The sequence below is a fragment of the Uloborus diversus genome, chromosome 4 (genome assembly GCF_026930045.1).
Source record: "Uloborus diversus isolate 005 chromosome 4, Udiv.v.3.1, whole genome shotgun sequence".
Lineage (NCBI taxonomy): Eukaryota > Metazoa > Arthropoda > Arachnida > Araneae > Uloboridae > Uloborus > Uloborus diversus.
Window position 1 is genome coordinate 82,386,320 of NC_072734.1, and position 144,179 is coordinate 82,530,498.

General features: G+C 34.1%; 2 protein-coding genes across 3 annotated transcripts; one reads left to right on the forward strand and one right to left on the reverse strand.

Annotated features, from left to right (window-relative positions):
* Positions 1-323: 323 nt before the first annotated feature.
* LOC129220673 (caveolin-3-like) lies at positions 324-60,363 on the forward strand. Its single transcript, XM_054855103.1, has 3 exons — positions 324-387; positions 45,849-45,947; positions 60,007-60,363. The coding sequence occupies exons 1-3, from the start codon at positions 340-342 to the stop codon at positions 60,361-60,363; spliced, it is 504 nt and encodes a 167-aa protein (XP_054711078.1). The 5' UTR covers positions 324-339.
* A 47,460-nt stretch (positions 60,364-107,823) lies between these two features.
* On the reverse strand, positions 107,824-132,232 carry LOC129220544 (uncharacterized). 2 transcript variants are annotated; one of them, XM_054854974.1, is made up of 9 exons: positions 132,025-132,232; positions 124,926-124,984; positions 122,753-122,812; positions 118,694-118,723; positions 117,322-117,459; positions 114,527-114,562; positions 112,853-112,957; positions 108,920-109,209; positions 107,824-107,966 (listed from the first exon to the last, which is right to left on the reverse strand). In XM_054854974.1, the coding sequence occupies exons 1-9, from the start codon at positions 132,092-132,094 to the stop codon at positions 107,963-107,965; spliced, it is 792 nt and encodes a 263-aa protein (XP_054710949.1). In that variant the 5' UTR covers positions 132,095-132,232; the 3' UTR covers positions 107,824-107,962. The 2 variants fall into 2 exon arrangements, with proteins under 2 accessions (XP_054710949.1, XP_054710950.1); XM_054854975.1 differs by lacking the exon at positions 112,853-112,957 and having other exon boundaries at positions 132,025-132,221.
* Positions 132,233-144,179: the final 11,947 nt, after the last annotated feature.

A 144,179-nucleotide genomic window follows, 5' to 3' on the forward strand; every position in this document is an offset into this window, starting at 1 on the left:
CGCCGCCCGCTGTTCCGAGAATACTATTATATTAAGAACATAATTTGTCTTTCTAAGAGCGTTTGCAAACAAAAACAAAATTCATTCAAACGCGGGTTTGTATACCACCCTAGTATCCTAGGCAACTTCCCATCGACAAATTTTTCTCGAGTGCGAGCTTTTATTTCATTGCACGAAACTGAAGAAAAAGGTTGTCAAGAAGTGGCTTCGGAGAAATCAGCATTTCCGTGGAATTATGTGCCGTCATTATAGAATACGGGACGGAAAAGTCGGTCGTTGACGACGGCAGCTTCGACAGTATTCGGAGGCGGGGCTGCCAAAGCCTCAACCTCGCCAGTCATGGATGTTGTAAATAGAGATCCTAACAGTCTTAATGAATATCTGCAGGTAAATTGCTTGAATATTTATTTCAGTTGGATAGATGAATAAACTTTTCTTAATCGACTCCAAGCTGATATATTCATAATTGTGTTGAACTTGAATTGCTGCAAAATTAAAAAAAAAGAAAAAAAATTCGATGAAAATATAAAAGATAAATTTTGAAAGCGGTAAGAAGTTCTCTGAAAAAAGGTGCCTTCATTTAAATATTTTCCGATATTTCTATTTTAGATAGATTTTTTTCAGCGAATATGAAATACTAAAAAGATAAGTTCACAACAATATAACTGAACAGCCCCGTCATGTCACATTTTTGCAGGGAAAGGGGAGAGAGGGTCAAAGGGAATGTAATCAATGCACATTATAATGAAAAACAACAAAAACCACTCGGACTGACATGTAAATATATCAATTTCTCAAAGCCGGCCAGCAGTAACTTACCCCTATTGACCAACCAAATGACGGACCTGCATTTGCCTTGGTTACACAAAATTTATCTTGTATGCTAACTATAACATTTGAAGTGCAGGACGATCCAAAAGTCAGTAGACTTTTCATAGCAAAATAATTATTGCATTTTTTACAATAAAACGATGTAGTTAGCACAGAAATGCTCAGAAACGCAGGGGATTTTTGTTTCTAATGAAAATATATTATTACCTATATTTGTGAAGCATTGCAGTTGAATTAATGGGAAAAAAAGAAACTTTTTTTTTCATTATAAACAAAATCCACTTAGTTTCTGAGCATTTCAGTGGCAAATTGCATCGTTTTATTTAATTGTAAATAGTTCAATAAATATACATTTTCAAAAGTCCACTGACTTTTAGATCCTCCTATTTTAATTTTTTTATCTTTTTATTCTATACTACCCAAAAAGACATTTAAAAATTTTTTTTCTTCTTTTCAGGATATGTATTAAGATTTGAGCTTTAATATTCTGAACGAAATGTATAATTTCTATTTTCTATTTTTATAATTTGATGCAATAGTTTCAGTTCGAATGGATGAAAAAACATACAATTAATTTTCTTCTTTTCTTTCCTTTCAAAACCGAACTGAATGCACTTATTAAGCATTCTCTTATACTCAGAGTTGAATAATTAAATTGCTTCCTATTGTATTGTGTGGAAGGGTAATGTGGGTCAAAGTGAAATATTTTAAGAGAATTGTCATAACCTGCATTTCTCAAAAAGAACAAAGTTAAATTTGTTTTAAAAATTGCAGTAATAAAGAAAAAACAATGCATTATGTAATACAACTTGCAGTGAAACATTATCTTTTATTTTTGAAAGTAAATTTGTACCTTTAAAAGAAAAAAAAAGTTTAAAAAAATTTCTTTGCTTTTTCATGAGACAATGAAATATCAAATATTTTTTCTTACAAAATATTCTCTATTCGATTATGAAAAATGTTTTCGATTAGATGATTGAACAAAAAAATGAATGAGTAAAAGAGAAGAAAATGAAACGAGAAACGAATAAATAAACTAATTAATTAATACACGAGAAAAAAATAATTGAGTAAATAAAACAGTTAATAAATAAAAAAATAAGTGAATGGATAAAAAAAAAAGAGAATTATTAAATGACAGAATGTAAATGAATTAATGAATGAATGCGTAAGTGATTTCATAAAGGATTGAATAAGTGAACGAAGTCAACTAAGGTAGGTGTGGGTGTTAAGGCGTGTCGGCTAATAAGGCCTAAACACCAAAAATACAATGTAAAATGTTCATATCCACCCAAGAACGCACTCGTAGGTAGCTAACAATCATAGATGGCTCTTCATACTGGTCGTGACATGTTGCTCAGGAACGCTTTCCGCTAAAAGTCAGTGACCTTTCTGAAATTAACCTTGAAACGTTATAAAGACGTACGAAATCTGCCCCGTTAAAGCCAGTCATGTCTCTAGAACCTTCCAGAAAAATTATGTGTAATTGATTAGAACCTTCTTAATTTAACAAGAAGGCTCCATAAAAATCAGAGCGACTACGTTTATGCAAGAAGGAACTTAGCATATCTCCTGCCTTGCAAGGCCTGTAGCTATCCAGAGCGACTACGTCTATGCAAGAAGGAACTTAGCATATCTCCTGCCTTGCAAGGCCTGTAGCTATCCATAGACCATTTTCACTCTCATTGGGAGCTTAGTCAATCTGGACAGGCCGTAAGCAACTTTATACCGATACACTTAATAAATACGCTCATTCAATCTTTAAACTGGTTGCTAAAAATATTTTCCACAACAGTGAAAAGTCTGCACGCGTGCAACTTATAACGATTCAGGAAACTTTTTTGTGATGATACTTGTTTTTACGGGGAAATTGGTGAAAACGTGTGAAATCCTGAGACGTTCTACGGAAATAACCAGTAACGTTTCGGATTTTTTTTACAGTGCACTGCGCGCCGCTTTCGACTGCGATTGGAGGCGAGCAGTCACGTAGGTTCAGTCCGCCATTTTGTGTCGTTGCCTGTGTGATTTCACTGTGCGGAATACTAGATATTTTCTCTTTGCTATTCGTAATTTTCATCAAACGCTATCTTTAATGTGAAGATGCCTTGATGTAGTGCATTAAGATGTTCTAACAGTTCAAAATTACTATATCGAAGTACATTGAAAGATTATTTATGCATTTTAAATGTTTTCATCAATACTGCTGCGCAATTTCAGATACTTTATGAAACTCTTGTTGAAATTGTAATATTTTTTACTTTTCATGAAACTGTCTGATGGTTTGTTAATTTTCATGGGATGATAAGGACATTCACTAAAATCATCATAAATAATTCCCTTAAATATTGTAAAGCTCAACTATGTAACGGCACCTAATAAATTGTTAGCTGTAGTTAAATATTTGCCCTGTTTTCAAAACTGATTTTTCTGAGTTCAAGATAACAAAACCACCAAAATTTAAATATACTAGTTATTTTATTTATTTTTAATGTAAATTTTCTATTGTTTAGTTAGTTTCAAAATGTCTCAATAACTGTAGCAAAATTATTTTAAGAACACATCGTTTTGCTTTTAATTGTGTCATAGCCATGAGTTTCAGTGTGTTGCCAAGTTAATTATTTATCTATTTTGCGCGTAAAAATTAAGATATTAAAAGTATGAAATTATTCATTAAAAAAATTAAGCTTCTTTGAGATTACAGTAACATACAACTCAAGTCAAGTTAGATAATTACGTAAATTATTTTATTTATTTATTTATTTATTTATTTATTTTTTTTTTTTTTTTTGCCCGGAAAAAATCTGTTTTCGTTTAATTTTTATTTTGATGTGAAAACTTTTTTAATAAAATATATATATATATATATGATTTATCCCAGTATCTGTTAATTTACAAATTCATTATTACTATTTATAACAGTTCGTCACAGATGTAATCTGCACTCTTTTATTTGAATTCCTATTGGTATCAAACATTTCAATTATTATTTTTTTTTTTTTAATATTGATTTAAAACTGGTTACATTTTATTATCAGTTCGTTGAATTTTTAAGAACTAGTAGTATTCTTAAAAATCAATTTTAAATGAAAGGCATTTTTTAATGTAAAATCGTCATGAGAAACAAGAAAGTGTTGGTAAAAAAAAAAAAAGAAAACTACACACATTAGTAATATAAATGATACTGCTTTGCATGAATAAGTTCAAACTGTTTCCCACAAATAATTTATGACATAATTAATTTAGCTCACTACTGTTCTAATCAGTAGTGGATTTAAAGGGGGAGGAGGCCCGTCCCCCCCCCCCAAAGGATGAATTTATTTAAATATTTTATACACAATTTTTTAATTGACTTCTCCATAGCGTTTTTTTATATAGTTAATTAAACAGAACACAAAACACACATAGAGCATATTTTGAATAATAGCATTTTTATTTGCTAAAGAAGTCATACTGGAGTCCTAGAGAGGCAGAATACATTTATACATTAAACTCGCTGGTTTTGAATTCAAGGAAACGTAATATCGCGATTTGTCCATTAATTTTTCTTTGATGGAATCAATAACTAACATTCTTCAAAAAAAGTGCAGGCGTGCCTAAAAGAATTATTTTGATCCAGGAAGCTATTTGCGAAATAATAGCTTTTTCTTTTTCAGTTTATAAAAAATGCAAAATGAAAGAAATCATATCGTAGTTTCTTGAGAAACCATGATATTAATGGAGGCGGTATGTAATATGAATATGATATCTCAACTGTATCATGGTTTCAAGAACAATCAGCAACTGCTTCGAAATCCACACAGAAATTGTCCTGACTTTTTCAGTAAAACTTATATGTTTAATAGCTATGATTTTCTTAATTACATAATATTTTATAGTTAAAATACTATAAAATAATATTAAAACCTCAAATGAGGTATGGGTATATTTTTTTATTGAATAACCTTGCCCTCGTGTTATAATCATTACGACATTGTTCCTAAAATTAAAACCGCTAGTTGTATAGGATTTCGGTAACATTATGGTTTACTATTTAATTGGCTTGAAACGTTAAAGATGTTTTACGTCTACATTCAAAGTATATTGGTACATAATGTGTATGTTCTTAGAAGTGGATCATTAGCTTAAGGGATCCTAAAAAAATTGAAAAAAAAAGACATTTTAAAATAAAGTAATGAAAACTTTGTTATGAAACACCGTATGTGGCAGGGGGAAGGAGGAAGTGCTATTCAATATCCCGGGTCCCCTCCGAGAGATTTTTTTGTATCCGCCCCAGGTTCTACTACACCAACTTTCTAATAATAAAACGCATATTTAAAACACTTCAAGTAATTTTTAACTCAGAAAGTCTATATGGAGGAAAAAAAACTCTTAAATATAGTCGAAAATTTCTTCAAGACACCTTTTTACTAATATTCGGTTTAATAATAAAAAAAATATTTTACTAAGGTAAAATTCAACATTTTTGTATGTATATTATCAGTTACGTATGTTATGATCAAAAATCTGCAAACATTCGTTGATAAAAAGATACTTTTCAATGAGCGAAACTCTGCATTTTTCTACTGTTGAGATAGGGAGAAAGTTGCGGAACGACACAAAATGGCGGACACTGGAGCGTGTCGCCACTTAAGAGACGGATCGAGGGCTTTAGTTGCGACCAGTGCGACGAGGTTCGTTTGTGCGGAGCGGTTGTGCGGCACGAATAATAAAAAATCGTCCGACTGAATGTTAAATAATTTTTGTAATGTTTCACTTTTAGTTTTAAAGATACAGTTTTGCGCTCCAGTTTTCTGTTGTCAATGCTTCTATCGATCTTTCATGCCTGAATTGTATATATATATATATAAACCAATTATTGTACTTTTTGTGTACTTCTTTGTACACGATGTCGGCGGCTAATAAGGCCTACCAAATTTGATCGCAGGCCTTATTATACTCCTTTGTTTTTGCAAACTGTGTTTGTCAGTTTTATATCTTATTTTAAATCTTTCTATATATATTACGGATGTTTATAAGTAGTTACGACTATTTACTAATCGGTTCAGGGTTGTAGTAGTACCCCAAGCAGACCTTCTGAAAAGTTTTACCACATAGTTTACCGTTCTAGTTCGGACGATAAAAAGACAATGTACTACTCGCTCCATTAAAAAGTACAGCATTTCAAAGTTTATGCCTACACCAGAGAAAATTATGAAAGAAAAAAAACACACCAATTGTTAGAAGAAAAGCCATTAATTTTATCAGAGAACTCCAGTCATCAAAGACAGAAAAAAGAAAGAGAAGAAAATAAAAAAGACGTAAACTGTCAATGAAAGAAATGATACTATAGAAAACTATGCTATTTGGTACTGTCACACACTTGTGAGAGAATACGATGAATAAATTAGACTATATCTAAAATGCGGCAAGTGGTATCAAAAGGAATGCGTCAGTGTTACAGTCTACAACAAAAAGAATTTTAAGTGCCCTGACGGTTGTTGAACAAAGATTTTTTTTTGTCATTTTGAAGACTTGAAGCACGATTAATGCATATATATATATATATATATATATATATATATATATATATTACAATTGGTCCCAACTATCAGTATTAGAAGCTTATTTTGATTACATAAGAGTGTTAAAGTTCTTAGGCCTTATTATCCTACCATAGTATAATAAGGCCTAATGACAAGGTTTTAAAAAATGTTTTTTTTTTCATGCGTGTTTTATGCAAAACTGGGGATGTTTTGTCAGTTTCTAGTAGTAATTGATCATTATGTTAAATTAATATTCCAATTTGTTGATTCAGATGCATAGTTTTTATTTTATTTAAAATATCCCTTAGCTAGGCCTTATTACCCGCACCTACATTACTTCACTTTGCCTCGCATGCATTTGACTAATTGTAGAAAGCATTTAACATACAAATATGCTTAACATTAAATAATTAAATACTGCACCGATTATTAGTAAGTCTCAATTAATATTTAAAATCTGAACAACAAGAACTTTATCAGTTTTCTATAACAAAAAAAAAAAATTCTGCTTTACATCAAAATATCATAATATGAGTATCAAATACTGAAAATTGCTTGTATTATCATATTCTTTGATTTTCAGAGGTAACTTTTCTTGACTGGAATGGACTACATGAGTTAAACTGTTTCCAAATAAATAGCTCTAAAAGCAGAATAAATAATTCACCATTTTCACTCTACCCCGTTATTTCACTTCATATTCTTTCCACTACCACGCCTCACATTGCCCTGCGTTCTGAAGGGAATTGATTTCGTATTTTGATAACCTCCTATTTTGGTAACCCCTACTATTTTGGTAACAGACAGGGTCAAAAGTTAACTCCTGTTTTAATGCTGAGTTGAAACTCTGAGATTAAATATAATTCCTCCCTATTTGCATTTGAATATTATTTGTCCTGCTTTTTTTTTTATCACAGTCGATTTATTTTTATTGTATTTCTTTGTCGTGTATGCCGAGTTGAAACTCTGAGATTAAACGTGATTCCTCCCCATTTGCATTTGAATATTATTTGTTCTGCGTTTTTTTATCCTCATGTTCAAAACATATTTCAGACCAGGGCGGTCATTCCAAGCTCGTCAGCTTGCGAGATCGAGATATTCGCTCACGCGATCGTTTGTGACGTAGAAATGTCGCAAAGTAGTATTCTAATCAACTCGAACCTAGCCGCAAGCTAAATTCGAGTAGATTAAAACGCTACTTTGCGACATTTCTACGTCACAAACGATCACGTGAGCGAAAATCTCGATTTCGAAAGCTGACGAGCTGGGAATGACCACCCAGGGCCGGATTTGGAAGTGTAGAGGCCCCGGGGCAACGAAGGAGTGGAGGCCCCTAATCAGGGTTCGAAAAGATCATCATATTTCGAAAATATCCGATACTTTGATATATATCCGAATATTTTGATATATATGTATATATCCGATATTTTCTATCAGCACTTTAATAGTAAATACATCCTGAAGTTACTGCTATTTATTTTTTATATTGTTATTATTATAATTTATAGGGAAGAAAAAACGTAAAATTTGCTGACCCGTGAAAGTTAGGATATTTTGCGAAAATTTTACTGTGGGGCCCCTTTGTTGTGGAGGCCCCGGGGCAGTAGCCTCGCCTGCCCTCCCTTAAATCCGAGTGAGATATCTTTCTTGAATTGGGGAACGCTAAAATCATACTTAAAAAGTACCATGCATAATGAACGCTTAAATTGCCTTACACTGCTGAAATGAAGCTACGTTAAAAGGATCTCAATACCGGATTAAATATGCAATGCCGGAATCCGGTATTTTTTAAAACATGATACCGGAACACCGGTATAAAAAATTTCTCAAATTGTTACTAAGCCTGGAACTCGTTTTAGTGTACCAAATTTCCTGCAGTTGAAAATACTCTTTCGGAATTCACGCTGGCCAATAATACTAATAATGTGGGAAACATTTCCTCTAATTGCTTCGAATTCCTTCATCTTCAAATAATTCAGTCTCCTTCGTGCTGGTTTCGGATTAATTATACAGGGTGACAAGAAATAACTTGTACACTAACTTTAATGCTAATGAAAATACTGCGACCAAATTTTAAAATAAATATGAATACATTATTTCGTCCAATAAATTTATAAATTTTCGAAGTGGCTACCTTTAGGATTAGTACAGAGCTTTAAACGTGTCACAAAATTTTCGGCTCTGGGCCGCAACTCACTTACTGATATTTTATCCCATCCCTTGCATAAGGATGCCAAAGTTTTAAGAAGTTCAGCACACAACCTTGTTTCCAGGACCTTCTTGCACTGTTGAACTGCGTCAACGACCCCAATCTAATAGCTTGGGGTGGGATATGTGCTTGTGGGAAAATATTACTTGTTTTTGTTGATCAGGGGATAACATTAGTCAAGAAACATATCGCAAACGCATTTTGGAAGATGTTGTTTTACCTTGGTAGCAAAAGTTTTTCGGAAACAAAAGGTGGACCTTCCAACAGGATTCCACACCTGCACACAGAGATAAAGGCACTGGATAAAAGTGCAAGACACATTTTCCGGACTTCATTGGAGCTGAAGAATGGCCAACGTGTTCCCCAGATTTGAACCCAATGGGGTGTGTGCTAAACCTTATAAAACTTTGGCATCCCAAAAGAAATCCTTATGAGAAGAATGGGATAAAACAGCAGTAAGTGAGTTGCGGCCCAGAGCCGAAAATTTTGTAACACGTTTAAAGCTCTGTACTAATCCCAAAGGAAGCCACTTTGAAAATTTGTAAATATATTAGACGAAATAATGTATTCATATTTGTTATGAGTGTGAAAGTTATCTCTTGTCACCCTGTATTGTGTATGCGTGTGAGAGAGAAAGACAGAGAGAGAGAGAGAGAGAGATACGAAAACATTAACTCATTCGTTTTCGTTTTCTTTTCAAAATTCTTTACAATTTTGGAAATATCTGAAAATATTTTCCAGTTGGGGGGATTACGCCTTCCCTTTATGTAGAGTTTTAAGGTACTTTAAAATTGCTTAGTGTTATCTCGCCATGTATACGCAGCTAAATAGCAAGACAGATTATCACCTAAATACCGGTAACGAGAAAACTAAACTTGTTTTTTATTAGTAGGTAACTAATAAAAAAAAAGTTTTTCTCAAAATTCAGGACAGTTGAATTAAATATTTTATAAAGTATTGTTGCAGTTGATGGATGGAGTAAATTATTCATAGCACAAATACTTTCGGGACTATACTTGGAATTATCTTTTGCGAAAGGGCAAGTGTGATTCAAAATATTTAAAAAATAAAAACATGGTACCCATAGACACACGAAAATGCGCTTTATCTATAGCGATTAAAATATCATTCTTTTATCTTTGCTACCTTTATTCATTGAAATTCTAATAATTCGTGCTTTTACAGCCAATTTTTTGCGTCTGTAGAATAATTTCGGTACTGTCTCATCGAAAAAGATATGCATCTTAAAATTATTAGCAAATATATAATAAGTTAAATTAAAAACTCTCTAACTAAAAATATTTATTATTTTCAGCTAATACCGAAAATACGAGTATTTTACCTCAACAAATACCGGTATTTCGAAATTGCGAAATAGCTCGATATACCGATATTCGGTATGACGGTATAGCGGTATTGAAATTCCTAAACGTTACCACCTCCACACGATGAAGTTATAAATGAAATCTCTAAAAGAGACCAAGAGACCCCGCCCCAAGAAACTAGATTTTTTTCTGTGGCTATTTTTAAGAGATCAGAACTATGACTATTCGTCAGAATCCTTCAGCTGAGTTCTTTCCAACTGGTGAAGTATTTGTGTGAGAGATAGTTGCATATGCTCCGAACATGTCTGCCGTGTGCAGGTAAAGGGCAGTAACTGCAAATTTTTCTTTCTTTTTTTTTGAATTTTTGTTATCTATTGCACGTTATCTTTATTATACAAGCTCACTTATTTGGTTCCTGCTGAAAAATAGGCGCGAAAAAACAGTCTAATTCCAACATTTTCGTATTGTTAGCATTGAATTCACCAGTCATTTCATCAAATATCTCGAAAACTCCTTCTGCAGATTCCGCCGTTTACCTGCACACGGCAGATGTTGTTGAGAGTTTCAGACGGGAGAAAATACTGACCGTACAAATTTAGTAAGGGAAGGTGGGGCATGTTGGTCCCCTTTTTTACTTATCATTTTTTATCTCATCAAAAAATTTAATGATCAGTTCAATTTCTTACAATTAGTTTCACTAAACACTTCTCAACCCCACAGATTTTTTTTTGGAAGTATTGAATTGATAAACTTTTTTCATATTAATTTCTTAATGGAACCTCGTAAAGTGGACCAACGTGCCCCATGGGTAGGGTACGTTGGTCCGCCTGGTGGGACACGTTGGACTCAAACAACGTTTGTTACAATTTTGAGCGTAGAGTGAAAAATATTAATTTTACAGATCAATATAACATATTAAATTGATTTTTTGATAAGTAAATCATCTTTACTTAAAAACAGCAATAAGTATTCACCATTAGTACACAATTATTTTTTAAAAATCAAAAGAAAAATCATAGAATATTGTTATAATTATTGAGATTTAAGAGCAAAAAAATGTTTTTAAATTATGTGAGGTAGGTTGGTTGGGTCCAACGTGCCCCACAAAGAGTGGACCAACCTACCCCACCTTCTTGGTCTGAAAAAGTTCTTTTTGGCAAAAAATGAAAAAAAAAAAAAAAAATGCGAATTATATTGAACTAAATGAACTTTGAGAAAATAGTTCAATTTTCCCCCCGCAATCTTAATGTAAAACATTAAAAAAAATAAAGTTACAGTTTTCTGAAAATTACTCAGGACTACTGAAATAACACTTTCTGGAATAAAATTTGTTCAATATAAAGTACCATGAGATTTCATTATAGGATTTGTAGGACCATAGGTGCTATTTGTTGGTCATAAAATAGAATAAAAAATATTAATAGTATTAAAATAATTCAGACCGGTCAAACGTGCCCTGCGGTCAAACGTACCCCAACTCCCCTAATGTTAATTTACGTATTTTTAAAATATCATTTCTCTCTTAATGTTTACTTTTAGTTGTTTGTCATCTTACCCTGTAGGTTGGGTAAGATGACGAAAAAGGCTTCGAAAGGAGAGAACCAGAATTTCAAGTTTTTTTTTAAAGCATTTTTTATTTTATTAAACTTAACAGTTTAAGGAACTCGCAGTTATAAGTCTAAAAATTTTAATTTATTTCCTACTAGTGGCACCCGCACGGCTTTGCCCGTAGTGGAAAATTAAAAGGTCTTCTGGTTCGCCTGTATATTTACAAATAATGAATGATGAATTTCTCGCCAATCGGCTTGCCCATGTTACTGTTCCACGTTATGATAATTTAGCAATTTACTCGTCCATCTTATGATAATTTTGCTGGGGAAAATGTTCTTAAAATTGGAGTAGAAAAAGAACAAAATCTAATTTTCAAAAAATCGCTTCGATGTGCACACCCCCATGCCACTAACTAATTTTGTGCCAAATTGTATGAAAATCAGCCAAATGATCTAGTCGCTATGCGCGTCACAGAGATCCTGACAGGCAGAGAGATATCCAAACAGAGAGACTTTCAGTTTTATTATTAGTAAAGATAAAGAAAACGAGAAAAAAATCGTTTGAAGCTTAATATTGTCATCTTCTCCCACTTTCCTCTATCTCTGAAAGCGAAAGCAAATCTAAAACCATAAATAAAAACAATTAAATGCATCGAAAATAAAAAGTAACCGCTTTCTACTTTAAATAATTTCGCACTATTTTTTCACTTTTAACAATGTTCAAATTTTAATTTGGGCTTGATTTAAAAAAAAAAAGGAAATGTTTCTGATTGATCAACCAAAAATGAAGACATTAATTTCAGCTCACCTTGCTGAATTACGCTTTTTCTTTCTTTAGAAAAGCTATTCTTGACCGAAGCAGAATCTTCGTTAATTTTTACTAGAAAGTTCCAACTAGTTCTGTATTTTAAGAGGTTTTTCAAGTCACATAGAAGATATTAATTAGAGACAAATGGTTCAATTATAGCAGCATTGGTTGTTTATTTCTTTCCATCAACAGCTGCATTTTCAATTCGCAACTCCAGAGCTCGAATACGCTACCTTTGCGGTGATTAACAATACTAAAAAAAACAGTAAAACATTCCATTCCACGTCTTTTCTTTGGGCTTCACATAGTTTGTGATGTAATGTAATTTCAGAAGAATTGAAAAGAAAGCTTCCCACAAGTACAATGGAAAATTAGTCATTCATTAAGCGTCAAAGCAATTTATAAGTTACGGTATTTGCTTGTTTTACCTTTTCATCCACCATTAGACAGTGGCTGCAGCGCCCCCTATAGTTTATTGGAGTTGCGAATGCACTTTAGTGAAGTTAATTTTGACTGCAAACGATTTTTTAATAAAAAATAACAGGCAGTAAAAAGAAGGAAATCCAGTATTCGCAACTCCAGCGCTCGAATACGCTACCTTGCGGAGATTTATAAATTGCAGGAAAAGGTAAAACATTGTGTTCCACGCGTATCTGTTGAGGTAAACATCGGCAGTTTGTTATGTGTATTTCATTCACTCATTTCATCATTCGATGTGTCTAAATTTGCTTTCAACAATAGAAATTGTTGTGTCCCTAAGTGACATTCTCGAGCTTCTCAAAATAATAATAGTTTCCATTATTTCCCCTTAAAAAGTGAGTTGATTGTCTTAAATTCGCAACTCCAGCGCTCAAATACGCTACCTCGCGGTTATTTACAAAATTAAAGAAAAAGGTAAAGCATTGCGTTCCACGTGTGTCTGTTGACGTAAACATAGGCAGTTTGTTGTGTGCATTCCGTTCACGTAATTCATCATTTGATGTGTCTAAATTTGTTTTCAGCATCAGAAATTGTTGCGTCCCTGAATGTCATTTTCGAGCTTCTCAAAATAATGTCAGTTTCCACTATTTCCGCTAAAAAGTGAGTTGATTGTCGCAAATAGCGAAAGTGTAAACAGAAGAAAACTGTGGATTAACAAACTTCGCATCGGCATGAAATTAACAACGAATATGCTCGTCTGTTCGAAGCATTTTATTTGAAAGAGGATAAAGTGTTTTACCAGGTTTTTTTTTTAATTGTTTTGTGTGAATTTGTATAAGTTTATTTGTATAAGTTTTATTTTATCTTCAGATTGAAAGGAGTATTTGATAACATTAGCTGACGAATTCGCAACTCCAGCGCTCGAATACGCTACCTTGCGGAGATTTACAAAACTGCCGACAAAACTAAAACATTGCGTTCCATGTGTTCATTTTGGGCAAAACAAATTCGGAACTCCAGCGCTCGAATACGCTACCTTGCGGTGATATATAAAACTGCGTCTGCACCTAAAACATTGCCACGTTGCGCATCACGTGTGTCTGTTGACGTAAACACAGGCAGTTTGTTCTGAGTATTTATTAACGCAATCGATGTGTCTTAGTTTGCTTTCAGCTACAGAAATTAATTCGTCCCTTAGTAGTATTCTCGAGCTTCTCAAAATAATGTTAGTTTTTCTTATTTCTTTCAAAAAAGTATTAAATGGTGGAAGCGTAAACAAGAAAAGTCTGGATTAACAAAATTGGATAACGTAATACCAGGTAAAATTTTTTATTGTTTTGTATGAATTTGTAAGAATATGAGTTTTTTTAATCTTAAATTAATTTAACTAATCATATTTTACAGCAGCATTTAGTTGGAATGGACAGTATGCAAAATATTTTCTTGAATTTATTATCGTAGAACAAAATGAAAAATGTTTAACCGAGAAAGAATTTACTTTATTCCTTTTATTCTCAGCTGAAAGGTTTCGCCAAATTTGTTTAGGGTTATAGTAGTTTTAGTATTGTGCAAGCAAAGTAGCCTTGGCGAGTTTTCGCATTTTTAGTTAAACCATTTTTAATTTTTATCATGAGTGGAATAAAATGATAGTAAGATTACAGAATTCGATAAGCAAAAAGAAATAATGGTCAATCAACTGAAAAGAAAACTACCACCATATATAAACTGTGAGTACACATTTTATTTATTTTGTTCTGAGTGAATTTGAATCAGTTTTTCAATTCGATGGAAAAAAAAACGAACTTAACAACATTGACTGGACACTTTTCCTTAACCTAATTCCACATAAATGATTTAAATAACCTTTGTTACTACAGTATCCTACTGAAATAGACAGTATGCAAATAAATTTTCTTGAAAATATTTATCGCAGAACAGATTGAAAAATCCAGAAAGAACGTTAAGAATTTGAACAATAAAAAATAAAAGTTCGCCAAAAATCTGTTTATAGGCTTATGGTTTTAAAATTATGTGAAAGAATAATGTATCTTGACAAGATTTCGCATATCAGGTAAATCATTTCCATGACGAATGAATTAAATGCATGATTTCTTTGGATATCCAATCATATAGTCATAGAAATAAATTATCTAGTGTTAAACGTTACTCTTGACAGTCTGCCACGTATGTGCACTATGTGACAAAAATGTCAACAAATGCTGGAAATGTCACGAAACTGAACTTAATATGTACTAATGTATAGAAAAAACGGTACAAAATGAAAATGCCGTTCGAAGCGAACGGCATTTTCATTTTGAATTTTGAATTTTGCACTTTCATTTATGAATTCCGAATTCAACATCGTGAAAATGGCTGCTTCAGAACAACTTACTGTGTGTTCTGCATTAATTGTTTACTTTCGTAATACTTTTTGGTTTCTAATCTCTTTCTATATGGGTCAGAATAACCAAAAGACTTTGAAAAATCTTTTCAAATGAATAAAGCGAAAAAATCATACATACGAACAAAAATCACAACACTTTTAGCATTTTCTTCGTTACCACATGCGTTTGTTTTAGTTTTCAATTCCGCCATTAGACAGTGACTGCAGTGCCCCCTATAGTTCGTTGGAGTTGCGAATAGTTAGTTATGTGTATTTTTTTTATTTGCGTAATTCATCATTTCGAATCGTCATCCGCAACAGTGTAACATCAAAAATATCTGATATAAACTGTGAGTACACATTTTATTTATCTTGTTCTGAGTGAATTTGAATAAATATCAGTTTTTCAATTCGATGAAAAAAAAACGAACTTAACAACATTGACTGGACACTTTTCCTTAACCTAATTCCACATAAATGATTTAAATAACCTTTGTTACTACAGTATCCTACTGAAATAGACAGTATGCAATTAAATTTTCTTGAAAATATTTATCGCAGAACAGATTGAAAAATCCAGAAAGAACGTTAAGAATTTGAACAATAAAAAAAAAGTTCGCCAAAAATCTGTTTATAGGGTTATGATTTTAAAATTGTGTGAAAGAATAATGTATCTTGACAAGATTTCGCATATCAGGTAAATCATTTCCATGGCGAATGAATTAAATGCATGATTTCTTTTGATATCCAATCATATTCACAACTCCAACGAACTATAGGGGGCACTGAAGTCACAGTCTAATGGCGGACTTGAAAACTAAAACAAACGCACATGGTAACGAAGAAAATGCTAAAAGTGTTGTGATTTTTGTTCGTACGTATCATTTTTTCGCTTTATTCTTTTTAAATTAATTTTCAAAGTCTTGTGGATATTCTGGCCCACGTAGAAAGAAATGAGAATTCAAGAAGCATTACTAAACGTCAAAGATTAATGCAAACTACGTAGTTCGTAGTTCTAAGCAGCTATTTCCACGATGTTGAATTCGATATTTATCAATTCTTGATAAAACTAAATAATAATTGTGGTCTGACAAGAATAACAATTAATGCTAGAAAATTCAATATGACATTACAAATTGTTATCGAAAGAAGATAATACTTTTTTGCCTTGCTTGACTAGCGCTTATTGTTTTCCCTTTGTAGCCGAGTTATTTCTCTCGAATTCCCGAATCGGTTCATTTAAAAATTTTCTGTTTCGATTTTTCTAATTTCTGAACTACGATTTAATTGTGTCATGTTATGCAAATCATCAACAAAATTCTCACGGATATATGGTGGTAGTTTTCTTTTCAGTTGATTGACCATTATTTCCTTTCACTTATCGAATTCTGTAATCTTACTACCATTTTATTCCACTCATGATAAAAATTAAAAATGGTTTAACTAAAAACGCGAAATCTCGCCAAGGCTACTTTGCTCGCACAATACCAAAACTATAACCCTAAACAAATTTGGCGAAACCTTTCAGCTGAGAATAAAAGGAATAAAGTAAATTCTTTCTCGGTTATTCATTTTGTTCTACGATAATATATTGAAGAAAATATTTTGCATACTGTCCATTCCAACTAAATGCTGCTGTAAAATATAGTAAGTTTAATTAATTTAAGATTAAAAAAACTCCCATATTCTTACAAATTCATACAAAACAATAAAATTTTTTACCTTGTATAACGTTATCCAAGTTTGTTAATCCAGAATTTTCGCTTTCACCTATTATTAAGGAAATAATGAAAACTAACATTATTTTGAGGAGCTCGAGAATACTACTAAGGGACGAATTAATTTCTGTAGCTGAAAGCAAACTAAGACACATCGATTGCGTTAATAAATACTCAGAACAAACTGTCTGTGTTTACGTCAACAGACACACATGGAACGCAACGTGGCAAAGTTTTAGTTTCATTTGCAGTTTTGTAAATCACCGCAAGGTAGCGTATTCGAGCGCTGGAGTTCCGAATAGTCATAGAAATAAATTATCTAGTGTTAAACGTTACTCTTGACAGTCTGCCACGTATGTGCACTATGTGACAAAAATGTCAACAAATGCCGGAAATGTCACGAAACTGGACATAATATGTACTAATGTATAGAAAAAACGGTACAAAATGAAAATGCTTTCGAAGCGAACCAAAAATTTATGAATTCCGAATTCAACGTCTTGAAAATGGCTGCTTCAGAACAACTTACTGTGTGTTCTGCATTAATTGTTTACTTTCGTAATACTTTTTGATTTCTAATCTCTTTCTACATGGGTCAGAATAACCAAAAGACTTTGAAAAATCTTTTCAAATGAATAAAGAACAAAAAATCATGCATGCGAGCAAAAATTTCTCTCGTTTCCTAAGTTTAGAAGCAATTTATATGTTACAGCGTGCGTTTGTTTTAGTTTCTTCATCGCGCCCCCTATAGTTTGTTGGAGTTGCGAATTAAGACTTTCATCTCTACCTATTTTTAAAATAATTCATTTAACTGACCTCTTATGCAGCATTCATTGGAATGGATGTTATAAAAAATATATTCTTGAAAATATTGTCGCAGAACGGAACGAAAAATTTTCACCGAGAAAGAACGTTTAGAATTTGGACTGACAAAAAACAAAAGCTGAAAATTTTAATCGCTAAAATAGTGCGCCAACTACATTATCGGCAGAAGAGTTTCGCCAAACATTTGTTTAGGGTTGTAGTTTTAGTGTGTGCTAGCAAGGAACCTTGGCGAGATTTCGCTTATCAATGAAACTATTTTTGACGAGTGGAATAAAAAGGTAGAAAGGTTATAGAATTCGATAAGTTTAAAGAAATAATGGAGGATCAATCAAAAAGAAAACAACCACCATTTTTCTGTGAGAATTTTGTTGATGATTAGCATAGCATGACAGAATTAAATCATTTCACTCAGAAATTAGAAACATAGGAAACGGAAAAAAATAAAATTAGCCTATTCGGCAATACGCAACTCCAATAAACTATAGGGGGCGCTGCAGCCACAGTCTAATGGCGGATGAAAAAGGTAAAACAAACACATGCCGTAATATATAACTTGGTTTGACGCTTAGTAAATGACAGTAATTTTTCATCGTGTTTGTGGGAAGCTTTTTTTTGTATTCTTCTGAAATTACGTTACATCATTAACTGTCTGAAGCCAGTAATTTACCCCAAAGAAAAACGTGGAACGGAATGTTTTACTATTTTCTTTAGCATTGTTAATCACCGCAAGGTAGCGTATTCGAGCTCTGAAGTTGTAAATTTGAAAAATAACTCAGCTACAAATATAAAACAATTAGCGCTAGCCAAACGAATTAAAGAAATATCATCTTCCTCTTTTGATAAACAAAAGTATTGTCATATTAATAAATTATCTAGTATTAAATGTTATAAAAATGTAGTTCTATCAAGAATAGATAAATGTCGAATTCAACATCGTGGAAATGGTTGTTTTAGAACAACAAACGACACGTTTTGCATTAATTTCCAACGTTTAGTAATGCTTCTTGATTTCTCATTTCTTTCTACGTGATCCAGAATATTCACAAGACTTTTTAAAAAATCATTCCAAAAGACTAAACAAAAAAATCATACATACGGACAAACGTTACTAGGCTTATTCGTATTTTATACGCTGCGGCATGCATTTGTTTTACCTTTTTCATCTGCCATTGGACAGTGGCTGAAAAGCCCTCTATAGTTTATTGGAGCTGTGAATAGCGAAAGTGTGAACAGAAGTTTGGATTAACAAATTGTGGTTTAACAAACTTCGCATTGACATGAAAGTAAAAACGAGTATGCTCGTCTGTTCTAAGCATTGTTTTCTTTAAAAAGGATAAAGAATTACCAGGTAAATTTTTCATTCATTTTGTTCTGTATGAATTTGTGAAAAGAGATCAATTTTTTTTTAAATCTGAAGCTCGAAAGGAATATTAAATAATATTAGCTGAAGAATTAGGGCTTTCATGTCCGCTTGATTCAAAAATAATTCATTTAATTAGCCTTATATTGCTGCAGCATTTAACTGAAATGGACAGTTTGCAAAATATATTCTTGAAAATATTATCGCAGATCGGCAAGAAAAAATTTAACCGAGAGAGAACATTTAGAATTTGAACTTGCAAAATCAAAAGCTGCGAATTTTGATCATCAAATTGGTGCAGCAACTGTTCCTTATTGCTTAAATTAACGGCTGATAGTTTCGCCAAAATCGTATTTAGGGTTTTAGTTTTAGTATTGTGCTAGGAAAGAAACCTTGGCGAAATTTCTTTTATATCGGTTAAAACATCTTTATGATATGAACGGATTAAAAAGGTATGAAGATTACAGAACTCGATAAGTTTAAATAACTAATGAAAGATCAATAAAAAAGAAAATTACCACCCTATATAAGTGAGAAATTTATTGATGATTTGCATAGCATGACATAATTAAATCATTTAACTGGGAAATTAAAAACGTATGAAACATACAGTGCCTCCCAAAAGTCTTCGTACACCTTGAAATTTTGTAGTAAAACTAAAATAAAGAAAAACTGAATTCGAATATGAGGTCCAATTTTTTTTTCACATCATTCCTATTCGCAACTCCAACAAACTATAGGGGACGCTGCAGTCACTGCCTAATGGCGAATGAAAAAATTAAAACAAACGCACGCCGTAACGTATAAATTGCTTCTAAACTTAGGAAATGACAGAAATTTTTGTTCGCATGTATGATTTTTTGTTCTTCATTCATTTGAACAGATTTTTCAAAGTCTTTTGGTTATTCTGACCCATGTAGAAAGAGATTAGAAATCAAAAAGTATTACGAAAGTAAACAATTAATGCAGAACACACAGTAAGTTGTTCTGAAGCAGCCATTTTCACGATGTTGAATTCGGAATTCATAAATTTTTGGTTCGCTTCGAACAGCATTTTCATTTTGTACCTTTTTTTCTATACATTAATACATATTATGTCCAGTTTTGTGACATTTCCGGCATTTGTTGACATTTTTGTCACATAGTTCACATACGTGACAGACTGTCAAGAGTAACATTTAACGCTAGATAATTTATTTCAATGACTATATGATTGGATATCAAAAGAAATCATCATGCATTTAATTCATTCGTCATGGAAATGATTTAACTGATATGCGAAATCTTGTCAAAATACATTATTCTTTCACACAATTTTAAAACCATAACCCTGTAAACAGATTTTTGGCGAAACTCTTCCACCGATAATTCGGAACTCCAGCGCTCGAATACGCTACCTTGCGGTGATTTACAAAACTGCCGATGAAACTAAAACATTGCACGTTGCGTTCCACGTGTGTCTGTTGACGTAAACACAGGCAGTTTGTTCTGAGTATTTATTAATGCAATCAATGAGTCTTAGTTTGCTTTCAGCTACAGAAATTAATTCGTCCCTTAGTAGTATTCTCGAGCTTCTCAAAATAATGTTAGTTTTCCTTATTTCCTTCTAAAATATGAGTTGATTGAACATGGTGAAAGCGAAAACTGGATTAACAGACTTGGATAACGTTATACAAGGTAAAAAATTTTATTGTTTTGTATGAATTTGTAAGAATATGAGTTTTTTTTAATCTTAAATTTATTTAACTAACCATCTTTTACAGCAGCATTTAGCTGGAATGAACGGTATGCAAAATATTTTCTTGAATATATTATCGTAGAACAAAATGAAAAATGTTTCACCGAGAAAGAATTTACTTTATTCCTTTTATTCTCAGCTGAAAGGTTTCGCCAAATTTGTTTAGGGTTATAGTATTGTGCGAGCAAAGTAGCCTTGGCGAGATTTCGCGTTTTTAGTTAAACCATTTTTAATTTTTATCATGAGTGGAATAAAATGGTAGTAAGATTACAGAATTCGATAAGTAAAAAGAAATAATGGTCAATCAACTGAAAAGAAAACTACCACCATATGTCCGTACGAATTCTGTACATGATTTGCATAACTTGACATAATTAAACCGTAACTCAGAAATTAGAAAAATCGAAACAGAAAAATTTTAAATTAACCGATTCGGGAATTCGAGAGAAATAACTCAGCAACAAATGCAAAACAATAAGCGCTAGCCAAGCAAGGCAAAGAAGTATCATCTTCTTTCGATAATAATTTGTAATGTTATATTGAATTTTCTAGCATTAATTGTTGTTCTTGTCAGGCCGAAATTATTATTTAGTTTTATCAAGAATTGATAAATATCGAATTCAACATCGTGGAAATAGCTGCTTAGAACTACGAACTACGTAGTTTGCATTAATCTTTGACGTTTAGTAATGCTTCTTGAATTCCCATTTCTTTCTACGTGGGCCAGAATATCCACAAGACTTTGAAAATTAATTTAAAAAGAACAAAGCGAAAAATATCATACATACGAGCAAAAATCACAACACTTTTAGCATTTTCTTCGTTACCACATGCGTTTGTTTTAGTTTTTAAGTCGGCCATTAGACAGTGACTGCAGTGCCCCCTATAGTTCGTTGGAGTTGCGAATGACAGCTTTTGCAGAGCAATAAAGTTAGCGCGATATTTTAGCGGTAAAAGTTCCAAGGTTTTATTTTTTTATTGCTCAAATTCTTAAAGTTCTTTCTGGATTTTTCAATCTATTCTGCGATAAATATTTTCAAGAAAATTTATTTGCATACTGTCCATTTCAGTTGGATGCTGTAGTAAGAAAGGTTATTTAAATCATTTATGTGAAATTAGGTTATGAAAATGCAGTAATTTTTCAGCATGGCCCTAGTGCCCAGTCAATGTTGTTAAGTCCGCTTTTTTTCATTGAATTGAAAAACTGATATTTATTCAAATTCACTCAGAACAAGATAAATAAAATGTGTACTCACAGTTTATATCATATATTTTTGATGTTACGCTGTTGCGGATACAAGACGATTCCAAATAATGAATTACGCAAAAAAAAAAAAAAAAAAAAAAAAAAAAAAAACTGTTTGTTTTGCCCAGAACAAACACGTGGAACCATAGACTAATAATAAGAATAGACTGAGCTATGGCAACCCTTTTGCTACTCATAAACCAAACCATGTGACTGGTGGATATCCTATCAACAGCGGGCGCTGATCGTAGCGGACGATCAACGCCCGCGAGAAATAAAATAAATAGAATTGATGAAACACGGAAGAATGATCTTTTATGGAGTCCGATTTGTAAATTTGTTATTCTAAGTTGTAAATATTTTGTTAACGTACTGAGTTTTTCGTTTAGATAGTATTGTGCATTTTCTTTAGTCAAGTTCAATAACTCTCTAAGCAATTAAAGATGCAAGCGCCCAAAAAGAATCGGCAAACGGTAAGATTTTCCCCTACAATTTCAATTTAAGATACCGATTGGTACATTTTTGCGTTAACGCAAAACGATTACGCCATTACGTTCACGTCAAGGCTGACGTAGCAGTTCCAAATGAAATAAAAGTTACTGAAAACTGATCAAAACCTAATTCGCAACTCCAGCGCTCGAATACGCTACCTTGCGGTGATTTACAAAACTGCCGAAAAAACTAAAACATTGTCACATTGCGTTCCACGTATGTCTGGTGACTTAAACATAGGCAGTTTGTTCTGAGTATTTATTAACGCATTCGATGTGTTTTGGATTGCTTTCAGCAACAGTAAGTGTTCGAGCTCCTCAAAATAATGTTAGTTTTCATTATTTTCCTCTAAAAAGTGATTTGATTGAGAAATGGTGAAAGCGAGTTAACACCAGAAAACTCTGGATTAGCAAACTTGGATAACGTTATACCAGGTAAAATTTTTTATTGTTTTGTGTGAATTTGTAAGAATATGTTTTTTTTTTTTTAATCTTAAATTAATTTAACAAACCATATTTTACAGCAGCATTTAGTTGGAATAGACAGTATGCAAAATTTTTTCTTGAATATATTACCGTAGAACGAAATGAAAAATGTTTAACCGAAAAAGAATTTATTTTGTTGCTTTTATTCTCAGCTGAAAGGTTTCGCCAAATTTGTTTAGGGTTATAGTTTTAGTATTGTGCGAGCTAAGTATCCTTGGCGAAATTCCGCCCATGTTAGTTAAACCATTTTTATTTTTTTATCATGAGTGGAGTAAAATGGCAGAAAGATTACAGAATACGATAAGTAAAAAGAAATAATGGTAGATCAATTGAAAAGAAAACTACGCCATATATCCGTGAGAATTTTGTTGATGATTTGTATAGCATGACATAATTAAATCATAACTCAGAAATTAGAAACGTACCAAACAGAAAAATTTAAAATGAACCGATTCTGCAATTTGAGAAAAATAACTCTGCTACAAATGCAAAACAAGGCAAAGAAGTATCATGTTCTTTTGACAATAATTCGTAATGTCATATAATTAAATTTTCTAGCATTAATTGTTATTCTTGTCAGGCCACAATTATTATTTATTTTTATCAAGAATTGATAAATATCGAATTCAACATCGTAGAAATGGCTGCTTAGAACTACGAACTGCGTATTTTGCATTAATTTCTAACGTTTAGTAATGCTTCTTGAATTCTCATTCCTTTCTACGTGGGCCAGAATATCAACAAGACTTTGAAAATTAATTTAAAAAGAATAAAGCGAAAAAATCATGCATATGAACAAAATTTACTAGACTTATTAGCATTTTCTTCGTTACCACATGCGTTTGTTTTAGTTTTTTCGTCCGCCATTAGACAGTGACTGCAGTGCCCCCTATAGTTCGTTGGAGTTGCGAGTTATTAATGTCAAAATAATGCATGATTAAAAGAAAAACAGTTCAATCTCTGGACCTGGAAAAAATTATAATGAAAACACATTACGTCTTAAAATACATGTCGAGTGCCAAACTGTAGATAATGTTGCTATCTAGCAACCATGCTGCCAAAGTTTTCGCCAAGCCTTTCACTAGTCACATGGTGTATCCATGAACCAATTTTTTCATCAGCAAGTCCGGGAAAGCTCGGTCTACTCTTATTAGTCTATGCGTGGAACGCAAAGTTTTAGTTTTTTTTTGGGCAGTTTTGTAAATCACCGCAAGGTAGCTTATTCGAGGTCTGGAGTTGTGAATGCCATTCTTTTTTTTTTTTTTTAATATTTCCTGATTTTATTTTTGAAATTTGTCAAAAAACGAAGAGACAGAGAAATAACACGCCACAAAAGTCATAGTACACTGAAATTTTTCGAATGAAATTATGATTAAAATGATTGACTGGCGTTTTTTTTTCAATTATTTTTTCATTGTGGTGACACTTAAAAAGTCGTTTGGCATTAATATTTTTCCCGTTTATTCCGAAAGATTCTACGTATTATTAAAAAATGGCTCGCATTCGTAAAGAAACTACTAACTGCATCCGAAAATTGATTATTTTTCATTATTTTCGTGGTAAATTAATTCGAAAAATCTCTAAATTAGTTAATCTTCTACAGTTAAGTATGTGATAAAACGCTTTAAAGAAGAAAAACGAACTGAAAGCAAGGTACGAAGAGGTCGACCGGCGAAGCTAACTAAACGTGATCAGAGGTTTATTATTAGAAAACTTGTGAACAACCCACGTTTGAGTGCTGTAAAAGTTTCTTCAGAATTTAGTGAAAGATATTCCATTGCAATTTCACCTGAAACTGTTCGCCGAGTTCTCAGAGCAGCTGGGTTAAACGGGCGCTCTGCCCGTAAGAAATTTTGTTAGTGTGAAAAACAGAAAGCTTAGGCTTTCCTTCGCAAAATTAATGAGAAATAAACCCCAAATGTATTGGAGAAATGTATTATTTGCAGATAAAAGCAAGTTTAACATTTTTGGTTCAGATGGGCGTATATTTGTATGGGGAAGAAAAAATGAGGAACTTAATTCCAAGAACTTAGTTGGAACAGTTAAGCATGGTGGTGGAGGTGTCTTAGTGTGGGGGTGCATGTCATCATCAGGACTTAGAAATTTGGTATTTATTGATGGAATCATGAATCATCAAGGTTATTTAAATATTTTAAAAGATAATTTAAAAATTTCAGCACAAAATTTGGGTATTGGAAACAACTTTGTTTTCTACTAAGACAACGAACCTAAGCACATGGCCTACAACGTTCGCTCCTGGTGACTCTATAATTGCCCACAAGTTTTGAAGACAACTCTTCAATCACCAGATTAGAACCCTATAGAACATATTTGGAGGGAACTAGAGTTTAGAGTACGAAAACATGACATCAGAACGAAAAGTGAAGTAAAAACGGTTATGATGGATGAGTGGATAAACATTGACTCAGAAATAACAAAAAAACTAGTGAAATCTATTCCTAGAAGTTTGAAAGTTGTTGTGAATGTTAAAGGATATCCTACTAAATATTAATTTAATAAAAAATTACATTATTTATCAATTTGTAGACATTTTTTAAAAGTGTATGAAGACTTTTGTGACATAAAATTTCTTGTACTTTTTGATTATTGATTTTTTTTAAAAAATTAAGTTTTATTAAATTATTAAAAATTTTCACGTAGTTTTGTTAAAAATAGATCATAGATCTTGTAATTAAATACTCATTCTAAAATAATAATTTTTATTAATGAATACGGGTCGGTTTCTTTGAAAATGGTAGGTGTACGAAGACTTTTGGGAGTCACTGTAAATAATTAAAGTTAACCGATTCGGCAGTTGGAGAAATAACTCAGCTACCAATGTAAAACAATTAGCGTTAGCCAAGCAAAACAAAGAAACATCACCTTCTTCTTTTGAAAATCGATCGTATTGTCATACAATTAAATTATCTAGTATGAAATGTTATTCTTGTTAGTCTTATGGCCACAGTGAAAATGTAGTTCCATCAAAAATTGATAAATATCGAATTCAACATCATAGAAATGGCTGCTTAGTTAGAATAGTTAGAACTACGAACTACGTAGCTTGCATTAATTTATTGAAATGTGCTTGCAGAAATTTTTATTATTATTATTATTATTATTATTATTATTATTATTAGGGTTGCAAGTTTGTCGCGTCCGTAACTTCAGCTGTGATTTCCGCACTTTTAAAGCGTCTTCATAAAATCCGTGAATGTTTCAAAAAGGGCCCGATGAATGAAAAAATTGTTTGAAATTTGAGATTACTTTTGTCTTTTTAGCTTATTTCTTACATTTTAATAGCAGTTTATGCTCCTCGGCAGCCTCGAAATTATTCATAAGTGTCCAAAACACTCGGAAGAACAGGTCAACAAAGAAATAACGATAAAACTTATTCGAGCTAAACTCATGTATGCGAAGGAGAATTTTTTATTTTGTATAACAATCGCTACTGATTGTTGACAAAATCAACCTTTTCTTGAAATGTAACAAGACAGGACACATGTATCCCTATAAAATAAAAATGACTTAAATAAAAGCTAAATACATTTTACAATTTATAATAAGTATTGACCCTGATGCTGAGAACTCTCGTCGGTCCTGCTAATGGGGTCGTTTCCAATTTTTAAAAGTATTTTTTTCAGAAAGAACATGCCTAAAACTTAGGATCTAACTATTTTTAAATAATTTGTTTTAGTTTAATATTTTTTAAAAAATACTTAAATCGGTGATCTTTTATTGTTTACATTTCTTGCGATGACATCACAAATGATGAAATGCCATTCTGTGTTGCCATTCACAGAGCAAAATATTTAATTCGCATCTTTACTCACGTGTATTGGCAACGATATGGTTGATAGCAAGCGTAGAGCGCAACTTTAATTCGCTTCTTGATTATCAAAACGTGGAAACGCGGTACAAAGATGCGCCAAAGAGCATCATTTGTGACATCATCAAGACCGCACCTTATTTGAAAAATCGGATATTCTAAAATATTAATTAAAAAATAACTGTTGGAAAAATTAAAGAATTTTCTGGGTCCATGTTATTATTATTATTATTATTTTTTCGCTTATTCTATCAATTTCGGTGACTAAAAGTACTACTTTTGACTGAAAGAAACAACCCTATTATGAGCACCTAACCATTAATGAGCAGGTTTGTCTTGAATAGGCAATATCAACTTTGTGATCGATATTCCAACTAGACCATTAGTGAATTCTCAAAATAGCATCAGTTCAAGCTAATGTGGCCTTAACTAGTCAATTAAAAGGAGGTATTTTAGTTATGAGCGCACAGGACTGTAGTTTTTTTTTTTTTTTTTTTTTTTTGAGCAATCACGATTGCTTATTGTTCTCACTTGACAGTCCTTGATGTTCCGGTTCCTTTTTCAGCTTGGACCAGGCCTGCAGCACCACCGTCCACCGGCGGCGGCGCGGCTGGTCCTGAGCATTGTCTACCGGAATCCACTTTTGCTGGGCGCTGGCGTCCATGTCCTACACACGCATGCTCATACACAGTCGCCTGCGCGCGCACACCTTTACACACATACACACGCCTACGTGCACACACGTAAACCTACACACACACACACACAACTATATACACGTAAGCACCCAGGAGGAGGGACATGCTTGGGCGGGGGAGCCATTTCTAGAAACAATAACTCTAACCAGTAGAGTCTTGTCGCAACTCGTGATTGCGAAAAACATAATTTGAATTCAAAGTTTCGGAATTCAAATTAAAGTTAATTTTTTTTTTCACAATTCTTACTCAAAATTATTATTTAGAACTTCCAATTCCAATAAACTATAGGCAGTCACTGCAATATCTGGCTAATGGCGGATAAAAAAATCAAATGTGACTTATAACATGCTTTTAAGTTAGTGAATGTCAGAAAGTTTTCATCGTGCTTATGGGGTTTTTATTTCTAGTCTTTTAAAATTACATTGCACCATTGTCTGAAGTCCCTATTTTACCACAACGCAAAAACGTGCAACGAAATGTTTTACCTCTTTCGCAACTCCAATAAACTATAGGGGGCGCTGCAGCCACTGTCTAATGGCGGATGAAAAAGGTAAAACAAACTCATGCTATAACTCATAACTTGCTTTGACGCTTAGTGAATGACAGTAGTTTTTCATCTTATTTGTGGGAAGCTTTCTTTTCTATTCTTCTGAAATTACATTACACCATAAATTGTCTGAAGCCTGTAATTTATCCCAAAGAAAACACGTGGAATGGAATGTTTTACCCTTTTCTTTAGTATTATTAATCACCGCAAGGTAGCGTATTCGAGCTCTGGAGTTGCGATTCCAGAGATAAAACATATGTCAAATTTGGCAGACGATAAATAAAAATGCAGAAATAGAATAGTTATATATTTATTTAATTTTTTATTTGTTTTCTTTTGCTATTGTTCAGATGAACCTTTCGAAAGCAATTGGTATTTATTTAATGTTACTCGAATAGGTAAGTTGAAAGTCAATTAAATTGTAAGAAAAATAAATGTTTTGATATTTTTCAATATTTTTTTGCGTACTTCTTGAAGATACTATCTGCCCCGCCTTATCGAATATTCTCGGTTCCAAGCATAGACTAATAATTCGCAACTCCAACGAACTATAGGGGGCACTGCAGTCACTGTTTAATGGCGGAATTGAAAACTAAAACAAACGCATGTGGTAGCGAAGAAAATGCTAAAAGTGTTGTGATTTTTGTTCGTATGTATGATTTTTTCGCTTTATTCGTTTGAAAAGATTTTTCAAAGTCTTGTGGATATTCTGACCCATATAGAAAGAGATTAGAAACCAAAAAGTATTACGAAAGTAAACAATTAATGTAGAACACACAGTAAGTTGTTCTGAAGCAGCCATTTTCACGATGTTGAATTCGGAATTCATAAATTTTTGGTTCACTTCGAACGGCATTTTCATTTTGTACCGTTTTTTCTATACATTAGTACATATTAAGTTCAGTTTCGTGACATTTCCAGCATTTGTTGACATTTTTGTCACATAGTGCACATACGTGGCAGACTGTCAAGAGTAACGTTTAACACTAGATAATTTATTTCTATGACTATATGATTGGATATCTAAAGAAATCATGCATTTAATTCATTCGTCATGGAAATAATTTACCTGATATGCGAAATCTTGTCAAGATACATTATTCTTTCACATAATTTTAAAACCATAACACTATAAACAGATTTTTGGCGAACTTTTATTTTTTATTGTTCAAATTCTTAACGTTCTTTCTGGATTTTTCAATCTGTTCTGCGATAAATATTTTCAAGAAAATTTATTTGCATACTGTCTATTTCAGTAGGATACTGTAGTAACAAATTTTATTTAAATCATTTATGTGGAATTAGGTTAAAGAAAAGTGTCCAGTCAATGTTGTTAAGTTCGTTTTTTTTTTTCATCGAATTGAAAAACTGATATTTATTCAAATTCACTCAGAACAAAATAAATAAAATGTGTACTCACAGTTTATATATGGTGGTAGTTTTCTTTTCAGTTGATTGACCATTATTTCTTTTTACTTATCGAATTCTGTAATCTTACTATCATTTTATTCCACTCATGATAAAAATTAAAAATGGTTTAACTAAAAACGCGAAAACTCGCCAAGGCTACTTTGCTTGCACAATACAAAAACTACTATAACCCTAAACAAATTTGGCGAAACCTTTCAGCTGAGAATAAAAGGAATAAAGTAAATTCTTTCTCGGTTATTCATTTTGTTCTACGATAATATATTCAAGAAAATATTTTGCATACTATCCATTCCAACTAAATGCTGCTGTAAAATATGATTAGTTAAATTAATTTAAGATTAAAAAAACTCCCATTATCTTACAAATTCATACAAAACAATAAAAATTTTTACCTTGTATAACGTTATCCAATTTTGTTAATCCAGAGTTTTCTTGTTTACGCTTCCACCATTTAATACTTTTTTGAAAGAAATAAGAAAAACTAACATTATTTTGAGAAGCTCGAGAATACTACTAAGGGACGAATTAATTTCTGTAGCTGAAAGCAAACTAAGACACATCGATTGCGTTAATAAATACTCAGAACAAACTGCCTGTGTTTACGTCAACAGACACACGTGATGCGCAACGTGGCAATGTTTTAGGTGCAGACGCAGTTTTATAAATCACCGCAAGGTAGCGTATTCGAGCGCTGGAGTTCCGAATAAGTGTAGACCAAGCTTTCCCAGACTTGCTGATGAAAAAATTGGTTCATGGATACATCATGTGACTGGTGGAAGGTTTGGCGGAAACTTTGGCAGCATGGTTGCTAGATGACAACATTATCTATAGTTTGCCACTCGACATGTATTTTAAGTAATGTGTTTTCATTATAATTTTTTTCCAGGTGCAGAGATTGAACAGTTTTTCTTTTAGTTATGAATTATTTTGACATTAGTAATTAGTTTTTGATCACAGTTTTCAGTAACTTTTATTTCATTTGGAACTGCTACGTCAGCGTTGGCGTGAACGTAATAGAGTAAACGTTTTGCGTTAACGCAAAAATGTACTAATCGGAATCTTAAATTGAAATTGTATGTAAAAATCTTACCGTTTGCCGTATCTATTTGGGCGCTTGCATCTTTAATTGCTTAGAGAGTTATTGAAATTGACTAAAGAAAATGCACAATACTATCTAAACGAAAAACTCACTATATTAACAAAATATTTACAACTTAGAATAACAAATTTACAAATCGGACTCCATAAATATTCCGCTTTCCATCAATTCTATTTATTATATTTCTCGCTGGCGTTGATCGTCTGCTACGATCAACGCCCGCTGTTGCTAGGATATCCACTAGTCACATGGTTTGGTTCATGAGCAGCAAAGGGTTGCCATAGCTCGGTATATTCTTATTATTAGTCTATGGTTGCCACCATAGACTAGATCGAGCTTTCCCAGACTTGCTGATGAAAAAAATTGGTTCATGGATACATCATGTGACTGGTGGAAAGCTTGGCGAAAACTTTGGCAGCATGGTTGCTAGATGGCAACATTATCTCTAGTTTGGCACTCGACATGTATTTTAATACGTAATGTGTTTTCATTATAAGTTTTTTTTCCAGGTGCAGAGATTGAACTGTTTTTCTTTTAGTTTTTGCATTATTTTGACATTAGTAATTAGTTTTTGATCACAGTTTTCAGTAACTTTTATTTCATTTGGAACTTCTAAGTCAGCGTTGGCGTGAACGGAATGGCGTAAACGTTTTGCGTTAACGCAAAAATGTACTAATCGGTATCTTAAATTGAAATTGTAGGTAAAAATCTTGCCGTTTGCCGATTCTTTTTCGGCGCTTGCATCTTTAATTGCTAAAAGAGTTATTGAAATTGACTAAAGAAAGTGCAGAGTACTATCTAAACAAAAAACTCACTATATTGAAAAAATATTTACACCTTAGAACAACAAATCTACAAATCGGACTCCATAAAAGATCATTCTTCCGTGTTCCATCAATTCTATTTATTTTATTTCTCGCGAGCGTTGATCGTCTGCTACGATCAACGCCCGCTGTTGCTAGGATATCCACCAGTCACATGGTTTGGTTTATGAGCAACAAAAGGGTTGCCATAGCTCGGTCTACTCTTATTATTAGTCTATGGTTCCAAGAAATATTATTCGATAAAGCGGGGTATTTGATTAAGTGTGAAAATTTTATTTACTTTTTTAAATTTACTACATTTATCTTAAACGTAATAATAACAAATCAGTAGCTATTCGCAACTCCAGCGCTCGAATACGCTACCTTGCGGTGATTTACAAAACTGCAGAAAAAACTAAAACATTGCCACATTGCGTTCCACGTATGTCTGTTGACTTAAACATAGGCAGTTTGTTCTGAGTATTTATTAACGCATTCGATGTGTCTTGGATTGCTTTCAACAACAGAAAGTGTTCGAGCTCCTCAAAATAATGTTAGTTTTCATTATTCCCCTCTAAAAAGTGATTTGATTGAGAAATGGTGAAAGCGCGTTAACACCAGAAAACTCTGGATTAGCAAACTTCGATAACGTTATACCAGGTAAAAAAAAAATTATTGTTTTGTGTAAATTTGTAAGAATATGGGATTTTTTTTAATCTTAAATTAATTTAACAAACCATATTTTACAGCAGCATTTAGTTGGAATAGACAGTATGCAAAAATTTTTCTTGAATGTATTATCGTAGAACGAAATGATAAATGTTTAACCGATCAAGAATTTACTTTGATGCTTTTATTCTCAGCTGAAAAGCTTCGCCAAATTTGTTTAGGGTTGTAGTTTTAGTATTGTGCGAGCTTAGTATCCTTGGCGAGATTCCGCCTATTTTAGTTAAACCATTTTTAGCCTACTTTCCCAGTAAAAGTCAGAAAAAGAAGAAAAAATCATGAAAGAAGGCTTAATGCATCTTAAAAATATCGCAAAAAACAAAAAAAAAGTCAAAAATAAATAAAATAATTGAATAAATATCGAAAAATTAAAAATTAGAAAATAAGGTATTGAGATGGGGGAAAATGTCTGTCGGTCTTTCTGTCTGTCTGTCTGTCTTTCGGTCTGTCTGTCTGTCGGTTTGTCTGTCTGTCCCCCCCCCCTAATAACTTTTGAATGAATAGTCCGATTCGAACAAACTTTTTTTTGTTCGAAAGATCTCGGCGAGGACATCTCATTCCCTTATTTTACTTTTTGAATTGAACTATTTTTTGTTCAATTTTGAACAGTTCAAAAAAACTTAACATTAGCGCCTACGGGGAAATTGAAGGCAATTCTGAACCATTAGGCGAATTTGCTTCAAACAAACTTTGTAGGAAAAAGCGTTTGATGAAAAACTTGTATATAAAATATCTTTTTGATTTGAATAATTTTCCGTTCAATTTTGAACAGTTCAAATCCCTTAACATTAGCGCCTACGGGAAAACTAAAAGTCAATTTAGATTTCGTACTTGAAGGCGGATTTACTTCAAACAAATTTTGTTGGAAATAGCTCTTGACGCCAAACTCCAGACTTCGACTCCGAGAATTTAGGGGCACTTGACCCCCGACTCCGACTCCTGTGCCCGACAATTAATCGGACTCCGACTCCCCGACTTCGACTCTGACTTCGCAGCTTTGTCAAAAATTTATACACGGAAGACAAATGACTGACTCCGATTCTTAGATATTCGACTCCGACTCCTTTACCCCAAAATGAGATTGACTCCGACTCCGTAGCTATGGTCTTGACTGTGAAATAATTATTGTTGATATGACTTGTTTTTATTTTCACGCTAAAGTTGTAATTTAGGTATTCAGTTTTCGGTGAGTAAACTCAAAGTCAGTTATGTTTCTACATAAAGATATGCGCAGACGATTTTTTTTTTTTTTTTTTGACAATGAAAATTATTTCTTTTAGTTGACATTTTATGGTTTTTATTTATTTTGGTAAGTGCATTAATTCATTTAAAAAATTGTTTTGGGCAACAGGGGAAAAAGAAACGATTTTTATTTTGATATGATGAATTTATTTTATTGATCTTATTAATTTTAATTAATATGAGCTTATTAATTTTAATTAATGTTTTTTCCTTTTGAAAGTTGTCAAAGATTTTTTTAATGGAAAAAAGTGTATTAGCTGCTTTGTTTAAAAGTTACTGCTTTTTCTTTACGCATTTAATTTTTTTAGATGAGTGAGGAATATTTTATTCCTAGAAATCAGCTTTTAGTGTTTCAAAAATATGTTTAAAAAAATTTGCGATTTTAGCTATTTTTGAGAATGTTGATCAGGTACTAGAAAGTAGTATGGGTATACGGGAAAGTAGGATCGTCTAGTTCTAAACAGAACTTCTTGTTATTTTTTATCATTAGTGGAATAAAATGGTAGAAAGATTGCAGAATTCGATAAGTAGTAAAAAGAAATAATGGTAGATCAATTGAAAAGAAAACTACCACCATATATCCGTGAGAATTTTGTTGATGATTTGTATAGCATGACATAATTAAATCATAACTCAGAAATTAGAAACATACCAAACAGAAAAATTTTAAATGAACCGATTCGGCAATTTGAGAAAAATAACTCAGCTACAAATGCAAAACAATTAGCGCTAGCCAAGCAAGGCAAAGAAGTATCATGTTCTTTTGACAATAATTCGTAATGTCATATAATTAAATTTTCTAGCATTAATTGTTATTCTTGGCAGGCCACAATTATTATTTAGTTTTATCAAGAATTGATAAATATCGAACTCAACATCGTGGAAATGGCTGCTTAGAACTACGAACTGCGTATTTTGCATTAATTTCTAGCTTTAGTAATGCTTCTTGAATTCTAATTTCTTTCTACGTGGGCCAGAATAACAACAAGACTTTGAAAATTAATTTAAAAAGAATAAAGCGAAATAATCATGCATACGAACGAAGTTTACTAGACTTATTAGCATTTTCTTCGTTACCACATGCGTTTGTTTTAGTTTCTTCGTCCGCCATTAGACAGTGACTGCAGTGCCCCCTATAGTTCGTTGAAGTTGCGAATGGAAAGGAATTAATGTTTTTTTTTTTTTTTTTTGCACATTTTTTCAGAGCGTTATGTTTTGAAAAATTCCATAAATTAGAGATTTGCTTGTTCAAGGTCTTTTGGGAGCACTTTTGGGACTTCCTTTTCCCCTCCTCGTCTACCCTATCTTACATTTTCTAAAATGTGTATAGTATTTATTTGTTATTTCATTAAAAAATCGACTGCACTATTTTTTTTAATATAATGACAAATAGTTAATAGTTGATATTTAGTTAATTCTTTTTAGGAGTCATTATATTGAGATTATAGCAAATATTTTTGTTATGGTTTTGAAACCTAGCGGCAAACGAAATGATAGAAAATATTTGTTCCTGTTCGTTCCATATGGAACGTAATTTTAAGCTGTTCACAAACTTCTTTCTAAAATCATTATTAACAGGCGAAAGCTCTAATTTTTAATAGACTGAAAGTGCATTATTTAGAAAATATATCTCTATTCGAAACTCCAGGGCTCAAATACGTTACCTTGCGGTGATTTACAAAACTATGGGAAAAGGTATGAGTAACTTTATGTTACACATGTACCTTTTGGGGTGAACATAGGCAGTTCGTTATGTATATTACATTCACGTAATTCATCATTCCACTTGTCTAAATTTGGTTTCAACTACATAAATTGTTGTGTTCCTAAATGTAATTCTCAAGCTTCTCAAAATAATGTAAGTTATCATTATTTTCCCCTAAAAAGTGAGTAGATTGTCGTTAATAGCGAAAGTGTGAACAGAAGAAAACTCTGCATTAACAAACTTCGCATTGGCAAGAAAATAAAAAGAAATATGCTCGTCTGTTCGAAGCATTTTTCTTTTTGAAAGAGGACACAGTTTTATCAGGTAACTTTTTTATTCTTATTGATCTGTGTGAATTTGTTTAGGTATGCTTTTTATATATGTATATATATATAAAGCTCGAAAGGAGAATTTAAAAACATTGGCTGAAAAATTAGGGCTTTCATTCAACTTAAGTCAAAAATAATTAATTTAACTAACCTTATATTACTGCAGCATTTAATTGGAATGGACAGTATGCAAAATAAATTCTCGAAAATATTATCGCAGAACGGAATGAAAGATGTTTAACCGAAAAAGAACATTTAGAATTTGAACAAACAAAAACAAAAGCTGAGAATTTTAATTGTCAAAATAGTGCGCCAACTGTATTTTATAGCTTAAATTATCGGCTAAAACAGGGGTTCTCTAAAGAGTTTCACCAAAAATTTGTTTAGGGTTATAGTTTTGTATTGTGCTAGAAAAGAACCATTAGTGAAATTTCGTTTATCATGTGAACCATTTTTATGATGAATAGATTAAAAAGTATGAAGATTACAGAATTCGATAAGTTTAAAGAACTAATGGAAGATCAGTAAAAATGAAAACTACCACCGTATATCCGAAAGAATTTTATTGATGATTTATTTTCACAGCATAACAGAATTAAATCATTTAATTAAAGAATTAAAAACATGATATTAAAACAAAGCAGAGAAATATCACCTTCCTCTTTTGATATTCAATCTTATTGTCATATGATTAAATTATCTAGTATGAAATGTTATTCTTGTTAGTCTTTGACCACAATGAAAATGCAGTTCCGTCCAGGGCTGCGGGGTCGGAAGGAAAATAGCCGACTCCAACCCCGACTCCGACTCCGGGATTTTGAAACACCCGACTCCGACTCCGGCTTTTTTATTTATTTATTTTTCAACTCAACCCCCCCCCTCACCCTCATGAGAAGGGGGAAAAACCTCTATACAGAGATTGAAATATTAATGTTTCTTATGAAATTTAAGCGCTGTATTTTTTTTTTTTTTGTAAAATTAAGAAGCATACAACGTCAGAAATTGAATTTAAAAATCAAATTGTTCCAATAATTACGATTTTAAAATTGAAATCACATAATCATCCCATTGTTAAAAAAATTGAAAAGATTTAACTTGCTCCCCGTTAATGTTTAACGAATAGATGTTTCAAATAGATGATAGTCAAATCGTTTGCTTTTCAAAAACGCTTTTTTTGCTGAGTAAAAAAACCTTTCTTGAGTGAGGGCGGTCCGCTCCGGCCGAGATCCATCTGGTGAGTGACACCTCAAGTATATTTCAGAGTTTATAAAAGCAATACACATACTTTAATTCTGAAAAAAAAATCCAATAAATTTGAAATTATATTTAATCTATTAAATTTCAACGAAAATAGGGCACTATACTTGTATTGCGGGGAAATATGGGGTACATGTACGCTTGGAGAAAATTTTACAGAGAATGTGGCAATATACAACTTTGTACAAATAGCTTTTCTTTTTCCTATAATTATTCCCTCAATTTTTAATTTTAATTTTATTGGCTGCTTTAGAATTAATCTTGAAATGAAGATTTTAAGATTAACTGCAATTATTTGAGTGTTGTAACCAAGATACTTGTCCTATTTCATACTTTTGTTGAGAATCAAGCTTGTAAATTGAAAAGACAGATATATTTTATCATGTCTTTTAGATTTGCGCCTTCGCACGCCAACACTAAGTTGAATTACAGAACACCGTAAGATACCTCTCGAACTACGGGCCCCAACTTGCTCAAGGGGTACATTCCTTTTACAATTTTATAACTGAGATCGAAGAAAAAAAAATGTTATTATTTTTGTTTAAAAGTGATTTTAAAAAAAATATAAAGTGTTAGGTAAGAAAACCGTGCTCACAGTTGCTATTAGTTCAAGAATGTTGAAAAACAAGCAAACTAGGGAACAACAGCGTAGGTGGAAATGACTGCTTAGAACTACGAACTACGTAATTTGCATTAATTTATTGCAATGTGCTTGCAGAAATTATTATTATTATTATTATTATTAGCTACAAATAAAAAAACAATTAGCGCTAGCCAAACGAATGAAAAATATATCATCTTCCTCTTTTGATAAACAAAAGTATTGTCATATTAATAAATTATCTAGTATTAAATGTTATAAAAATGTAGTTCTATCAAGAATCGATAAATATCGAATTCAACATCGTGGAAATGGTTGCTTTAGAACAACAAACTACAAGTTTTGCATTAATTTCCAACGTTTAATAATGCTTCTTGATTTCTCATTTCTTTCTACGTGGGCCAGAATATTCACAAGACTTTTTAAAAAATCATTCCAAAAGAATAAACAAAAAAATCATACATACGGACAAACGTTACTAGGCTTATTCGCATTTTATACGCTGCGGCATGCATTTGTTTTACCTTTTTCATCCGCCATTGGACAGTGGCTGCAGTGCCCTTTATATTTTATTGGAGTTCGAATAGAAAGGTGAAGAATGAACTTGAAGATTCTGTTTGAGGCATTTTCTGAAATGGGGTAAATTACGGTCAACCGTTACGCTTAGCTAAGTGCAGCATTACGATGATACTTCTTGCATCTGGTTTAAGGGTTGTCAAAAATTAATGCTCTATATTTCGCAACAAAATGACTAAATGAAACTCAGGTGTGCCCAACTAGGGAGAAAGGGAGGTCATGGTGCAGACTGCGCATTAAATTTTTCAAGAGGGGTTGTTTTGACGTGTATTTTTCTCATTTGGGGCAGGGGAGTCTTTGCGATACGTAGAGGGTGCGCCCTTGCTCTTAGGGGAGTGGGTTGTTCACCCCCTGCAAAACCTTTTCTCGTTTTAAACTTTAAGAAGTATTTTTATCCTTAAAAAGCCAATTTCTTTTGTAATCTCACTAAGTACATAGTTTAAAATGAAAAAAGGACAAAACAAAAGTTTAATTAACTGTTTACATTTTCGGTTAAATAACAGGTACAAATTTTATTTTTGTGCAATTTTATCATTAAATAAAACCAAGAAGGTCTTTCACTATATTCTTATTTAAAAGACAATTATTTCCCATTTTTGTTCATATATACCCTAATTTCTGAACTAGGCAAACTTTACCCCACCATGGGGGAAAGTTCGACGATCAAAACGTGATTTTGAGAGACACGAATACTGATGTGACACCGTGAGAAAGTAATCAAGCAAAATTAAATGGTTCTGCATGAATCCAATGTAAATAAAAGTTTCAATAAAATAAATTTAATAGACTTTTTGTATTATTTAAAGTTTGATTTTCGACCAACTTTCTTCCATGTGGCCCTAGTTTTCAGTATGACCATAACTAAGCAAGTATGACCATAACTGGTCACAACGGTGCATTCTAAGTATTTCAAAAGGAAGAAAAAGCTGTAAATCATGGTTGAAAATTAATGAAATTTTCGCAGCTATAAAAGTTTATTTTCTAAGTTCTAACATGGGGGGAATTAGTTTTTCCATGAACTAAAACTGCAACATCACAGTTCAACAACAGTCCAAAATAAAAAGATCCATTACCATGCCCATATTAATTATTCATTTACCATATAACGCTACAACCAAATTGGTTAATATGTATCAACCGTTAATTATTTATAATCTTTATGAGTAACTGACAATGATATGTTTTTAATATATATTATCTTAATTTTTGCTTTTATAAATCAACTAGTTGTTGTTATTCTCAAGCTTTAGACAGAGCGGACTTAAAATTTCCTTCATTTACAAGATTTTGGGGCGTTTCTATTCTTGATTTCTAAGTCGAATTATTGAAAAAAAAAAATTATGTTTGCTACCATATATATCTGTGACCTCATCTGCTTGTGCAGCTAAAGAGTCAAACACATAAACGAAAAAATCTTTTGCTGTTGCTATGACAATAAAGCCGACATTCCCCATGAAAAACTTCCCCGTGAGGTTAAAACTTGCACCGTTTGTACTAATTAAGGGAAAAAGTGCAAATGGAAATGCAATAATGGGACATTTTTTAAATGAGACAATTCATTTGATAGATAGAAGTTTCGTTAATGAAGCCAATGTGTTTTTTTTTTTTTTTCTGTGCAAACTTTTTACTTCACAGCTTTGCATTGGTGTCTATCCCATTAAACGTGAGATGCATAATAAATGAGTGCCTTTGGGACGGAACAATTTCTTTGGGATTTAAGTTTTTTGATATGTTTGACTACTTAACCTAAATACTGATAAATTAGCCGACCACTGCGAAGCATTCTCGCCTGATGAAAAGAATAAAAATACCCGTTTTTTTAAGTAATTTTTTGAATAACAGCAAAAATTTGACTTTTTTATTTATTTTTCCCTGACAGCAGCAAAGAAAAATCTTTAAAATATTGCCTTACTTTTAAAGTTTGATGAAGTATTAAGGAATTTATGGCGTACGCACAAAAACCACCGTTGAGAAAAAATGTATGTGACACCGCGATTCACCATGTTAAAATAAATTGTTTTTTTTTCTTCTGATTTCAATGCAACAATACTATTGTGGTTTAAAATCCTGCCTTATTGAGTTAAGACTTTTTATTCATGGAAATTTGGAAAATACATTTTTTGAACCATGCCTCCATCTTGAGATGCTATACACCAGGAATCCCTAACCCTTTTTCCCGCGGGCAGTTTCATGTGTTTCACATGAAACTGTTGTGTTTTCACGTGTGCCCGTCGAGTGCAATCAGCATTAAAAACAATAATAATAAATGTCATGCAATTTTTGAGCAGTCACATTGCTTATTGTTCTCATTTCACTGTTTTGAATTCCTATAATTTTATTTTCCCACCGCCTCCCTCTGCAGCACCACCGTCGACCGGCCTCACGATGCTGCTCCTCTAGCGAACAAAGTCTTCAGGTTGCGTCCCTATCCTACCCACACACGCATACATACACACTTACACGCACACACGCGCGCGCGCGCGCAAACACACACATACGCACGCACGCACGCACACACACACATACACACACATACACACACGCACGCACACACACATACATACATACACCCATACACACGCACACATACACACACACGCACACACACATACACACACACGCGCACACACACATACACACGAGCACACACACTCATGCCTGCACACAGATACAAACACACACGCCTACACACACACACACTCGTGATTGCGAAAAACATAATTTGAATACAAGATGTCAAAATTCAAATTATTATTATTCATTTATTTATTTATTTTTTTCATTTTTAATGATTAACCATCCAAAGTTAGAAATTGCGTACAAAGCAAATAAAAGAACACACTTCAAAGCTTGTTTCTTACGGAAGAACTGGAAGTATATAAGTTTTGTATATCCAGGGTGATATTGTTCTTAAGTCCATTATGGAAAGAGACTTTCTAAAAAATAACTAAGAGAAACATATTAGAAAATAAAAAAGTTTTCGTATTTCATATGCCTGTGAAATCATAATTTTCGGCATTAAATGTCACAAAAAATCTAAGTAGGGGAATTTGAGGCAAAGTGAAATGGAGAAATATTGCCTCTGGTTTAAGAAATACCTATCTGGTAATACTTTAATGACTAAGTAACTTATGTAGTTTATTCCAGTTTAAAACATTTACCTTTGAAAATCAAAGAATATGATATCACAAGCAATTTTTTAAAATTGATATAAATTTTGTAATATTTTGTTGTTAGTCAAAAATTATTTTTGTTATTATTGAATGAAAAAGTTCTTGATATTAACATTTTAAATATTAATTGAGACCTCGTAATATTCAATTCAGCTTTTATTTGTTTAATATTAAGCCTATTAGTATTTTAAATGCTTTATACACTTAGTCAAATGCATGCGGGGCAAAGTCGATGGGGCGAAGCGAAATAGTTCATTTCATTTACTTATCCCATCCTTTATTAAATCACTAACACTAATTTACTAAATATTTCGTTTACATTCCTTCATTTACTAGGTCCAGTTAGTAATTTATTCAAACATTCATCAGCCAATAATTTATTCATTTATTAACTATTTTATTCCTTTATTCATTTATTTTTCATATGCTAACTGATTTATTTATCTACTCGCTTATTGTTTCATTTTCTTTTCATTTATTCATTTATTATTTTATTTACACATTCATTTGATGAAAAATATCTTGAATAATCGAGTAAAACATATTACATTTGAAAAATGTTTTATTATTCACTTTGTCGCATGAAAAAAAAAAAATTAAACCTTTTTTTGGAGATACAAATTTGCTCCCAAAATTAAAAAATAATGCTTCAATGCAAATTTTATTACAAAATATATTGTCCTTTCTTTATGTACCGCAATTTTCAGAACAAATTCCCAATTTGTTCATTTTGAGAAAAGTAAGTGATCTTATCTGTTTCACTTTGCTCCACATTCCCCTACGTATCACGACCTGTACAGTAAGTAGTACCCTGGGGAGGTGGAGCGCAATATCTGGGATTTTCTTTTTCTTCTTTTGTATATTTTCAAATTTAATTAGGAGTATGAAATATTTATTAAAATTCGAGTTTTCTTTTATCATATAAGTAGTAAAATTATGTGTGAAAAATGAACCATTTATGAGTTTTTTACTCATTTCGCAGAGGGCAATGAAAACCAAAGAACCCTCCCCTTGACTGCGCCACTGAACGTAGGGCATGTATGAGAAATAATGTTTAAATTGGTTATTAGTAGGAGATGTTTTGAAAATTCAAAACGTTCTGGAAGTTAGAATCAGCCTACTCTAGAAATTCAAACTTTTTTTTATCTAAAAAACCAACAACACTGGAAAAAAAAGGAAACATTGGTGGAGATACTGAGTATACGGCAGAGGACAACTTGATTAATATTACACATTTAATGCTTAGACCAAATGGATTCCATTCAAGACCTTGCTATTTTTCTTCTATCCTCGTCGCAAAATGGCTGATAAAAAGTTTTGCTGATTTTCGACGTGATAATATGTTTTAAATATTAGTTTTAGTCATATTTTATCGACTTAAACCCTCTACAGTTCTTCCATTATTTGAATTGAGGCAGTGATTAACGTGGTTTTGTTTATTGCAAATTCATTCCACAAAGTTTAAAGCAATGCTTTAATTAATCAAATTTGAAAATAAAAGAAAGTTGTTTCCAGAGTTTAAATTAATAGCAGGCTGTGCCAAATAAAAATCTCTGAATCCCGGAAATGACTTCTTAAAAAAAAAAGGAAAAGGATTGAAAGTAAAATAAAATAATAAGGTAAAATACAACATATATTACATGCATTAAATTTCAGAAATAATTAAGTAAAATATACGAAGCCTTCGAAGAAATATGGTAAATCTTGACCACGGACAGATGGTGGATGAATTGAAAGCGGTGAAACGCACCACTTCACTTAGGAATAGGTTGGTTCAGCGAGATCGAGCGGGTAGTAAAAGCTTTACTACTTGCGCGTTCTCACTGATCCTACTTATTGCCAAATAAAGAGCTCCGTTTACCCTTCCAGTTCATCCGCCATCTCTCCGTGATCAAACTATTCAGAGGCTAGTATAAAAAACTAATATCCAGGAAACGCGCTTAATTTCCAGGGGGGGGAGGGGTCTCTTGAATAATATCTTGCTGAAATAATTATTAAATAAAAACAAAAAACCCGACAGCGTAAAAACCAAAAAAAAAAAAAAAAAAAAACTAAAAAGAAAAAAACATAATCCCAGTATTTTAGAATGCTATTAAGTACTACTGAATAACTACACCATTGAAATAGTTTTATAACCGATGCATACATAAAGCAAATCATAAATTCTAAAGCAAAATAGAAGGATCAACAGCCGAGAACCATTTAAATTTTACAGAGTTCCTTGATTGCTCAAAAAGAAATAGGCCCCGACTGTTGATCCTTCTGTTTTGCTTTTGAATATATGATTTGTCTTATGTGTGCATCGATTATAAAACTATTTAAATGGTGTAGTTATTCAGTAGTATTAAATAACATTTTAAACTACTGGGCTTATATTTTTTTCTTTTTAGTTTTTTTGGTTTTTTCGTAGTCAGGTTTTTCGTCTTTATTTAATAATTATTTTCTATTTTACACTTTTTAGTTATTTTTCATTGACTTAGTTATTATGTTTATAATTTTGCGATCTTGTCCTTCTAGTGAGAGAGTTTATATCGTGAGGATTAATAAGTAACTTGTGCGGTTGTCCAAACTGCTGATTAGTAGTCCCTCTAGGAACATAACTCGGCTTAAAGCTACATACAGTGGCTCCCAAAAGTGTTCGTACACCTACGACTTTCAATGAAATAGGACCCTATCCATTGGTTAGAATTAATATTTCGGAATAGGTATTTAATTACAAGATATTTGATCAATTTTCAACAAAACTATATGAAAAGTTTTTAAAAAATATTAAAACTTAATTTTTTAAAAATCAAAAACCAAAAAATGCTGGAAATTTTATCTCACAAACGTCTTTGTACACTTTAAAAAAATTCTATATATTATTGAATAATCTAATTTTTTATTAATTTATTATTTAGTAGAGTATCATGCAGTATCAACAACACCTTTTAAGCGTTTGGGAATAAATTTCATTCTTTTTTCTTTCTTTTTTTGCGTAATTTCTGTGTAAGTGTTCAACCACACTTCGAATCTTACTGTTTCTAGCTCTATTTTCGTCTCAAAGCCGTATTTTCGTAATCTAATCTCCATATATCTCTAAATATGTTACATTAAGCTCAAATCTGGAGATTGAAGGTGTATTTTCTAAAATTTAGGACAATTTTTGAGGCACTAGACACAAACGTCGAAAACCGTGTGCTTCTTATCGTTATTTTGATAAAAAACAAAGTTGTTTCCGACAACCAAATTTTTGGCTAAGAGTTTAAAATTGGTTTTTAAAATATTTAAATGGAAAACATGATTTATTATTTCATCAAAAATTTCCAAACTACCAAGTCCTGATGCTGATGCACCCCCACACAAAAAGACTTTCAATGTCCTGATTAACTGACCCAACTAAGTTCTTAAGATTAAATTCCTAATTTCTTCTTCTATTTACAATTATACAGCAATTTAACCAAAAATGTTAAATTAATTTTTATCTGTAAGTAAGACGTAATTCCAAAACGTTTTGATCTTATTTATTATTGATTTTGCGACGAAAAGCGTAAGCTTTGTGTTTTTCGCACAAATAAGAAAATTTCTGAGGGAAGAGGTCCCATTTAATCCAGCTAATCAGAGAACTTGGCGAACAATTTTAGGTGAAAATTAAATGTAAAAATTTTTATTTAACTCTGCAGAAACGTTTACAACACTCAAATGTGTATTTTTCATAAATTTTTTAACTGAAATTCTCCGATCACGCTTTGTGAACTTTGCCGGTTGACCTTCTCTTACCTTGTGTTCGGTCCAATTCTTTTCTTTAAAGCATTTAATTAAGCACTTTACTATAAAATGGAATAAATTAACTAATTTAGAGATATTTCAAACCAATTTACTGCTACTGTGAGGAAAAAATTCAAATTTCGAACAGTGTTTGTGGTTTTTTACGAATACCAACCATTTTCAAGTAATAAGCACAATATTAAGGAATAAATAAAGAAAAAATTCAAACCAAATGACCTTTAAGGGACAACACAATGCAAAAATAATTTTAAAAAAACGACATATGATAGTTTTAATCATGAATTTATTCGAAAATATTTGAGTGTGCGATGACTTTTGTGGCGTATTATTTGTCTGTCTCTTCGTTTTTTGACAAATTTCAAAAAGAAGATGCGCCAATGCTTTGAAAAAACTACAGGCTTTTATTTAGAATGACATAGGAATGATGTGAAAAAATATTGGACTTCATACTCGATTTCAGTTTTGCGTTATTTTGGTTTCACTTCAAAATTTCAAAGTGTACGAACACTTTTGGGAGCCACTGTATCTTCTTGACCTTTAGCAAAAATGTGCGAACTTAAGTCAGCCACTGCTATATAAACAGCCTGTATAACTCATGATGACGCAAGCTCGGAAACGTTCTGAGTCAATTGTTTCTTGCAAAACTAAAAAAACCCGTCAAGAAAGTAGAATCTCAGTCTCCTGAATCACGACAGAAACAAATGCAACATGTTAGAGATGAAAATCGAATAAAAATTCAGGCAGCCAAAACGCCACATGCATTTGTCACTCGCTAATTCCGAACTAACAACATGGCCACTGGTTGTTGGTATGATGAATTTTGATTACCGTCATGTGTTTAGTGACACTCCCAAGGTCAAAACAACTCGATTGATGTAAGAATTATCGATTGTAAGTGGCGAACGGGGATTGGCAAGCGAAGCGAGCAGAGGGCAAATCTCACTAGTATTTAAAAAAAACACGGAAAAAAAATCAGCTTCTTAGTGGTTTACCATGCATGGGGTTATTACAATTTTGTTTATTTAAAAAACACGCTGAAATTTGAACAAAAATTCTTAAGTGCAGAGATTGGTACTTACTATGGAATAAAAAATGAAGAATGCTCTAAAATTTAACTCAATACGGAAAATATTAATTCGTATATATTTGCAGCAATTACGAGATGACTTACGGTTGGTGGATGTGCCAATTAAGCAGACGAAAAGGAAGGAAACACCACCTAGTCCACCCCCAGGACCCTACCTCAAAACTGTTAGTTCTCTTTATATGATTCTCGCAAAGCATGGAAAATTTTGATTATTTTTATGTGTGTTTTATTGCATGAAAAGCATGTTTGTTTGTCTTGGACGCATGAAATAACCAAGCATGAAACATTGAAAACGTCTCCACAGTAAAAAAAAAAACTTTCGGGCTCAATTTTAATTTAAATTACGCTTCAATTGTCGCTCATAAGGGGCCGGCCCTTCATTAATTATGTAAAGACGATTTTGGCAATTTTTGACGCCCCTTACCCCCATGTAAGGGTACGTAAGATTTTTCAAACCCCTCCCCCTTTTCTTTACGTAAGATTCCATTTTGTTTTTTGAAATGATAAAATGTTGTTATAAACGGATCAGTTTCACTAAAATGCCCCGTTTGACGTAAATCAAAGATTTTTAATTTTCAACAGATAAGTTATATTATTTTAATGCAATCAACTACTCATTACCATTATATTATTGTCTTTGGAACATTATTTATTAGAAGTTAAAATTAAGTTTATAAATAATTTTAAACATTAATCAATCTAAAAACCAACAACACTTTTAAAATAATGATCGACTGGTTTTCAATTATTTTCAAAGAAAATAAATTCAAGCAGTTAAAACGAGATCGATTCAGATCATCAATCATCTGGACTCTGGACTGAATGGGTTAGCTAGCCATGTTGTCCACTCGGAAACAATTGGTAATCCATCCGTTGCAGCGGAAGATGAAAATTCACCCTGCACGTCTATATTTTGTATATGATGCGATAATAATTAAAAATAAAACATGCCATGCATAGTGCGATTCTTTTATTATATTTACACAATTCATTCTTTGTAAAAAAAAATAAAAAAAAGACATCCTAATGCATTTTTTACCTTCCAAGACGCAAATGAAATATGATCCTTGCCAAACCACTTGACCGCTCAATTTTTAATATAAAATATCGACTTTGAAAATATTACTTAAGAATGGGTTTGAACCCCCCCCCCCCCCCAAAGTAAGGGTACGTAGGCATTTTTTCAATCCCCTCCCCCTTGGGACCCTTATGTAATTAATGAATAGCCCCTACCAGTCCACAAGGACTCCAGATATGGCGGATCCTTATTTTCATTGAATAAACTTTATCAAGAATATGGACAAGATTTCTAAATTATGCATTTAAAGTTTGAAAATTTTCAAAAACAACATTTATATAATATTTTTTGGCTCAGTAACAGACGGTATCTGACTAAGCATGTCCGTTACTGAACAAAAAATCGCGCTACATTTTTCAGCATTCTAACGGTCTTAGGTCCGTCAGGCATTTGTTTTTAGTGAAGTATTGTGGCTCTAACGTTTGATACCGAAACACAGATATTTTTTTTCTATCTGGAACAGAATCATGTCTGAAAAATTCCAGTTAATCATGAAATCGGGTCGTTTTAGAAATTTTAAAAGTATTTTTTTCTGAAAGAGCATGCTTAAAAACATAGGATTTTACATTTTTTAAGTAATTTGACAAAGTTTGCTATTCTAAAAAAATATTTAAATCAGTGCGCAGACTCAATTTTACTTTTTACGCTTCTGCGCATTACATCACAAATGAAGAATTTCCATTCATTGTTGCCATTAGCGTAGAGCGCAATATTTAATTCGCTTCTGAATTATCACACTCTTTAAATAAAGTAGACAGTAAGCGTAAACATACAGCGCGTCAGTGGAATGCGCCAAAGTATGTACATTATTTGTGACGTCATAAAGACCACGCCTTGTTTGAAAAATCAGACATTTAAAAAATTAATTAAAAAACAACTGTTGGGAAAATAAAAGAATTTTCTGGGTCCATGTTATTTTATTTTTCATCATTCTATCAATTTCAGTAATTAAAAGTAGTACTTTTGACTGAAGGAAACAACCCCATTCTCGCTGAGTGATAAAAAAACAGCCATTGGGAATGTATACTTCTCCACAAGACATGTCGATGCTCACCGCACTATGCCATTGCTTCAACTGTGAAAAAACGGGAGGGGGGGGGCACGCATGTAGCTATCTACCAAAACTACTTCCACCCCCGCATCCACGAAGTCACGTGAGGTCACTGTGACCTCCCAAAAATTTCCTTATTCGGCAAATTTTGTCTGAAGATTCTAAAAATTTCGAGACATAATTGCAAAATTGGAATTTTTAAATACTTGAATGTCCCTTTTCATTAGATGAAAAAACTACAGGATGCATTTGGCATCTTTCAGGGTTTAAACGATTGTTCACAAGGGGCACCCGATAGAGAGTCAAAACTGCACCCTTAGCAAGGGTGAAAAACTGGCTCCTTTCACCCAACGTGCACCGGAGGTGAAAGGTGGTAGGTACTCTAGGTGAGAAAAAAAGTGTTCATGACTTTAATTTGTCTGTTCGTGCACTAACTTTCTTATATCCATACTTGGATTGCTCAGTAATTAATATGTTGTTGACATCTGCTACAGCATGAACCGTACCGAAAGTGAACAGGGAAGGTATTTATCAATCATCTGCCGGAACAACCGGAAATATTAAGTAATATTGAATTAGAATCATGGGAAAATAAAAGTGTTTCATAAACGTTTAAAATTTTAACCGAGCGTAACATATCAATACTTATTATAAGATTCGACATTTGAGTATCCTAATGCGTACAAGATAAATGATCTAAAAGCGCTTCTTTTCGATGTCAAGTTTTTCGTCAGATTAAATATAAAAACAAGATAGTACAGTGCAATTAGACATGAACCTCAACATCCAAAGTAAAAGTTTCCCGTCAACACCAAATTGTTGTATACTGTCTACATATTGTTTGGTAAAAAGTTACACCGTTTTCAGCGTCGGGTTTTGGGGGGAGGGGGGGAAGATGTTGGTAAATTAGTAGTTTTTATCAGTTTTTCCGAAATATTTAGAAAACTATGGTGTTTAGCGCGAAAAGTTCAATGTACAAAATAATCTGCACTAAATTTCGAACAAAATGGTCCTAAACATTATTTTGTTAAGTGAACGGTTACAGAGTTACGACAAGTGAAAAATAGAAAATTTTCGTATTTTTTTAGATTTTTCGGAAAAAAATTCATTATCACTCAGGAAACTAATTTTTTGTATGAAGAGTGTTTTGTAAAAGCAAATTGCGATTAATGGGGTCGGTGGTATGTTTGTGATCAGTCCTTGAAGGAACGACAACATCATCACCTACTCAAGGGGCTCTAAGTGAACGGTTCCAGAGTTACAGCGGATGTAAAAGTAGAAAATTTTCGCATTTTTAAGATTTTTTGGAAAATGCAATTCTAAGTACTACGTTAACAGAAATAACTAAACAATTTTATTAAAAAGTAATATTGTACAATCGTATTCTAGTCTAAAATAAACTAAGAGGCACCGCATGGGGTTAGAAACGTAGAAATACTGGGAACGAGAACCGGTTTTCTGCAATTTGTGTGAATTGTGATAAAGCACTTGAAGTTAGACTACTAGCTTCAAAAAAGATTGAGAACAAAACATTCAGAGATACACTTGAAAAGAAAGTTAGCTGTACAGTCTCTAGCCTCTATTACCTCTACTCCTATTCTCTTGCCAAGTCTATGACAATTAACAACACCACTGTATGTGTGAACCCTAAAGCCAGGGGTGTTTGTGATCCGAAATTTCAGAAAATTTTGGGTTGACAACACATTCTAAAACTGAAAAATCATTTTAAAAAATAATAAAAAAAAACTTCAAAAATAATTTTCATCAATGATTTATATGATTTTTGTATGCATATTTGAAGAGTTTTTACTGGGGATGGTGAAGGGTCGAGCTTCTTAATAGTTTCAGAAAATTTCACACTGCCTTCAGAAAATTTTACTTGAGTTCACGTGCACCCCTGCCTAATACTCTCTCACATCGGATGGTGTGCACTGTAAGAAAATATGAGAGACTTTAAGAAATACTGTCGAACCCGCTTAAGTGAATAGCCATTTTGCCACGAAAAAATATTTCAATAAGCGAGATATTCCAAAATCGGGATAAAAATAACACATTACATTGGTTTGGTACATTGAAAATGTATTATATTAAGCGGGATATTCTTTTAACCGATATTCTAATAAGCGGGCTCGACTGTATTTTCATTTGAATTATGTTCATCTCCACCCTTGTTCGACGAATCTGGCTTGATAAGGAAGGGGAGCAAATCTCCAATGGTGTCTGTTTTGGTTCCAGATTTAAATGAATCGTCGGTCACCCCTTATTTAGAAAAAATGTCCTACATCATTGATGAAAATCACCTTCTTCATCGTGTTTTCTGACGTTTCCCAGCCACCTTCAGACAGATTTGCGAGCAATACATAAATTACGTAATTGCTCATTATAGGCCAGCAACTTGTTTTTGATGAATACGAGCAAGGAACCACAAAAGATGAAGAGCAACTACTTCACGTTCTACCACTAACATTGAAGTCAAAGTTGAAGACTCTATCGATGTAACTATCAACCTAAGTGAATTTCTAGTTAACACTAAGAACAAAATGGATCTTATTTCTCTCCTGACAATGTACTTGCAAAGAGGCGGTTGCACAGTTTATCAAGCATCGGGTGACGATGACTTATTAATAGTTTTAACAGCGATTGATAAAGCTAAGAATGGAGTTGAAGCTTGTGTGATCGGAGATGACATGGACTTACTAGTCTTGCTGAATTTTCACACACCATCAGAAAACAAATTGAAAATGGTAGTACCAAAGAAAGGCAATCAGTAGGAGAAGATGTGCACTGTTTCGGACATTCAGCGAAGCATTCGAGATATGAAGGGTGTACTCTTTGCAATCTACCCCTTCACAGGATGGGACAATGTACCATCTTTCTACAAGAAAGGGAAACATTTCACCGTATAGGAAAGTGTAAGCCAACAACGCTCTTTTCGTACGAAGCTTCTAAGTCTTTAACGATTCCAAAATTGACCCCCAGTGCAGTGGCTGACGCAGGAAAGTATTTCGTTTTTGCGATGTTTGGAGCAAAGAATACTGAAGATCTAGATAGCTTTCGCTACCAGTGTTACTTGCAGGCTATTGCAAAGCAGACCATACATTCATTGTTCAAGTTGGCTTACCCTCACTTCAACAGCTACCAGCCAGCATTCATATAGAACCTACCACCAGGTTCAGCAGCGGCTGGATGAGAAAAAGAATTTACCTCCAGTGGGGGTGGAAGAAGATTGGTGCATACCTGAGACCAATTACAACAATTCCTTCTGCAACTCCCTAGGAATTACTTTCCTTCATAGTGCGCGTTTAAAAAGCCGAATGCGCCCATAACTGCGAGTGCAGAAGTAGTGGTCTAAACTGCTCAAGCATGTGCAGTAATTGCTCAGGTCTAGGAAGTAATAACAGGGGCACTAATATCATGGACGAAGATCTAGAAGAGGACGGTGGTATGCTTGAAGAGGACTGAATACTGATGAATACTTTACATCACAATATGTCGCATTCAATGTTCTACATTTTTATTAAATATTAGTATTGAACTGAGTTTACGAACGTCAAAAAGTTTGATAAAATATGGTTGCAATATACTTGCAAATATGCCTATTTTCTAAAGGAAAAACTTCAAAAGCTGCACTTATAAAAATGTTATTATTAAAAATGATATAACTATAAATCATAATTGTTATGAATTTTTATAATTTAAAATCATCTATGTTTAAAATACATTAATTCTTATTGCGGTATTGTCTAGAGAAAGTTTGGGTTTCTCCGTGCCGCAGATTTATATAACCACGGTCCATGAATGCTTCTTTTCCCTTAAAAGTAGAGCCCCTTGAGTAGGTGATGAGGTTGTCGTTCCTTCAAGGGCTGATCACAAACATACCACCGACCCCATAAATTGCAATTTGCTTTTACAAAACACTCTTCATACAAAAAATTAGTTTCCTGAGTGATAATGAATTTTTTTTCCGAAAAATCTAAAAAAATACGAAAGTTTTCTATTTTTCACCTGTCGTAACTCTGTAACCGTTCACTTAACAAAATAATGTTTAGGACCATTTTGTTCGAAATTTAGTGCAGATTATTTTGTACATTGCACTTTTCGCGCTAAACACCATAGTTTTCTAAATATTTCGGAAAAACTGATAAAAACTACTAATTTACCAACATCTTCCCCCCTCCCCCCAAAACCCGACGCTGAAAACGGTGTAACTTTTTACCAAACAGTATGTGGACAGTATACAACAATTTGGAGTTGACGGGAAACTTTTACTTTGGATGTTGGGGTTAGGCCTTTTTTCGGTCTATTTGCACCGTACTAAGAGTAGATACTACATTCGCTTCATGCAATAACGCCAAATAAAGATACTTTAACCAAAATAGTGCAGGCTCTAAAGGGAAATGAGTATACAAAATATGAGGACCGCATTCTGTAAATTGTTTTGAACACAGAAAAAATTGCAGATTACGATTCTGGATGTTGCCAGGAGGCTTGTTGGTCCATTAATTTTTTATACCCCGCTCCCTTAGGTACTAAGTAAATGAATTGAGCAAACTTATCTGAACCATTTTAATGATTTTCCTAGTTTCAATGTCCCGTTGTTTCTCAAAATTTAAGATATTTAAAGCTAGCTAGTATAAAATTTAAAAAATAAGTAAATAAAAATTAAAAGAATAATTTTTGTTGAAAAAAATTATTTAATACCAGAAATCAAATTTTTATAGATCTTCAAAAGAAAAATATAAAAATCCATCTTTTTTTATTTTGACAATCATTATTGATGCATTTGCAAAGCGAAATACAATTTAATTGTAATTTTTTACAAGAACCAGCCTTTGTTTGACAATTGGATGAACATTTATAGGGCTGAATCAGCAATTCCGGTAATGGTCGCTTCGTCAGTTGCTGCGGGTACAATTTACCATTTCTTCTTTCGTCGCCAAATCTCTACATAGTATAAAATGAAGTCTCCAAAAAGTGTCTGTGGGACTCGCAAAATTGAACTCGCAAAATTCGAGAACTAGCCGGCCGATTTTTCTGAAATTTTCACAGTTTGTTCCTTTAAGTCCTGAAAAGGTTTGCAGACCAGTTCGAAAACAATTCAATGAATAGTTCTTTTTTTATTCCAATTTAGACCCAATTTTCACATAAATTCCTGAATATGGGGGTGAAAAATTACTCGGAAATAATATTTTTATATATCGTTGGAAAGGGAAGAATTTTCCGCGTTCTACGCAATTTGTTCCAATGCTCTAACTTAATTGCGGCGGGAGTTTTTTACGTTTTTAGCTCGATTTTTTTTAGGCTTAGCTGAAATTTAGGCACTACTTTCTTCATTAAATCCATCAATAAAAAGTGAAGGAATTGTCCCACAGTTTTCTTTTTGACAGCATTGGAAAGAGATGATTTTTTTACTCCAGATCTAACTCGACCTAAGTTCGCAAGTTTAACCCTCTATCTCCATTAGAAAAAAGTTACAAGCGAATTAAATGAAGTTCAAAAATCTGTTCTCTATTCAAGTTTTTAACCATTTTATTTTGCGTTTCCACGGTAACGCTTTTTGAATCCATTGTTTATTTCCATCTTTCTCACTATCAATTCTAACTTATTTTATTTTGTGTTTCCATGGTTACCCCTTTTAAATCCATCTTTCTTATTTCATTTTAATTTCTTAAAAGTATTTTAGTATCTGTCTTCATTGTTTGGCGAGAAAATTTTGCATGATGGTTTTTTTTCTTTCATTTAATCATGGTTATTGAAGATACTTCACTTGACGCAATGGTTTTTTTTTTCAAGGTAGACCGGGCAAAGCCGGGCAACGCAGCTAGTAAGGTATAATGAATAGGCTGTAGTAGTGTTCGGTCAGCATTTATCCAAACATATGTTTGTGCTGAAGCTCTTAATAAATGTAAATGTAAAGCATCTGATGTGCAAATTATTTTTAATAAATTTAAACGGAAACCGATATTTTGTGTAGTTAGTTTATGCCGAAGTTCATCAGCAGTTACTTTTTTTTTCGAGAAAAGATAAGTGCAAACTGTTTCTAATTCAGTTAATTGTTCGACACTAAGATCTGGATTTCCTAAATGTCGGAGAGCTTTTTGTACAAAATCCAACGATGCAACTTTTAAACTGTGTTTTTTTTTGGACCCAATCTGCTGGTCGAGTCACAGCCACTGAGAGTGTAATGCTAGCAGAATATGACAAATGTTTTCGCCTAGTGAGCTGCCAAGTGACAGCCTGAAATGAATTTCTTCTTGTACAAACCATCAAACCATAGACCTAAACAACCAAGACGTGCTAGACGTGGTTAAAATTTTCAGGTAGTTCAAAAAATAAAGAGCTTTGTAATTTAAAACATTTTGATGGATCATCAAATCCTCCACAAGTACATAACTCGCAACCTTGATTTATTTGGGCATATCTCGAAACAGAAGTACAGAGAAATTGAACGAGCTGTAACTTATTTTAAGTGCTAGAAAAGAAATTATTGCAATTGCTTGGGACTTTTGTAACATTTGAAATTATAACATTTTTAACTTTTTGACCCTTACTCCGTAAAGCCGACTCTAAACATTTGATCGAAAGATCATCATACCTGTCAAATACCATGTCAACTCGTTTTACTTTTGGCTACAAGAAAAAATCGTGGATTCTTTTGAAGAATGCCTCAGCAAAGTCGCCAAAGGTGTTGAAATTTTTTAATAGAATTCGGTGAACAACTGCCATACCATCAACAATAAAAAATTTAGTATTGTAAATTGAAAATTCCCGCACTTATATTGACTTTCAATTTTAAGAGCGAATTCCGATTTTGAGGATTTCCTATAAAATCCTTCTGTGTAAAAAAGGTACTTGCAGTAATCCAAAATTTCGTGAGCTGCTAAAATTTGTGTGTCAGATCCTCGTTGATCAACCAACATAAATGGTTTTTGAAAAAAAATTTATATCTGTTGCATCTTGTAACTTTTTATTACACGTAGTTTTTCTTCCTTTTTCGTAAGTAGTCACAAAGTTGTCAAATTTAATTTTTTTAATAGGGTTGGATAACTTTTTACTTTTTAGAACAAACCGCTCTTCTTCGTACATACTGAATGCAATCTCCCCATTTTCTACAATATTTAGCAAACATTGAGAAGAAGATTCTTCAGCAAGTCACACCGGTGTAAATATTTCGGAGAGCGCAATTTTCGCTATAATTATAGGGATTGCAAGCAATAGAATATTTATACTTTGAATATCTTTTCGTCTTCATTGATCCTGGACTGCGTCCATTCATTATGATAATTAATGTCACTTGTAGAGTCTGCTCGTATTCTGATATATGAAGAAAAAGTCTCGTATATGCTGTTTTTAAACTGATAAAGAAGTAGCCATCCCTGTATCGCATCTTCATTTTTTGTAATACCAATCAAACCTCCAGTTACTGCTGAAGATCGATTCCCAGACTGCTCTAATGCTAAATCGAGACTTACTGCGTTGAATCTACCTTCCGTTCGTTTGACGGACAGCATTCCTCTCTTTATATCATTTACAACTTCTAAAGGTACTTTTATCATATCTTGTAAATAAAGAGTCACCCTACGAATGTAGTTTGTGTGATTCGAGGAGATAAAGTAAGGTAACATTTGTCCAGTTGTTAACAAATACAGTTCAAAATTATTACTCCTATCAGCCAAAACTGAACCTAACACAATTTTAACCATTCCACAATAGTTGTTCAAATATTTAAATATTTCGTTTTCAGTGCTCTTCGTGAGTAAAAAATTTAAAAAACTCATCAAAATATCTGTAATTATTCTTTTACATTGATTATATTTTTCAAATAGGCCAGCATGATCTTTATCAACTGTATTCTCTCTTATTTCTTTGAGATAAGTATTTAGAAAATGCATCAATAATGATTGTCAAAAAAAAAAAAAAAGATTTATTTTTATATTTTGCTTTGGTAGATCTTTGTAAAAATTTGATTTTTGGTATTAAATTTTTTTTCCACAAAAATCATTCTTTTAATTTTTTTCGTTTTGTATATAATCAAATGCCTATACTTACGCGAGATTTCGAAGATTAATCCACGGAATTTTCAGTTTTCTACTTCATTCAATGTGAAAGTAAATTTCGTTGCAACTTCCTTCGTCCGCCATTGAAATTGAAGTTGTCGTTTGGACGATGTGACAGAGCGCATGCGCAACGAGTCGCCCTCCTATTGAATGGTCTTTTAGCACTTTTGTTAAAGGCGTTCACCCACTGAGGAACCAAAAGCACCTTAACGACACTTCCTAGCCTCCGTTGCACCCTGAGGCACCGTTTTCTCATCCTAGGGTGAAATTCTTTACCCCTGAGGCACTCCTAGTTTTAACAGTGTACGTATTGGGGCATACCCGTATTTTATTATTCGGTCAAATCTGAAGTTCCGGAAAATTGAGAATGTTCCCCCGCCCATAAATTTAAGTTTGGAGCGCCTCTGGCCATATCCCCACCACAACTTATACAGCGTCCTCTCAAAAAAAAATGGGTAGATTGATATAACGCATCATTTATTACCAATCTGCTGAAGCTAATTTACACATGATTATGTGGACAGATTTACCTAGATAAGAGCAAAAGAGTTTGCTGTACATTTAGCCACTTATTACATGAGAAAAAGAGCAAAATATTATGAGAATTTGCATAAGTTCTTAGTTGTTCTTTGAAATTAATGCTTCTGCATATCCACAATACAATCAATAAAATACACTATTAAAGAAGGCTGTAAAAATAATGCAGTAAAAATGTGTAACTATGCAATGTAGAAGTGTAACTGTGAGAGAAGAGCGATTTAAGCTAAAATTCGAATAATCGAAAACATAAAAACTACACCCATCATTTGTGTTTATTCTGAGGTTAAAAATTTATAGACCTAGACAAAACCGAGTCGTTCGACTCGAAGTAATGATACTCTGAATCTAAAAGAAGGCAAACTTTTGAGCGACCTATTTTCTCTATCCGGAATTTTACAGTTACAAGCAAACAAAATGAAAGAAAGAATTATTGAGGAGTGAAGTGTAGGAGTTGTGTGAAAATATTTCTGACTTATCCTTTGAAACTTAGTTCACACTGAAAAAATTTGAAAGGAATAGAATAATAATCAAACATCCTAATTGGCAGTTATTCAGCAAAGATGTATGCTTTTAGAAAACAACCGAAGTACAACACTGATAAAGACTAATTGACACTGAAATTCAAAAATTATTTGTTTAAAAAATATATATATAGATATTTTTTAAATATTTTTCATTGTTACCTCGGCGCTCTCGAACTAATGTAACGTGTTCTCATTTGGAAAAATAGTGACTGTTTTCAAAAAACAAAATAAGATATTTAAAAAATATTTTATGGGAGAGAGGGTGCAGAGAAGTGTTTGTTGATATTTTGATTCATGAGCCTTAACAAAATATCTCGGTTAGGTGCTGCTGTCAATGTTGATGTCTTCTTAAAGCATATGGAAGGCTTTTTACATTATTAAAAGCACACACATGGTCGTAGGGAATATATTAATTGGAAGCGTCGTGCTTTCTGGGAACATGAATTGTTTCGCTGATGATGTCAAAGTTATGGGGACTGTAGAAAATGAAGAACAAGCAAATCAGCTGCAAGAGGATCTAGATCATATTACGGAGTGGGCTGATAAATGGGGTATGGTTGTTAATGTTGGGAAATGTCAAGTGCTACATTTAGGGCATGGAAATAAGTGTACAAGTTATTATTTGAAAGGTTCAGTCATTACTCAGGCAGACAAAGTTACTGATCTGGGGGTCTTAATAAGTCAGGATTTAAAGTTTAGCCAACCGTGCAGCATTGCTAGCAACAAAGCCAATAAGATGATTGGGTTTATCAATAGATCTATTTCAAACAAATCTAAAGAAGTTTTCTGCCCTTATATAGAAGTTTGGTAAGACCCCATTTGGAGTATGCTGTTCAGTTTTGGTCTCCTTATCTTAAGAAAGACATTAATGTATTGGAAAGGGTGTAAAGGCGGGCTACAAGGCTAATAAGTGGACTTTCCCACTTAGATTATGATTCCAGGCTTAGAAGGCTAAAAATGTACAGTCTTGAACAAAGAAGAGACCGAGGGGACATGATTCAGCTGTTTAAACTTATTAAAATGAAAGATGTTACGGGACTGAAGTTTAGCACTGAAAACAGGACAAGGGGTCATTGTTTTAAGCTAATTAAATCTCAGCCTAACATGGATATTGGGAAAAACTATTATTTTAGCAGGATAGTGGAACCTTGGAACAGCTTACCGGAAGAGGTGGTAATGAGCAAGGGAGTAGACAGTTTTAAGAGGGCCATTGATCTTCACTGGGGATTGTAAATTGACTAGGACCAGTTTAGCTGGGCCCAGAGTCTGTTGCTGGTCGTCACTTTTGTATTTGTATTAATTGCATCCTTGTTGCGTTTTTGAAAATCTTAGTGTAGGTGTTTCATATTTTTCATTGGAGATCGATTCTTCTCCCGAGATTAATACCGTGGTTTAAATAGGGCCCTGGAGGATGAAGTAAAATTGAGTTTTATTGGCTTAAAAATCCTTATAATTAAACTCATTGGGTGATTATCCACAAAGTCAATAGTGCAACCATATCCTTTTAGCAAGGCAATTCTATCCGAATGATTGAGAAAAGGAAACATTGGATGCTCATGTTTCGTTCACTTCAATATGACTCTGCTTTAATTAGAGGCTAAAACACACATTTAAGGGCAAACTGGCATCCCTGCAAACTAATAGACGAGTTCGTTTCTGCCCCTGAACGGAATATTTTTCTTTCCATCTCATCGTGGGCTAACAATGGCACTTGGGTCAAGCAATAGTTTGACCAGCACAGGCATTCTAGCCATCAAGATGAAACTGCTTCCCCACCGTTCGATATTGTGATTATGCGACGGTTCTTTACCAACTTTCATGTAAAAATATTTTTATGCGACGATAAATGATAATGTTTCGGCTATTCCAAAACACAGTACTCTTTTTCTTCAATCAACTCGGCACATGAGCTGCTACCATTCTAAAACCGGTGAACTGAATCAACTAATAAAAGAACATTGCCAAGCGTTCGCTCTACACACGAGTAAACCAAGTGAGGCAACTCGTTCAGCTTTAAGAAAGTTGGGGGAGCAGCTGTTCGAATAAATTCGACTTAGTCCAGTGGTGTGGGATATGAAAATGTTTTCTTTTTATGTTCCCTTTTCGTTTGAGAGGAACAGTTGATTCAACTGAGTTGCCTCGTGTTAACACAACGAAAAGCGACAGTCAACCGGTTTACAGGTAACTTTTTCGCAAAGTTAATTTAACTAAGTTGCCTCCGTATGAACGCAACGAAAAACGCCAGTCAACTAGGTAACAGGCAACTTTTTCGAAAAGTTGATTCAACTAAGATGCTTCGTGTGAACACAACGAAAAATGCCAGTCTCTTTCGAAAAGTTGATTCAACTAAGTTGCCTTGCGTAAACACAACGAAAACCACGAGTCAACAAGTTGACAGTTAACGTTTTCGAAAAGTTGATTTAACTAATATGCTTCGTGTAAACACAACGAAAAACGCCATTCAATTGATTGGCAACTTATTTCGAAAAGGTGATTCAACTGACCACCTCGGAGAACCGCCGTGTAGGATACTCCTTTAATGAAGAATTCGTAACCCGGAGATGTTTTGCTGTTTCTATAAAAACTTACATGATTGCTGCTTCAAAATCAAGTTGTTTCGGATAAAAAACTAAACTACAGAATTTTTTCTAACCTATTCTTTTTCTCGCATTCAATAATATGAAACACCTTTGTACCCAAAACGTTCATGGATGGGGCAAATCAATAGTTTGACGAGGTTGTATCTTTACTCAAAATTCATGGATGTATACAAAATCAGTTCGTATATGTATAAGACTTTTATTTAAAAATACACTACTTTCTAAAAATGACATACATATAACATGAAATTAATTCCTCAAAATAATAATAATAATAAACATACTTAAAGAAAATGTTTAAAGCATAAGCTTAAAAGAGGAGTTATTGTTAAAAATGTGAAAGTTTTGTCTCAAATCATACTTTGTTTTTAAGGTGGAATTTGACGACGTTATCGCTGAACCAGAAGGCACCTATTCTCCATCCTGCGTTTGGAGGAACTCCAAATACTTCTTCACCTGCTCAAAGAACTGCTGCTACCGCTGTTTATCCCTAGTGTGTGGGATTCCCATCGCCCTCATCGTGGGCTGCAGTTTCGCCTGCATCACATTCCAGCACGTGTGGTGCATCGCCCCTGCACTCAGGCAGTTCACCATCAACTGCCATGCGGTGAAGCAGTTTCTACGGACGGCGCTGGACGCTTGTATCGGACCTTGTTGCACGACGCTCGGCCTTATATTCAGTAGGATAAAAGTTAATCATCACACTGAGAATGGAAGAATTTGCGTTTAAAAATTGATCACCATAAAGACGATTTATTTGCTGAACCCATTTGCTCATTTTCCCTTTTATACCCGGAATTTTAAATTTTGGCTTTTAATCTCTCAGAAGTGGACTACTGCATTTTGTAATTGTTAAGATAGTAAATAATAGTTAAGAAAACGCGTGACTTTACTGCTTATGCGTTCTTGTTGATTCTACCTCTTACAAAATGAAGCGGTCCGTTTTCGCTTCCAGTTCACTCGCTATCTCTCCGTGTTAAAGCTTTATCATAACATGAAGTACAGTAGACCCTCGTTTTAGCGTATGCAGCGTAAATCGAAACCGCATAAATTGAGACCTAATACTACTGTTAAAATAGGGGTTTGGTTAGGAAGATAACAAAATATTTCATTCTAGTTATGACTAATTATACAATAAGTTTAATGTGTAGTAATATCGACTTTTATGCACAACATGCATAAAGAAAACATAAATTAATTTCGTATTCTGTTTATGAAGAGGAACTGGCTATGATAGTCTTTTGGCAATCATTAAGAATTTTTTTCTGTAATTCTTTGCAGAGCATTAACGCATCCATGATCATTTGCGTCATTTCCATTAATAGAATCTTCCTTCACTATCAAATCAGAAAGATCATTTCTATTGTCTAGGAATGGCTCAAAATTTTCAATCCGAACGTTTTTGGTTGTGCGTCATCGACGTCGGCATCCTCGCTGGTTTTGGCCTCCTTTGTCACTCCTAAAAGCTCTTCTTCCAATGAGTTCTGAACTGTGTGAGTTTAATAACTTTACTTCTGGAAAGAGCTCTGAAACCAATCGCATAAAATGTCTCCAGTGGCTCAAGCTCGATTATTAGCACGCCAAAATGCAGTTGATTTGACGCGGATTGCGTAATCTGCAATATTTAGGAGTTTAGGATTTTGAAAGAGGGAAAAATTTCATCTGTTTGCATTGCCGCATCCGCGAAAAACCGAAACTCATCCGCGTAAAATAAAATAAAGGTGTCAAATCTTAAACCGCGTACAATCGAAACCGCGTAAAACGAGTGTCTACTGTATCAACTTTCTACAAAGTTTTCTTCTGTTTTAAAAATTGAGTCTTGTACGTGCTGCGGGCGTCACTTTGCGGTCTCACCGGTAAAACGTACAAATCTTTATTTTTCAAGTACAAATAATTGTTTTGGAAAGTTGACACTTTATGTTATGATACATAACGGTTCTTTATATTCGAATGTATCCCCCCCCCCAAAAAAAAAGCCAAAATTAAAAGTCCGGGAATAAACTGCAAATATACGTGTAAAAATGCCACAAACGTATGTGTAAAAATGTGCAAATGGATTGAACAATGTTTCAAGCTTCATCATAAAAAAGAGAAACTTTTCTGTAAAAATCAATTTTTTTTTATTCAGCTAACCGCGGAATAGAGCAACGTCTTCTGCAAAAAGTCTACAGTTGCTTTCACACCGACTGTAATGACAACAATTGCAATCTGCTGCAGTTCTAGCAGCAGCAAATTACGCAAAAGAATTGTCCGTATGCAAAACGAAGAGAAATTGACCACTACATACAATTTTCGACGATTGTGTACTTTGGACTATTATGTGAAGTGTGTGCTAAATGTTGCGGGAATGTGAGGTGTTATTCGTGTTCTCGGTATGATAGCAAGAAAAACAAAGATTTCCAGAAAGAAGGAACATTGCTGAAATTTTCAGAAAAATCATCTTATTTTTAAAATTATGAATATCTGTAGTGCTAAACCATTCAATCAGCTTTGTACAGAATTTTTTAAAATGCTTTTTTATGACTTTTTAAATGATGTGTGGAAAAAATACTATATTTTAATCTAAAATTTTTACTGCACATTTTTTATAAAATACAATGTTCAAATTCATCTTGAGAGATTTCTTTCATTTCATTTCATATAAATCTTATTTGTACGATGGTTAAACAGGAAGTTAAAATTGTCATGCAAAACTTTAAATGTTGTTTAATACGAAGACTGTGATAAGAAGAACTTACCCTAAAGAAGGAAACTAAAATGTGAACATAATAAATCAAGGTAAAAATATGAACATTGCTAACATCGTGAATTTAAATTATGGTTTTTACGAAATCACGTGTGTGTGTGTGTGTGTGTGTGTAGGCGTGTATGGGGGTATGTGTAGACGTGCTCTCAATATGCCCTTTCGCTTCCTACATATTTATTTTTCCCTCATTATTCCACCCTTCGTGTAACTGGTCAGAACGGATTTTCACACGTGAGTAGCTCAAAATTTGTCTAAAATATTAAAATTCGTATAAAATCGAAAAGAACGGCAGGAGCTAACTACCAAACGGCACGACCTTGAGAGTCACGGATTTGGACAAAATTATAGATATAAGTCAATTCCTACTAGATATGAGTCTAGGCATAGCGGTTTGACTGCATAGGCCCTAGTTCGGCTGCAAAAGGAGTTCAAAGTTGATATTTTGGACTCAGAAATGCAATGGAGTGTCCTTTAAAATTACCATTTGTATTGCTTTTTCTGCTATTGTACTGCAGAATGAGCCGTTTGCACTCTTACCTTTGAATTAATTGCTTTGAATACTAAATTTTAATAAGCGGTTCTCAAATTCTAATGAGCTACTACTTTTAATTTCAATAACCTGAATGCCAAAATAAAATAATTACGGGATATTTATCGTTTGCAAATGAAACTAATTATTTTCATTTTATATTAAACGTTTGCTAGTAAAAAGTATTTATCGTTTGCTAATGAAAACATTTACTTTAACTGGATATATATAGTCTGCTATTAAAGATATCCCACATTTAGTACAGTAAAAATAGGGGTCGGACCCAAACATCCAAAAAGAAAAGCTAAACCTGGTGCAAATTGTTTATTACCCTCCCAATAAGAACAGGTAAAAAGTCCCACCCCATTGTGCGTCGGGTTTTGGAATGGGGGGGCATCTAAAAATTGTTGATTTGGGTATTTTTCCAGAATTTTTAGAGTAAATTTAAAGTGAGAATATTATGTCATACTAAATTTAAAAGCATGAAATTAAAGGTGTTTGACCCCCAAGAGGGATGACATAACCCACCAATGCTACAGAGCCCGCCCCCTATCCCCGTAAAACGTAGCAGTACCCCCGAACCCCCCTCCATACATTTCATATGGAAATATTATTTTATGCTAAGTTAAAGTTAGAAATCAAGTGTGTCCTCCAAGAGCGATGGTGCACCTCCTCTCAAAGCTGCAGCACCCCCCCCCCTCCGCCAAAAAAAAATAAATCCTCACCCCCCCCCCCCTTTTATTTCAAGTAGAAGTATTATTTCATGCAAATCTAAAATGCATTAAATCAGGACTGTCCACCCCATAGCTCACGTTCCAAAACGAAATTATATACTAAAATATTATCCTTCCCTCCCAACCCGGTGGTGCACATTTGATTAAATAGCCAGAAAAATAACGCTGAACTGTTTTTTGCTTTCAAATGATTTCTCCTAAGCATGTAACAAAAAGTCTTCGTTATCAAGATGTTTTTTGGAATCTAGATCCTCAGCAAAATCGTTATTGTCGCAGCTATGTCTAGCACAGTTTGTGCATATAATTGAGCACTTCAGTCCACTTTCATACTTTTCAAACATTCACTATATCCAATGAACCCCTCAGAACAAGCGCAAGATTTGAGACGCAGAAAGTCTTCTAGAGCAGAAGGCTTGGCTGTTGTAATAGGACGCAGATTGCTTTCTTTGCACCCATCAAAAATGACACTAGCTTTCCCATACTTACAAGTGACCTATACACTGCATTGCTGGCATATTTCCTTGAAGGTTACAGATCATTACAAAAAATATGATCAATCAGGTATCATCCATCTATTACATATGAGGCAGTGAGAAGCAAAGGGATGTAAGTGGCAAAATTAAAAATTTGGAGATAACTAGTACAAATGGTTGCTGAACCTCTCCTTTATCTCGGGGCAAGAGATGGTAAAAGTAGACCTGGTAGTTGCTTCTATACAGCATGATTTAGAAAAGAAAATCAATGAAAGCCTACCTAGGATCTTATCTTTAAACGCGTTTTATTCAAAACTTGAAAATGTCCACTTACATCCCTTGCTTCTCACTGCCTCATATATGACACCAGCTGCTCGTTCTGTGATGGTGGATGAACCTTTTGCTTCAGATAATAGCACTTTAACGATACAGGATTTCTTTCCTTCTGAAACCAGATTCATCAAATACTGATGGATGATCAGCGTATAACTCGTACCAGAAGTTTTTAGCAATTTGTTATTCCATCTTTACTGTTCATACCATTCGGTGTAAAAGATGGTTTGGGCTTACACATGTTTACAGATAGTAACTACTCTCGTAACAGAAGCTAAAGACATAACTGCTTACCGCCTTTACAAAGAAATGCCACAAAATTGTTTGCTTTCAATATCCTTTGATGTTACTACCCGAACGTTAAAGGTCTCATCGCAACTCACCTTATCATCAGCGAGCAATACCACTACTAACTTGAGAGGGAAGAAACTTCTGGGGACTTAAGAATCTGATTGTGATTTCCAAACTGAGAGACAAAAAGGTGTAAATATTTAGCATTCTATTGTTGTATTTGCTCATTGCTCTCATTGAGATTTGTTCTATCGTTGAATCACTACAGGTTCTAGACCACCTGAATTTGTCACTGAGTTAGATCGTTGGATAGATGATGTTTTAGCTGATGTTTGATGTGATCAAATTTTTTTTATCGCATAATGTACTCAAAAGTTTCAGATAGTGTTGCAAGTATATGTCTGCATATTTAGCATAATTCACATAACCAGCTGCGTAAAAGAAAGGTAGCTTGGTGTTTGCAAATGAGAACCCCCACCTACTTAGAGGGTGTAGAATTGCAGCATTGCCTGTCTCACGATTGGCAATTCCGGTTTGTCCCCCCTTACGGTGATGGCAAAAGATTGTAGAAAAGTTGAAGTAAGTTAATCAAGAAGAAATAGGGAAACTTGGTCAATTTGGACTTTTTTTTATGCTGCACAGGAATTTTGTTTTCCAGTGCTCTAAACAGTTTAATAACTCCAGTCATAAATAATTTGGTTACTGAGCTCGCTTAGATCTTTTAGAATTATCGTTCTGACATTACCATATCATTGTGTGGCATTTTGTACTTCGGAAAAATTTAAAATCAGCGATATTTTTTCGTGAACTTCACTGCAATAGTTGATTTTAGAATGTAAATTCAGGCCCCCCCCCCCTCAAAAAAAAAGCGATGGCGCACCCCTTAAGTGTGATGGAGTACCCATTCAGAATAAAAGCCCTCAAAAAAGAAAAGAAATACCCCTTGAAAAACCTGCCTTAAAAATTCCAATGAAGCAAAACTGCTCCATAGACCCGCCCCCATTCCCCTCCTCCGCCTGTGCACCCCAATTAATTAGAAATTTTTTCTGTGAGAGTTTATTATTTTACTATTATAGAGTGGTTTCTGCGAGGTTTGAGAATTTTTTTGAAGTAATAGAAATTATTTTTTATTTAAATAGTGGATTATTTCGTCCCCCCCCCCCTCCCCCCCAAAACCCGACGCGCAAAGTGCAGGGACTTTTTACCCCTTCTTGCTGGAAGGATAAGAAGTAATTTGCAACAGGTTTCACCTTTTTCTTTTTTTTGGATGTATGGGTTTAGCCATTTTTTGGGCTAATTTTACTGTACTAATTAATGCACAAAAAAAAGGGAGAAGAGAAAAAAGAGAAAAAGCTCTGATTTAGTGCACATGGCACAAAAAAAAAATCTGTTTGACTTTTCAAATAATTTAGATAATGCCCATAAATAAATACGTGTTCTTCCTTGTGATCATTTTACTAAAAAAAAAGATGCTAAAGGTGTTGGGAGATCGAACATAGTGTCGAATTCTGAAATTCCAATGTAAACGCCGCGCCGTTGCATTTCCTGGTGGCCAAACAGGCAACTCAAGGTCGTGCCGTTTAGCTACCAAACGGCACGACTTTGAGGGTCACAGATCTGGATGAAATTCCGGATTTAGTTTAATTCGCTAAAGATATGAACCCAGGTTAAGCGGTTTGACTGCATAGACCCTACATCGGCCGCAATGGGGGTCCAAAGTTGCTATTTAACTCCAAAAAGGCAATGGTTTTTCCTTTGAAATTAAACTTTTTCTACAATGTTCCTGCTATTGCATTTTAGTATCACCCAACTGAATGCATTCACAATATAGAATAAAATCCCTCGCTCCTACGTTGTACTAACAAGAGAGACGAAAGATTTTAGGAGAGCAAATATTGTGCCAAAGCTTCAAATTCCAAGTAAACCGCTATTGCAGTTCAGGAGCCAAACAAGCAAACTTGAACCCTTCGTACAGCCGAGCTAGAGCCTATGCACTTTAACTAATTTACCTTGCTTCATATGTACGAACTGACCGAAATCCAGAAGTTTGTCCAGATTCGTGACCCACAAGTTTTTGCCGTCTGAACCGGACTGAGTTCCTGGAGTCCAGGATAGCAATGACGTTCTCATTGGAATTTGAGCTCTTGACACTGTATTTGAACTCGCAACACATTCGGCGTCTCTCGTCAGTACAACCTAAGGAGGGGGAGGGGGATTTCTTCTATGTTGTGAATGCATTCAGTTGGTTCATAACTGCATTTTTTAATTGCGTAAAAGGGTAAAAAAAATGTGTTTGCTTTCGAAGGTAAACCATTGCTTTTCTGGACTCAACTAGCAACGTTGGACCCCCATTGTAGCCGAACTGGGGCCTGTGCAGTCGAACCGCTTTACCTGTGTTTATTCATATCTGGTGCGAATTAACCTACATCCAGAATTTCGTCGAGATCTGTGACCCTCAAGGTCGTGCCGTTTGGTAGTCAGTATTAGATCATTATACAGGGTGTTCCGTTTTAAAGTGCAAGACATTTATTTTCGCAATCGTTAGTCCTAGATGTATACAGTAGACCCTCGTTTTACCCTGGGGTTACTTTCCACGGAAATGCCGCGTAAATCGAAACCACATAAAATTAGACCTAGTACTAGTATTAAAATAGGGATTTGGTTCCGTAGAGAACAAAATATTTCATTCTAGTGATGATTAATTGTATAATAAGTTTAATGTGTACTTATATCAATTTCTATGCACAACATGCATAAAGAAAACATAAATTAATTGTGTGCTTATAAAGAGGAACTGGCTATGACAGTTTTTTGGCAGTCATTAAGAATTTTTCTCTGTAATTCTTTGCAGAGCATTAACGCATTCATGATCAGTTGTGTCATTTCCATGATATAATCTTCCTTTACAAACAAATCAGAAAAATCATTTCTATTGTCTAGGAATGGTTCAAAATTTTCAATGCGAACGTTTTTGGTTATGCGTCACCGACGATGGTATCCTCGTTGGTTTTGTCCTCCTTTGTGACTTCTAAAACCTCTTCTTAAAGTAAGTTCTGAACTGCGTAAGTTTAATAACTTAACTTTCTGGAAAGAGCTCTGGAAGCAATCGCATGAAACGTCTCCAGTTGCTCAAGCTCGATTGTTAGCAAGCCAAAATGCAGTTGATTAAGCGTAATCTGCAATCTTTTGGAATTTGGATATTGAAAGATGAGAAAATTTTATCTGTTTGCAGAACCGCATTCGTGTAAAACCGAAACACTTCCGCGTAAAATAAAATAAAGGTGTCAAATCTTAAACCGCGTATAGTCGAAACTGCGTAAAATAAACCCCCGTAAAATGAGGGTCTGCTGTATTTCCAACAGCAAAAATGTTCGAAATAAGATGCAGAGTTAATGTACTAAAAATAAAAATAAGTCAAAAAATAGAAAATTTAACTTTTTTAAGGTTTCTATGTCCCCTAACTGTTAGGGAAATAATCTTCATTGAAAAACTATTCCAACGCAAAAAGTTTGAAATTAGTACGATCAATATTCACTAAGATATGAAACGCAGCGTTTTGTGTCTTACACCACTTTTCACTCGTCGTCAATAACGCCTTTTGGGGGAAAGTATAGCAGTTAACATGCGTTTATAAAACTATACGTTTGCATAGAGTGTGGTTTTTCATATTGTTCGAGGTTTTGTCGTATGTTTTTAGTTTCACGGCATAACATTTGCATTTATTTTTTAATAGTAATGAAAAATATAAATACCTTTATTTTTTTTTTACTTTGACGACCTATCATTCGTCTGAAAGAGCGGTAAATTCCAATTTCATCTTTTGTATGGTCCCTTAAAACTTTAAACTCGAATATCTCCCTGAGTTTTGGTCGCACAAATATCAAGTTTTTCAGTTCGTTATATCTTTCAATGGAGATTATTTCCCTAAACATAAGTTAGGGGACCTAGGGCCCGTATAAAAAGTTAAATTTTGTATTTTTTGACTTATTTTTATTTTTGCTTCAAACTTTCAATATCTTAACACTGCATCTGATTTTGAACATTTTTGCAATTGGAAGTATGCACCTAGCATAACGGTTGCGAAAATAAAGGTCTTGCAGGTTAAAACGGAACACCCTGTACAATGTCTATTACATGGGTAATATAACCTTCCTTAAATAACGGTCATATAAAAACGCACAAAGATATAAATATCCATTTTTATTTCAAATATTCAGTTGTTTTGTGTATTCATTTGAACAAAAATTCGAAATATTTTGTCTTTCCTACCACTTGAAATTGTTTTATTTATTATAAAAAATTGTAAGTTTTATTTAATTGATTGCATTATAAAACCTGCCATTACTTATTTTACTTCTTTTCACTTTTACTACATTTATTTCTTTTTTTTCTTTCTTAAGTATAGGTGTTTAATTTTATGAACTGTGTATATAAACTTGTTTTAAAATATGCTGTTTCCTGTTTATTAGTTGTTCTACAGTTTAAGTTCTTTCTTAAAGATTTTTCAGACATTGAAAAGCCAACTATTAAATATTTTAGCAGTTCGATCTAAGCAACCTCATATTGTGCATTTGTTCTATATCTTTCTTTTAAAGTTAGAAAAAGTTAACTCAAGCAATGACCCTCACTTAAAACACACACACACATTTTAAACTATTCTCCGAAACACATAAAAAAATTAACATTAGCTTTAAAACTTAAAATAATCCTTCAACTGTATAGTTCATCGCTTAACGCGCTACCGTAACCCAGCCCTTTAGCGAGTGAAGCGGTTTTTTTTTCAGCAGCTTAAAATGTTTCGCCAAATAAAAATAATATAGTAAAACCGTTATAAAAAACAATCAGTTAAATAATACGACAAATGAAATTATTTACTTAGATAAGTAACTATCTTCAACTATAAAGACAGAAATAAACGTTGTAGAAGTAAGAAAAACAAAACCCATTAGAAAAACCCTACAAAATCAAATTATGTACCTGAATATAAAAAAAAACGCATTCAAAAATCAGTTTGCTGACCACAACAGCCCCACAATAGCGTAGCTATTGACACTGTCGGCCAGCGCCCTCTCGAGTTAACTTACCCCACCATCTATTACGAATTTATAGAGCTAAACCATTAATTAAACATTTAATTTGCAATTACAAATCTTTCGGGACAGCGATCGAACGGGGATAAAGAGTATCCTATGTCCGTCTTCTGGTTCTAAGCGCTACCTCCCCACCAATTTTCAGCCGAATCGATTCAGCCGTTCTTGAGTTATAAATAGCGTAACTAACACGACTTTCTTTTATATTGCCTCAGGGCAACACAAAGACATCCAATCCCAGAAATAACACTACGATATCCTACTGTTGCTCTGAAGTGAGGATCTATAGATATATTTTTGTTTAATTCTAGTCTACTGTTCCCGCGAACGAAGTAAAATAATTTTTGAAAACGATCTACCACACACCGGGAAAAACTGAAATATAGTCTCTTTGAGCGAAAGCTGGTCCATGAGAACGCAAGTTATACTGGAACTGACTCATCCCCCCACCCGCCCCTAAACACTGGCTGTGTTAGTATGGTCATGTCTGCATAGTATGTTTTATAACCTATGTCGTGTTCCACTTAAAAAACAACTTTAAACTGCACTTACTTTGGGTGAATGGAGTGTTTTAAAAACTATATTTTGCATTGCATATGTGCTTTTGCAAGTGCAGAAAGGATAAAGCGATCTCCGAAGCTAAAGGTCCATTTAGATTATAAAAAATAAATAAATAATAAAAATAAGATAAAAATCGTTAAATATAAGGTGATCAAAAATCGTCTCATGTCACCATTTTCCAAAAGTGCATTTATATATTTAAAAAAAAAAAAGTTCGAACTTAACCAATGATAAAATTGATTCCATACGTTTATTCAAACCCTTCTTACGATGTGCCAGTATGATACATAGTCCCGAGATCCCACTTTGGAGAACTTAATCGATGTTCGACTGATTGATGAAAATATTAAACGTATATCAAAGGTAAGTGCACCCCAACTCTTCTTCATATAAAGCAAGCCTCTCAATGGGGACGTGTTAGAGGATATTTTATTCTAAAAACTTTGGTTTCAATGAAAGTATATATATCGTCGCTTCAAAGCAACAGTAAGATATCTAAGCCTAGGAATAACAACAAAATCTCTGAGCCTAGAAATAACAGTAAGATATCCTACTGCTGTTCTGTTGTGACGATGCATATTTTTTGGTGTTATTAAACTAAAAGATACTACATTTCTAGTTGCAATGAGTTTTTTTTGCGAAAAAGTATACTCGAAGTTTCTAAAATCTTTTAAAAGTTAGGAATTTGCAATTTTTTTGCATCAAAACGTCGATTCATCATTCATTTAATTGTCATTGTGTGGTTCTTTGCTCCCTTAGAAAAATGTGTTACAGTTTTCTTCAAATACTGAAATTCAAAATTAGCTATCATTTCGTGACTCCACTCTCCCCATCCTTCAACAGTTGTCGCTATGTCTCGGAAAACACGCTCTATAGCTATTCTTTTATGGTTTCGAGATTTTATTTGACCTTTAAAAGAAGCGATATAAGTTACCAGTTGTAGGTTTGGCACAAAACATGATCAAATATTGCAAATCGTTTTATTTGTGGAAAGTTCTAAGACTTATGATCAGTAATCAAATCCAGCTTTTTTGTTTATTTATTTATTTATTCTGTATTCAAAAAATATATATACAGTGAAACCTCCGAATAGCGGACAGTAAAGGGACTAGAAGTTTTGTCCGTTATTGGGAGGTGTCCGCTATTAAGAGGAACTACTTAATTTACCTTTTTCAAAATGGGCTGTTCCCTTGTAGAACACAATCGAAACAATTGCGAAAGGTTTACTACATTTTACGTCAAGAGTAATTAATCTGTTTTTTCTTAATAAAGGTATATTGACAGCAAACACTTGTCTTAAAAAGCATTTAATCAATTAAAGTAATCAGCTAAAACAGTTTGACATCTCTTTTTTGCATTACAAGCCTGTTTCTCAATATAAATATTTAAATCATTTACCTTAGCAAGTCCTTCAGTGTCCCCTTTGCTCAGGAAAAAGTTTTTCAATTCTTTACTGTATTTCAGTGCTTCCGAAAATTCTCTACTTTTTATGGTTAATTTATTTTATCTCGAGTATCACTATTGCATGATTGACAGTTGGCAATATGACCTTGAATATGTGGGCAAATCTTTTTCATGTCTAAAAATTAACCCAACGAAACCACGGCGCCATAAAGTCGACTACTACCGGTGCCGGTCTGCTCAAGTGCACCTCTCGAGTGCCCCAGTTAGAAAAAGCGCCCAGTTTCCTCTTTTTTATCTTAACTTTTAAATAGTTATTGTGTACAAAATTCATTAAAATCTTACGAAAAACGTACGTTAATTGTTAGACTGACATCAGTTTTCACGTATCTGCTTCAATACTCTCAAAACTAGCCGTAACAAAATAATGACTTTTTTTTTCTTTTTCATTATTTGCTGCTCGCAAAAAGTACGATGTCTTTTAGTTCTTTTTTTTTTTTTTCCTGCCCCCAACTTTTAAGCCCCAATCGCTGCCTCTGCCCATTACCACCCTTTTAATTTCAAGAAACAGTGCTAAGGAAATGACGGGGGGGGGGGGGATATCAGTTGTGGAGGATAAAAAACTTTGTAAGGCATCAGTTACTAAGATATTCTGTGAAAAGAAAAAAGAAACCGGAAGTGGAAATTTTTTGTGAAATAACTGTCCGTTATTCGGAGTGTCCGTTATTCAGAGTTAATTACATGGAATGGCCTAAATTGAGGGACTGGGACTTGCAAAAATGTCCGTTAATTAGAGGTGTCCGTTATTCGGGAGTGTCCGTTAAGGGAGGTTTCACTGTATATATGTAGGAGCCCAGACCGGAGCGCTCAGACTACCTTGAGATGGCTGGAAGAGCCGGCGCCCCCGAGTATCCACGACATAACATATCCCACGAGTCTGCGCGATGAGCGGAAAAAAGAGCCAAAAAAAACGAGAATGGACGGACGCGCTAAAAGGCCGTCCGAATAGTTCGCTGTGAAAATGCCGTAGTTGTAGATGAAGAATTGATATTTGATTTCATAAATGTAAATAGCTGTTGTACATAGGTTCTAGTATTAATTAAAATTTCATTATGAGTGTTAATGCGAATCGTTCGTTGAGTGACAGTGTCAAGATCAGAACCCATCGAATCCCACATATATTTACAATTAAAGAAGGTGCGGCTGAGAAAGGTCATGACACAGACTGCGTCGTTGAAATTTTTAGTGGGGTGTTTTGGGAGGTTTTATTTTTTTTTATTTTATTTTTTTTGGGGGGGGGGGGGGTCTTTGAAGTATAATACGCAGTTGATGAGGAGCTGCTCTCTTGCTCTTAGGAACTGGAGGAACGGGCATCCCTGTAAGAGGACTGATCTATTAAAGCAGCTAAGCTAGCCAGTGTAATCAAGTTAGAGAACAAAACTGGACATTCAACGATTAAGTGTATAATCACTTTCTGAATTTCTTTACTGCTCTATATGTATTACTTTTCATGACTTGCTGAACCTCCCAGAGCTCGCGTCGTGATCAAAATATTCATACTTGAAAAACTTTTTTTGCATTTTGTTTCATCAAATGTTTCATTTGCTTCATGAAATAATCTTATTTTATGTAACCTGTGGTGTTTGTAATAAATAATAAATGAAATATATTTTCAACTAAAACCGTTGTAGACATTTTTTTTTTTTTTTGAGGGAAATAGGGGTGAGAGAAATTCTCATGCGCTAGTTTTCAGAGGTAACAACTCATTTTGATGGGAGTTCTGGAAGGTTAAAAGCATGAATTCATATGGAAAGAGAGTTATATAGAGGGAAATTGCATTACATAGTCCCCATTTACCTTGCATCGGTTAAGAGTATGAAAAGGAAACCATTAAATGTTTTCGTGCTGAATAACCATCAGTATTTACATATTTATTGAGGGCGATTTTTCACAACTCATGCACATCCCGCTCCAGCAGCATCGACTGACACACTTTTCTTGGCAAGGATCCGCCCAGGGTACAAAAAACAATAGGACCGGCATGTAGGAAGTCACGTAGGACGAATTGCGTGAGAGTAGCGACTAGAGTACAAATAAGATTAAAAAAATGAAAGATTAAGACAAATCTGGCATTGTGCGTGGCGTAGATGGTGGAATTTCCGAGTCGTTGATTTGGAGCAAACGGAAACCGCTTCCGTTCAAGTTCTGAGCCATTATAAATTTTCGTGCAACTTCGGCACGGATATTCTTAAGATTATCACGCTTTTTAGAAATTTGTTCAGTGGAATTTTTGCAGGTAAAAAGTTGATCGGTTGGTATGCAGCTATATCTTCTGAAGCAGTGCTGTTCAAAGTAGTTTCAAGCATGTATTCGTCCTTGATTGGTTGGTTTGGTTTCATTCGCGTTAGAGCTTCATTAGGATACATTGTACCAAACTCAACAAGGAGAAAGAGTAGAATAATAAATCTTTGAAGCGGCCATAGCATACTTAGTACATCCAGTGGCGTTCTTAGCATAGGTATTACCCAGGACGGTAATTTGTGGTTTCATCCACCCCTCCCCCCTCAAAAGAAAAAAAAACTGTAATGTTTTATGTTAACCCAAAGTTTTTTTTTTTAAAAATCAGAGACAACAAACTTTTATTTTTGTGGTGAAACGATAGTTTTTAAGACTACAAATTCTGAATATTGTTTCATGTACAATTTTCCCTAGATGCAAATGTAACCTCTCCCACTCCTCAATACTGTGCCGTATTTTCGTTGCAGTTTGATAGAGTAAATATAATTTAAGATATATTGCTGGGGAGGGAGACGCAATTCAAAACTGAACTACTTTTATTTCTTACTAGCCGCCTGCGGCGACCAGCTGGTCCGTCTTTTTTACGCCATTCGCCTTTTTACGCTAGGGGTGCCGCCTTCGGCGGCTGCTTAAACAATTTAGTGACGACATTAATCAATGTTTTTCTCTATAAATCAGTATAATCATTCGTTTTTTTACTCCAATGTTGCCGCCTTCGGCAGCTGCTTAAATAAATTTCGTGGTGGTGTCAATCAATCTACATCTATCTATATCATTAATAATTTGAATAAAATATTTTCTAGATCTGTCTCCAGTTTCGTCGTTTGGAATATTTTTAAAGGAGGGGGAGGGGAGACATAAACGACGTACTCTTCATGCAAATTTTGTCGAAAAATAACAAAAAGCACTTCCACTTTTATGTGAAAGCATTGGTTTTTCAAAGTTATGATGTATGTGGGGGAGGGAAGGGGCATTGACATCCAATGTGCAAGCAGCCACCTACGGCGGCTGTTTGGCTAACTTGTCATTTACCTTTTTACTTCAAGTTTGCCGCCTTCGGCGGTTGTTTAAATAAATTTGGAAGCAGCATTAATCAATGCATCTCTATCTTTTTTTTTGTGCCATTCACATTTTTATGCCAAGATTGCCGCCTTCGGCGGCTTTCTACCTTTACAATCTATCTCTACATTTTCTTATCCATCTCTATTTACTTTGACCTCCTCACCCATTTCCTAATAAAAACAAAGAACACTAAAAAAACCGCTTTTTTTTATTTAAGTAAAGCAAAAAAAAAAAAAAAGCTCAAATTCCCCGTAGTGTGCAAAAAGTAGCGTTTGACAAAGATAAAAAAAATCTCGCTGTTTTTATTGAATTAATGCGCACAACTATGAAATGTAACGGAATATAGATACAGCGAAAGGTCCAGCTTGGGGGGGGGGGATGGAAAAAGAAATAAATGCAATCCCTAAATAAAACAAAAAAAAAAAAAAAAAGGAAAGGAAAAAAGCAAGCGCTGCCGAAAAAACATGTGGTCATCACGAAAATGTAGAAATAAGCTATATAGTAAAAAAAAAAAAAAAGATTAACATTGCTTGCGATTAAGATTCCATCGTAAATATCGAATCAAAACCCAAGTAGTGACGTCACAGGCATAAAAGATTGAAGAACGCTTTTTTCGACTGATGCGTGAAAGGACATGATGTGTTCAGCATTTAAAAAATTGTAAAAAAAAAACTATTTCGTATTTTTAAGAACTTTTTTCTTCTGAAGAAGGCGAAATGTTTTTACTATTACCAACTTAAATTTCAGAAATGAGGCTTTGATACTTCTCGCAGGATGATATTAGAATAAAATAAAACCCAGAAAAATATGCAAATTAAAGGTTTTTTCAAAAATTCATAAAAAATACAAAAAATGCTCTATCTTCAAAATTTTTTGTTCATCATATTTAAAATTAAATTTCCGACACTATAGTACCAAAAATATTTGTCTGGCGCGATTGGTTCGGGGTCTGTGAGGTTAAAAGTACTAAAAAGTGCTAAAAATCACATAAAATATTAAATAACTTTTTTTCTAGTTAAAATATCAAAAATCGAAGCCCGAGGTGCACAACTTCAGCAAAAACTACACCTGTATACCAAATTTCATCTTTCTAGGCCTTACCGTTTTACCGGGATTCGCGCCACACACACACACACAAACATCTTATTTTATTATATGTATAGATAAACTCATAAATACGCGTCATCCCCCAAATGGGTGTAAATCGCGGCGAACCGCCAACATGCCCCCCCCCCCTCTCCAGGGAAGCTATTTCGACTCGACATCTTAGAACAGTGTTGCTCAACCTTTTTTACTTCCTTTTACAAAAAAGGAAGTATTGTATTCGCGAAAAAATTTTCACTCAAAAATCGCCCTTAATTTCCATTTTGCTCACCCCCAAATGAATGTTGAGTTTTTTTTTCGATTCGACCACATGCGGAAAAGTGCCTAAGAATGTATAGACACGCGAAATATCCATTTTGACCATCACCGAGGTAATTACAACGACTTTTCTCGTGACGTCTGTATGTATGTGCGTATGTGTGTATGTGCGTATGTGCGTATGTGCGTATGTATCTCGCATAACTCAAAAATGGTATGTCCTAGAAAGTTGAAATTTGGTACATAGACTCGTAGTGGGGTCTAGTTGTGCACCTCCCCTTTTGGTTGCTTTCGGATGTTCCTAAGGGGGTCTTTTGCACCTTTTTGGGGGGAAATCATTGTTAATTTCGATGTAAACTCAAGTGGCGTTATAATTTGTCGGACACTTGGCGATATATCGCCAGTCTTTTGGTCGCCAAGTTTTGTCGCCAACTTGGCGACAAATTTGGCGGAGTTTTTTTTTTTTTGGTTTCAATTTGGCCATTGTTGGTGATATTTAGAGAATAAATATTGAATCACATTAAAATAGCGAATAATGGGGAAATGACATTAAATTGGAGTAAAAGGAAGTCATGTGATGCACACATCAGCTCGTTTACTCGAGGGCAGTACCTTATAATAAGATAAATCTCGGGGATCAGTTGAAATTGATTGGTTGTTTTAAAAGACTTCTAAATGTCATTTTCAATCTGCTAACATTGAACATATCAACGGGCCACATATAGCCATCGGGTCGTAGGTTGGGCACAACTGTCTCAGAAGATTTTTTTAATGATAGTCACGAAGTAAAGTTAAATTTATTTAAATTTACCCAAGTTTGAAAGGTTAGAAAGTGTATCTAGTTTCTAAGACATTCTCTCTGAAGTCAGTAATGATTATTTGTAATGGTGCATATTAGTAATGTAATGACAGAAATGTAGCAATGAAAACTGTACTAATAATAGAAAAACAGGTATGCGGTGAACCGTTCGGAAGTGTAAAACGGCCCATCAGTTAAATATAGGAATGATACAACGTAACATCAATACTAAATTAACCAGAAAACAGAATTGTAATCTATTTTAGCTTAATTAATTGTGCTCCCGTAGATTTATTTTAAAAACTTTTAAAATTCTTTTAAATAAAATAATTAATAACATACTTCTAAAACTACACTCCATGTTACAGTTCACACAAAGAAAACAAAGTGTGTGGGGCCTCAGTGGCCAAGCGGTCTGAGTGACTTCTTGACGTTGGCACACTTGAGGCGGTGGGTTCGACTCCCACCCTCGCTCCGGTTGCACTTTCCCTTCTTTGTAATGTAAATTCTCTCATGTGTTGTTTATATGTGCAATAAAAATATATCATGCGTAAGGGAGGCAAGGCACTCAGATTGTAGTCCTCATCAAAATTAAAACCTGTGCAATTAAGCATCAAGAGAAAAGAAAGAAACAAAGTGTGTGTTGTTAATAAATAAGTAAATCGATTACGTAAGTCAAAGCATGTCCTCCCTAGAAGCGCTGTCGCTTTACGGGCCTTGATAATTTTTTACTTTTTTTGTGTTAAACTGATACAACTATGATCTGCTCTTGAAATTCTCGAAAAATTGCGAAACTTCATATGTCACCCATTTTGACCATAAGAGGTCCTGAATCCAATCTTGTGCATCCACCAATCAATGACAGCGTTTCAAATTTTGTTTATTTTTGATTCGACGTCGCCTATTTTGACCGCAAGAGGTGTTGAAACCAATCCTGTGTATCCGCCAACCAATGGCAACCTTAATGGAAAACAGGAATGATCTGCAGCGCTCTCTTTGTTGTCATGAGTTTCAGCGATTGTCACGGCCTATATGAATTATATGAATTAAGGGCCACCATTGAAAAAGCTATATATATATATATATATATATATATATATATATATATATATATATATATATATATATATATTTAATAGCAATATAAGGATTGAACAAGAACGAAAAATTCTTTTAAAAGAAGGAAAAAATGAAAAAATCCCAAAATACCCTGGGGCCTCATCAGGGGGTACTCCCCAAGGGTAGGGAAAAACCATGAGATGTTTCGTGAGTGCTGCTGGCGAAATTTGCCTAAAAAAGCAGCACTAGTCCCCGACATCTCACAAAACAAGCAATTGGGTTACTGAAAGTCCAGAATATCAGCATGACATGAAATACAAACATTGAACCTTTTACAAACGAAAAATACAAGTTTTATCTAAAGAAAATAGAACAATATTTAAGCTACAAGAATTATATAAAGAAAATAGAACAATATTTAAGCTACAAGAATTATATAAAGAAAATAGAACAACATTTAAACCACAAGAGAAACAAAATTCATACCTGAACTCAAAATCAAAAGAAAGAACGTACAACCATCAAATTCATGGAACAGAAAAATTAAGGAACTGACAATTGACTATCGCTAGTCCTCCACAAGACTGCAAACGAAATGCTTCGTAAGATGCTCTGGATATTGGTTTTCAGTTAGGGTAGCAGTTAAAATTCGAATCGCTGTTTTCAGATTTGTTTTATTATTGCATATTTTTTTATATCTAATAATTTGTGAAATGATTATATTTTTGAACACTTTTCTACTGATACAACTGTGAAAATGAATTAAAGAATACACTTTAAAATTAAAATCCTGACGTTTATCATACAAAGCTATACTGGGAACTTAATTATTCAGTTGAATATTGAGATCAAGGAAATTAACTGACTCATCCTTATTTGTTTGTTTCAGCAGTAGTTCATTTGGGTAAATTTCTTTGTGTAAATTGTGAAAATCATTGTTATTAAAAATACTAATGTCATCAATATATCTAAATGCTTCCATATTGTTGTTTATTAAAAAAAAAAAGATTCATAAAAATGCAAAAATAGGTTTGCAAATGCACTAGAAAAAGATGTGCCCATCGGTATTCCATTGATCTGTCTGTAGAAATTGGAACCATTGTATAAGTAATTCTCAAAAATACAAAATTTAACAAGGTTAATCCAAGAGTGTTTTTCTAAACTGATGTGTTTTTCATATCTGTCGAAAAGTCTATTTGAAACATCGATTTTGAGTTTGTGGGGAATGTTAGTGAAAAGATTTTCAAAGTCAAAAGTATTAATACTATGAATATGGTATTTACCACTGTTTATGAAATCCAGAACTTTCTGGTTATTCAGAATTATAAAACTTTTTTCTTCTGCAGTTTTGGCCAAGATATTTTTTAATTTTTCGAAAAAAATGTAACCTGCTTAATTATTGTAGGAGTATGTTCCACAAGTAACGAGTTCTGCATTGGATTTTTATGAAACTTAGCCGTTATAAAAAGGAAAGGAAAATTGAAATTGAGATGCCGTGTGTTTAGAATTTTGTCGAAGGCTAGGATTCTTTTCTTTAAACTGGATTCATCTTCTGTGACTTTTTTGTATGTATTGATATTCGTATATTCCTTCTGAAGCATAAGTTTATAAAAAAAAATTGCACATGATGGCAAAATTATTTGCCTCTTTATCAACTGTGGTTATAATAAAACTATTTTTTAGGTCCTCTATACTTTTTTAAAGTTTTTTGTCAATTATGTTGTTGTTCTGAATCTCCTGAAGATTATAGCAATAACTGAATTCATCCAAAATATTTTTCTTCCATTCTAAAAAGCCTTCAGTTGGCCAACTGTATTTATAAGCAAGTTTTAATATGAAAATATCCAATTCTTTGAAAAATACTTTTTTAATCGTTCTTTTACTTATGTGACTCTGCGGTCGATATTTCGAACCTTTTTCCATCAAGTTTTTTAATGATTCATCTTGAATTATTTCCAAATCTCCTGTAATAATATGCCCATGATCCTTATCAATACAGTTTTCAAAGATGTTTTCGTTGCAGATACAGAATTATTAGATTTAAAAAAAATATGCAATAATAAAACAAATCTGAAAACAGCGATTCGAATTTTAACTGCTACCCTAATAGTCCAGTCAAATTAGGTCGAAAAAGGGCCGAACCCGGACATTCAAAAAAAAGAACGTGCACCTATACCAAATTGTTCAGTATCACGAAGAGATAACGTACCAAAAAGTCCCAAGAGTTTGAGCGTCGGGTTTGGGAGTTATGGGGGGGGGGGGCAAAGAGGGGGCTCAAAATGCAGATTATTCCTTTATTTCAGCTGTATTTCCGACACTATTCGTTTTCATGAAAGGGTAATTGAATAAATGTTGATTATGGAACAAATTACAAACACTGCAAGTACAATTTTTACACAGATCCGTCATTAAGGGGGCGGGGGTTGACCCCCTCCCTCCCCCTTCGGATTTTGAGATATATACATTGCAAAAATGCAAAATTTTCATTGCAGGTATTTTATGACATTTTCGAGTGTATTCCCTTTGCTCCCCCCCCCCTCCCATGAGTAAATGAAATAACAGGCCTAATCATACGTATCTCAATCCAAAATAACGTTGACACTTATTTGTTCATCGAATAAGAAATAAATTCCGAAGTGCACTCTCTTTTTTAGAACTGTGCTATAGAAATTCATAGATTCATTTTTGCCGATGGATATTATACTAAAAAACTTAATAGTAATCCTATATTTGAAGTTTTTTCTTTTTTCGGTTTTAAGTTAAAATGGCGTAGAGATGGCATTGAAATTTAATTCTCCTGTACGCAGGCTCAAATCTATGTACCCGCAGACCCAGCAGCGCGGGGGTCTTTTCGGGGGGGGGGGGAGGGGAATTCAGACCACTTAGTTGGTTCCATGGCCTAAGAAACCAAAAAACTTTAAGAAACTAAATAAAAACCAATACTTCAAATTTAAAAGCAGAAAATGTTTTTGTAATCTTTTAGTAAAAATTTGAGGAATTATAGAAACTCAACACATAGTATTACTTACGAACTTTAGCGAATCTTAATTAATAAAAATAGCTTAACAGGAATCACCAAGTTGTGAACTTGAAACAAATTTTTTTAAATAATAAAATAATATACTATGCGCGGAAATAATCATTACGAATCCTCAAAGTTTTAAAATATAGAAACGAAAGCACACACACATACATATCGGTTTTAAAAGTTTGAAGGACAAAAACAGAAAGAAAATTTGGTCGTCTAACGATTGCAGTTTTGCTTTGTACTGCTTTGTACGTCTGTTTTTGGGTCTCAGTGTGAACTGGATGTCGGAATGAATGTTGAATGTATAGAAAAGGGGTAGTTTCTGAAATCTGAAAGGTAAGACGTAGCGCCTTTAGCGCAGGGCTTGATTACCCAAAAGGCACGGGAAGGCCCAAAAATAACTGAAAAACTGCTTAAAAATTCCAGATTCTGCTTTTAAAGCACCTGCAAACATTAGAACTGGTTCGATCAAATTTGGCCGAACTATTACAATGCACTTTCATAACAATTTTGTGACAGGACAAATCTGTTTCAGCAAAACCACCCTTTATTGTTTAGAATTTCAGTGAAAACGTGTGTAATTTACAAAAATTCTATCTGTCGGAGGAGAGGTTAAACATTGATCTGAATTTTGCTGTGTCACTTTTAAAACTTGTAGCAACACTGAATTTTATTTAAATGTGCGTTGAATTTTTAGAAAATTTTCCAACACAGAATTTGTGAGGCCTTGAAATAAGAAGGAGCTTTCCCACTTCAGAGGTTAATCAGGGCCCGCTTAAACTCTTCTATAAGAATAATTTGTGTTTTCTCTTCACTTTGCAGATTTGCCACTTCTATTTCTGTAACCTCTGTTGAGTGCAGAAAAAAAGGAAATGCACCATAGGAAAGAACTCATTTAAACGATGTTTGTTTTGATTTTCAAGCGTAATTTTTGGCATTTTTCAAGTTTGAATTGCTTTTTTCCTTGGAACATTTTCAAAAGTAAAAACTAAGACTTTTGCTTCCAAATGTATAATATGTTATGTTTCTGAAAAAATTTAAGAAAAAATTACAAACATTTTACTTTCATTTAAAAAAGGAAATGACAAAGAATCTCTGATTTTTTAAACCTTTTTTTTTTTTTTTTTTTTGGCAAGAGCAAAGATTATACTTGCAAATCTCCCCCCCCCCTCCCTTCCTGTGGTTGAAATACTAACAAATATGTCACTAGCGGTGCTGCTTCGGTTCTAAAAGTAGCCATCAATTTTGGACACTTAGATTCGATCATTTACGGAAATTCAGTGTATTATTTTCGCTCAACGTTTTTAGTTGAGATCATTCATAATCTTTCAGTGTTTCAGACTAACAATCAAACGAATGCTGATGAATAATCAATTCGTGTATTGCTTGTACAGTCAAAATTCGACAAAGTGTGTTTAACGTCTGTTCCTATCTTTTTTCATTTCAATCCGATCCGCTTCTGTTCTTTTTGGGGATATTACATAAATATAATTTCTGTTTACTTCAAGAAAAATGTAGGTTTTCATTTTTGAACTTGCATTTCCATTAAAGTACTATTTTAAAAGAATGTAAAAACTTTCTTGTCTCCAAATTAAGGTATATCTGTGAAAGTTTTGCTTACAAATGAAATTTAAGAACAAAATTAAAGTGTTGAAAAAGTCGCATTGCGGTACATTCCCCCGTGGTCCTAAAACATTTCTTCTGAATGCATGACTATAATGTAAGCAAAAGAAAAATGAGCTAAAATGGCAGAAAATGTTGAACGTGAAATAAAATCGGGAAAAAAAGTGACACTAAATGTGTTTTTGTCACAAGCATATAATTCCTATTATTGGAATTATGAAATTCTAACAAAGAAGTTAAACGTCATTCATACAAAATTCAGTGTCTTATAAACTCGGTTAATGAAGAGTTAAAGATGTGGTTTAATCAATTAATAACCAGGAAATTAAAACCTTTTATGAAATTTTGAAGACTGAATAATAAAGAAGTGAAGTATTTCAATTATCGAAAATAAACATTTTTGAGCAAATCATTCAAATTAGGGAAACACATGATGAGGAACAAGATAAAGCTAAAAACCACATGAAACCCAAATCTGGATCATGTTTTTAAAGAACTTCCCTGTATTCAATTTAATCTGGTATAATATTTGGCAGAAATAGACATTAAAATGTCTGAGAAACGCGTCAAAAATTTGTATTTTGACCCGAATAAGCCCGTCATTTCATTAACAGGGGGGGGGGGTGAGGAGGAGGGGAAGCAAACGGAATGTACTCAAAAAATGTTATTTTAAAAACAATAAAACACGAGCAAGGAAACTTTTTCATTTGTACAATGTATATCTCAAAAATGGGAGGGGGAGGGAATCCCCCCCCCCCCAAAGACAGATTTTTGCAAAAAATATTACTTGTAATATTAGTTATATGTACCATATTCAACTTTTATTCAATTAACCTTTTATGAAAAGGAATAGTGTTGGAGATACAGCTGATATAAATCAATAATCTGCATTTTGAGCCCCCTCTTTGCCCCCCTGTAACTCCCAAACCCAACGCTCAAACTCTTGGGACTTTTTGGTACGTTATCTCCTCATGATACTGAACAACTTGGTATAGGTGCACATTCTTTTTTTTTGAATATCCGGGTCATGACCTACAAATTTCAAAATTAAAATCTGGCAATATTTTGAAAAAAACTACTGGGTTTGATTCAAAATGGCATAGGAATGGTGCGAAAAAAAATTGGACTTCATATTCGAATTCAGTTTTGCGTTATTTTGGTTTTACTACAAAATCTCAAGGTGTACGAACACTTTTGGGAGCCACTGTAAAAAAAAAATATGCAATAATAAAACAAATCTGAAAACAGCGATTCAAATTTTAACTGCTACCCTAACTGAAAACCAATATCCGGAGCATCTTACGAAGCATTTCATTTGCAGTCTTGTGGAGGACTAGCGATAGTCAATTGTCAGTTTCTTAATTTTTCTGTTCCATGAATTTGATGGTTGTACGTTCTTTCTTTTGATTTTGAGTTCAGGTATGAATTTTGTTTCTCTTGTGGTTTAAATGTTGTTCTATTTTCTTCATATAAATCTTGTAGCTTAAATATTGTTCTATTTTCTTTAGATAAAACTTGTATTTTTCGTTTTTTAAAAGGTTCAATGTTTGTATTTCATGTCATGCTGATATTCTGGACTTTCAGTAACCCAATTGCTTGTTTTGTGAGATGTCGGGGACTAGTGCTGCTTTTTTTGCTAAATTTCGCCAGCAGCACTCACGAAACATCTCATGGTTTTTCCCTACCCTTGGGGAGTACCCCCTGATGAGGCTCCAGGGTATTTTGGGATTTTTTCATTTTTTCCTTCTTTTAAAAGAATTTTTCGTTCTTGTTCAATCCTTATATTGCTATCAAATGTGTTGTCTACCAGTATCATAGAGCAGCCTGTGGTGACTATTGAATTGAGTAGTGAAGTTCATTTTGGTTGACTTGTCCAGATTATAAATACAATATATGATAGTGTTTCTATATATATATATATATGTGTGTGTGTGTGTGTGTGTGTGTGTGTGTGTGTGTGAGTGTGTTTATTTTTTTTCCCGCAAAAAAAAATGTATTACCGGATCCACTGTTAACTTACCGAAATATTTCTTGACAGATTAAAAAAGTTGCGGAATTCTTTTCTCCCAAAATTCTTATGTAGTTTCTCTCACCAGCTCATAGAGTTTGTGAATGTGGTCTTGCTGAAATTGCTGTTGCCATTTTGTTTTCAAAAATAGTCTTAGAAAACGAACTTTAAAAAAGCATCCACAGTTCTCATTTTCACAAAAATTATATAAACGTGAATAATTAAATAATAACAAAATACAACATCAAAGCTAAAACAGACCCAAAAGTTACACAGATCTTCTGACACATGTAAATTACGCAACAGCATAATGGGATGCGATAGAATAAATAGCTTATGCACCCCCTCTCATCTGGAACGGTAAGTTTGTTAATTTGTCTCTAATTTAACCCTTGATAAACAGGCCCATGAAAATCTCCTACCGTATATTTGACTTTATTTATTTGGTGGATTATTTTAAAACCTCGTTATAAAATGAACTATGTGATCATAGAAAATAATAAATTTAAATCAATACTGCTGTGTTGTATGTCTAGGTAAGGTGTTTCCTCTTATATAACATCATTTGTAGAATTTTAATCCTTATCTGGGCTTACGTACGCTTTCTACGCGTGCCTACATCGTGCGTTCTGCACAGTGAAAAGAGATTCCGTACCCATGTCCAATTTCTCTTCCTCTGAAGTCGATCCTTTCGCCTTAATACAATGAAATTTACAAAGTTATATGATACGATACATCAACAATTTGAGTTTTAAAAGTTTTTTTTTTAATATCTTACTGTAAATGCTTGGAATAAATTTGAGTACAGAATAAACTTCATTTATACTCATTATTACACGCATCTTTTTCTAAATATTCACGCTATTTCCGTTTGGCACTTACATTCTAAAAGTCCCTCCGTGACATTGGGGTAGTTTCCAAAATTTTAAAAGTATTTTTTTTTCTGAAAGAGCATGTTTAAAAACGTAGGATCTGACCATTTTTTAAATAATTTGCTTAAGTTTAATATTTTTAAAAAAATACTTAAATCGGTGAGCTTTTATTGTTTATATTTCTGCCGATGACATTACAAATGATGAAATGCCATTCAGTGTTGCCATTCACAGAGCAAAATATTTAATTCGCATTTTTACTCACGTGTATTAGCAACGATATAGTTGATAGCAAGCGTAGAGCATAATTGTTTAATTCTCTGCTTGATTATCATAACGTGAAAACGCTGTGGAAAGATGCGCCAAAATGCATCATTTGTGACGTCATCAAGAAAACGCCTTGTTTGAAAAATCGGAAATTTTAAAAAAATAATTAAAAAATCACTGTTGGGGAAAGGAAAGTATTTTCTGGGCCCATGTCATTATTTTTGCTTATTCTATCAATTTCAGTGACTAAAAGCAGTACTTTTGACTGAAGGAAACAACCCCATTGAGAACTTAGCCTCGATTCTATTAATCTGTATGTCTACTGAGTTGCGGTCTCTGCATATTGTTGTAAAAATATGCTCTGTCAGAAAATCAATACTTGCTATACAAATAAGGATTGAAACATTTTTCCTCCTTCTTTCACAGAAGTAACATATGAGATAAATTAATGAAATGGAAACTACATGAAGTACATGTCGTTTTCTGCACGTAAGGCAACGATTTTTCATAACTAGTCAAGTGAACTGTAGCTGCAACATTCAAAAAGATCCATCATAAGTAAAACATTAATCGCTGGTGTCAGCGTTCTAACAGTCTTTTTCGGTTGTGTTCGAGTATTATAGGTTTTTCACTTTCAGTTTCTAAAGCTCTGAATCGTAGCTTAAGTAGCGACACGTCCTCCATCTTGAGGCTAAACGATGCTTTCTTCTATGTCTGCTATAGTGATGTAGCGTGTTTAGCTTCTTAATTGTGGTTTCTTATTAACTCTACGTTAATTCACGATCAAGAAATACCACATTCAAGAAGTAAAACACTTTACTTCACAGTATCAGACATGGAGGAAAGTATCGTTTAGCCCCAAGATGGCGGACGTGTCGCTACTTAAGCTAGGATCTAGGGCTTTATCCGTTTCATGTTGCAAGTTTAAAAAAAAAGCTTTTTAATGTAAATCATCCGTGTGAACGAGATGGCAGAGTTTCTTTATCTATGCGTACGTTACCTTGCGCAATATTTGCATTTTGCGAAGAGAATTTTTAAAAATTGTTTCAATTTCCTAAAAATTAGTTCCGTGCGGCTTCTTAGTAACGTATGTTCTTCAAGTTTTCTTTAAACAATTTGTAAAGCTATTTGTTACCGTTTGTTAAACTGCTGTATTAAGAAGCGACAATTTCTCTTTAAAGGGGAAAAGAAAAGAAACATGACGATATAAAATCACAAATTGTAGAATGTATTCTGCCGTGGTCAGGTAAAAGGCAGTATGTGCAGAAATGAGTTTTCGAGATATTTCAAGACATGTGTCTTGGATTCAATACTAACAATAGGGAAATGTTGGAATGGGACGTCTTTTTTTTCGCGCATTTTTTTCAGTGGAAACCAAATAAGCAAGCTTGTACAATAAAGCTAAGGTACAACAAGTGACAAAAATGCAAAATAAAAGGAAAAAAGAAAAATTTGCAATTACTACCCTTACCTGCCCACGGCACTATAGCGCACACGATTTTGAGCTCACTAAGAAAACCTTTTTCACCGAAGGTCACGTTTCGTGCTACCGATGCACATAGGAGTACGTGAAATACACCGCCAGTTCAGTCATTTCCAGCCGAGGACTGCAGTTTCGTGCTTATTAGCACTCGTCAGCCCGGAATAGGAAAGTGACTGAGCTGGAGATGGAAAACCTCTTAAGGAAGCCAACGAAACTGCAGTCCTCGGCTGGAAATGACTGAACTGGCGGTGTCTTTCACGTATTTCTGCTTCAGCCCTGGCTAATGGGCGGTAATTTACTGAATATGCACATAGGAGTATTTGTATCAAAAAAACGGACAAAATTATTTTATTCGATTTTGTGTCATATAATGCATTGAAACTTGCTACTCGATCAAAATAAGGTGTTTATTTAAAGGAAAAAATATATTTCTTAGAAAATTATCATCTTTTTTTCTTTTCTATACACTTATTGCAATTAAACGGTTGCTCATCTAGTATTTATTACTGCGTGCTTGCGTCTTGCGATCATCATATTTACTCCTTCAATGGAAAACGAGTTTGTTCTTTAAAACTGCCTGGGTCTACTACCATTTCTTTGGTAGGGGTTAAAATTTCCTAAGTGTCTGTTTAGTTTGCATCTGTTACAATACACTTGTGCTAAATTGCAGTGAAAAATGTACTCGGTGATGCTTATTGCGGGTTACAGCTACCTTCTCTGAAAACTGAGCAGTTCGTTGGATTGCTTAAAAGGTAAACTTTAGTACCTGGCACCAAAAATTTATATATACTTTAAAGCATAGGATAATAATCTAACTCGTATAGGTCGACAAAATCTAACAGAGGAAGGAATAATATTTTGTAATTTTGTTTCCTTTACCATCAATAATTACAACATGTAGTGGGAGTTCTGTTTAATATTTGCATCGTTTTCGGTAATGTTTCAAAATTTTTGTTTATACTGTATCTGCTGGTACCCATCATAGCCCTATTTTTGTATCAGTAACATAGTTTGCTTTTTTCCCTCTGAAGACGTTTTCTCCCCCCTGTACTATTATATTTATACAGTCGTAACCCATCGTGGTGAAGCAGTACACTGTTGAAAGTTTTCTTGAAAATTTACGGTAAAAGTTACTGGCATCTTGTTGCCAGTAACTTTTACTCTAAAATCCTATTATGCTGTAAAATTTTACGGTAGAAAAAACGAGAACGCTGTGGCTACTGAGTAAAAGGAACAAATTGCACGCAGTTGAGTCAGAACCGGCCCCGTCGTGATGCGAGACCGCTTCGTTGCCCACCGGTTCTAAACACTTTCTGCAATTGAACATTTATGGGTAATTGCTTTTGTTATCATTCTAATTTTTTCCCACTGCCTTCAAGAGAAGTCTCTGTCTGCAGAGATTGCGAGAGTCTCGTGAGGTGTCTGTTTCCGAACAACAGTTAGGTTATTATAGAGGAAATAATAGTTTTTTCGAAGTTTGGTTGATCCAATTGGTAAAGAATTTAGTTATTTTATGATTTTGGATTTATTACTGTTTTTATGGTGCACTGGCTTATACCAACTACACTTGTCATCTCTTCAACAGGTACCTGATTTTGTAGTTCTTTAGCTTTACCATTTAGTTATTGAAAGGACTTTGAATAGTTTCTGCTAATTGGGCAGATTTTGCCTACCACCAATGAAATAACCTTAGCCATTGTTCTCTATTTTCAAGAAACGAACATCAATATAGCATTCAGATGCCTCTTTACAATTGAACTCTGTTTAAAAATACTTCAAAGCACGACTCAATATGTAATCTGCCTATTTCCCTAATTCCTTAAGTTTTTCTTCCGACAATGTAAACTTTTTATCCAGTATCATGGCTTTGAATTCTTTCATAATATCTTATAATCCTATTCTGGTAAAAGACTTGACAATTTCAGAAGAATTTATAAAGAAATAAGAAAAACCTCCGAACTTGAAATAGTTAACCCTTTTATACTCACCAGCTTTAAACTCATAAAAAACAAAATGGCGGAAATAGGCGGAAGATGTTTTTACAGAATACCATAGCAGACAGTCTATATTTTATGCCCATAACAAAAGTACAGCCCGACTCGACCCGGAAATTAAACAAAAGCTTTAATTTTTAAAAAATTTAGTGAAAAATAAACACTCAATTTTGACTTAATTTCACAGAGTAAGAAAATGACAAATGTTAAAATAATTTGACGAAGCAGGATTTTAGATGGAGCTACATATCGCCCTTTTCCATATTCAAAAGTTTTTTTTACTAAATTCCATCGCATTCAAATACAGTAACAATAAAACGGAGACTTAGCATGATAAGAGTCGAAAGCAAAAGCGAGAGGTTCCAACAAGGTCTAACAAGGAGACGGCACGACCGTGGGGTCGGAGATTTGCGTCAATTTTTTCTCGTGCTGAAAGAGGACCCCTAGTACCCTTACGTGGTTAAAGTAATACGACGCAGTACTCAGAAAATTATGAGAAAAATCGATTTAAAATCGCCATGGAGTTTCCTAGGCCCCTTATGAGTTTAAAATATCAGTCTCTTGAGCAGCCGCCGCTAGCATAGTTGGTTTAAGGCGCAATCATGTGCTTCAGAGATACGAGTAGCATGAGCGAATCCCACTCTGGAACTTTTTTTTTTCTTTTTTTGCTATCACAACAATCAGTTGGTAACGCTTTCACCCCTATATTACTTTCTGAAATTTATTTTTGCCAAGGATCGCAAACTTTTTCGTTCACTGAAAAACATTCTTGCTCGTTATTCTGTACGGTTTGATTTTCCTTGTAAAGGTTTTTGACCTGTGGTCCCCTTACGGTTATACGGGACATATGCTCATAGGACATTCGGATCTTTTTTTCTTTTTTTGTTTGTTATTACAGCAATTATTGAAATAGTTTCTCTTCCCTACATAATTTTTAAGAATTTATTTACATCATGTTTTTGAAAACTATTTCCTTTTTCTTCCAGCAAAACAATTAAAAATAATTTATATTTTTCATTCTACCACTACTTTGTTACCACTAATTGTTGTGGTAGCAAAAAAAAAAAAAAAGAAGCGAAAAGAAAAAGACCCAGAGTGATATTCGATCGTGCTATCTCTGGAGCATAAGATCGCAACTTAACCAACTAGGCTAGCGGCGGCTGATCGAGAGATTGACATTTTAAACTCATAAGGCGCCTAGGAGACTCCATGGGGACTTTAAATCGATTTTTCTCATAGTTTTCTGAGTATTGCGTCGTATTACTTTAACCACGTAAGGTATTAGGGGTCCTCTTTCACCACAAAAAAAAAAAAAAAAATGACACATCTCCGACCCCACGTTGTGCCGTCTCCTTGTAAGTTCCGACTAGCGTACACCAACGGAAATGTAACAGGTGAGATATTTACTGCTGTCTTTTGATAGAACAGTTATTTGACTTGAAGTAAAGTAGGTTTAAAACAATTTTCGTAAAACTTTTGGATTTTGATTTTTGTCTGGTTTTACTGGCCAAATACTCCTATGTGCGACGGCGGATGCTAAGCAGAAGTCGGAAAGAACTGCTGTGCTGTATATTCCAAAAACTTTTTCTGTATTTAAAACTTGACTCAGAAAAACATGTTTAAAAGGTTTTTTTTAACTGTATAGGGTCCAGCAGTCGGCCAGTTTCCAATAGTCGGCCACAAGGAATAAAACTGCTTATAAATAGAAACATATATAACTCAAAATCGAATATGGTACATTCCCACATTCCTTTTCTTGTCCCCAATTATCATCCAATAACAGTGAAGTTGCAGTTACTTTTCATTAAATAGTAATGAGTCATTTTATTTTAAATGGTGTGCCCATCATCCTAGTTTGAGATTCTGCTTATTTTTTCGGTAAGAAGACATGTCATCTTTAAATGTTAAGTACCCTTCTTTTTTTTGTGCGACAGTAAATTTGCTTTTACTGATGTTTTAATGGATTGTATAGCATAAAGTTTCAACTAAAAATAAACTCTTTCTCATACTCATATTTTTTACAGGGGTGGCCGACCACTGGGTACTTAATTCTTAAGCATTTTCCAATAGTCGGCCATGGCAGATTGATCATTGATTCTATACTGTTGGGTTGACGTACTCAGTAGTCGACTCTACGTACTTAATATAAGTTTTCTAAAGTCTATCAAATAAAGTCGACTCCCGCTGCAACGCGATTCGACTTACGCGAAATGACTATAACGCGAGTTTTTCACGAGCAAAGAATTTTAGAGCTAAAACGAATTTCTCGCTCGCATTACGAAAATATTTAGCAAGGAATCATGGTGCCAAGTGCTGGCTTCGTTATTTATTATTAAATATCGAATTCGTGAATGACTGATTGCGAAAGTTCCCATACATCGCACTAGTCCAAACATCGCTTTGTTATTGTGTATAACTTACTGCTTCACATTTTTCTTTCATTTATTCTAAATATGAAAGTTGATGAAATATTGTAGCACCTAGGCACGCTGTTTTACCTTAAGTTTGTGAAGATGGAAACAAAAAGCAAAAGTTTTCGACAATATAAGCAAAGGTAAAGTTTTTTGATACGTTTGAATCACTAAAAAGTAGATCGAAGGTTGCACGATAGTTAGGTATGAGTGTATCCTCCATACGTGCAATTAAAAGTCAAGAAAAAGGCAATCCGTATAAGTTCAGAACTAAGTTTTAATTTAAAACTCGCAGTGTTTAAGCAAAATGCAAACAGTTTGAAATTGTGAGCTGCTCGTGCATTGTGGACCCTAAAAGAGGGGTGTTAACATAGATGGAAAGATTATAAAAGTAAATGCGAAGCTACTGTACTAAAATATATTAGAATAACGATCTGATTGCGCAGCATAAATCATAATCTTCAATTTTTAAATTATAAATTTAACTATAATTGTGTCTACTGTACAGTACTATTATAGTGCAGAGCTTTTATTATATACTGTACGTACTATACTGTTTTATTTTACGTCTTTCTCCCCCATTGATCATTGATTTTGTGCATTCGTAACAGTATTTTATGTTGAATAACGCAGCTTTCTTAAAAATATTGTAAAAATTCATTTCTTTATATAATAAATGGTAATATACAGGGTCTCTCAAAAGGTCGTTTACAAACTTAACATGCTGGTCTGTCATATCATGATGAACAAGATTTACATAGGAACATGTGTTCGCAAACGCAATGCTGGCGCACTCCATGCACACAAAGTCAGACACTAACGGATGCACAACATGTCACATATCTATTATACAAAAGACGGTTTTATACAACATTTTAGTCTTTTAGGAAAGCTTAAAGCAGTTGCTAAAATTTGAGTCCTGCCAGCTCTCATAATCACGTTGCAACGACAACGCAGCGATCAGAGAAATCTTGTCAGAATGGATCGTTATTACGACGGTCGGTACTTCGTTCGTTGCGACGGTGTCTGACAGTTAAAGGCAGCAAATTTCAACAACAGCTATAAGCCTTCCTTGAAAACTAAAATGTTGTGTAAAATCGTCTTTGTGTAATAATTATGCGACATGTTCTGCATCCGTTAGTGCCTGACTTGGTGTGCGTAGTGCGCCAGCATTTTGCTTGCGAACGTATGTTACTATGTAAATCTTGTTCATGATATGGCAGACCAGCATGTTAAGTTTGTAAACGACCTTTTGGGACACCCTGTAGAATTAAACGTGGTCTAAAACAGTTTGAAATGTGTTTAAAAATGTCTAAAATAACTCGGTATGTTGATTTAAAAAATCATATAGGGGAATATGAGGCAAAGTGAAAAGTTCAAATATTTACTCTGCTTTTAGCGCCACCAGCCTGGTAATATTTTAATTATGTAGTAACACATGTAGTCTATTCCAGTCAGGAAAAAATTACCTCTGAAAGTCAAAGAATTTGATAATACAAACAATTTTCAAAAATTGATACTCATATTGTAATATTTTGTTGCAAGTCGAAAATTATGTTTGTTATTGTTACACGATCAAGTTATTGTTATTAATACAACTTTAATCAATTAAAGTTATTGTTATTTAAATATTAATTGAGACATACTAATATACGGCGCAGTATTTATTTGCTTAATATTAAGCTTATTTGTATTTCAAATGCTTTGTAAGTTTAATGAAGGGCAAGCCGGGCAAAGTGGATGGGGCAAAGGGAAATATATTCCATTTCATTTGCTTATTAAATCTTTTATAAAATCACTTACGTATAAGTTAATTAGTTGTTCCAATCACATTCTTTCATTTAAAAATTTCCTTATTTGTTCATTCATTCACTTATTTTCTTCTTCCATTGCTATTTTATCCATTCATTTAATTTTTCTCACGTATTAACTTCTTATTTGTTCATTCGGTTAATGTTTCATTTCATTTTCATTTCTTCATTTATTTACTCATGTATTTTATCAAAAATATCTTGAACATGCAAATAGAAAATATTTCATTCGAAAAATATTTTGTTTTTCACTTTGCCCCATGAAAAAAAGATGGGAAAATTTTCCACCTTTTTTTAAAGGTACAAATTTACTGTCAAAATTAAAAAATAATGTTTCAGTGCAAGTTTTATTATAAAATACAGCGTTCTTTCTTTATGTACCGTAGTTTTCAAAACAAATGCAATTTGTTCATTTTAAGAAAAAGTAAGTGATCTGAACCATTCCACTTTGCCCACATTCCCCTACATACCCTTTTCCACAACGCGAAATTTCAACTTACGCGAAGAGTCTTGGAACGCGTCCCTCGCGTAAGTCGGGATCCGACTTTAGTAATTAAAATAACGTATTGACGCAGTGGCAATTTAGCTGTTTTGAGTAAAAATTGATTTTATTCTAACGTTATTTCTTCAAAAAGAAAATGTTTCAATTTTTTGCCTTAACCTTTTTTGACAAATGGAGTCGTTTCATCATTTTACTGCTTCTAATGTTGGTTTTAGTGATGACTTCTCGAAAACAGGTTGTAAATTCAGTCCATAGTTGCGTTTAGAATATAAGTTCTAATTCTCAACTTGTCATTACCAAATGGTAATTAATCGTTTTTTTTAATCGAATCATGATGCGTTGATGAAGGTGATAAAACAAATGATTTGATTTCAATTAGTATTTAATTGGCAATAAAAAAAACATTCCCATTGTAAAGAATTAAGAAGTAATACTTCAATGGTTAGCTCAAATTCTTTCCGCGAGCGTTAAACCTATGATTATTCTTTCTATTGCTCAATTTTTCTAAACTATTTGAGTCACCAAAAGTTCAAGAAAACTATTTTCTTTTCAGACTAATTGTTCCAAATGTTGATAATACTTCTTATTACTGCTTCTAACCAAACATTTAATTAATTGGGTTTTCTTCACAAGGAAATCAAAATTTACTTCTTGTTAAAAAGTATGCCGAATTGGTGAGTTTATTTAAAAATAAAATGTTACAAAGCATTTCGTTGCTACCCGCTTCATTTTAGTTTAATTCAATGTTCTAGTTGAATGCTGTAAGATTACCTTCATAACGTCCCACATTTCTTAATAGGTCCGTCATTTGAGCAATCGGGGGGGGGGGGGGGGCAAATGACCCTCTGTATTTTCAAAACATAATTTAAATGTGAATTTTTGCTTTTATTTTGATGCTTCTTTCCTATAAAATGCAATGAATTCATACCCTTTGCCCCCCCCCCCCCCCCCCCCACCCAGAAACCAGAAAATACGAACCTGCCACCATAATTCGTCTTACTCAAGTTCGTTCACATTAAAAGTACCCTTTTTTACGATAATTTCTTTCAGATGAGCTACGATCCCCAATCTTTTAAGTTCTTTTCTTGCAAGTTTTTACTTGCTTTGGTTTGAGGTGAAATTGTTTCCAAAACTACAAGTTTAATTTTATGCACCGTATGTTAAAGATTCGTTCTAATGAACATGGACTAGTCAAGCGTCAATCGTATTGATCATTAATTCACTCATTATCGATCATGAATTCTATCAACATTTTTATAAAGTCTGTATCTTAGCGCACACAGTTAAAACTTTTACGGGAGGGGGGGGGGATCTACGTTCTCATGCTTTCAAAATTCCTTTCCGGGTCTTTTCCATTCTTTGATTTCTATTTTCGTAGTATGTGATACTACTTGATGTTACGAAGACATCAAGAAAAAAGACTTTTTTCGTAGTTGTTGTCACAATTAATTTTATTACCGTAAAATGGTACAACTTTGTGCCAAGGGGGGCAACAATGGGCCACTGTTGCCATGGTGATGATTTTGCTCTCTAGTGGCCCCTTTTTCGAAATTACGAGCTCTAAAAAATTTACCAGGTAGTGTAACCATTTAGCTAGCTAAAGACGCTAGATCAGAGATTGCCATTGTTTATCACGGGACGCAGGAGCGTCCCGCCCCGCCAAGGAAACTAAACGTCAGCAGCCAACAGAAGCAAATCCACCGCCAAAGACGAAAGAAAATAAAAGCGACCAATCACGGGACGCAGGAGCGTCCCGCCCCGCCAAGGAAACCAAACGTCAGCAGCCAACGGAAGCAAATTCACCGCCAAAGACGAAAGAAAATAAAAGCGACCAAGAACAAGATTACACGACAGAACAAGTTGGGATTTTCTGGGTTTTTCACCCCTCTGTATCTCAGCCCCATGAAGACATCCGGAGTTGATTTTTGGTACACTCAATCTCTAGTGGCCCCTGACGCCGTAAAGCAAAATACAATCCCCTGGATCATCAGGGGGAGGAGGTATTAAAGTTATAAAATCTCTGTTCAAAAAAGTTTTCGCTTTCTTTGACAGCACTACAGCACAGACGAAAAAAGGAATCAAGCTGAAATTTCGCACACACATTTCTTGTGCCTTACTGATGTGCCTTTTGTGCCATTTGACCCCCCTCCCCTTCCCTACTCCTTTTTACCCCCCATATTGTACCTTTCCGGGGTTTTATCACAGCCCCCCGGGGGACTACGGTAATGATTTTTTGTATACATATTCTTGGGGGGCCATTGAGTACATATACAAAAATTCATCCCCCAGGGACATCATGGGCCGGAGTAACTGAAGTTTGAAAATCACTAATTTTCCTTAAATTCTTATGTACTTACTCTCAGCTCATAGGGTTTGTTTATCTCGGGTTGAAATTGCAAGGTTAGAACATATCGAACAGTTATTCCAAAGTTGTCTTAGGAAATGAAATTCAATCAAGGCTAAAACATATCCAACAGTTGCAACTAGACGTTAAATCGCGGATATCACAAATTTGCCACAGCGACTGTTCATGTGCGCAGACTTAGCTCATTGGGCTTTCTGTTTTCAGATTCTATGTTGTTGGTTTATACTTAAGCAGAGAAACAAATTAATGAATGAGATTAGAATGTTGTCCTCCCCCCCCCCCCCCCCCCAAGTTTTGCGATATGAAATTTCCTTCCCCCTGTTTTTCAGTTTTGATATATTTATGGAGGGAAGAAATTTTAAATGTCGGAGCGAAACTGGGGTTAAACCATTACAATATTTTACGTGACAAATTATATGAAACTGTACGCATATGAATACGGCACATATAACTTTTTAATTGAAAGCGAAAAATAGCACTTTTTTATTGGTTTGCATATTTATTAATGGATTTTTCACAAACAACACATAATGAATTGAAAATATATGAAATACGTGTGTGGATATCCGTGCTTTGCAGTTAATTGTTAGCTGAAAATTTTTTTGCAATTAATTTAAGCAAGTTTTTAATGAGCTTAGTCCGCGCGCAACATGCGCATTCGTTATGGCAAATTTGAGATATCCGCGGTTTGACATGGAGTAAAGTTGTATATATCTTCTGACGCATTCAAATTTAAAATATTTAATGGCTTAGTTTTTTTTTTTTTTTTTTTTTTTGCTTGGTGACAACATGCGTTATTTCGTTTTTTAAATGAACTTTTAAACAAAACTAGGTATTAAACAAGACAAAGACTTCTATCAAGAAAAAGATAAATCAGCAAGCAATTAAAATTATCCCATAAAATGTAAAATAATCCACGATTTAAGAAAAAATGTAACTAAACAAAAAGTGAAAAGCTAGATTAAAACAGCCCTCAAGCTTTAAAACATTTAAAGAAACCTTCATGAAAATGTTGAATAATCTATCAAACGAGCTGATGTGTGCATCACATGACTTCCTTTTACTCCAATTTAATGTCATTTCCCCATTATTCGCTATTTTAATGTGATTCAATATTTATTCTCTAAATATCACCAACAATGGCCAAATTGAAACCAAAAAAAAAAAAAAACTCCGCCAAATTTGTCGCCAAGTTGGCGACAAAACTTGGCGACCAAAAGACTGGCGATATATCGCCAAGTGTCCGACAAATTATAACGCCACTTGAGTTTACATCGAAATTAACAATGATTTCCCCCCAAAAAGGTGCAAAAGACCCCCTTAGGAACATCCGAAAGCAACCAAAAGGGGAGGTGCACAACTAGACCCCACTACGAGTCTATGTACCAAATTTCAACTTTCTAGGACATACCATTTTTGAGTTATGCGAGATACATACGCACATACGCACATACGCACATACATACAGACGTCACGAGAAAAGTCGTTGTAATTACCTCGGTGATGGTCAAAATGGATATTTCGCGTGTCTATACATTCTTAGGCACTTTTCCGCATGTGGTCGAATCGAAAAAAAAACTCAACATTCATTTGGGGGTGAGCAAAATGGAAATTAAGGGCGATTTTTGAGTGAAAATTTTTTCGCGAATACAATACTTCCTTTTTTGTAAAAGGAAGTAATAAAGAAACTGTAATCGAATTTATTGCGAAGTTGTAAAATACTCGAAAACAATATATTTTAAAATATAGTATTTTATTACCCAAGAAGTTTTCTTTGCAACAGAGAGGATACAAGGATTGCAATAAAATTTAAACCGCTCAATTCTCGCAAAATGAACATAGAACTTAATAGTCAGAAAACAATTTGACGTAAAATTAGGCTAGCCATTATTGTTCCTTAAATACTCAAAACAGCGTTGTTTCAATTGAAAATTTTCTGACTTGAAGTTCTCAATTCTAAAAATACAGACAAAGTAATAATATCAATGCAAAAAGATGTGTTATCTCATCCAAAACAACCCTGTTGTAAAAATTTCCCCGCCAAGAAAACCTTTAACTTTTCCGCAAAAAAAAGAAAACCTGCATCCTTAACCCCAAAACCCTCAGCCATAAAAAGTTATGATATCTAGTTTGCCCGCCAAGTATCTGCCAAACTATCATCCTCCCTCTTCTCCTTTTCATCACAGCTACTTCCATTAGAACCTCCTCCCACCTTCAACTCCTCAGAATTATGGATAGATCTTTTAAATTGTTTATCTTGTTTGGCGGGAAGCTTTTTGCTCACCAAACAACCACTTCACTTTGAAAAGCTTCCCGCCAAACAAGATAAACAATTTAAAAGATCTATCCATAATTCTGAGGAGTTGAAGGTCGGAGGAGGTTCTAATGGAAGTAGCTGTGATGAAAAGGAGAAGAGGGAGGATGATAGTTTGGCAGATACTTGGCAGGCAAACTAGATATCATAACTTTTTATGGCTGAGGGTTTTGGGGTTAAGGATGCAGGTTTTCTTTTTTTTTGCGGAAAAGTTAAAGGTTTTCTTGGCGGGGAAATTTTTACAACAGGGTTGTTTTTGATGAGATATTGCATACCTTAGAAAAATTAGTCTTTCTTAATACGTGATTAGACTTAATTGTGGAAGAGCCGAAAGTCTCCTTTAGGCAGACCACTTATGCTGTTTTCCAAGATCTGTTGAGTTTAGATTTGCTTTACTATTTTATCAGTTATGAATTAAGCCGCTTGTTGACTTAAAATGTTTCATAGTTTTCACAAGCTCTCAACATTTATCGGAAATGGCAATGTTGGGGTACAACAATGTACCTGTTTTTCGCGGTTTTTAGTGGCTTGGAGCTTCATTTTATTCTCTGTAAGGATCTTTTTGTCATATTTTGTTATTTATTGTAAAGAATGTCAAGAAATGACAGAAGAAAGCTTTGGGGTCATCCTATCGCCCGTATTCACAAGAGGTTTTGCATAAGGTGCTGACCAAATTCTTGATCAAATATAAACTGAGATAATTTTTTAAAAATATTTATTTTGATGAAATTTGGAATGTGAAATGAGATTTAACATTTCAGTTTTTAAAAATTTTTTTGATCTCGGTTAAAAATTGTCAGAACTACGTATTTTCTGAGACATAAGTATAGATACCTAGTATAGTAAGTATAGTAGATCTAAGTATAGATACTATTTTTCTAGTTTTCAAATGTTTCTATGTCAAAATCTAGGCATACCATAAAGAACATTACTAACATTTACCCTGTTGAACTTTATTAATCATTCAAGACGACAAGTTATGATTAAACCTTATTTTAAAATGTAAATGATGGACTAAAAAAAATCTTGATGCATTTTCAAGCAGAGGGCAAATTGCAGCCTCCGACAACAACAGGTCAGATCAAGTTTTCAATGTGTTTTCCAGGTTAAAATGAGGTGGCCCATAGTTGTACCCCATAGGGGTACAACTATGGGCCACGAGGAAAAAATTGTCCTTCCTCTTCTTTACAACTTAGATTTTTTTAAACATTTCATTTGAAAGACGAGATGTATAACTACCATTGCTAAAGTCCTCAAATTTCTAAATCAAAGATGTATACGGAATTTTCATTGAAAACATCGAAAAATGGCCCATAGTTGGACCATTTTACGGTAAGTACAATCCTGTGCTAAGTGTTTCGCATTTAATTTTGTTTAAATTTATTCACCCTTACCCCATAAGACTAATGAAAATGAAACGGCCGAGAACTGGATCTCTGTGGCCGACTACTGGAGCATTTTCTTGTGTTAACAGGCTAGTTTTTAAAATAAAAATGTATTTATTTTTCAAACAAATTAGTGAATCATTTTCAGAAAGGTGTAGCCTAAAGCCTTACAATGTTTTTGTTGTTGTATTGATTGCTGAAATTTATAGGTTAACAAAAAAACGCAATCGCTGCCTTAAATGGCCGACTTCTACAGCTCATACTCTACGTGAATAACGCTCATTTTCCCTTTTCTCTTTCAATTATTATTGCGCAATCACGAAGTGCTTATTGTTTTCACTTGACCGTTGAATGACGTCCGTCCTTTGATTTAATTTTTCTCTGCTTATAATGCAAGAGTCCCCATTATAATGATTGACTTTGTACACAATCCTTTCTACGTGAAAACACATCCAGCATCCAGCTCCTGGCATTCATTTTAGTTTTGAAGTCTTGAATTCGAGTTATGGTTGCGATAAAAGTCATTAGTGGAAACAAGAAATCCAACGAGAAGGGTCTTATCGCAATTCGTGATTGCAAGAAACATACTTTGAATTCCAGATCTCGAAATTTAAACTTTTTTTTTTTAAACCTTCTTAAAATTACATTAGTGAATGCATTATACGTTATTCCACTCACTTCCTTTAAGATTATTGTAATGGTAATCAACTATTTTGCTTGTCTTTCTACAAGCGGTTTATAACAGTAGACCTTCGTTTTATGCGGGAGTTGCGTTCCCCGGAAATGCCGCGTAAATCAAAACCGCGTAAAATAAGAATTAATAATAGTGTTAAAATAGGTGTTAGGTTCCAGAGATGCAAAAAGAAAAAAAGAAACCTTCATTATCGTGAAGATAAATATAATAAGTTCAATGTGTCTTATTCCGATTCACATGCCCAACGTGCATTGGGAAAATATGTGAATGGGGTGGTTTCTTTCAGTCAAAAGTACTACTTTTGGTCATTGGAATTTATAGAATGAGCAAAAAAAAAAAAAAAAAAAATAACATGGACCCAGAAAATACTTTTATTTTCCCCACAGTTTTTTTTAATTAGTTTTTTAAATGTCCGATTTTTCAAACGAGGCATGGTCTTGATGACGTTACAAATGATGCACTTTGAAGCATCTTTCTACTACGTTTCCTCATTATGATAATTAAGCAGCGAATTAAATATCGCGCTCTACGCTTGCTATCAACCATATCGTTGCCAATACACGTGAGTAAAGATGCGAATTAAATATTTTGCACTGCGAACGGCAACACTAAATGGCATTTCATTATTTTTGATGTCATCGGCAGAAGCCGTAAACAATGAAAGTGCTGCGATTTAAGTAATTTGTAGAAAATATTAAACGTAAACAAATTTATCAAAAAATGGTCAGATCCTATGTTTTTAAGCATGCTCTTTCAGAAAAAAATACTTTTAAAATTTTGGAAACGATCCCATTAACTTAGTGTTCATAAAAAAGAGATGGTTATGATTTTCTTTTGGTAGCCATTAATTATTTTTCTGTATAGTTCTTTTTGGGACATTAACGCTACCATGATCACTCGCGTCTTTTCCATGACGGTATCTTCCTTCGCTAACAAATCATAAAGATAACTGCCATCGTCAAGGAATGGGGCGACATTTTCAGTGAGAAAGCTTTTGGTAGTGAGTCATCAATTTCAGTATCCTCGTCGGTTTCGTTCGCCTTTGTGACTTCAAGAACTCTTCTTCCAGTGAGCTCTGAATTGTGTGAGTTTCATAACTTTACTTCTGGAAAGGGCTCTGGAACCAATTGCAAAAAATGTCCCTAGACGCCCAAGCTCGCTTATTAGCACTTCAAAATGCAGTTTATTACGTCTTATCTGCAAACTTAGAAGTTTGAATTATGAAAGAATGGGAAATTTTATCTCTTTGCAATGCCTCATCCGCGTAAAATCAAAGCTCGTCCGCGTAAAGTAAAGTAAATGTGCTAAATCTTAAACCGCGTATAATAGAATCCGCGTAAAATAAACTCGATTAAAACGAGGGTTTATTAGTTAAAATCCTTAAACATTAAAGATTCTTTAAATAAAATTATTGCATCCTATCAATGTCCTTTCATTTAACTCGTGACATAAGCACAGAACATGATGTAAGACGGCGTCATTTGTTATTAACAAAAAACTATTCTTTATCAAGTAATTTTCTTATTGTTTTATTTATCTTCTCATAGCTATATTAATATAGATTATTTCTCTACGTGACTGTAAAGATGCGAATTTTGAATTTGTGTGCAAACTTCAAATGGGGAATAGGTGTAGATCATTTAACTTAAAACTTTTACTGCCCCATAACCAGAATTAAGGAAGAATTGCTAGCAATTGCTGGAAAACTCTTTCCCAGCATCCGGGAATTGTGATTTTGCCTTTGTTTTGCCTCTGATACAAACAAGAAAGTGAATACAAATTATTTTTTTTAATCAATTTCTTTCCCTTGTTTATTTTGTAAATTTTTGTCGGATTGATTTTTTTTTTCACTGTTTATAATTTTATTGCTTACCTTTAAACACTTAGGTGTGGTAATTATAAGCAGTTGTTCTTTATACCATAAATAACTTTGGAATTTCTTATACCAAAACATTTAAATGAATGTAAAATAAAATATTTAATTTTTCTTGTCTCCTTCAAAATAAGTAGTTTTTTTTAATTAGTTTTTTTGACAGATATCTTTAGTTTAGTATTATTGTGCTTGAAGTTCTTAATTACTTTTTTAATTATTATTGTTTCATGTATTATGGTATAGTAACTTTAAAAAACAAACTCCGATTCACGCGTAGTCACTCTCTGTATGCTATTTAGTATAAATAGAAAATATGAAAAGATAGACTGAAATTTGTATAAAATTTGAAAATGGAAAAAAAAAGTTACATTTTTTTTACTTGTATAATTCGTGAAAGAATCTAATACACCTTATGTGAAAAAAAAATAATTTTAAACCCCACTAAAGACTTCATTTCAAACTAACCAGGTACAATTTAAATGTTCTCTTAAGTTTATTCACACTAGCAACAAACGTGCAAAAGAAATCTACTCAATTCCCGCAATTATTGCCGAACAAATAGGAAATCTCCATTGCGTGTGGCGAATGTTCCTAGACTAGAAATCATGTAGAAATCGTGGTCACGCGAAATTTAACCACTTTAGAACATTCAATGAACCTGCCTTGTAAAATGGCTTTATTCTGTAAAATTTTTCACATTCTTCCTCTGTTACAGGATTCGCACGCCATTTTGCTGCAGAAGCAAAATTCATTCGTATTCTGTGTAAAACTGGGATAAAAGATTTTGATCTTTTACGGAATAAAAGACCTGAGTGACCTGAACAAAATAAAGAAAAAAGTGATTCTCTATCTATAATTAAATGTTGCATAATCAAGGATTACAGCCAAATATTAAAACAAATGCTTGTTATTAATATTATTTTTATTTATTTATTTATTTATTTTTGAATCGTTCTTATTTCTCTTTCCGAAGCTACACGCTGTTGGATCGTACACCGGCAACGAAAGTGGAAAAAATGGTGGAAAAAATGTGTCTGTCGGTCTGTCTTTCAGTCCCCCCCCCCTTAATAACTTTTGAGTGAATAGTTCTTCAATTCGAACCAACTTTTTTTTTTTTTTTCGAAAGATCTCGACGGGAACACCTCGATTCCACATTTCATTTTTTGATTTGAATAAGTTTTCGTTCAATTTTGAACAGTTCAAAAAAAAAAAAACTTCACTTTATCAATCACGTGGAAATTCAAGGCAAATATAAATCTCGAACTTATAGAGGTGAGTTTACTTTAAAAGAACTTTGCTGGAAAAAGCTTTTGATGAAAAACATGTATAGATGATATCTTTTTGATTTGGAAAATTCTCCGTTCAATTTTGAACATTTCAAATCCCCTAACGTACGGGGAATCAAAAGTTAATATAGATCCTGAATTCAACAGCGGATTTACTTCAAACAAATTTTGTTGAAAATTGCTCTTTATGACTAACTTCCAACTCCGACTCCTAGAATTTTAGGGCAGTTGACTATGGTTCCGACTCCTGTACCCGAAAATTAGTCAGACTTCGACTCTCCAACTCCGTAGTTTTGTCGAAAATTTCGACACGGGGGAAAAATGACCGACTGCGTCTCTTGGAATTTTTTAGGCTCCGACTTCTACTCCTTTATCCGAAAATTAGTTCGACTCCGACTGCGCAGGCATGGGCAGAGTTACAGAATTTTAGGGAAAATGATTGATTCCAACTCCGACTATTTGAATTAAAAACCTTCGACTCCCGACTGTGAATCTCTTTCCCCAAAATGAGATTGACTCTGACTCCAACTCTTTAGCCATGGTTTTTAGTGCGAAGTAATTATTGTTTTCAAAATTTGTTTTTATTTTCACTGGAAAGTTTTAATTTATGTATTCAGTTTTTGGCGGACAAATTAGGAGTCTTTTATGTTTATACATAAAGAGATGCGCAGACTAGTTTTGACAGCGGCTAATGAAGCAAAATTCGAAGTTCTTCACGTTTTAACATAAAAAGCTGTGCAGAATTCTTTTTTTTTTTATATATAATGAAAACTATTCGCAACTCCAGCGCTCGAATACGCTACCTTGCGGTGATTTATAAAATTCAAGAAAACGGTAAAACATTGCATTCCACCTGTGTCTGTTGGTAAACATAGGCAGTTTGTTACGAGTGTTAATTAACGCATTTGATGTGTCTTAGATTGCTTTCAGCAACAGAAATTGTTTCGTCCCTTAATGGTATTCTCGAGCTTCTCAAAATGTTATATTTTTCATTATTTCCCTCTAAAAAGTGAGTCGATTGTCATAAATGGCGAAAGCGTACATGTATTCCGTGAGAATTTCATTGATAATGCCTGACAGAATTAAGTCATAATTCAGAAATTAGAAACTTACCAAACAGAAAAAATTAAAATTAACCGATTCGACAATTCGAGAAATAACTCAGTTACAAATGTAAAACTATTAGCGCTAGCCAAACAAGACCAAGACAAAGAAGTATCATCTTCCTCTTTTGATAACACTGATAAACAAAGGTTTTGTTACATGAAATATTTTTAGTGTTCTTATGGCCACAATGAAAACGTAGTTCCATCAAGAATTGACAAATATCGAATTCAACATCACAGAAATGGCTGCTTACAACTACGAACTACGAAATTTGCATTAATTTCTAACGTTTAGTAATATTTCTTGAATTCTCATTTCTTTCTACGTGGGCCAGAATATCCACAAAACTTTAAATTTAATTTAAAAAGAATAAAACGAAAAGTCATGCATACAAACAAAAAATACTAGGCTTATTAGCATTTTCTAAAGCGTACGTGTGTTTTACCTTTTTCATCCGCCATTAGACGGTGGCTGCAGTGCCCCCTATAGTTTGTTGGAGTTGCGACTTTCTTTAAGTTGACATTTTATCGTTTTTTTTATTTGATTTTCAAAGTACATTTGTTCACGTTATAAATTATTTTTTAGCAACAGAGGAAAAACAAACTTTTTTTTTTTTTGATATAATGTTTTATTTTTAATATTTTAATAAGCTTATTATTTTTAATTCTTTTTTTCTTTATGAAAGTGATTAAAGATTTTTTTAATGGAAAAAAATATTTTTACAGCTTTGTTTATAAAAGCGCTACTACTTTATTTGTTCGTTTTCTTATTTTTTACGCATCTCTTTCTTTAGATAAGTGAGGAATATTTTTTTCTAGAAATCAGCTTAAAATGTTTAGAAGTTATGTTTGAAATAATTTGCGACTTTAGTTTATTTTGAGAATATTGATCAGATACTAGAAAGTCGATATTGGTATACGGAGGAGTAGGCTCGTTTAATTCTAGACGGAACTTCTTGTTTTTAAGTTTTTAAACTTTTAACTGCAGGGTACTGTTTGAAAATTTATGTTAATAGGGTTGTTTCCTTCAGTCAAAAGTACGACTTTAAGTCACTGAATTTGATAGAATAAGCAAAAAAAGAAAAAAATATCATGGAGCGAGAAAAAATTTTCATTTTCCCAACACTCAATTTTTAATTAATTTTTTTAAGTGTCCGATTTTGAAAACAAGGCGTGGTCTTTATGACGTCACAAATGATGTACTTTTGCTCATCTCCTCTGGCAATTCCACGTCATTATAATCAAGAAGCGAATTATATATTTCGCTCTACGCTTGCTATCAACCACATCGTTGCCGCTACATATGAGTAAAGATGCGAATTAAATATTATGACCCGTGAATGGCATCAATGATTGGCATTTCATCATTTGTGATGTAATCGGCAGAAGTAGTAAACAATGAAAGCGCAACGATTAAAATATTTTTTGAAAATACTAAATTTAGCTAAATTATTTAAAAAATGGTCCAATCCTATGTTTTTAGGCATGCTCTTTCAGAAAAAAATACTTTTAAAATTTGGGAAACGACCCCATTGGGGAGGAGGGAGTGCAGTGCTTGTTAATTCCACTTGGAGCGGCAGAACTATTAGCGTCGTCTCTGTATTGTATATATTGTTACAAATTCTGTAAGTAGTAATTACTTTTGTGATTAATTTGTCGTAATCTAGCTAAATTTGGCGTTTATTAAATTATCTTTCATCTAAAATTATTGTAGTAACGTAACCTGTAAATCGTTTCTTGTAATGAATATACAGCCCCCGTACATTCGGCTGAAGTATACGGGCCCCTCATTTCTGAATGATAAAATTTGTGAATGGAAAGAAATAAAATAACGGTAAACGATTTTCGGGAATCTTTTGGAATATTGTGGAAACTTTTCGATGTGTATAAATAGCCGTGCCGCATGATAAAAAGTCAGTCTCGAGTTAGATTTTGTTGGTGAATTGTTGCAGCGGTGCGCTGGAGAGCATGTATTGCTCTGTTTTGTGAAGCCTTCTGAGCTGTATTTTTGCTTATTTGGATGTAAATACGTGTGTAACCGTTGAGTTTACGGTGTTGATTGATATTTGCTTAATTGCTGATGATTAATTTAGCAGTTGTTAACGATCTTTCCTGTACATAGTGTAAATAAATCTCCTGTGTTGTTCTCAAGAACTGTGTCGTCCTTTCAAGAAAGTGGAAGTCGCACCGGATCCGTTACAATATTTCAACTTGAGCTTTTGAGAGGTGGAAGTTGGGAAGAACTTTATTAAATTACAATTGAGATAGTGAGAAGCAAACTATGTAAGTGGGCTTTTGAAAGTTACGAGTAAAACACGTGAAAAATTCAAACCGTAGATAGACTTACAGTAAAAAGTTTTACTACTACCACACGAGCATCTATTATCGATGTCATTTATTCCGTTTCATCAAAGCAATCATTTTCGTGGAATAAAATATTTTTATTAATATATGATATAGAAAAGGAAAAAATGCTCCAGTGTAATTTCTCATACATATAAGTACTTAAATAAAGTAAAAAGAAGAAAAAGTAGTCCAACTGTCAGTCCATAAAGTCAAATCCGTTACTTTACCTAAAAATAAAATTTCAAAATATTAATGTTACTTCATTATTAACAAAAGAAAAAAAAAAGTAATGTTTCTCTTCGAATATTATTTGCCGAAAAAAATACGGTTCGGAAAAGTAGATGAGCAAAACTTACTAGTCGATAGTATTTTTCTATACTCTCAGCTAGTGAATAAACATAGTACGACAAATTTAAATACATTTTTTTTTTTTTGACTGTTGCAACAAATCCTGTTAGTAAAATTAAATTGATGAGGTAACCAAATTTTGACTGTCACATAATAGGACGAAAAAAATCTAACACCATAAAGGCAACATGCTTTAGGATCAAATTTTTTATGTCAAGCTGCTCTTTAAATTTTCACCTGCAGCATGCTCTTTCTGTAGTGCTATTTCTCACGTCGGTCGCCATTGAAGGAAAAAAGGGGTGACAAAACGATACGGTAAATAGTAAAACTGGTGTCTGCAATACTGTCAGTATTGGTTTATGTCTGCCAGAGCATAAAATAGTAAACTAACCACCATAAGCGATCTGAAAGTAGCGCAACCTGACGACATTTTGAGGAACATTCTACTTTTCACAATTTTTAACCCATACTGGATCTAGGAGAGAATTTCCGCGGTCTTTGCCCTGGGCGAAACTTCAGATGAGTCTCAAATGCATCCTATTTATATGTTTATTTCGTTGAAATAAGACAAACAAGCTTAGCGCAGGATGGGTAAGGACAGTAGTTTCAAGTTTTGGTTCCGGTTCGGAAAAGTAGATCCACTACTGATTTTAACTGCTGTTACCCAACACAATTCCATCACTGTACGCAGGACAAGTGGAGCCCTTCGCTTTCCATTTATATCATTGTCTTTGGCAACTGACTAACTTTTAAAGCCTTACTTCACGTTTAGGACAATTTTGTCCCCCAAATCGTCTTCAGCTCAAAATGATTTATCAAACTACTGCTTTACTTAAATCTGGAAGAATCGCTGTCGGAGTACCCGAACTCTTCGTCGTCCATGTCGTCTCGGTATCCGCTCCTCGAATATCTGGAGTCGGTGCTCAGCCCGAAGTCCATCGGCCGGCTCATGTAGTGTCCGTCCTGGTTCCTGCGTCCTCCGAAGCCATGGTTCGTCCTCCGATATTCCATGCGTCCTCCATACCCGTCACTGTAACCGGGATCTCGATCCGTCCTCCTTTGAGTAATCCAGCGAGAGGGCTGGTTGGTGATCCTGTCCTGGAGCATGCTGTAGCGGCAGCGCTGCTTAAAGAAATAAAGGACTCAAAAAGTGTAAATCAGATTACAGTCGTTTTTACATATTTTTGCCTTAGTTTGTTCAAAACAAAAGTAAGTTTTAGAATGTGAAAAAAGAGTTTTGAAAGTCTAATTCTACGCATCTAATATCTAACGAAATTATAGTTTCTCTCCTTGACTATTACATCCAGCATTTCAAATTAATCGCTACAACTGGGTCAAAAATTTTGCCTCAAGTTAGATTTAAATACTGCAGTATACTGCTACAAAATACTGCAGCTGATGGAATTTATGTTGTTGTTATCTTGTGCTAGCTAAGCTGCAATTAAAGGTGCACTGCTTCACTTTTCCATCTGTGCCGTAACTTGGTGTAAAGCCCGACTTCCACATTACACCCATGCCATAAAGACCTGTTTATAGGGTGGGCAACCGCTCACAAGACAACACATTCACACAAAGAAAGGATAAGGATAGTACATAGCATAGCGAACGTACATCCATGCCCGAGCCGGTACTCAAAATCAGAGTCTTCCTATACGCAGTCAGACTTCTCTGACCACTAGATCGACTGCGGTCGGCTGATGATTTTTTGATTTTATTTAACTACATTTCAGAGATTTCAGGTTGTTTCATGTTTATTTATTTTGTTTTAAAACCTTTTATTTATTTTGAGTAAACAAAGAGAAAAAAAAGGTGCCATGCTATAAATCAACAACATTTGCTTACCAATCATTCCCTACGTTTCTTCATCTATAAGTACCAAATTAATTTCAAGATTGCTGGGTTCGCACTTTCTTTAGCCTCGCCTCATTTTATAAGAACTCTTCCACAAGTGTAATCGCACAAAACTATCTTCTGGCTCATGAATTATGAATTCACTCTAAAGCAAATGGATATTTCTGATAGATTGGTGGAAATCCTTGCGAAAAGAGGCGTGGATTTTGGGAACTTTGGATTATTGAAACTGATTTGGTACTTATTAAAGGAGGGAGGGAGGAAACGCCTGGGAGGTAAACGTTGTTAATTGATGGCTTAGCATCTTGAAATCTGTTCTTTCTTTCTTTCTTTTTTTTTTTTTTTTTTACTGTTCAAACGAAACCATGAAATTGCCAGTATCAATAATCAGTAAAAAAGTATTCAAATTCAACCGCTAATTTGGGCTCGAAGAAATTGCGTTCATTTCTTCTTACTAATTGATATTAGCACTTTTTTGCATTGCAGCAGAACCTCGATTAACCGAAGTGATTGGGGTCAAACCATTTTCGGTAAATCGAAAATTTTGGGGAAAAGAGGAAACTAAAAGATGGTGGTCAAGCGAACATTTGCAAAATAACTACTGAAAAGAGCCAACTCTCAATAACTCGAAGTCCCAAGGAACCGGGAAAAACGTTCCAGTTATTGGTGGTTTAAGTTATGGGGAAGTTCCCACCGCCTGTTTAAAAGTTTGGGAATCAATAAAAACTTCGAGATGAAAAAATTTTCGAGTTAATAGCAGGGCTGCGGAGTCGGAGGAAAATTGACCGACTCCGGCTCCAACACCGACTTTGGGAATTTTAGAGCCCTTTGACTCTGACTCTGATTCCTTTTCCCCAAAACCAGTCAGACTCCGACTCCGCAAGCTCTGGCAGAGTTGCGGACTTTGAGGGAAAATGACCGACTCCGGCTCTAGGAATCTTAAACCTTCGACTCTCGACCCTAACTCCGCAACCCTGGTTATAAGACTTCGAGTTAGCGAGAGTTATCTTATGATTATTTTATATTATAAACGATAAATTTGTTCAATGAGAATGACCCAAGTTAGAAAACGCAATGCCAAAGTTAAGGAGACATTAGTGTGGTAAACTTTAATCTGTATTGTGATGTTATTAGTGCAATTTACATTATGTTTTGCTCTTTAACTTTAAACCAAAATACGTTCTCAGAAAAAAAACTTTTAGACTTGATTGCTTTTGGATTTAATGGCATTTAAAAATTAGAAATACTGACAGTGCTTCAAATATTTACTAAATAAAATTAATAAATTCAAGGAAATCGACTTATGTCAAACGAAGTTCCGGATAATAGAGTTTCTTCCGTACTTGCTATGTGACAATGTGACAGTGTAAAAAGCTGCCGATTCAATAAATGTTAGAAACAAGAACTTTTACTGTGTTAAAATCAATTCAGTACGGAAATTTTGACATTACTCAACCTCGTTGTTAAGTGAAAGATCACATTATTGGAGATTAAAAGCAAAGAAGAGCGTGATAAACATGAAATACATTTGTCAGTGCGATTCATTATGTGAAATATAATTTAAATGAAATGGAATTAACATGTGACAGGTAAAAAGAAGTTAAGCTAAATAGAACAGATGATGACAACCGTAGAAACAATATCTGCCCTCCGAAGGAGTTCTGCAATTTGGCAACACAAAATTTGGGGGGTACTAAAAATGATCCTTCCGAAGGCGCTGTCAATATTTTACTGCATTTTGTTTTCTCTGTGCCTAATTTTCTTACGGTTAATTTTCTAAAAAAAATAATAGCAAATGTTTTCAGAAAAGCTTTTGACACTAATCTATGTTTTGGGACATGAGCGTTTTACTTTCGATAAAATTCAGGTAGTAATTTGTACAAACAGAAGATTTCTGTTTTGACAAAATCACGTTTTATCCATATTTAACGCTTCATTCTCTTTGGAACATGCGATTTCATCCCGTAGAGATTATATTCTGTCAAGCTTTGAAAAGTGGTATTAATATTAATCTTCAATTAAAACATAAACGAAATAATTTTGGCAATTGGTCTTCATCTTAACTTTAAAATCTGAACTTCTGGACTAAAAAAGAAAATAAATAGTGTTGATTTTCACAGCTATTGGCTTTCATCCTGATGCGAAGAAAATTAATAATTTCCAAGCGAAATCAAGAGAATTCATCTAAAAGCTTTAGGTACAGCTTAAGTAAATTAAAAGAAATTAACAAACTGTTCTTTTAGCTAACGTATAGGGAAACTCGTTTTCTACGTTTACATTTATCGAAGATCTTCCATCGTACCTGATCTTGAGATTTAGTAACGATTGGAAAACAATAAGGATAATAGGCTCTTACTAACAAGTGCAGAAAAAAAAAAAAAAGAGAGTATTTATTTCATTATGCAGAATTCATAACAAATGCACTTTTAAACTTTGAAAAATACCTGGTTAATTAAATGGTTCGTTTCAAAAATAAGAAAAATAGCTTAATACGTATTAAAATTTTACGATTGCTTTTAACTTTAACTAAAGAAATTTTTTTATTTGCTTCTGTTTCGGAGAAACATTGTTACGTTTTCCCCCTCCTTTAACCTGAAATACAAAAACAAATTGTAAGCTGATTTTGTTTTCTAGTTTAAGAATAATGTACATAAAAGATATTACGTTGTCGAAGTCTTCTTAGATCTTTTTGATTCGTTGTTAATTACAGTGTATTATATGTATATACAGTGTATACGTATACAGTGTATTATACTACAATTCATTCATAGCCAAAAACCAATCACAAACATCAAAAGTATATAGACTAAATACTAATTAGGAAGAAAATTCATTTAGTACTCAAAAGTTACTGTTAAATGGATCTGAATTACTTCTAAAGGAGCTTTGACATTCAATTCAAATCCGTTTTTACCATAAAACATTGCATCTCCTTGTCAGTTGGAGTTTGTGTATTTCCATCTTTTCTATTCATATCCTGATCCCCAGATATGAATGAATACTTCATTGAAGCACAATTCTGGAAGCCAATAAAATTCTTTTCAAGTGGTTCAGCAATGAAGTAAAAGTTAAATCTCATTAAATTCAAAGTTTTACCTGCATGCAAGAAAAAGAAAGCAACTATACAGGGTTACTACAAAGGACTCATTCATTTTCAAAACGCTCAGTGTGCACCAACGCGTAAACTCTGCATAGCTAGATTCCTCTTTGGGAGTACATAAAAATCTGCCCTAAGAAGCGTTCCTGTACGATTCATATCCATAGTTTACGAGTAAAATACGAAAAACAAAGTATGACGTCACTGCCGGAGCGAAGACAAAACACTTGATTGGACATATCAACAACAGTATTTGCATATCCTTCCAGACGTTAATGTTTAAAACGTTATTGCTCGTAATTTGCTGTTATACGTAATGTACGTATACTGCTGTGTTGATATGTTCAATCAAGTGTCTTTTCTTGCACCGGCAGTGACGTCATACTTTGTTTTTCGTATTTTCCTCGTTAACTACGGATCCTACAGGAAAGCTTCTTTGGGAATTTTTTATGCATTCCCAACGAGGAATCTAACTGTGCAGAGTTTATGCGGTCGTTTTGGGACACCCTGTATATCTAAAAGTATTGTACGCACTACGATGAGAATTATGTGAAAATATTCACAAAGTCTTCGAAATTTTTAATAGCATCGTCATGGTGATGGACCATGTCGCATATATGCTATCCTAAAGTTCCTCTATATTTGGTTTGGTTTATTGACAACATACGTTTCGAGTTCGTGTACTCGGTCACATCGGACCCGTTTATGAACTCACGTCCAACATGACAGATAGCACAATACAAGCACATAGTGTAGGACAGAATTAACAGCACAGAGAAGGAAGTTACAGCCAGGGCAACGGGCGGGAATCGAGCCTACCACCTCGGGATTTCTACTATGACGCGCCAACCAACTGCGCTACCGAGGCCCCTTCTTCTATATAACGCTTTTGATAATAGCGACATAAACAAGGTCATTAAGGTGCCCCCGAATCACTGCACAATACATGTATCTCTTCCTTCCCTGTTATCTTCCGTTTCGTACTTGAAAGAATTTTCTTTCTGGAGTTGGCTACTACTGTAGTCGTCATTTTTCGCACATTTCACTCCTCTTAAATGAATTTCACTCCTCTAAAAAATGGCAAGGAATATCCTTGAAAAACAGCCTAGCTCTGATTACGGTTGGGGATTTTGAACGGTGCTCCCCAAAACTTGTTAGTGGTATGCATCCTTCAGCAATATTCGGCGTAGGTAATTGAGTAGGAATCATTTACAAAATAACCGTAATTGCACCGGTTTCCATTATCTTAACTTACATCTTCTCATTTTCCAGCTCATTCTACAAAACGCCTTTAAACGTGTTTTGTGATGTAATACAACGCAGTTTTTAAATTTCAATGTTGAAGACAAACATAGCAAATTATTTATTTATCAACTAATTTTACCACGAGGAAAAAAGGAATTTAGGATAACATTCTTTTTCTTGCAAACAGGTAGAAATTAGGAAAAACATCCTGCCAGAGCTCTAAAAATACATGAATTCGTACTTTACCTTGATAAGTTCATTCCTGATGCATGTCTGCAATCTCTGAAATGAAACGGAATTATTTAAGGCAGGAAAAGAATCTAAAAACAGTGTAGTCACACATTTCTGTGATTCATCATAACAACGTTTATAATGGGGTCGTTTCCAACATTGTAAAAGCATTTTTTTCTGAAAGAGCATGCTTAAAAACATAGAATCTGACCATTTTTTAAATAATTTCTTTAAGTTTAATATTTAAAAAAATTACTTAAATCGGTGTTCTTTCATCGTTTAACGCTTCTGCGGATGACATCACAAATGATGAAATGCGAATCATTTTTGCCATTCACGATCCAAAATAATTAATTCGCATCTTTACTCACGTGTATTGGCAACGATATGGTTGATAGCAAGCGTAGAGCGCAATTGTAATTCGCGTTTTGATTATCATAACGTGGAAATGCAGTAGAAAGATGCGCCATAGTGCATCATTTGTGACGTCATAAAAGACCACGCCTTGTTTGAAGAATCGGACATTTTAAAAAATTAATTAAAAAATAAATGTAGGGAAAATAAAAGTATTTTCTGAGTTTCTTTTATTTTATTTTATTTATTTATTTTTTTATTTACTTATTTATTTATTTTTTGCTTATTCTATCAATTTCAGTGACAAAAAGTACTACTCTTGACCGAAGGAAACAACCCCATTAAAATGTTGCAAAAAAAAAAAAAAAATAAGAAAATTGTTACTTCATCAGAAAAAAAAAACTATAAACATTCTAAGGGTACAATATGATAGTATTGTAACAATGCCACATTTCTTTTTTTTTCTTCGAAATAAATTAACGAAATAAACATAACTTTGGTTTCGAAACCATTAATTTCTTTTTCCATTTTTACATTTGCAGATTTAAATTTTTATTGAAAATTCGGATGTTAAATTATTTAATTATTATAGATCAGTAGTCTAAATTCAAAACGCCCCCCCCCCCTTTTTTTAAAATCTATCCAGCAATTCATTTTCCAAATTCAAATTGTTCTTAGTTCTCTTTCTATTTTCTTTGAACCTAATTCGGCGCATGCGCGGGAGAGTATAATGAAACAAGCAAATGATTTAAATTCAGAATTTTTAGTAAGAATTGAAGTCACACACACACACACACACACACACACGAAATATGGAAGTTTAAAAGAAAATGAATAGCTTCGAAACCAAAGCTCTATTTGTTTTGTTACTTTATGCCGGCGGAAAAAAAAATGCAACATTGTTTAACGCACAAAATATTTTTACAATATCTAAATTTAATTCAAACTGAAAAAAAAAACAAGAAGTTCCGTCTAGAACTAGACGAGCCTACTTTCCCGTATACCCATACTACTTTCTAGTACCTGATCAATATTCTCAAAAATAGCTAAAATCGCAAATTTTTTCAAACATATATTTTTTAATATTTTAAGCTGATTTCTAGGAATAAAATATTCCTTACTTTTCTTCAAAAAAAACGAACAAATAAAATAGCAGCACCTTTTAAACAAAGCAGCTAATACACTTCTTTCCATTAAAAAAATTTTTTTAACAGCTTTCAAAACGAAAAAATAATAATAAGTTCATTAAAATAAATACATCATATAAAAAAAATCGTTTCTTTTTCCCCTGTTGCCGAAAATAATTTTTTAAACGAATTAATGCACTTACCAAAATAAAAAAAAAAAACAATAAAATGTCAACTTAAAGAAATAATTTTCATTGTCAAAAAAAAAAAAAAAAAAAAAATCGTCTGCGCATATTTTACGAGTTTATTCACCGAAAACTAAATACCTAAATTAAAACTTTAGCGTGAAAATAAAAACAAATCATATCAACAATAATTATTTCACAGTTAAAACCACAGCAGCGGAGTCGGAGTCGGAGTCAATCTCATTTTGGGATAAAAGAGTCGGAGTCAAATATCCAAGAATCGGAGTCAGTCATTTGTCCTCCGTGTATAAATGTTTGCCAAAGCTACGAAGTCAGAGTCGAAGTCGGGGAGTCGGAGTCCGATTAATTGTCGGGAACAGGAGTCAGAGTCAGTGTCAGGTCCCCCTAAATTCTCGGAGTCGGAGTCGGGAGTTGGTCGTCAAGAGCTATTTCCAACAAAGTTTGTTTGAAGTAAATCCGCCTTCAAGTACGGAATCTACATTGACTTTCAGTTTCCCCGTAGGCGCTAATGTTAAGGGATTTGAACTGTTCAAAATTGAACGGAAAATTGTTCAAATCAAAAAGATATCTTATATACAAGTTTTTTATCAAAAGCTTTTTCCTACAAAGTTTGTTTGAAGCAAATTCGCCTCACAGTTCGGAATTGCTTTGAATTTCCCCGTAGGCGCTAATGTTAAGTTTTTTTGAACTGTTCAAAATTGAACAAAAAATAGTTCAAATCAAAAAGTGAAATATGGGAATGAGGTGTCCTCGCTGAGCTCTTTCGAACAAAAAAAAGTTTGTTCGAATCGGACTATTCATTCAAAAGTTATTAGGGGGGGACAGACAGACAGACCGACAGACAGACCGACAGACAGACAGACAGACCGACAGACAGACAGACAGACAGACCGACAGACATTTTTCCCCATCTCAATACCCTACTTTCCAATTTTTAATTTTTCAATATTCATTTAATTATTTTATTTATTTTTGACTTTTTTTTGTTTTTCACGATATTTTTAAGATGCATCGTGCATAAGCCTTCTTTCATGCTTTTTTCTTCTTTTTCTGACTTTTACTGGGAAAGTAGGCTAAAAAAAAAAAAAAAAAAAAACAGACATGCTTCTTTTGAGGCACTGACCGCGCGGGGTTGACTTCTACAGGCGTCAGCAAGCACTTCCAACAAATCACCGTACCACTGCTGATGCCTTCTGTGATTCATTTCTGTCGTGCTGGAACCACTCTCCCTGGAGTCACTGAAGAAGGAAGAGTAGTTGCTCTGAAAAAGACAGAGAGACGCATAAGTTTGTGCTATAAAAGTTAGGTTTAGAACTGAGTTTGGCAACATTTGTAAGCCTTTTCTCATGGGTTCCTGACGCCCTGATCCTTAACGCGGACATCAAGAAATACACCCAAAAATTATTGATATGTCCTTTATAAATATATAGTATTCCAGTTTAAACCTGCAAGAGAACTATTTTCGCAACCGTTAGTCCCTAGATGTATGCTTCCAATTACAAAAATGTTCAAAATCAGATGCATAGTTAAGATATTGGAAGTTTGAAGCAAAAATAAAAATGAGTCAAAAAATGAAAAAAAAAAAAAAAAAAACTTTTTATTCGGGTCCTAGGTCTCAGCTTATATTTAGGGAAATATTTTCCATTGAAAAATATTAGTAACAAAAAAAACAAAAAAAAAAAAAAAAACTTGAAAATTGTGCGACCAAAACTCAAGGAGATACTCGAATTCAAAGTTTTAAACGACCATTCAGAAGATGGGATTGGAACTTATCCCTTTTCAGAAGAATGGCAGGTTCTCGAAGTAAACAAGCTAAGTATTTATATTTTTCATTGCTATTCAAAAAATAAATACAAATGTTAGGCCATGTTACGTAAAAATACCCTGCAAAATATGCATTATTAATTTAGACAACCAGTAAACGTTGCATTATATTTTTTTCTGCGCGTATTGCAATATTTGTGATCAAATCACTTGAGACTACTATTGCGTAAAACCTTGATTTTCACCAGTGTTTTTTCGAATTGTGTCATTTTCATTGCCAGGGTGCGATTTGTTGGATGCTTTTGAGTTGCGTCATTTTCATTGCCAGGGTGCGATTTGTTGGATGCCCAAGTTAGGCAAACGTTAGCTTCCAATAACGATGAACTACATTCTGGACATGGTAGTGCGTCTCTCTGGCACAAACTCAGTCTTGTCTCCATCAAGTACGTGGGAAATTTTGGGAAAATACTATTCATTTAGAGCTTTTGCATGAATAATTCAAATTTCTCAAGGAAAATTTATAAATGCTTTGCTTTATCACGGGGTTCTGAAGAACCCCGCAAAAAGTTTGATTACAAGAAAAAAGTATTATTTAAATGTTTGAAAGATTAGGGAAAGCTTGAATCCATAACATCCGAAAAGTGGTAAAAAATAATAAAATATGCTAAGCAGAAGTTAAATATCACAGCATTTTTCAAAATTAAGATTGCAATAAACTCCCACAAACATACCATAATGTTCCTGCTCATGCAGTCGATTGCCTAGATTGAAAAAACAATAAATTAATAAAGAAACTCTTTAAGTGTTATAATATAATGTTAATACAGACAACATTTTTGAAAAATGCTTCGTTTCAAATGCTCAAAATATCCACATAAATATTTTAAATTTCATCATTAGGAAACTAAGGTTTCCTGACAAACGTTATTAAAGAGTTAAAGCTTTGAAAAATATTTGGAGACATCATTTGAGGCAATGAGAAGCAAAGGAATGTATGTAAGTGACAAAATGAAATATTTGGAGATAACCAGTACAAATGGTGGGTGAACCTCACCTTTGTCTTGGAGTAGGAGATCGTACTAGTAGCCCTTCTGCTATACAGCATGATTTAGAAAACAATTTCAGTGAAAGCCTACCGCTACTTTAAACGCGTTTTGCAAGAAACTTGAACGTGTTCACTTGCATCCCTTTGCTTCTCACTGCCTCATTTTGTCATTAAAAATCCTTGTTTCAATCTTTGCAGTTAACTAAGGTAGTGTTCTGTCGTGGGGAAGAGGTAAACGGCAGAAATGAGTTTTCGAGACACATTTGAAGAAACGCGTTTTGGATTCTCCACTAACAATACGAAAATGTTGGAATTAGTTTTTTTCGCGTTTTTTTTTTCAGCGAAACCAAATAAGTAAACTTCTTTATCTTTATCCTTATCCTTACTAATAATAAAGCTGAAAGTCTCTCTGTCCGGAGGATATCTGGATGTCTGTGACGCGCATAGCGCCTAGATCGTTCGGCCGATTTTCATGAAATTTGGCACAAATTTAGTTTGTAGCATGAAGGTGTGCACCTCGAAGCGATTTTTCGAAAATTCGATGTGGTTCTTTTTCTATTCTAATTTTAGGAACAAAATTATCATAAGATGGACGAGTAAATTACGAAATTATCATAACATGGAACCGTAACATGGGCACAAGCCAATTGGCGAGATACGAAATTATCATAACGTGAAATCGTAACATGGGTACAAGCCAATTGGAGAGAGAATTCACCAAACATTATTTGTAATTATACAGGCGAACCAAAAGACCTTTCAGTTTTTCTATTACGGGCTAAGCCGTGCGGGTACCACTAGTGTTCAATAAAGCTAACGCACGATAGATGACGAAAATGAAAAAAAAAAAAAAAGAAGAAGAAAAGAAACACAGATATTTCTTTGATGCATAAACCGTCTTCAACTCCAGGTACTGCCGCCTGCCTTGTCTAGTGGTCAGAGAAGTCTGACTGTGACAGGAAGGTCCGGGTTCGAATCCCGGCATGGACGTGCTTTCTCTCTCCTGTCCTTGTCCTTTATTTGTGTGACTGTGTTGTTGTGATGTGAATGGTTGCCCACACTGTAAACGGGTCCCTACGGCATGTGTGTACTGTAGAAGTCGGACTTCACACCAAATTGCGGTACAGTTGGAAAAGTGAAGCAGCGCACCCCAAATTGCCAGCCTAGCTAGTACACGACAGCAACAACAACCAGGGGCGCCCATATAGGGGGAGCCCCCCCCCCTTTGAAATTAAAATTTCCTTGCTTTTAGTAGCTTTCTTTGCAAAAAATGTAAAAACATTACTTCTCCAGCCATTAATAAATAAGTTATTAAAAATGTCAAATTTTAATGACTCTAATCTGTCCTGAAATCAGTTTCCACGGGGAAAATATCCAGTTAAACCTTGGAGAAAATATTTGAGACCCCCCTTGCAACTTTGCATATGGGCGCCCATGACAACAACCCCAGGTACTACAGTCAATTTCTGAATATCCGCGAGCGGGTTATCCACGGGGCGGATTATCGTCGAATCAATTAACAATCAGGAACATGTATTTTCACAATAAAAAACAAATAACAGTGGCTGTTTTTTTTGTCCAAAATTTGTTGTTTTAAACTCAGTTGTTTTTGTTTTATTTATTGTGCTTTCTTCATCGTACATACACTTGTTCTTTATTAATATTACTATTGGTACCTGCACGGCTTTGCCCGTAGTTGAAATTTAAAAGGTCATTCGGTTTGCCTGTACATTTACAAATATTGGATGACGAATTTCTCGCCAATTGGCTATGTTCATTCGCTCTCCCATTCCACGTCATGATAATTTCGTAATTTACTCGTCCATCTTATGATAATTTTGCTCAAGAAAATGTTCTTAAAATTGAAATAGAAATAGAGCAATGTCGAATTTTTGAAAAATCGCTTCGCGGTGCAGACCCCCATGCTACAAACTAACTTTGTGAGAAATTTCATGAAAATCAGCCAAACGGTCTAGGCGCTATGCGCGTCACAGACATCCAGACAGAGAGACTTTGAGCTTTATTATTAGTAAAGAATTTTTGTTGTGCAAAAATGAAGACATTTTAACTGTACTGTTTATATTTTTACAGTTTGAAGAAAGTTTCATGCATCAATACGGTTAAGTTTTTGAGGGAGGGCAATTTTTAGCTTTTTTGTCCCTCATTTTGGCTTTTTTGTGGTTGATCTGCAATTTTTATTATCCGCGGCACTTGTGCCACCCAATTCCGCGGAAAATCGGGAGTTTGCTGTACATGATGACTTTCCAAGCCCAGTGCTGTAGTTAGAAGAATAAAAAATACTTGATGGGAAGCATATTATCAACCTTTACTAAGTTGGAGACATTATAATAGTATTGGGACTCCTGACTGGCTAGTAGACGCAAATGTGTCAAACATGTTTTTTCCCCATCCAACGCAATGAACAAATTTCGTTCCTTGGTAGTTATAAATTCAAATTTGAATGTTTTAAATTCTCGCACTCTCTTTTCATAATGTATAGAAGATATGTTTTGTTTCGAAATGAAACAATAATTTGAGCGTGCAAAACAAGAGAACAGACAGATGAGACACAAACAGAAGACAGATGATGTTTTTACACGGTAGCCAATCGGCAGTTTCCAAATTTTTACATGATCTCTAGCAGAGTAAAGGTTGTTTATATGCTGACGGGACACACCTTTTTATAGAGTAGATGTCATGGTGGTCGTATTTTTATTTGGACAAAAAATGTTTGCTAAGGTTACTTAGCTAGCTTTAATTTTCAAAAACTTTAAAAGCCGACATTAAGTTCTTTTTTTGTGGGAAAAAATAGTTTGAAACCAATTTACTGTGAATGTGCCTCATTTTTACAATAGTGAAACAAATATTTTTGAGAGAACGATATTTTTTGTTTACCTTAGTATTTCCATCTTCTAGAGAGAAATTGAACAAAATATGCTTACTGAAATATTAAAAATAAAAATACAGTGAAGCACCATTTATACGTTTCTGAAGGGACTGTATGAAAAAAACGTATAAATGAAAAAAACGTACAATAGGTATCGGTTAATATTTGTTAAGGGGACACTGGACGTTCAAAAAGAAGAAATCTTTGACAAATTTTTGAAATTTTTATTTTTTGAATTTATTTGAATATGAGGACAATTTTGTGAGTTTTGTTTCATTTATTATAGTATAGAGAATGACTTAAAATAAGTTTCAGTGTTGTGAACTCAAATTAATTACGCAAGGGACTTTTCAAAGTTTTGTTAGTTATCGTTAAGGTTATTTACATTTTTTTTTAATAATTGGTCTTCCAATTGAAATTTTTTAATGAAATTTTATAATTAAGCTTTTATTAGTGTTTAAAGTATATGATTAAAATTTCATGCAAATCCATCAATAATTTAAAAAGTTTGTTTTCAAGGTCCCCTTAATCTCTGCTGGGACCAAATTTAAAAAATAAATAATTGATAAAAACGTATAAAAGAGAAACGTATGAACGGTGCTTCACTGCACCGAAATCGTGTGTCAAAACTCGCTGGGTAAGAGATTAAAATTTTTGTGTTTGTAGCAGATATGCAACTGGGAGACATATAGGGTTAAATCGCACTCAACAGAAGTTAAATGCGTTAATTCGGCTCCCTGTAAACAGAAAACAAAATGCTTAATAAAAGTATTTACAGTATCCTACCTCACTTACCTAAGCATTATCATTTACAAACAACTAAGAAATCTGAAATTATAAACATAATGAAAATATTACCCTGTTTTGTTGTCTTGCAACAGTGCAGTTGTTTTCTCGCAAACAGCAGTCATTGTAAATCTGTAAAATAATTTGAATTAAGAAGCGATAAAAACGTTTTGTATAAAATTCTTGTATAAAATAGTCATAAAATAAAATAGCGCTGTAAATGCATCGAGATTTATTATGTTGCAAACATTTGTATGCACCCAGAAAAAAGTTAAGTAACCGAATGTTGGTTGATGAAGTTGCATAAGTTAAAAATGTATCCTCAGGAATACTATGAGTATTTTGTATGCCTCGGGAGAAATAGTCGACAGGTTTTCCCTTTGTGAAAGATCGACCCTGAAACCCGTTGAAATGCAACAGTTCTAAGAACTATGCTATATGTGACTAACCGTCAAGTTATAAATACCAGGCAGTAATGAAAAAAAGAAAAACAAGAGTTCTCACGAGGATTAGGTGAAAAAAGTGAAAAAAAGAAAGACTACACTATTAAAAAAAAATCCTTAAAAAAGTTTTACGGTAAAAGTTACTGCTATCCATGTTGCTAGTAACTTCTGCTGCAAAATCCTATTCGCAACTCCAGCGCTCGAATACGCTACCTTCCGGTGATTTACAAAACTGCTGAAAAAACTAAAACATTGCCACGTTGCGTTCCATGTGCGTCTGTTGACGTAAACACAGGCAGTTTGTTAGGAGTATTTATTAACGCATTCGATGTGTTTTAGATTGCTTTCCGCAACAGAAATTGTTTCGTCCCTTAATGGTATTCTCGATCTTCTCAAAATAATGTTTGTTTTCATTATTTCCCTCTAAAAAGTGTGATGATTCTCGTAAATGGCGAAAGCGTAAGCACACGAAAACTCTGGGTTAACAAACTTCGCATTTGCTCTGTTCGATGCATTTTTCTTTTCTTTTTTTCTGAAAGAGGATAACGGTATACCAGATAAGTTTTTTTTTTAAATTGTTTTGTGTGAATTTGTAAGAATATGGTTTTTTTTAATTTTAAGTTCGAAAGAAGGATTTGATAACATTAGCAGAAGAATTAGGTCTTTTATCTCCGCCTAGTTTAAAAATAATTAATTTAACCAACCTAATTTTACTGCAGCATTTAGTTGGAATGGGCAGTATGCAAAATATTTTCTTGAATATATTATCACAGAACGAAATAAAAACTGTTTAACGCGGAGAATTTTCCTCGCCAAACTGGTGGGATTATAGTTTAGGGTTATAGTTTTAGTATTGTGCGAGCAAAGAACATTTGGCGAGATTTCGCATGTCAGTTAAACTATATTTATTTTTTATCATAAGTGGATCAAAATGGTAGAAAGATTACAGAATTCGATAAGTTTAAAGAAATAATGTTAGATCAATTGAAAAGAAAACTACCACCATATATCCGTGAGAATGTTGTTGATGATTTGCATGGCATGACATAATTAAATCATAACGCAGAAATTAGAAAAATACGAAACAGAAAAATTTTAAATTAACCGAATCGGCAATTTGAGAAAAATAACTCAGCTACAAATGCAAAACAATTAGCGCTAGCCAAGCAAGGCAGAGAAGTGTCATCTTCTTTTGATAATAATTCGTAATGTCATACAATTAAATTATCTAGCATTAATTGTTATTCTTGTCAGGCCACAATTATCATTTAGTTTTATCAAGAATTGATAAATATCGAATTCAACATCGTGGAAATGGCTGCTTAGAACTACGAACTACGTTATTTGCATTAATTTTTGACGTTTAGCAATGCTTCTTGAATTCTCATTTCTTTCTACGTGGGTCAGAATATCCATAAGACTTTGACAATTAATTTGAAAAGAATAAAGCGAAAAAAATCATGCATACGAACAAAATTTACTAGGCTTATGAGCATTTTTTACGCTACGGTGTGCGTTTGTTTTACCTCTTTCATCCGCCATTAGACGGTGGCTGCAGTGCCCCCTATAGTTTGTTGGAGTTGCGAATTGAATTGTAAAATTCTACGATAGAATAAACGAGAGTTAAAAAATGCCAATTTTACTGCGATATTTCCCCATAAAAGTTTTCTGAATTTTGAACAGTGTATAAATAGCTAAAAGCTATGAATGATCGGTCCACTATTTCTTTTTTTTTTTCTGTTAACCAAAATCTAAACCTGACATCATTTATATCACATCCTTAGAACTATTTTTACACTTACTTGCATCGGGATTGCATCTCGTATGCATTCGATCATGTACGACGTTTCTTGACTCAAACCTGTAAGAAAAAATACCACATTTTGCCATCAAATGAGAAATAAGTACAGTTTATGTAACAAATGAAATTTATTCAGTTTTATTAAAATGTATCATTGCACATTGTGCTGAACATCAAAATTAAGTTTAGTTAACATTTCCAATTGAATGTTGAAGAGTTGCGGTTCTCATTTCAATAATGAAAGCAAACTTGTTTCAGTCAACGTTCTGTATTTTATCGATTTTGAACCCATAAGAGTTTCTCCGTTTCTACGTGTTTTAAGTTATATGCACGCTTAGGGTTTTCTCTTTTTTTCTCCAATTTTCACTATAGAAACTCTGTTTTTTAAGAGTACATTACTGGCGTATGTTTAAAACAATTTCAGTGTGAAAAACTCAAAATAAAATAATTTATAATTTTTTAATAATGATATAGTGAACTAATTTTCATGTTTTACGAAACTCGATATCTTAAAAATCTAAATTGTCTTGAGATAATTTCAGCTAAAAAAAAAATTCTTTTATTATTCTTCATGCTGTATGGCCTCAATAAAGACGTCAAACAACTATTATTAGGTGTTTTTTTTTTTTTTTGCTACTGATGGGAAATGAAATTAAGATTTCTCTCAAATGTTGCCGCTTAAAATGCTACTAAATATTTATTTCTCAATTATTAGCTATGATTGAAGCAGAAAACATCTACCGAATTATACAACTAATAATGACATCTAAACAATTATTCTGATTTAATTCATTGCTGCGTTGTCATGTTTAAAAGCAAAGTGATATGGCAAAGAAACTATATTTTTGCTCTTTACTTGCGGCCTCAGCCCCCTCCTCACTGCTGCTCGCGTAAGGAAGAATACGATTAAAATACATTAGAACAAAGTAGAAATCCCTCTCCTACTCCAGTAGAAAATAGAACTTTGTATATAGCTCATTATAAAAACAACAGTAATTTTTACTGAAGATTTGCAGGGCGACTCTGACTATGCAAAATACGATGCTTCCAATATTTTTTTCCATTTTGCTTTTGCAATGTGAAATTTTTTTTCGGACATGAGGCTCTTAGGGCTGAGTACTATACAATGCCGTATTAAGGGAGGTGGGTATTTAAGATTCAAACCCCCTCCAAAAATTTTTAAAAATTATTCTAAAAATTGCTTCTTATTATACTTTTTGAAGTGATAACTTATTATGGGAGGGTAAACCGATTTGTGACATAACGCGCGTAATGGGGTAAATTTAATTGTAATATAGAATGCTAGGAACGCATGGTATGCGTAGTCACAGTGTCCCGACCTGAAGACGCCTGCATCGCGATCCAGTGGGCGTAGGGTTCGAGTCAGCCATGAGGCTAAAAATGATTTGTAAAAAAACAGTATATATACGTATCATCGTCATATTTTTCTTATAAATTAACAAATAATCCTCATATATTACTTCTGAAGACTGTTTTTTTGTTCCTATGCGAGATTTTCCTTATTTCCTGATCGATTTCTTTGATTTATCCCTCATTTTAAAGCTTATCGTGCAGACTAATGACGAAAAATATACCCCGTTCTAAGACTTTTTTTTGCTAAAAAAAACCTGTTTTAAAGCACCAGACTGAGGTTTTCGGTTAATTTTATGAGTTTAACTTGCGCTCTGACTGACAGAGCTGAATGACTCGATCGGCAGAGCGTTCGGCTGGTAACCAGACGAATGAGTGTTCGGGCCCGGCCCGGACTATCTTTAATGAATAACACAAATCATCCAGTAAAATAAATGAGATTGGAATGCTCCTTGCTGTTATGAAAACTTGATGCAACTTGTAGCTAAAATGTAAGGGTTTTTTTTTTTTTTTCTCTCTTCTGTTTTTGAAACTTACGGCTCCGATCAGAAAACTAAAGCATAATATAAGCGAAAATATAAATATCAGGTTTAAGATTTCAGACTACAATAGATTAATTTTTGCTCAGAAAAAAATCGTATGCTGAAATGTAGATTAAATAAAAATATCTAAAAATTATTAAATAAAAACAAAAAACTCGACTGCGTAAAAACCAAAAAAACTAAAAAGAAAAAAGTATAAGCCCAGTAACTTAAAATGTTATTAAGTACTACTGGATAACTACACTGTTGAAATAGTTTTATAATCGTACATAGATAAGACAAACCATATATTCAAAAGCAGAATAGAAGGATCAACAGTTGGGGCCCATTCCTTTCTGATTCAAGGAATCCCGTAAAATTTGAACTAATGATATTAGAAAAAAACAAAACCCAAGAAAAAATGCAAATTAAAGGTTTTTTCAAAAATTCATAAAAAATACAAAAATTGCTCAGTTTTCAAAATGTTCTCATTCATCATATTTAAAATTAAATTTTCTACACTATAGGTCAAAAAATATTTGTGTGGTGCGATTGGTTCGGGGTCTGTGAGGTAAAAAGTACTAAAAAGTGCAAAAAAACAAATAAAACATTAAATAACTTTTTTTCTAATTAAAATATCAAAAATCGAAGCCCGAGGTGCACATCTTCGTCAAAAACTGTACCTGTATACCAAATTTATCTTTCTAGGCCTTACCGTTTTCCCGGGAAGCGCGCCACACACATACACACAGAGACTTCTTATTTTATTATATGTATAGAAGAAGATAAAGAGAAAAACCAATCACTTCCCGTAAAACGCATTAAATATGAAACATTTTAGCGCGCAAAGCACACGATAAAAAAAAAAAAACAAAAAAAAAAAAACAAATAACGAAAAGTTCAGAACTTCATTTTTTTCCCCTGTGCTTTCCAGTGATAACTAATACTTTTCTTGTCAAGTGAAACGAGCTATCACATTTTATTGATTGCTTCTTCAAGATTAAGATCGAAGTGTCATTGGATAGGAAAAGAAGATTGATTGATGATTATTTCTTCAGAAACGGTTGTTCGAATTAGTTTTCTTTCATTGTGTTTTTCATGGGCATTGTTGCTCGAAATGCATTTTGAAGATTTTTTTTTGTTCTTATAATAGTGTGGAACTAAATCGATTTTGCATATGATTGAAAAAATAATAATAGTAATAACAAACAGCGCATAGAGTTCTCAATTTTTTTTTCTTTTAGGCATATTCGTTTTAAGAAAAAGAAAATGATGTATTGTAGACTTTTACAGTCAAGCTAAGTAACTTTCCAGTAAAAGTTTAATCGCACGTGTATTAGGAGATTAATAGCAAATGGAAGAAGTTAAAAAGTTTTTTTGATTATCCTGCACCATAAAAATCTGCGAATAAGTTTCATATTTCACAAACAAACTCTACTTGCTGTCTACAATCATTCTGTTTGTTTTCGTAAAAGTATCACTCATATTCAGGGAAACATAAGTATTTCTTTCAAAAAACCAGTTTCAATCCCAGGTTTTTGGCTCATAATATAAAAAGGTTATCAATTAACGTTACCAATCTTTCAGAAAACTTTACAGCATACAAGAGAAAATTATAATAAAATTTGAAATAAAAATACAGAAAATTGGATAACATATGAACATTTAAAGGATTTTTTAAGTTTCCACTGGGCATGCGTGAAAAATAGCAATTCATAATCTTCGTAACTTTGTTGTCAAGTATGTGGCAACATGTGAAAATTTCTATAGTTGGGGCAAGCCTAACCCGGCAGCCTCGCAATGCTGTCATTGAGATTTGCGTAGCGTTTCATAATGCTGCCAGGGTGGGTTTGCCCCGACTATAGTATACTGCCGTGGGCAGGTAAACGACAGTAACTGCAGATTTTTCGATTTTCATTTTTTTGCGTTTTTGAAATCTATATTGCTATAGTTTTATGGTACAAACATGTCTATTTGGTTGCCGCAGAAATAAAGCATTTTTTCATCAGTGGTAATTAGCAGTAAATGCTTTTTTCGCAACATTGAGCGGGAAGTAGGCAGTATGTACTTACTGATCTTTACCTGCTCACGGAAGAACGGAAACTTTCTCCCGTGGGCAGGCAAACAGCAGTAACTGCATATTTTTTGATTTCCATTTATTTGCATCTTTGAAATTTTTTACCCATAACCTTTCTGCCGTGGGAAGGTAAACGGAAGTAACTGCGAAATTTTCCATTTTCATCTTTTTTTGCATTTCTAAAATCTATATTACTTCACTTTTATGGTGAAAACATGTTTATTTGCTTGCCACTAAATAAAAGAATTTTTTTTTAAATCAGTGGTGATTAGCAGTAACTGATATTATCGCTACATTGTGCACGTAATCAGCAGCATGTATTTATTGCTCTATACCTACTCAAAACCATTGCCCGAAGAATGGAACATAAATGAATCGCTGCCTAAATTTGCACCCAGACGCAAATCCGTTTTCACGATTTTTTTTTAACTCAACTAAGCGCAAGCAATAGCGCTCCGATTGGAGGTCATTGTGTAGCCTCTCAAAAATTTCCTTTATTCGACAAATTTAGAGACAATATTGCATTTTTTTAAATGATTCCAAGTCGCTTCCCATTAGATATAGATATGCGTGCCTGTTTCAAATAAAGTCGAAGAAAACGTTTTGTAATTTCACAGGCCTCAGACATTTAAAAAAAAAATGTTTTTGACTCTTCATATTCGTGTTCTAAAAACAATAAAACAAAATCAGTTTTTGCTCATATACAGTTATTCCCAACTCCAACAAACTATAGGGGGTACTGCAGCCACTGTGTAATGGCGAATGAAAAAGGTAAAACAAACGATTACCGTAGCGTAGAAAATTCTCATAAGCCTAGCAAATTTCGTTCGTATGCACAATTTTTTTCACTTTATTCTTTTTAAATTAATTTTTAAAGTCTTGTGGATATTCTGGCCCACGTAGAAAGATATGAGAATTCAAGAAGATTACTAAACGTCAAAAATTAATGCAAATTACGTCGTTCGTAGGTCTAAGCAGTCATTTCCACGATGTTGAATTCGGTATTTATCAATTCTTAATAAAACTAAATAATAATTGTGGCTGACAAAAATAACAATTAATGCTAGATAATTTGATTATATGACATTACGAATTATTATCAAAAGAAGATGATACTTCTTTGCCTTGCGTGGCTAGCGCTAATTGTTTTGCATTTATAGTTGAGTTATTTTTCTCAAATTGCCGAATCGGTAAATTAAAAATTTTTCTGTTTCGTATGTTTCTAATTTCTGAGTTATGATTTAATTATGTCATGCTATGCAAATCATCAACAAAATGCTCACGGATATATGGCGGTAGTTTTCTTTTCAATTGATCTACCATTATTTCTTTTTATTTATCGAATTCTGTTACCTTTCTACCATTTTATTCCACTCATGATAAAAAATAAAAATGGTTTAACTGACAAGCGAAATCTCGCCAAGGGTTCTTTGCTCGCACAATACTAAAACTATTATCCTAAACGAATTTGGCGAAACCTTTCAGCTGAGAATGTAAGCAATAAAGTAAATTCTTTCTCGGTGCAACATTTTTCATTTCGTTCTACGATAATATATTCAAGATAATATTTTGCATACTGTCCATTCCAACTAAATGCTGATGTAAAATATGGTTAGTTAAATTAATTTAAGATTTAAAAAAAGACATTCTTACAAATTCACACAAAACAATAACAAATTTTACCTGGTATAACGTTATCCGAGTTTGTTAATCCAGAGTTTTCTTGTGTTTACGTTTTCACCATTTAACAATCAACTCACTTTTTAGAAGGAAATAAGGAAAACTATCATTATTTTGGGAAGCTCGAGAATACTATTAATGAACGAAACAATTTCTGTAGCTGAAAGCAATCTAAGACACACCGAATACGTTAATAAATACTCATGAGAAACTGCCTATGTTTACCAACAGACACACGTGGACCGCATTGTTTTACCTTTTTCTTTAATTTTGTAAGTCACCGCAAGGTAGCGTATTCGAGCGCTGGAGTTTGAATGAAAGATAACATTATCATATTATAACATTTTATTAAAGTCAAAAAATATAAACTACAAATCTGAGTTTGTTTAGCAAGGACTGTTTAAAGCATCAAGTGTATTTGGTATCTGGGTATGTACGTAAATGTTATTGCATTAAATTTCTATCAAATGTATGTAGGTCATTTTGTTTATACATATTTAAGTTACATCTTTTTTAATAATAAACCAACACATATACATAATGGCATTTATTTACATTTGTGTAAGAAAATAAAATTTATTTTATTTTTATAACTTTTTTTTTTCGGTTACATATAATTGATTTATTTTGAATTTATGCGAAGAGTATATACGGTATTTATTCATGTTTTGAAACAAAATATATTATTCACTTTGCAATAAATATACTTCGTAATAACGTATCTACTCGGTATCATGTCGAATCTGTAGTTACTGGTCATTTAATAGTATATTGCGCAGTTACTGCTATTTACTAGTCAAAAAGTGTATGAAAATTACTAGTGCGAAGAGTAGGTAAACGGAAGTATCTGCTTTGATCAAAATTTTGATTGCAAAATCAAAATGAAACAGATTACCCAAAAAATATTTGGATATAAACATATAGAATCACCTAAAATCAAATTTCAATATTCTGTTAATGTTTGTGGGAAATCAAAAACGCGTTTCTTCAAATATCTCAAGAACTCATTTTAGTAGATACTGCCGTTCACCTGCACATGCAGTATAGTAGTTAAATATCGGATGTAAAAGTGAGCAAGCTGGGGCCCTTGTCCCGGGCGGCAACTTCTGCGGGTGGCAAATTCATCCTATTTCGGTCTTTTTTTTTTTTTTTTGAAACTTAGTATGATAACTTGAAGGAAGATGGGTAGGTGCAGGGCGGCCGGGAGCCAAGGCGGGCCCCTTGTCAATTTGGTTAGCAGCTTCCTCTCCCCCATTAACTCATAAGATTTACACTACTTTGACTCCATGTTCCAAAGGGCTGGGCCCTTAGTTTCCAACTGGCCTGACATGGCCTCTCGTCTCCCCTGGATAAGGGCGGCAGTTTCAAGATTTGCCTCGGCTCGAAAAAACTTCAGATCTGGCTATGCTGAAGTGTGGTATTTCAATTCCATAACCAGAAATGTTTCTTACCTGGTACTTCGGGGCTTCTTAAAAGCACCAGGAGAGTCATCGAAGTGACAATTTGGACATCCAAAGGCATCTTTCTGTCCAGTTACGGGAAAAATAACTTCTACTTCTCTGTCATTGCTTAAAAATACCTCACCCAATAACATTAGTTTCTACTGTCTAGAACTAACCATCATCACAGCAAAGGGCTCAATTTATAATTTTTCCAACTAAAGAAGATTTCTCTAAACTTGACCATGAATTAACAAATGGATTCTCTTGTTTGTGGTTTAAAAAGAGAAGATTGTAAGCGTTTCCGGTGATAATTTGCTGCTCTTCAATGCTCCGATGGTTTGTAAGGAAAAAAGGAAAATAAAAGAACTTAGTTTGTGAGCTCTTTTTGAGTGTTTGGTTAGGACAAAGCAGCCACGTCCTGGAAAATTCGAATGAATGGATGTTTGCTGTATTACTTCGTAAAGCAGACAGGTGGAAGTCGTAGCATAACACTGTTTTTAACGAGTTTCCTGCTGACGATCCGCAAATTCGTGTTGGAACAGATACTTCAGGTTTTTCCTTTTGATTGCTATGAATATTGTTGTTCCTCTTTTGTTTAGTGTTAATCATGGAAACGCGTCCACATTTATTCAAGAAACAACAAAACCTTTTTTACTTTATTCTTTACCTATATAACGAAATTTATTTACATAACATTGAACTAATGTTTCCACGTTAAGGCAGAGTAGCAACTGAAGACCTCAGTGCAACAAGGGGATAGTTCCACATCTTAGGATGGTTCAGAAATTAAAGAAGGATTTTAAAAAATAAAAAAAAATCATTTTCGAAGATTTCGTCTTCATATTTAATATTATGTTAGAAGTATGCCTCTACGAAACCATTTTCAATGATATTTTATTAAAATAAAATGTTACTTATGGATAATTTATTTTTAGCTTTTGGAGCTGTCCCGTTCATGCACTAAAAATCATGAAATTATTCATACATACACATATGCATTGAAAATTTAACAAAATATACTAAAAATTGAAAAGTATACATTAATATTTTTTTAATCATGCCGAAAAAGTTATCACAGCAAAATGAAAAATATTGTCTCTATTTTCTCATTTTGTTACTAAGGCTATAAATAGGGGGAGTCGGGGCACGTTAACACGGTTTCGAATCAATTTTTTCTTTTGCTGATCAGTCAGTTACTGTTTATGCATACGATTACAACATTTATTCAATTTTTAATCATCACCTTTTCATTCAATTAAAATTTCAATACTATTATTAAATATGTTTTGATTTTTTTCTTAGTTTTATGAACACTTTTGAGCAATACTATTTTTCTTACAAAATTTTGATATGCAAATCTATCATTTATACAAGGTTGCACACATCTCATATGTCAATATTCTTCTACATACCCCACCTTCAACAATGCGCTTTAGGATTGCCTTACAATATTCGTAAAGATAAAGGACTAATAGTAAAAAAGTCGATACTAAACGAAAAGTGGTTATAGACGGCCTTATTTACATGTCTTGTTTACAGTAGCGTAACTAGGGGTTGGCAGGAGTGGCTCTCGCCAGGGGCACAGCAGCCAGGGGGGCGGCATTTCGGCTGATTGAATTTCTGTTTTTTTATTTTTTGTTTTAAATGGTAATATAAGTTGAAAAATGGTTCCAAAAAAAAAAAAAAAAAAAACTCGCAAGAAAAAGAGACAGAGGGGAAAAATTAAACGATCTTTGAAAAAAGGGGGGGGGATTTTACCCTTAGCGTTAAATTCCATTCCGATTCACTGAGTTGCCTAAAAACTTCAATACACAATTTTTATAACAGATAGCGATGGAGAAGGGCGTTCTATATCGGTTGGTTCCTTTTTTTTTTCGATCGTGGAGAGGGGTGACACTTTGTCGTGTATCTTTTTAATTACGCTACTCATTATATTAAATAATATAAGTATAAAAACTCTTATTTGAACAAAATATTGGGAGGTCGTAATTAGTGGATGTATAGTACTTTTATTTTGTCTGTATGTAAATGGTCATGTTTTATATGCTAACAAGTAATACTCGCACGGCCTTGCCCGTAATAGAAAAATTGAAAGGTCTTTTGGTTCGCTTGTATATTTACAAATAATGTATGATGAATTTTCTCGCCAATTGACTTGTACCCATGTTACGGTTCCACGTTATGATAATTTCGTAATTTACTCGTCCATCTTATGAAAATTCGAATAGAAAAAGAACCACAAAATCGCTTCTAGTTGCACACCCCCACGCTATAAACTTTGTGCCAAATTTCATGAAAATCGGTCGAACGGTCTAGGGGCTATGCGTGTCACAGAGATTCTGACAGACATCCGGACAGACAGAGGGACATACAGTTTTATTATTAGTAAAGATAAAGATAAAGATTAGCAATGCTTTTTGTATTCGCTTTGCTTTTCTAATTATACTAGAATTTTTTTTAATGCTTTGATTTTTATTAAATTTTTTTAAGGTTTCTTTCTTTTAGTAAATGTGTAAATTATGTTTATTATATATTCTCCTATTGTTTTGAAACACATTCTACTTAAAGTTTAAGATGTTTTGAAAAAAAAGAAAAAAATACATTGCTATAAACGGAACTCAAAAACGTTTATTCTCATTTGGTTCATAAACGTATGTTATTTACATTTATTAACGAATTTCAAATACTATTGGTTTTATTGAATTTATGTGAAATGGTGGGGGGAGAACTTAATTTTGGGGAAGGGGAAAATTTTCAATTTGATAAACGAAATCCTAATTTTCACGAATGATAAAATTCCAGCGAGTACAAATATACATACATGTACATACATACATACATAACATCTATTGCAAAGGAACACTGAGCATCACTGAAAACAATTTAAAAAAGAAAATAAGTCTCCCAATTTTTCGAATCAATTAATCAAAATGTCCCCCCCCCCAAAAAAAAAAGAGGAGGTCACAGTGATCTCCGGTGACTTCCCATCGGAGTTATTTTGGGGAAGGGGCAACTTCTAAAGTTCGCCAGGGGCGCTGGAACCCATAGGTACGCTATTGCTTGTTAACAACGCAAAATAATTTTATTGAAAACAAAAAGAAAAAGGGTTTGTGGAAATTTAATAAAATTTTAAAACATTAAACTTCGAGAAATAATTGCGAAAACGGAGGAGAGTAAATCATTGCTCACGGAAAGAAACTACTAACTAATTCTGAAAAGTTGAAATTGCGAATTAAAAATCAGTTGCTGGAGAAAAAGTAGTGCAGTAAACATCCTATTATCAGTCAAATAGGGTGGCAACGAGATCACAAGGTAGCCGAAGCTCTCGTCCGAAGAGCATCTGAGATGGGGCATATCCGGTAGTCTCGTGGACAGCACTGCAGTAGGCCAGAAGGAACAAAGGTAGCTTCTTGTTCCAATCCTGTTGATTTCTGAAGCGAGAGATTATTCAGGATTGTGCGGTTAAATCTCTCCACCATGCCGTCCGATTGTTGGTGTAGTGGTGTTGTCCTAATTTTCTCAATTCCGAGAATTTGACATAGGCCCTTAAACACAGCAGAGATGAAATTCCACCCTTGATCGGAATGAATCTGCAAAGGTGTTCCGTATCTCGAGATCCAATGTCGGACTAGAGTCTCTGCTACGGTGGTAGCCTCTTGATCTGGAATGGGATATGCTTCGGGCCATTTAGTGAAATAGTCGATGGAAACAAGAATGTATTTGTTCCCATCAGCAGTTCTTGGTAGAGGACCCAGGATGTCGATCCCAATTCCTTCGAAAGGAGCTCCAACGTTGTACAGATGTAGCTTCCCTCTGCTTCTTTTTAACCGACTTCAAAAAGGAGGCGGTTATCAGTTCATACCGTATGTATGTTTTTTTTTTTTTGTTTGTCCACTCATAGCGTCCCACCTAGTGAACCGATTTTGATGATTCTTTTTTTAATGGATAGAGGATGACTCAACTTAGGTCCCATTACTTTGTTTGACCATATTTGTTCTTTAGAAAAAAAGTTATGGGCAAAAAACAGTAAATTCCCCTATTAAATGATTAAAATGATATTGTAGCGAAGTTCGCACTTTTCATCCGTAGATAACGGTGGCTCAGTGGTAGAATTCTCGTCTCCCACACGAGCGACCCGGGTTCAAATCCCGACTAGGACAAACTGAATTTTACAAAAATTTCGTTTCTACTGTTTCCCGTATTTTCTCGAATGTTCTATTAATTTCTGTATCTTTTCAAGTCTGGAAAGTTCCAGCACTTTTTCAAGTTGTATATAAGGAGATGTAACGTTCATTCGTGGTTCTGAATAAAGATTTCGAGTTGAGACTAACGAGTATTCGCTTCATTTGGCTTTCACATTGTCTTCGCTATCTTCATCTACGCGACAATATGAATCTCATTGTTATAAAAGTTTGGTGCCATATAACTGTAACATTAATAGTAATTGTAATGATAATTTTGAATAAAGGCTTTTCTAAAGCAATACAGTGATATAGAGCCGCACTTCTTACTAGGTAACTTCTTACTTTTACTGAAATATCTACATTTACACTAAAAAGAATGAAATAAAAAAATTTTGAAAAAAAAAATAGAACCGACTTCAAAATTGCTCTAAAAAGTGAAAAATAATTTTATTCTTTAAACACCATCGATAATACTTTTAAACATAATTTTTGAAGTTGGCGCAAAAACAAAAAGCAAAATCCATTGTAACCATGCTTCGTTCATATTTTTATCAAAAAATCATCCAAACTTAGGAACGGAACATTTATATCGTTACTCAAATATGCTGTCATCAATGCGTAATGCATGTGGTAGTGAAGAAACTGGACGTGGTTAAATTTATACTTGCAGTTGAGTTATGGCTGTGAATGATTTTATCGATCGTTTTTGCGCCAACTTCAAAAATTATGTTTAAAAGTATTATCGATAGTGTTTAAAGAATAAAATTATTTTTCACTTTTTAGAGCAATTTTGAAGTCGGTTCTATTTTTTTTTTCAAAATTTTTTTATCTTCGGTCCTTTTCGAGCAGCACAGGCGTCACAAGAATGGCACCACTTCTCCACGTCATCCTTCGCCTTGCTCCAGAAGAAGCGCTCCCGAACTTGATTGAGGGTTTTCAAGACACCAAAATGCCCTCCAGTCGCACTACTATGTATTTCTTTCAGAACATCTGAAATCCTTGATCGGGGAAGTAGTAACTGCCACCTAGATGTTTTGCCGTCATCAGATTCCCATTTTCGGTACAGTACTCCGTTCCGTAAATGGAGTGAGTTCCATAAAGCCCAGTATCTTTTTGTTGCAGGACTGAAGATGGAAACGTCCTGCCAGCTAGGTCGCCGACTGTCACTTTCCATGAACTCCAACATTGGTTTTATGTCGGGGTCTTCAAGTTGATCTTTTCGAACTTGGTCGTTACTCCATGGATCAGGTTCTGATGATGTTGGAGTCACTGTCACCTGATAGGCAGTAGGGCTAGTCGTTCCATACTGTTTCTCGATTCGGGAACAATAATTGCAGTTCTCAGGACAGGGTATCCTTCATAAAGCGTCAGCATTACAATCCTTTTCGGTGCTTGATCTCCATGTCATATTCTTGGAGCCGCTGTATCCACCTGGCTATCTGGCCTTCTGGATTCTTGAAGTTCAAAAGCCAAGTTAACGAGGCATGATCTGTCCGAAGCAAAAATTTTCGGCCTTAGAGGTAATGATGGAAGTGTTCTACAGCTTTCACTATGGCTAGTAACTCCTTTCTGGTGACGCAGTAATTTCGCTCCGACTTTGATAAGCATTTGCTCCAGTAAGCGATGACGTGTTCATTGCCGTCAATTTCTTGGGATAAAACAGCTCCGATGCCCTCGTTGCTCGCAGCAGTGTCCAGGATGAAGGATTTTTCAGGCTGAGGATAGGCGAGGATAGGCGTTGATGTTAAAGCCTCCTTCAGTCGTAGAAATGCATCTTCGCATTCTTTGGACCATTCAAACTCTTGCTTGCTCTCCGTCAGCTTATGCAAAGGTCGTTCAATGTTGGAAAAACCATTCACAAACTTCCTGTAGTACGTGCAGAGCCCAAGGAAACTTCGCAGCTGATGGATGTTTTCGGGATGACTCCAACTCTTGACCGCAGATATCTTTTCTGGATCGGTTTGTACACCTTCAGAAGAGATGATGTGACCAAGGTAGTTCACTTCCCGGCGGAACAAATTACATTTGGACGGGCTTAACTTCAGATTGGCTTCCTTAAGCTTCTGCAGCACTTTCCTAACATTAGCCAGATGTTCTTTGAAGCTGCGTCCCACGATGATGATATCGTCTAAATAGACCAGACAGGATTCGTAAGAGAGTCCTCTTAACACTGTCTCCATACGACGCTCGAACGTAGCTAGTGCATTGCAGAGGCCGAAGGGCGTCACTTTAAACTGCCATAAGCCTTGTCCAGTTGTATACGCTGTCTTCTCTCGGTCATCAGGGTGTATCTCAACCTGCCAGTAGCCGCTCTTCAAGTCCAGGGTCCAAACCACTTGTGTCCGGAAAGAGTGTCCAAGGTGTCGTCTATCCGTGGAAGACGGTAACTGTTTTTCTTGGTGATTTCATTCAGCCGTCGGTAATCGACACAAAATCTAATGGAGCCATCTTTCTTTCGGACCAAGACGATGGGAGAGGCCCAAGGACTGGACGAGGGTTCGATGACATCATTCTCCTGCATCTCCTTCAGGAGGGTCTCAACCTCTTCCTTCTCGGCGAACGGTAGTCGTCTTGGATGCTGTTTAATAGGGGGTGTTCTCCAGTGTAGATCCTATGCTGCGTTAAATTCGTCCGGGCCCACATCCTCCGATGTAGATGAAAACAGATGCTTGAAGTCGTCCACCAATTGTTCCGCAGCAGTTCTTTGATCTTTCGATAACGGCGCACTCCCAATTAACTTCGATGTCAAGGACTCAGAAGACACAGTGTCAGGGGAATTGATTCTTCCAATGATGCAGTTTACTGGAGTACAAGTTGCCAACACCTCACCTTTTCGGATATTCCTTGGCCTTTCACTCACGTTGGCGACTCTCACAGGAATTACATCCTTAGAAAGGTCCACAAGCGTAGATGCTACCAGCACCCATTTTAGGTTATTGTTTAGGTTAGGGATTCAATGAGACCGAATCTAAAGCTGTTGTTTTCTTCAATGGAGCCAGGTATCAATGATTCTGATCTTGAGAGAATCGATAAATCTGTTTGGGCTATTATTTGATGAGCGGATTTTACATCATTTTCAGCGTTGAAGATGGCTGTGTCTTCTCTCATCGAGTGTAGTTCCTTAGTTTTGAAGTCCAGGGTGAAGTCATATTTCTTTAAAAAGTCCAATCCGAGAATGAAGGGGTCCGTGATATCAGCGTCGAATGCCGTATGATGGTAGGTGGCTTTCCCAAACACTATTTCCAAGTCCACTTTACTAGTCCGGTCAATTTAGACAATGAAAATAACAAAAATTCCGGGAAAGCTAAATTTTTGTAGAGACCTTGGGTTTAGCATTACAAATAAAATGCCAAAAGTCCCCATCGATCCCATGTGCGCTAAAAAAGTTATTTGAGGTCAAAGGTCAAGATTTTAGGTTTTTTGGATTTTTCTCAAAAACGGTAAGTTTTATCGAAAAGTACCTCAGACCAAAGTTGTAGATCTCAAAATTCTCTATAAAAATGGTCCTCATGATTTTTTTCTCCAAGACCAAACCATTTCCCAATATTGCCTACTCTCAAAAGACAGCCAGTCATTTACAGAATCCCCTCTACTCGCATGTCCTTGAATAACATCTGGCTATTCTAGTCCGTGTGACGTCATTCACATACCCAGGAGTGCCCAACCCACTAAGGGCAAAGGTACACCCCCCTCATCATCGCAAAGATCCCCCCAAAAGCAAGCCTCCCCCCCAAATGAAAAAATACCCCTCAAAACATTCTCCCTAAAATTTTTGATGTCGCAATCTGGGCCATGACCCCTCCTAGGTGGGCACCCCTGATGTACCTGCTTCTTTTTGAGTTAAACGTGCAGTTCGAGTGAATAAACGTATTTATTACAAGCGTCTACTGTTTGTGCTGATCAATATTTAAGAAAAATGTCACAATTTTGCTTTATTTGCAATAAACTTTGAACTGAAGGTGAAACTGTTGTGCTGCGCAGTCGTGGAATGCCAACTTTAATCGATGCAAGTGTCGGGTGAAGTTATAAGAATGCTGATTATTTAAGAAGTCAAAATTCCGTTACAAGTCGCGTCGATTGCAGAAAATCATACACCCGGAAAAGTTCAATCTCTGCAGCAACGTGAGGATGAACAGGCCAGTACTTCAAAAGTAAGTCCTCCTCGTACTGTAGCGCGATTAAATGAATTTGAATCCAGCTTTTGTTTTTAAAAACACTGCTTATTTTGTGGCTGTGAAGTGGATGAGGAGGCTGAGAAGAAGAAAGCGCAGAATTATCGCAGAAAAATTCATAAAGCATTGACTAAATCATACTCAAAATTAAAACGTGCAAGGGCAGCTTTTGACACACCTCAGAACGATCTTTAGCTAATTGCAAAAGGGATTCTTTGAATGCAAGTGTAGAAAATTTATGAATTTTACTGCGATAATTCTGCGTTTTGTTCTTCTCAGCCTCTACATCCTCTTTCTCGCCACAAAATAAGCAGTGTTTTTTACAACAAAAGCTGGATTCAGATTCACTTAATCCCGCTCTAGTACGAGGTAGACTTTTGAAGTACTGGCCATGTTCATTAGGGTGGATTGAAGAAAATCAAAACCTGATAAACGCTAAGTAATAGCCCGAAAAAGTTACCTTTTATAGAGATATTTGGTTATGCAAAAGGATTTTGACAGCAAAAATATCTTGAGGTGTCGCTCGCGCCTTGAAGTTGACCATAAATACTTAAAAACTGGAAAAAGTTACAATAATTTCATCAAATGTTGAAATTTGACGTTATCGCTCTTAAGAGCAGACTTTTTGGGTAGATTACACATTGCATAAGATCATTTTAATAATAAACTGTATTTTAAAGTTCCACACATGTGTTGAATCTTGAATTTGACCAATATAGTGTCAGAATTGAATAACATCGTGTTGCTCCGTACTTAGAGAAAAAATATTAGAAGTTATGATTTGTAAAAGTTTGCTTTCATATTAATTAATTCTTACATGGATATGGAAAAAATAAGTAATAAAAGCATTTCTTATATAGTAAAAAAAAATGTTAATTCTCCACTTAGCCCGTAACTTTGGCTCAAAATGTCAAATTTACCTATGATAGAGAACAAAGGTTAAGTATAAATTTTTTTAAAAAATATGGCTTGCAACAGCCCACATAAGTCACCCTTTGAAACAAAAGACGTTAAGAAATTTTAATGGGTTTTGAACCCTCAAACTGTAACCACATTGATTACAATAAAACATAAGTTTGGCGTGCGAGTTAAACTATAACACTTCTCATAATTTTCATTCTTGATTGAAATTGTGGCTTGATGGTATTGTGGCTTAATATTTCTAGATTCTAATCGGACTCGAATAAATTCATCCCTTTTGGTTAGACAACAAACTGTACTTGACACTTCTTTCTCTTATTTTACCTATCGTCTCACTGCTTTAGTATGACATGTGAGGTTTTGAAAACCATACTACTCAGTAGGTACACCATCAAGCAATTTCTTTCAAAGTTTTATCGGAAACCCCCTTTTTGAAAGAGGGAGCTGCCGTGTTTTACCAGTTCTGCTTATCGATGAGCTCCATAGTAGTCTCTCAGCTTCAAAATTGAAATCTGAAATTATAAATGTTCATTGTCCATCTTCGAACTGGTCGTTGTAATCCGTCTCAAAACAAGTTCTCTGATGATGGTCATCCGCAATGCCTAGTGTTATATTTTTTAGATTCTCAAAGTAACCAATTTGCAGAACGAGAGCTGATGATCGAAAAATAGTACGATGGCAAGTTTGAAGAATTCGATTGTACAGCGAAAATTTACAATTCCAGATTTCAACTTGAGTTCTTTAATAAACAGAAGTGGAAAAACTCGGATCATCTTCTTAAAAAAGGAATATCAGATAAAACTTTAAAAGAAATGGTGCTTGAGGGCATAACTACTGAATTATTTGATTTCCAATACCTCACGTTATACTAAAGCAGTGAGATGATGCGCAAAATTAGATGAAGAAGCGTTAACCACGGTTTGTTGTCTTATAAAGAGAGATAGATTGCTTAGAGTCATATTAGAATCTAGAAATCTTACCCACAATGGGTAAGATTTCTGGGCTATATCACTAAAGCCAAACATTGTCAGGAGTCAAGATAATAATGCGACTCACCAGTCAAACTATGTTTTATTGTATGAAATGTGGTTACAGTTTGAGAGCTCAAAAAACATTTAAAGGGGGGCTGTTTTGAGGGGTATTTTTCTCAGTTTTTGGAGCGGGCTGTTTCTTTTGAAGGGGGGGGGGGGGCTCCAAGATATTGAGGGGTGCTCCCATGCCCTTAGTGGGTTGGGCATCCCTGGATATGTGAACGACGCCACACGGACTAGAATAGCCAGATGTTGTTCAAGTCCATGCGAGTAGAGGGGATTCTGTAAATGACTGGCTGTCTTTTGAGAGTAGGCAATATCTGGGAAATTGTTTGGTCTTGGAGAAAAATCATGAGGACTATTTTTATAGAGAATTTTGAGATCTACAACTTTGGTCTGAGGTACTTTTCGATAAAACTTACCGTTTTTGAGAAAAATCCAAAAAACCTAAAATCTTGACCTTTGACCTCAAATAACTTTTTTAGCGCACATGGGATCGATGGGGACTTTTGGCATTTTATTTGTAATGCTAAACCCAAGGTCTCTACAAAAATTTAGCTTTCCCGGAATTTTTGTTATTTGATCACTATTTTTATGTCTAAATTGACCGGGCTATACCTTCAATCTCGATTTTGTCACCTGTCACAGTCTGGAGACCTACGCGTGGCGATGTCCACAACAGTTTCAATCCAAATTCACGAGCCACATCTGCCCTAATGATTGTCACATTGGCTTCAGTGTCGACAATCAGTCTGCAGGGATTCCCATTTACATGTGCGTAAATGAAAAGTCCATTACTGCCACTTCTAGAAGAGGAAATCTGCAGAGCTCTGGTGGTGGTGATTTCCTTCCCTCGCGTAGCTTGGCGAGCCGGACAACTCTTTCGCAGGTGCCCTTCACTACCACATTTCCAGCACTTCTGCTCTTGTTTCTTTTGAGCTGTTATGCTGTTCAGATGTCTTGCCAAGTCACCGAGTTGTCTCTCAAGTTCAGCGAGGTGGGACGACCTGGAATCAGACTCATCAGCTTCCTGAGTCCGGATTAGATGGCGATCCACACGGGTTGCTTCTCGGGCGGCCTCGTATCTCATCGCATATACCAAAGCGGATTTCAGGTCGTTTACATTCGCCATCCGAAGGGCCTTCTGGATCTTAGGATTCCGAACTCCGTCGATGAAGTAGTTGAGTGCCAGGTTGTCTCGAGCATCCGCAGGACAGTCGCAAAAAGTAAGATGCGACAGTCTTTCGACGTCCGCCGCTAGCTCTTGCCATTGAGCGCGCCAAACTGTACAGAGCTGTTTTCTGCGGTCGCCAATCTCCTTTCCATGTTTTTAATTTTCTCATCCACATGATTTTCAACTATTGCGATACGGTTTTCTACTGTTTCAAATTTTTCATCAAAAGTATCATAATTTCCTCTTGGTTAGAAGCTAAATCATTTTTCAGCACCATTAAATTACTTTTCCATTGCCCTTGATTAGCCGCCAATTCATTTTTCAATTGTTCTTGATTAGCCGCAATGTCATTTTTTAATTGTTCTTGATTTGCAGTAAAACTTGCAGTCAAATCACTTTTTAATTGTTCTTGATTAGTCGCCATATCACTCTTCACAGAGTTGATTGCGTCAAGAAGTTGTTTTAATTGTTCATCCATTGCGCGAATAATCACCATAAAAATAAAGTTCAAATTCAAAAAGTCTTTATGAAAAAATGTCCAAAGTCACACTTACTCCAAGAAAGTCCTGAAGAAGCTCCACGTTGGGCGCCAATTGTAACGGATCCGGCGAGACTTCCAACTTTCTTGAAAGGACGACACAGTTCTTGATTAAAAATACAGGAAATTTATTTACACTATGTA

Excerpts from the sequence above, each read along its gene's own strand:
- LOC129220673 (XM_054855103.1), top strand. The coding sequence starts at position 340 with ATGGATGTTGTAAATAGAGATCCTAACAGTCTTAATGAATATCTGCAG. Across the intron at positions 388-45,848 it reads GTCTTAATGAATATCTGCAG|CAATTACGAGATGACTTACG; the intron begins GTAAATTGCTTG and ends ATATATTTGCAG. Across the intron at positions 45,948-60,006 it reads CAGGACCCTACCTCAAAACT|GTGGAATTTGACGACGTTAT; the intron begins GTTAGTTCTCTT and ends TTTGTTTTTAAG.
- LOC129220544 (XM_054854974.1), bottom strand. The coding sequence starts at position 132,094 with ATGCCTTTGGATGTCCAAATTGTCACTTCGATGACTCTCCTGGTGCTT. Across the intron at positions 122,813-124,925 it reads GAGATGCAATCCCGATGCAA|ATTTACAATGACTGCTGTTT; the intron begins GTAAGTGTAAAA and ends ATTATTTTACAG. Across the intron at positions 114,563-117,321 it reads GTAGAAGTCAACCCCGCGCG|AGATTGCAGACATGCATCAG; the intron begins GTCAGTGCCTCA and ends GTTTCATTTCAG.